Genomic DNA, 144,179 nt, shown 5'->3' on the forward strand with positions numbered 1-144,179 from the left:
GCCCCAGTCAAGATAGAAAACATTTCCATCACCCCCAGCAAGTCCTTTCCAGCTCTTTTGAAGTCAACCCCCACCCTCATCCCAGGCAACCACTGATTGGATTCTATCACTAGAGATTAGTTTTACCAGTTCTTGAACTTCACGTATAAATGGAAGTGTTTTTTGAGAATTATACTTTGAAGACACAAACTTGTAAAAAAGTGATTACAGCTCTGTGTCCTAGAGGAAATAAGCTTGAAGAACACAAAGTCTGTTCCAGTGTTGGGTCAGTGAAGGATTCCTGGAGGTATTAAAAGAATAAACCGCCACCACCATCAGCGACATTAGAAAGAATTAACCTGGAGTGGAAAGCCGTCATGTATGTGGGGATGGGAGCATAGGAGTGGGAGGAGGTGCGAGTGAGGAAGTGCAAATGGGGAGGGGGTCCAGACAGAAGACAGAGCATGAACAAAGCCCCGGAGGCAATGGCAATCCCGTTTGGACTCATATCTGGATTTCCTAACTTTTGTCCATTTTATTACCTCGAAACTCATTTGCTCTCCAAGATTTCCCCAGTCGAAGCCGGACAATTATGAATAGTAAATACGATGATCTACCAGTTACATATCAGTGTTTTCCCCTGTAAACTCTTTGACAGCAAGAACTTCATAATTAAACCTTTGTCACGTAGTAAGCATTAATAAATATTGGTTGAACTGACGAATGAGTAGGTGAATGAATGAATTAGTGAATGAACGAATGAATTTATGAATACACGCAAGTCCCTGGAGGAAACGGTTGCTCTCGGAGGTACAGTCTGGCCCAGAAGCCCTAGAATGCGGACCGTGCTGGGACCGACCCCGAACGCTAAGGAGACGCTCTAGGAAAGCTTCGTGCAATTTGCCGTGGCGCCGCTCTAGCCTCGAGGACGCCGCTCTATGGCAGCGGGGAGGGCGGGGCCGTGGGCGTCTCGGGCTTTATTGTTCGGGCGCGGCGGGAGCGCGCGGAGCGCGCTTAGCGCGTGCCTGCGAGGTGGCGGTTGGCAGCGCGCGGACTGTGTGAAGTGAAGCGAGGCGACTCCGGACTCACGGACCGACAGACCGAGCGGCCCTTACGGCCGTCCGCAGCCAGGCGGCCCGAGATGTTGTCTGGGAAGAAGGCAGCAGCCGCGGCGGCGGCGGCGGCAGCGGCGGCGGCGGCCGGGTCGGAGGCCGGTGCCGGGGCAGCGGGCGGCTCGGAGAACGGCTCTGAGGTGGCCGCGCCGCCCGCGGGCCTGTCCGGCCCTTCCGAAGCCGGGCCGGGGGCGGCCGGGGAGCGCACTCCCCGCAAGAAGGAGCCCCCGCGGGCCTCGCCCCCCGGGGGCCTGGCTGAGCCGCCGGGGTCCGCCGGGCCTCAAGCTGGGCCTACCGTCGTGCCTGGGTCTGCGACCCCCATGGAAACGGGAATCGCAGAGACTCCGGAGGGGCGACGGACCAGTCGGCGCAAGCGGGCGAAGGTGAGGCCCGACCCCCGCCCTCGAACCGCAAATCCCGGCGCCAAGCTTCCCCGAGGTTGTCCAGCCCTCATTACCCCCCACCCCCGCGAGCCGCGGTCTTGGGCCTTGAGCCCCATGCCCACCCGACCTCCCCAGTCACCGACCTCCACCCACCTCCCAACTAGGTTGCTGGGTGAGGTGGGAGAAGGGAAGGTCTTTGCCTGTGGTGAATGCGTCTTCATGCCGGGACCGGGCCGTCCTGGGAAAGGGGGATCTCGGGGAGGGGTATTTTACTCATTTACATCTCGTACACCTTTTCATTTTCTTGACTGGGAAAAATGGCTCCCTGACGTGGAGTTATGGTTGGCCTTGCTGGAGACATACATCATTTGTTTGTCCACAGATGTGTCTGGAAGCTGCTCAGCAATATTTATGTGTTTCGGCCGGGAGCACATTGAGGCTATAGGGTGATGCTAAAGTAATTGCCTTAGCCCTGAAGACCGAAAAAAAGGAACTTTTTTTTTTTTTTTTTTGAGCCCTTTGCTGTGTGCTAGGGAGTTTTGCTCTTTGTCCTTTTATCCTGTCAACGATCTTTTGATGTAGAGTTTTACAAATGAGGAAGCTGATTAAGAGGGTTAATATAAATTAGTCAAGGTGTAAATATACGGCAAGAAAAGGCTTTGTCACAGGAGTATATACAGACTCACATCTCTGGGTGCCAGATGCTGTGTTCAAAGCAACACCAACTTTTTATTTTTGCTAAACACCAACTGGCAGGTTTTGCTAGCCCCAGTTCAGGAATGAGTAAGCTGAGGCATACAGTTTAAGCAACTTGCCCAGAGTCGCAAAGCTAAGTAAGTGGTGGAACTGGAATGTAAGCCCTACACTTTCAATGTGATAAAGTATCATCAGCCTCTGAAACAAAGGATCACATGTGACACCAACAGTGAGCAGGGCACTGGGGCAGTAGTAGGGCACAGACTTTAGACGTGGCCCTTTTCTGGAGATTTCATGGTACAGTTGAAAAAACTGGAAGTATATGTACATATAATTTTAAGTAATTAAATATTTTAAATTATGTAATTTATGCATATTACAAGTTTTCTATCTCTATATAATTTAAGTGGATATACCAAGTCAGTGTGTATGAGGAGCTTCTTGAGTACTGCCCAGATTGAGAGCCCTCAGATTGAATTGCCCAGTTTTGAGAGATCTCTCTCCAAGAATACCTTGCTCCAAGTATAAAGGAAGGAAGTCTTTGGTGGGGGGGGCGCAGTTTAACCAACGCATAGGTTGGCAACTCCCAACTCTCTGAAATGAAATAGAGGGCAGAAGCCCAATTGGGTTTTTGTGGGTTTTTTTTGTGGTACGCGGGCCCCTCACTGTTGTGGCCCCTCCCGTTGCGGAGCACCGGCTCCGGACGCGCAGGCTCAGCGGCCATGGCTCACGGGCCCAGCGCCCCCGCGGCATGCGGGATCTTCCCGGACCGGGACACGAACCCATGTCCCCTGCATCGGCAGGCGGACTCTCAACCACTGCGCCACCAGGGAAGCCCCCAATTGGGTTTTGATTTAACTGTTTCAATAGAAAATTTGTCCAGAAACCAGATGATAAGATTTTTTTTTTTAAGAGAGCAAGGTGTCTCTTATTTATTTATGCATGCATACCTGCATGCTGGGTCTCTTAGTTGCTGCACACAGGCTCCTTAGTTGTGGCTCGCCAGCTGCTTAGTTGCAGCACACAGGCTCCTTAGTTGTGGCATGTGAACTCTTAGTTGCGGCATGCATATGGGATCTAATTCCCTGAGCAGGGATCCAACCCAGGCCCCCTGCATTGGGAGCACGGAGTCTTAACCACTGTGCTACCAGGGAAGTCCCTCAGATATTTTTTTTAAAAACAGGTTTATTGAGATAATTCACATACCATAAAATTTACCATTTTTGAGTATGTAATTCAGTGATTATTAGCATATTCACAAAGTTGTACAACCAGCACAATATCCTACAGTCAATTGTAGGATATTTTCATCACCCCCAAAAGATACCTGTACTATTAGCAGGCACTCTCCATTCGTCCTTGTCTTCAGCCCCTGACATTCACTAATCTTTCTGTCACTGTGGATTTGCCTTTTTTGGACATTTATGTAAATAGAACCATATAATATGTGGCCTTTTGTGTCTGGTTTTAGCATGTTTTCAAGGTTCATCCATGTTGTAGTACTTCCATTCAGTACTTGATAGCTCACTGGCCAAATAATATCCTAGTGTACGAATATACCACATTTTGTTTATCCATTCATCATTTTATAGACATCTCCACTTTTTGGCCATTGTGAATAATGCTGCTGTGAACATTTGTGTACAGTTTTTTTGTGTGAACATGTTTTTCGTTCTCTTAGGTATGATACCTAGGAGTGGAATTGCTGGGTAGTATGGTATCTCTGTTTAACTTATAGAGGAGCTGCCAAACAGTTTTCCATAGCAGCCACATCATTTTACATTCCCACCAGCAATATTTGAGAGTTCCGATTTCTCCAATCTTATTGACACTTGATAATGTCTTTTTATTATAGCCATCCAAGTGGGTGTGAAGTGGTATCTCATTGTGGTTTTAATATGTAGGCTAAAGATGTTGAATTGAGTATCTTCTCTTGTCCTTATTGGCCATTTATATATCTTTTTTGGTGAAATGTCTATTCATAGCCTTGGCTCATCTTTAAATTGTGTTGTCTTTTTATTGTTGAGTAGTTAGAGTTCTATATATACGGTGATTACAAAAGTTTTAAATTTTGATTTCCAGTTTATTTTTTCTTTTGTCCCTTTTGCTTCTAGTGTTCCATCTAAGAAACCATTGCCTAATCCGGTGTCATAAAGATTTACTCCTATGTTTTCTTCTAAGAGTTTTATAGTTTTAGCTCTTGCATTTAGGTCTGTGATCATTTTGGAGTTAATTTTTGTACGTGGCATTCTTTTGCATGTGTGTATCCACTTGTCCCAACACAATTTGTTGAAGACTATTCTCTCCCCTTTGAATGATTGACACCCTTGTTGATTGACCATAAATGTAAGGGTTTATTTTTCCACTCTCAATTCTATCCCATTGATCTATATTTCTCTTCTTATGCCAGTACCACACTGTCCTGATTACTGTAGCTTGGCAATATGTTTTGAAATCGGGAAGTATGAGTTCTCCAGCTTTGTTCTTTTTCAAGATTGTTTTGGCTATTCTGTATCTCTTGCATTTCCATATAAATTTTAGGATCAGCTTATCAATTTTTGCAAAAAGGCAGCTGAATTTCTGATTGGGATTGTGTTGAATCTAGATTAATTTGGGGCTTGCTATAAGATTTCTTTGTAATTCTCCTGTGTTTAATTTTCCTTTGTGATTAGCTCTGAAACTCTCAAAAGAAAAATGGGTTATGTGTTTATTTGGTGAGCAACTAGGAAGTAAAGAACTGGGGAAGCTGACCTACGTATTCATAGCTAGTCTTGGGAACCAGAGGAAACAGACCTCAAGGGATAGAGTATCCATAAAGGAGTAAAATGGAAGCTGAGTCCACTGTAGATAGACCTTGCTTCAAGGCCTTGCCTCAAGAGTTTATGCAGGGGATATATCTATATTTTATAGCCTGGGAGCTTATTCATTTTTGGGGGGGGGACACTCTTTTTTTTTTTTGGCCACACCGTGCAGCATATGGTATCTTAGTTCCCCGACCAGGGATTGAACCCATGCCCCCTGCAGTGGAAGCAATAAGTCTTAACCACTGGACTGCCAGGGAAGTCCCTGAGGGGAACCCTCTTTTAAAAAAAATTTATATATGCATAAACATGTATATAATTATATAAATAAGTAAATATATATATAATTATGTAATCAAAATTAGGTTCAGGGTATTGGAAGGAGTCCATGCAATTGAGGGTCCCTGAGGCTTAAGTTTTATTAGTTTCAGAATAAATTCACCTCTGAGTGTCTATGCTAACATTATGGCAAACTATTTAAGGTTTGAAATTGTTAAATTGGGCTGAGACTTTGGGAACACCACACGGCTTAAGGAATGGCGGTCTTGAGCTGGGCCTTGAAAAAGGACAGAATTTTTAAAAGTGTTCTGGAAAAGGATGGACTTCTGGAGTTAACTCATCCTCCTGTGATTCCTCTTCCTCAGAAAAATAAATCCTACCTTGTAACATTATTAGGTTTAGATGTAATGTAAATAAAATGCTTATTGCAGTGTCTGGCATAAGTAAGTAGGTACCCAGTGATTAAGTACTACTAGGGAAGAAAAGGAAGTGAAAAATGCTTGGAATATAATAGAAAGTGGTTTGAGAAGCAACAGGGAGTCCAGAGTGGACAACTGAATGTTGGGAACAATGGGCAAATGAATTTAATTGGAAATGAGGTTCTTCTAGGAGCAAGATAAGCTGGAGGGATCAGTAGTGTTGTAGAGTTGTATCTAGGTTGTAGAGAGCCAAATACTAAATATGTGCTGTCCAGGATGGTAGCCACTAGCCGCCTTTGGCTATTGAGCACTTACCCATGTGGCTAGTAGATTGAGGGAACTGAATTTTTAATTTTAATTTAATCCTAAATAGCCACATGGTAAGTGCTCAATAGCCACAGGTGGCTAGTGCTACCTTATTGGATGCACAGATACAGAACATTTCCATTATCACAGAAAATTCTGTCAGACAGCATTGCACTAGATTATGAAGTATAAGTGCTATGAGAATTTAGAGAAGGGAAAGATATATTTGTAGGTTTGGAAGACTTAGGGAGTAATTTGCAGAGGAGGTGGGCCTTGAATTTTAGGCATTGGATTTACAGAAAAGGTGGGAGTAGCTTTTAGGGAGTTTAGGGATGATTTTGACTAGTGTGTTAGAAAATGATTTGAGGTAAATTTGACTAGTTAGAGCTAGAGAGTTTATATGCTGTTTTGACAGTTTTGGCATTCATTTGTTAACCTATCTGAAAATACAGTGTATTTGGACAGTTAATCTGGCACTTGTACCCTAGGTGAATTACAAGGAAGAACTGTTAAAAGACTGGAGCTTTAAGGTGGTTGGGAAGTGAGTGAATCACTGTAACAAGGGTGTGGAAGAGATAGGAGAGACTAGAGATATAAATTTGAGAGTCACGGGTGTACAGGTAAGAACAAGTACCCTACTGACTCATCTGCCTGTTGAGACATCTTTTTGTACTTGGTTATAAGTAGTTGTAGAACCTCTGAAGTCTCAGAGGATTTTACTTAGGGATAAAAGATTCCCAATCCTTTATGTTTATGGTATCCATTCTTTTTCTCAGGGGAATAATTTTTATTTTTTAGAGTTTGTATGATTCTTTCAGATGGTTTTTAAACTTTTTCGTAAGTGGAGAAATCCTTTTTTACAAAATATAATTTTATGCACAATCCCAAAATAAAATACTACTTGCCTGTTTTATATGAAGTTTAAATTTATAACATTTATTTTAGTTGTCAGTCTTTGATACAATGAGGCTATTTTGGTAGAGCCAAATTTGGGAGTGGAGGTTAAGCATAATAGTTGCAGCCTCAATAATTTCTGTATTTTGTTTATGAAGTATTGTGCTGATTGACAAGTAGTGGTAGTGCAAAAGGTTGTTTCCTTTGTTTTTAGCTTGTCTTGCCACCTCAGGACACTCTCTCAGTTGAACAGAGATGGCAGAAGAAATTTTATTCTTCAGTCTACCCAAAATTGAGTTACCTAAGTAGTACAACTTCATGTGTTGGTGACCTCTAAAGGGTTATGGTTTGGTTTAACACATATGAGTACTCATGTTAAAAATACATTTTAAAATTAATAAATGAAATCCCCCAAAAATCCAAGGGTTCTGTGGAACACATTTCTTTTTCTGTTGTTGTTAAATACTACTTTAGATATTCTTACTCCTATCTCTAGGTATTTTTCTGATCTCCTTTTTTTCTTGAAAGCTAAGAACTCTAGACCAGCCTCTTCCAAGTGTATTCCTTGTTAGTAGTTATTACATCAAAACATTGGATTAAACAATATTAAAAAAGATTGTTTTTGCTGTGAAACTTCTCAGTACTTTTAACATGTATTATGACTCTCCTAGAAGGGGCCTATAAAGAATGCAGTGTTTCCCTAACTTTAATCTTGGATTCATTTTTCCTTCAAAGGGCATGGTGTCTTAGGCAAAAGCTGAACTACTTCAGTAGAGAGGATCGTATATTATTGTTTGTGTTTGTCCCAGAATTTGCACATTGCCCAGTTCCACAGTAGGCACTTGTTAAGTGATTATTGATTGAATGGGTAGGATTGATGGGCAGGGGATTAAAGGGCTGAATCTTTGGGACAGGGAGAGATCAAGCACTGTTGAGGGGTAAAAGGTGAAAGGAAGCTGCATACTGTAAACATGTATTACATTTTCTAACCCAGCTCCCTCTTTGAAACTTTTTTCCCCTCCTTGCTGCTTTACCCATTATTCTGAGGTCTGTTCCTAACAGTTTAATCTCAGTCAAGTAGGATAAAGTTTGTTATCTGCATTTTTGGGAGGTTTTATTGTAAGGTCTCTGAGATGTTTACCTGATCAGGTTTTTTTGTTTGCAACTAGAGTTTCAGCTTATTAAGGGCAGAGATACTCATTCATAATCATTTTCTCCATTGTACCATGTTCTCAGTTCAGTATTTGATAGATAAATAAAATACAGTTATTCATGTGTTAAATAAAATTCTTAGAGCACAGGTCAAAGCTATTCAATTTATCCATAATTGTTTCCATTTTCTAACCCAATCCCTGTTTTCAGTAAAACTCTTACCTCCCCTAACTACCTACTCCCCCACCACCCAAATCCTGTGGTCATGTCACTTAAAAAAAAAAAAGAAGACAGAGAATAGCAGCCAGCCATCTGGAGCGATTTCAAAGATATTTCGAAAGTTAAAATAGACTACATTCACCGTAATCCACAGGACGATGCATTTCAGAAATCTGATATATTGTATTTGGAAGCCATGTTGTCTTTGCCCTGTCTCCACCTCCAATAAATACTTTTTATTTTATTCATTTTATCTTTTCATTGAATCCAGAATAGAGAGCTCTTGTTTCTGTAGCTTCCTTGTTAGGGTAGGGGTCAAAATGATGATTTGACAGTGTTCCAAGGTTGATGACTATTTGTAATACCACATTACACACTTTAACAAAGAGGTCCATAATAATCTTCCCTATCCTAAGTTGCTTTACCTCCCAATAAAACATTCATTAAGACTGCTTCCTCTTTCTACTTATTACCTGGTTTTCCCCTTTGTAACCCGTGTGAATTAGTAGTAAGGCTTGTAGTCTCCATATCCTCATGACTTACTCCTTAATTTGTTGTAATAAGGATTCTTTGCTCTCATCATTCAACTCTCTTAGGTCACCAGTGTTTTGCTTTTGTTTTTGTTTTAAGCAAATGTACCTTTTTATTGTTTCAGTTTGACTATTGCCATTTGCAACTTTTATTCCCTGCCCACCCTCCCCACTCCTCAATTTGGTTTCTAGAATTCTTTTGCTATTTACCTATGGAATAGTAGTTAGAAGTACAGATTGGCATTAGACAGACTTGTTATTCTAGCTAACTGTATTTTTGTCTGACTGGGGGCTAGTTTAGTCTCTTGTTGAAACTTCAGTATGTGAACATGATATATACATATGTATAGATGCACACACAAACACATAATTAATTTTTATTTGTAGAAAGCCTCAGAGTCATTGATTTGAATTTCAGTACTATGATGTAAAAGTTACAGTTTGGGCTAAATCTGAACTGACACAAGATTATTTCATGAGAGATTTTGTTTTTAATGGTTACCTATTATGAGCTAGCTTGTTCCTTGTTATTTGCTTATTTTCCTTAAAAATTGAAGTTAGAAAACAATTCATATTTACTGATGGTTCCAAACTGAGTTTCTGACTTTAGATGTCCATTGTATTTAGCTTTCCCTGGTATAATCTCCATATAGGTAGAGTACAGAGAGATGGATGAAAGTTTGGCCAACCTCTCAGAAGATGAGTATTATTCAGAAGAAGAGAGAAATGCTAAAGCAGAGAAGGAAAAGAAGCTTCCCCCACCACCCCCTCAAGCCCCACCTGAGGAAGAAAATGAAAGTGAGCCTGAGGAACCATCTGGTGAGTTGTAGTAACTAACCACACTTTTGTTTTATCTTAGAAATAAGAATAAATGAATTTATTCCTATTCTACAGTGTTCTTTATGTCTTTGGTTTATACTCTTATATTGGCCATGTGTATTTTTGTGTGTGTGCACATATACATGTATACACACATAAATATACATGCATATATACATAGTGGTACTGACATTCTTTTTGTGTGTGTCTGTACATATAGGAGGAAAGTAAAGAATGAGGGTAGAAGGAATGGCTGTGTAAGGTAGCTGGAAAGTTGGAGAAAATGCACAGAAAGCCAAACCCGAAGAACCAAACCTTTCAGTGATAACTCTGATTCAGAATTTAGAGATAGAATGATTCAGAAATTATTCTGGCTAAATTATGCCATTTACTTCATGGTTAGATACTTTCAGGTAAAACCTTCCTGGTGTGGATCAGTTTTGAAAAGGGTCTTTTCCTGGTGAACAAAGATAAAAATACATTCTGAAGTCAAAAAGAAAAGACTTAAGTGCCTGTTATTGTTTAGTTATTGAGCCCTCCAGTGAAAAGAATGGTATAAGAAAAGGCTGTGAAGAGATTCTAAGGTCACACAATCTTCCCTATGACATTGAAAGATTATTGGAGCCTATAGTACTGTTTTCAGAGGTTCAAACATCTTAAAAGAATTCTCACTAACATCCCCTCAGTGAGTCCTACTGAGGATACCCAGACCAATTAGGAATACCCTTTTGTTTTGGAGAGACCAAACAAAAGTAGAATCTTAATTAATATTTCATATCTTCTGCCTTTAATGGCTACTCTTTAACTCTTCTTGACTTTGAATTTTTACTAAGTTCTTCTCCTTAAAATACTTTCTGTATTTCCAGTAGCTCCAGGCCCATTCACCTCACCAATTCTTTTAGAGAGCATTACAAATCAGGTGTTAATTTAAACTTAGATTTAGAACTTAACAGATTCTGGCTAAAACTCAAAAATAAAAATTTATAATTTACAGTAATTGTAATAAAATGTGATAAAAGAATACAGTTTGAGAGCATTTAGAAAGATAGATTCTGGGTTTAAATCTTCTCAGGAATCAGATTTCCTAAGAATGATTTTCCTAAAACTTTCTTAAAATAACTTATTGGACAGTTACTTACTGGGAGTGGTATATTACCTTTGGGATTAATGTCCCTGAGGCAAATGTACCTCAACAACACCTCCTCTCTTTTTGTTGATTTTTTTTGTTGTTGATTTTTTTTTTTCCTCCGTTTCCTAGTCTTTTACATTTAGCTCTCTCCCCTTCTTTCTGTCCTTACTCCCAACTCTTCCCTTGACTCTCTACTCCTTTCTTCTATATTCTTCTTTGATTCTTGCCTTTCTTTTTTTCTACCTTTGCTGTAGATTTGCTAATGAGATACATGGGGATAATCCTTTTGATAGCTGTTATATAGCTCCAGAGGCTGCTGATCTCTTAGTTTAAGGACTCTGTTATTCAGTAGATGATCTGATATCTCAGGTACGGCCTCACCCTCTTTTTTGTGTAGTTGTCAGTGTCTCCAGTAAGAAACTGATTAACCATAAGGTATCAAGTTGATATACACTTTGTCCTCTGAAAATTTTAAACCAAGTCTCGGTGTTTTCTTTTTTGTGAAAGAGGTTTTTTATTTTGTTTTCCTTCCATAAATGTCAGATATTGTTCTTACAAAGAGTAAATATCTTTTTAAAAATTAGTTATTTATTTATTTGGTTGTGCTGGGTCTTAGTTGCGGCAGGCGGGCTCCTTAGTTGCAGCTCGAGGGGTCCTTAGTTGTGGCATGCATGTGGGATCTAGTTCCCTGACCAGGGATCAAACCCGGGCCTCCTGCATTGGGAGCATGGAGTCTTATCCACTGTGCCACCAGGGAAGTCCCCAAAAGTGAATATCTTAGCAAAGGGATTTAGGATCTGGGGAACTGTCTTTATGCCATTATGTTCGAGTTAATGTTAATCCAGTGGTTTAGTTTAAGTTTTAAACTATTTAATATTTTGGAGAAAGTTAAAGTTTTGTTTCTTAAGTTTAGGATATCTTCAGTGCTCAGAGGTGTGCTGATAACAGCCAAAACTTACCAATTATTTGTGGTTATGAAAATAAAGTTATTTTTTCCTCTAAAACAACTCAAAAAAATTTTTTTTAACATTTGTAGGTGAATTAGGGAATACTTACCCTGGAAAAGTAGTGATAACTTACTGGCCTGCAGAATTTAGAAATAGTTTGGGTCCTCATGGTGAATAAATATTATCAGGGAAGTTCAAGTATGTAGAAACTGTCCAGGGTTTCCAAAACCTCTTGTCTTATCCGAACTAGTTCTTTCACTTAAGTTTTCATTCAAAAATTGAATGGAAGCCTTGCCATATGCGTATCTTAAAATCTTGAGAGAAGATGTGGGTCTGGTTCTTTACCAAATCTTTTCAGTTATTTTAGGTGATAACTAGACATTAACTTACTCTCTTAAAATATATAAGGTTTGAATACATTTCATTCTTACCAGCTTTTAAGCATGTTTAGAAAATTTTGCTTTGCTTTCCACAGTGTTAATCTTAAGAAGAATAAAATATTTTGTTAATTATGAAAGCACGAGGTAGCACGAGGTATTCTGAAGTCAGTGGGTAAAATGATTTGACTGGAGAAGGTTCCTCTAGGAGAGTTCTAAGAGGAGGCCGGAAAGGAAGGTTGGAGCCTTGGTTACCAGGCTAAGGAATTTGAACTTGATGTCCTTTAAGCACTGGGAGGATCTGGTCATGGGTAACACTGAGGTTTGTTTTTTTTTTTTGCGGTACACGGGCTTCTCACTGTTGTGGCCTCTCCCATTGTGGAGCACAGGCTCTGGACACGCAGGCTCAGCGGCCATGGTTCACGGGCCCAGCCGCTCCGCGGCATGTGGGATCTTCCCGGACTGGGGCACGAACCCGTGTCCCCTGCATCGGCAGGCGGACTCTCAACCACTGCGCCACCAGGGAAGCCCAACACTGAGGTTTTTTGAGTGAAGGTGCTGTACCAAAATACGTGTTTTGGAAAAATCAATCTGTGTGCTCTATAAGGGCAAAGTAAAGGAGTAAAGAGACTGGGATTGGAGAGATGATTTAGGCTATTTTGGTAATTGAGTTTACTGGATTTTGATCAATGGAAAAATGTTCTCAATATCAAAGTTGAATTTTTTGGGAAACGAGGTTTGGGTTTCAGGAATTCCCTGGTGGTCCAGTGGTTAGGACTCAGCACTTTCACTGCCTGGGCCTGGGTTCGATCCCTGGTCTGCGAACTAAGATCCTGCAAGCCTGCAGGGTGTGGCCAAAAAAAAAGGAGGTTTGGGTTTTTTTCTGTTTGTATTTATTTAATTGAGAAGAAGTTCTCTGTTCTGGGTTAAAGACTGTTTGTAGATTTGTCAGTTTTTAATTATAACAATGTGGCATTTAGTTCTGTGGTAGTCACATGGGTAAATGTATATTTCATACTAAATATTGCTGCTTATGTTTAAAATTCACCTAATTTGTTTTCTTAAACATTTCCATGTATTTCTATATTTACTATACACTTCTGAATATATTTGTTTTAACAAACGATGGTTTTATTTGGTTTTCCAGTACCTTTTCTATCAAGATAAAAGTGGCAACTGAGCCTGAACAGGTTGTCTTTGGAATTGAGTGTTTGGTTATTAGTTGTGTCACATAATAGTGGCGCGTCTATAAAATAGAGTAAAATCTCAGTTGGAGTTTACATACTGGTTTAGAATAATTGCCGCTCTGTTAAAGTAGCTTTCTATTGGAGAAAAGCTTTCTTCCCTTCTTGACTCAGTTGTTACCCTGTATACCTTAGATTATTCCTCAGTGAGGTTTTACTAAGTTAACTAATTTGCTAGCACTTAGCTTTTTTATTTTCATACAAAACATAGTGTTTTTTCCCTTCACTGCCTTTCAGCAGTTGAAATTTTCCAGAAGAATCTCGCTAGTAGTTCCTGGATTTAAATTTTGTATTGGATTACTGTTTAGGAATTCTGGTTCGGGATTACTGTTTAGGAACTCTAACATTTGGGGTTAGAAGTAGCTTAGTTGTGTATAGCTTAAGATTTGTATGGAAACTTACTCTAAAATAAATAAAATGAAATTTGAAATGGGTTTTTAAGATGCCTTTCTTAAGACTTCTTCACGTTAATGGATTTCTCAATAGAGACATCAGAAGTATGTTTAAAATATATGTATGTATGTGCATGTGTCTGTATGTGTACCATTTTTCCAGGCTCAGTGCTGTGCTAATACTCTAATGAAACTCAAAGGCTTCCATTAATCATTGATTAACTCTTCAGATCAATTTTGTTAGATATTGTTAGCTGGTCGGTGATGACTTTATTATATTCCATTTTATTGAATGACTGTGGGAAGAATCACTTTATCTCCTTGTTTAAAATAAGGATTCTGGTGAGAATATAACAAAGGAAAGTGTTTGCTCTCTTCTCTGTTGTGCATGGTAATTTTGGATGTGTTTGGTGTATGTGTTTGAAATATATGTAGGCTTTTAAACAAATTACAAAACAATGAGATGTGAGAGATTGCTATGACAAAAAATTCTGTGTGGTTTTAATAATTTGGAGGCCTTGTTCATGTAATAGTCATGCTGTAGATTGAAAGTATTTTTTAAAATCACACAAAAGGAGATGCAACCTGAATTAGTAAAAATACTAAATTTATATAAAATATATAAAATGTACGTGTATGGGTAGAAGAATTTAGCTTAAAATTCAGTGAAATTTGATCACAAATACTGTTGATAAGAGATTGATCGAAAACTTGATGAGTTGCTTTATTTGCTGTAGCAAAAATCTAAAAGGCAGAATCTTTTGGACTATCCTTTAGAACTCAGTGTAATAGAATTTGACCAGAGAAGAGCTGAAGATGGACCTTACTTTAAAAGAAAAAATCAGTGGTTGGTCCCAATATTTGTACAGTGGTCCTTATATTTTCATAGTTCTTTGTTTATAAAGTACCATGATCATCTCTCCTATGAGGCAGTCATACTGATTGCAGTCAGTAAAAGTGCTGGATTTGGCAGCGTGGATAGTTATGGTCAGAGTTCAGGTGAATACTTTCGTTTATCAGGCTGTAAGTACTCTCAAGTGGCACATCCCAGCCTTTTCTCTCTCCATGCCTACAAGTGCACAGCCCCCATACCCAGCAGGAGACCCTCTTTTGTAGGTTTAGTAGAAGTTGCTAGGAAATTGATCCCTGAAGGGTTGTTTATGTTGCCATTTTGGCCTGCTAGTGTCAACTAAGTGCCTGAAATCATTTGATTTTCTCATCATATGAAGTATGATGTATACATTTAGAAAACAGACCTAGGATTAATTTTCTTGCCTTTTTTTAAAAAATAAATTTATTTATTTATTTTTGGCTGTGTTGGGTCTTCGTTGCTGCACGCGGGCTTTCTCTAGTTGCGGCGAACGGGGGCTACTCTTTCGTTGCAGTGCGCTTGCTTCTCATCGCAGTGGCTTCTCATTGTGGGGCACAAGCTCTAGGCGTGCGGGCTTCAGTAGTTGTGGCACGTGGGCTCAGTAGTTGTGGCTCGCAGGCTCTAGAGCACAGGTTCAGTAGTTGTGGCGCACAAGCTTAGTTGCTTCACGGCATGTGGGATCTTCCCGGACCAGGGTTTGAACCCGTGTTTCCTGCATTGGCAAGCAGATTCTTAACCACTGCACCACCAGGGAAGTCCCAACCTTTTTTTTTTTTTTTTTTTTTAATAGCATCATTTCAGGGTTCTGATTTGGAACTATGCTCCAGAATAACTTATTAGAGAGCTGGGGGAAAATGTCACAGGCCGAAAAGGTAACCTAGATCAATTCAACAAAATTTTTGTATTTTGAGAGATTCCTAAAAATGGACCAAGATGTATATTACTATACAACACATGGTCCCCACTCTCAGATAATTTATAGCCTAGTATGAGATACAGATGTATACATAAATGTATAATAGAAGGCAAAATACTCTTAGATGTTACATTTCAGGGTAAAAATTTGGAGAGACTTAGAGGCAGAAAGGGTGGAAAGGAAGGAAGTCTTCAGATCCTTCTTTACTTACAGGAAGAGTTAAAAAAAAAAGAAACCCAACAAGATAGGGAGTTGGTGGTGTGGAGGGGAAAATTTTTATAGAGACATTTTCTACACAAAATAAGATTTTCTCAAATGTGCAGCTCCTCATTCACTTTATTCTACATACATTAATTGTAAAACTATAGTGCTTTGTTCCGGGCATGGTGCTGGATTCTGAGGGCTCAAGGCTGAAGACTAGGTCCTCCTGCAAAGAATTCACAGTCCGGTTTAGGGTTACAGATATTAATTGACAACAATGAAGAAACAATATAATAAAAGTATATACAAAGTATGGTGAGACTGCAGAAATTGTTTGCAGATGTTTTTCCCAAAATTGGATTTTGGAAGTTTTACTTTAAACATGAAGGAATGAAGTTAGGCTTTTATGAAGCAGTTTGGGAGCCCAGATTTTTAACTGTTTACTGCTTTTGGCTGATAAGAACCATTGAATCAGATGCTACCAAGTTATGTTTGGTCTTTAGAGATTGACCTGCTTTTCTTAATGAATGATTTTATTTTATTGATTATTTTGCTTTATTTTTTATTAAGGCAAAATAGTAATTCGTTTAGCTGAGCAACTTTATTTTTGTAATCTCCTCGTATTCTTTTGCTACCGTCCTTTATTTGGTGTGATCATGGATAATAGAAGAACAGGATACTTTGAGGATTTTCTCATCTGAAAAATGGGGCTTGATATGAGGATCATATGAGAAGATATGGGCTCCACTTTGTGTACAGATGTCTTGTATTCATTAAACACAGTTGAACCAGGAATACAGTGGGTTGGTGGTGGTGTTTTTTTCTTTTTTTTTTTTTTTTGTGGTACACGGGCCTCTCACTGTTGTGGCCTCTCCCGTTGCGGAGCACAGGCTCTGGACGCGCAGGCTCAGCGGCCATGGCTCACGGGCCTAGCTGCTCCGCGGCATGTGGGATCTTCCCGGACCGGGGCACGAACCCGTGTCCCCTGCATCAGCAGGCGGACTCTCAACCACTGCGCCACCAGGGAAGCCCAGTGTTGTTTTTTTTTAATTAATTTATTTTATTGAAGTGTAGGTGATTTACAGTGTTGTGTTAATTACTGCTGCACAGCAAAGTGATTCAGTTTTACGTATACACACACACACACATACACACACACACACATTCTTTTTTAAAATATTCTTTTCCATTATGGTTTATCATAGGATTTTGAATATAGTTCTCTGTGCTGTACAGTAGGACCTTGTTTATCCATTCTGTATATAAAAGCTTACATCTGCTAACCCCAATCTCCCACTCCATCCTTCCCCCGACCCCGTTTCCCTTGGCAACCACCAGTCTGTTCTCTATGTCCGTGATTCTGTTTCTTAGATAGGTTCATTTTTGTCATATTTTAGATTCCACGTATAAGTGATATCATATGGTATTTGTCTTTCTCTTTCTGACTTCACTTAGTATGGTAATCTCTAGTTGCATCAGATCGGTGTTCTAGTCAGGAAAAAATCAGGTAATGGACTAGGTTGACATACATACTCTGTCACTTTTGGAAACTGGAAAGTGTATGTGGTAGCCCATTTTCAATAATGTGAATAGATCATTTTTTACAAAAAATTATTTAAGCTTTTATATGTTAAATCATAGGAGGAGTGGCAAATCTTGGCACTTTCTAATAAAGACTTTCTCTCCTCAGAGAATAACAGTGTAAATCCATGTATCAACTATTGAGATATAACATTAAATTTTGCCATATTTGCTGATCACAGAGGTTTTAAACATTTGAAAATAGGATTATTTTTGCTTTTGCTGTTTTTTAGCATCTTCTGATATTTGAAGATAGATAAATACATATGATTAATTAAAGCCTAAGAAGTTGTATGTTTTTCATAGCATTGTAGACTCAAATCATGTTTAAGATGGAAGGAGCCTCTAATCATAGCCCGGGAAGATATAGATAGCCAGAGTTCTGAAAAACTGTTACATGAGCAGGAAAGGGGGACTCTCTTGTTGGGGAATTCATGGTTATCAGTTGTGAAAAGTTATAATGGTTCTTTTAATAGCTCCAAAATAAAGTTCCATATTGGCCTTTTTAAAAACAGGTAAATAACTAGAAAAATAAGCTTTGTTTTTAAAGAACTACCTGTACTCAAACACAGCTTAAGCTTGGTAGTTGAGCAACATAACAGCATCTGAATTGTGGGCTTTCTTTGCAACATTTTGAAAAGTGAACTACAAACCAAGATTTTGCAACAAAATAAGTAAGGAAAATGTATGGAATGTGGAGGGAAATAGCATGTGAAAAAGTCAGTTCTTTCATTTGGCTTACAAAACCTTTTCTTACTTCACTAGTTTGTAGGGCTTTTACTTTCTTTTATATAGGATCCCTGCTACTGAGCTTCTCAGTTCTGCCCCAGTGTTAAGTTCAGGAGCAAAGCAGTGCTACAGCTCCTCCAGCGGTACAATGAGAAAATTCCAGGCAGGCTCCTACCTCAGGAAGCATTGTTTTCCTGCTTTCTAGACGTTAAGGCTATCTATTATAGTTCTTTATTTTATTTTATTTTATTTTATTTTATTTGCTGTGTTAGGTCTTTGTTGCTGCATGTGGGCTTCTCATTGTGGTGGCTTCTTTTGTTATGAAGCACGGGCTCTAGGCGTGTGGGCTTCAGTAGTTGTGGCACGCGGGCTCAGTAGTTGTGGCTCGCAGGCTCTAGAACGCAGGCTCAGTGGTTATGGCGCACGGGCTTAGTTGCTTCGCAGCATGTAGGGTCTTCCCGGACCAGGGCTCGAACCCGTGTCCCCTGCATTGGCAGGCGGATTCTTAAACACCGCGCCACCAGGGAAGTCCCAGTTCATTATTTTAAATGACAGTGTAACCTTAGAATTGCTGCTCTAATTGGAGATTTCATTTTGGTTAATTTTGTTGGAGAGTATTGATCAGTGTTAGGTGTTTTAAAATGCCTCTAATGTGCTTCAGAGGAACCCCCTGAGGCTCTTCCTTCAGGATAGTTTAGTCTACCTCTCTGAGCCCAGTTTACTTTGCTTTGCGTTTCTTTGAGCTGCTGTAGATCATTTATTCTTCTGCCAAAAATCATAGTCAAAAAGTTAGCAGGAAAGATATGTATCAAGGAAGAGTGGTATACTTGAAGGTGTTTTTAAGCCACCTCTAACTACAGCAGGGACAGGAAGGCAGCACGACTTGGTGATGGTCACCAATAATTCATTTTTCTCAATTTTTGCTTTTTTACTCTTTTAATCATTTATGTTGGCCAATTCCTCTTTGAAACTGTGACTTTCCTTATGAGATTAATTATACAGCTGCTTCAAAATTTTTTACCTCTATGTTGATTTAAAATTTCTTATACCCATTCTCACTTGTGAGTTCTAGTCTTTAATTTCCAACCATCTTTAGAGTATTTCCATTTAATTTTACTAACCTGTCTCCTAGATTTCCCATTTTGTCCATTGTATTACTATTCTCCTGAACTTTGGAAGCTTGGAGTCTTGAAAGCCCCTTATCTCTTTCATCAAGTCTCTTGTAAAGTCATGTGTCTTCCTGTGCACAGCCTCTTCACCTTGTCCATTTTTACTGTCACCTTTTTATTCTGATGGATTTCACTTCACGTCTAAATTATTTCAGTAGTCTTTCGACTGGATCTCCTTTATCTAGATCACCTTTCTCCTCTAATCCATCTAGTACAAACTGATTAAAGTATCACTTCTTTTGTTGCTTTCATGGTAAAAATACTATTCTCCTGCATTACTATTAAGATCAAGTTTAAGTTTTGGCCCTGAAAGTGGCCTATTTTTGCTTATCCTTTGTGTCTCCCACTGCTCTTTGAGATCATCTCCTTCCTTAAGCAGGGTGCTGTGTGCGATTCTTCGTACATACCATGTCTGTGGTTTTCTCCTTGCTTTTGTAAATGTTCTGGACCATGCTGTGGTTTCACCGTACCCCCCACCCCCCACCCCAGTCTATCCAAATTTCTGGATTTGTTCGGAAAAACTTCCCTGAGTCCCCCAAGTGTGTGTTTCTTGTTTTCTTTAAAAAAAAAAAAAGTTTCTTTCTGGATATTTTTCATCTTTCCCCAATTAGATTATGAGCCCTTTGAAAATAGCCTTTTCTACTTTTGATTTTGTGCTTGGCAGTTTGGATGGGTATTCAGTAAACATTAAATTTGTGAGATTATTAAGAAACTCAACTAGTGTGTTAATATAGTGCAAACTTGTGTGTTCAAAGATGGTTTTAACTTTTGAGATTTTTTTTTCCTTTGCTAGTTTGTTAGGTTCGGTTGAAGTCAATCCTTGGCGGTTGTTTTTATTCTGTAAATTTGGTAAAATTTTGATTAAATAAATTTTGATGAATTGATTTTCTGTTTAAAGATCATTGCTTCCTAGAAGATTTAGTAATTCCTCAAAATGTTTACAAAGTTATCAGTTAATGTGATTCCAAGAAACTAAATAGTCAAAATGTGATGAATATGTTGTTCAGTATGTTCCTGGGAACAACACACCAATGATTCTCGCCTCCATGCCTGCCAGATAAAAGTATTTGAATGTAATAGACTTCCTCTTAAGATGTTGAAAGAGTGGTCTCTTGAGAGTTTGAATGAAGATGAAAAAACAATTCAGTAGTGTGACTGTAACTAAAATACTTAACTGTTCTTCAAGAATAACTTAACAGATCTGTAGATTTATTAGAGGACAACTGAAAGGCTGCTATGTAAGATAAACTGAAAAGATTTTATTTTCAACTTAGAGAAGATATGCACAAATAAACTGTATTAGGGTCTCTACTTCAAACTTGAGGATTTTGTGTGTGTGTTGTCAGCGGGGGTGTGTGAAAACAAAAGGAAGTCTGCTCGCTCAGTAGTGCCAGAATCAAGGTGATATTAAAAAGTTGCTTGTGTATATTTTCATTTTCTGTTTTGAATTTGAGCTCATGGAAGATAACAACCACATTTGCCTGCTGTTCCATGTCTTTGTACCACTGTCAGAAGCAGAGTTCTAGGCCCGAAAGACCCGAAGAGCAAATGAATATGGCATTTTATATGTTCTAATCAGAGACACTACCTGGATGGAAAGTTAGCTGCAAACTTTTGTATGTGTGCTGTTCTTAATAAAATGAATATTCTGTTAAAGATTAAAGGAAATTAATATGTAATTATAAGACTGTTTCTTATGCCAATTGTATTGCATGATTCTGTGCTTTAAACATTATAGCATGCTGGCAAAATAAAGAATCTGAGAGCTGGTAAAGCAAAAAAAAAAAAAAAGAGGAAGAATTGGTCTAGAATACCACTAATAAAAATGGTGCTGTTTTCCGCTGTCTTTGGAGAAGTAAGAACCCTCAAAATACTCATGAGTATATTGTGATTAGAGAGAAAATAGCAACTTTACTTTCAAGCAGGTTATAAATATTCATCAATTCAAGAGACAAATATATTGTTCATTTACTTAATTGTAAGCACTTTTTGTTTTCCATCATTTCTTTCATGTTTATATCATCTTCTGCTTGGTTTTCTCCTGTTTCTCTGCTTAAGTAGTATTTTATAGAGTTTCATTTCTTTTTTGACTCTCTGTTGCTATGAGAGATACCTTTTAAAAATCTTTCCAGAGTATTGAATATTTTCCATGTTTCTCCTACGTATTTTTATCAAAGGACAGTGTCTTTATAAGAATTTTGTTAGTACCTCTTTTCAAAAGCAGACAGCAAAAAAGACTGCCTTACCTTGTTGTAAAAGAGCAGCCTTGTTGATCTTTTGAGCACATAAGTCAGGGGTAAGAAATCCATATTTCTATTAAGAAAAAACATTGACAGGAAAAAATAAATCAGTACAGGGCTTCCCTGGTGGCGCAGTGGTTGAGAGTCCGCCTGCCGATGCAGGGACACGGGTTCGTGCCCCGGTCCAGGAAGATCCCACATGCCGCGGAGCGGCTAGGCCCGTGAGCCATGGCCGCTGAGCCTGCGCGTCCGGAGCCTGTGCTCCACAACGGGAGAGACCACAACAGTGAGAGGCCCGCATACCGCAAAAAAAAAATAAATAAATAAAAATTAAAAAAAAAATAAATCAGTACAGTAAATAGCATATTGTATGACATGTAGTGGGAGAAGAAGGAAAATGATAGAAATAGAAAGGGTATAATAATTCAGTCTTAATGACAAGCTTGAAAGTGTTTTTTGGTTTTGTTTTTACTTATTAAGAAGTGGTAAGATGCCATCATTAGAAGAGACTGTTGTTTGCATTCTTTCTTAAAGAAGCCAGAAACATAATTTGAGAAAGAAGAGCTATATTATTCCTAATGCCTAAATGTTCTTCTTGGAAACTCATTGTTTTCAGCCCCTTTCCCCCCTTCTAAAATAATAGCTTAATCTTCTGGTCTAGTTTGGTGCTATTTGGAGCCAAAGAAAATAATAACAATTTTTAACTCTGAAACTTTTTAACTCTGAAAGACTTTTAAATGAATAAATCCATAAGTTCATTAAGAATGAACATTTTTTAATTTAAACTTTAAAAGTAAAATTTTAAATGTACAGCCTGTATTTTTAAGATAAGTTTACAGATTGGATTTCATAATTGGAGTTATATCTCTTCATAATTATATGCCCTTTCCAAAGGCTGTAAACAGCAAATCATATACCTTGTACCTTGTCTGAGAAGCATAACCTTCTAGAACCTAAAGTACCATTTATACAAGAGCAATGTGAAATAATTTTAGGATGGGATCCTATTCTACTTTCAAAGCAGACCATATACCATCTAGCAACACATTATAATATTGTCACAAATCATTTATGTATGAATACCTTCATATACTTAAAGATGAAAATGTCATTTTAAGTCTCACAGACCTGGGATCATTCTTGAAGTAAGGGAGCTATGTTAGGTTTACTTTCCTGCTGCCTTTTAACTCAAATGGTAGAATAATCAATCTGCTTTCTAGTTGAGATTCTTTTAGAATAAACTGTTTAATGAAGAGTATCCAGTTTTAGATCTTTGGGGGATGGTGTTTCATATCTTCCAAAGATCACACTGTAGTTTTCCCATAGTATATCAGGTGGTGAGAGGCTTAAGAGGATCATTGCATCTGTCTTGGTGACTGATTTTTGGAAGAGTCTGGAAGATGATCTATCCTAACTTTCTCAGGTTGAACTTTCAAGCTGTGATACTTTTCTTAAAGTTATTTCTGTACATTAATCAATGAGGAAAATTTCTTAGCAGGCTTATTGTGAAGCTTGAGGTAGAAGCTCCCCCACTATCTTGCCTGCTCCAGCCTTCCCCCTTGTGTTATGTCTATCTACAGTACTTGGCATATGACTGTGAGGTGTTTTATGGTGTTTTAATTAAAGTGTTACTGAGGAAGCACTGGTATGTTCAGATCTGGCACTGTCTAGTATGTATAGTGAATGAAACTTCTTTTGGAACTGAATCTCTTAGTTATCATCCTTTCTTTGAAGTCAAGGGGAGAATTTTTCATTAAAATTATGTCTTTTGCTTGTTGTCTTATATATATTCTTTTTAGATAGAAAGGTAAAGTTAAAGAGACATTGAGCGGATGCTGAATTGTTGCAACTCCAGATCCTAGAGCCCATGTCACACCCACTCTCAGTCTAGCAACAAGTAGTAAAAGACATTTGGAATCCCTTTTCCCCCATCCAACCTTGACTATTAAGACTGACAGCAAGGATTTAGCAATTAGAAATACTGCGTACTTTGTTCTCCTACCTTTCATCAAGAATCAGCATGTAAAGTTGAAGTTTCCTGACCAGAATTTGGAAGACTATAATGTGACTCCCTGGGCCTTGATTCCAGAAGAAGGAGCTCTCTGAATATGCGTTTACTAGTTGGTGGTGAATTTGTGAATCGCCAACTATTAGGCCTTTATGTCCAGATATTATCTCAATTTATGGAGTAAGGTCCCTGAGTTCTCCTCTTTCCTTCCACAGGGCAAGCAGGAGGACTTCAAGACGACAGTTCTGGAGGGTATGGAGACGGCCAAGCATCAGGTGAGGGTGGCATTAGATGCTTGCCACTTAGCAAGAGCCGCCAAGTCAGGGTTTGATGCTTGCAAGTGTTTTTGGCTGTAGTACCCACATTTTAGCCAGAAGCGCAGGGGAACTTTAACCCACAGGACAGAGTAGTACAATAGGAGAAAGTGTAGCCAGAACAAAGGCAAGCAAAAACCTTTTGAAGTCCTCAGGCCGATCTCAGCCCTCCACTCTTCTTCATGTTTTTGAGGAGATGGCGGGTACTTTTCTCCCCAGCAGCCTTTATAGTAAAAGTAAACATGATATAAAACATAGACTTAGAAATCATGGGACCTTTACAAAGAAAAATAACTTTATACACAAAGGGGAAGCCATAGGCTGAAAAACAGGATGGAAAGGCATTCTAGGATTAGTCAGAGGAACTATGTGGGCAAGAGAAATGGTTGTTACGTGGTATTGGATACAGTTTTTTCAGTTAACATTACATAGTTAATCATTTTGCAGTTTAAACATTTTCTCACATGAAAATTAATCTTTGTTAAAAAGTCTGCTTGAAGTGCTGTTTCTTTTCAGACCAAACTATGAGATTTTAACTTTTGGAACAAGTAAAGGGTTAAATGATTTATAGGGGCCTATCTGGAACAGTTAAAGTTTGTTCCAAGAATCCAGAGTTAGAATATCTGGATTTCATCATTTACCTCTTAAAGGATGCTATTGTGTGTGCCAGTGCTCAAAACTAGTTTATATATACATTTTGATAGACTTGGAATAGGTATCACTTTTGGAGTTTGTCACTTTTGAACTCTTAAGTCTACTTTAAAATTATTTGTTTATTATAGTTTGTACAGCAGGTCCAGGGAATATTTTGTATTTTACTCTCTTGGATCAAAAATAGTGCAATGTTAATACAGAAATTAGTACTTAGGGGATCCAGAATGTTACAAGTAGACTTCTTTAAATGCTATTTGAAGGATTGGAGGTTGATAATCAGTACATGGTTGTCTTAGAGGAGTTAAAATTCTCATTCAGAGTCTATATCTGGCAGATAAATCTTCAAGAATGTTTTTCATCAAATGATGCACAATTGGATCTTCCATGGAACTGTTGAGGGTCAGGGATAGCCTTTAGAGCTTTAATCTTGAAGAAATAAATTGAGTTTTCTTGTTTCTTTTTGTTTTGTTTTTAAATGAGTAATAAATAAGTTTACTGTTTTGCTTAAGTAAACAACATGTTGTATTGCTGAAAGTAAAAGCAGACTTTCATATAGAACTGTGGTGCTACTGATTAATTAGTAATGTTAGTAGAACATGAGTTTTAGGTGTTTCCAGGAATGGTGGTGACTATTCTGAACCCTTCAAGGTCTCTTCTTTAGATTTTCACCTTGTTCAGAAGCATGCATTTGTGAGATGTTCAGTCAGAGTTAGAAACGTATGCTTATAAGTGATCAATGTTACTCTCTTAACAAAATCAAATGACCGTCATGAGTATCTTGGGACCAGGATCACATCTTGACTTTTAAAAAATCATATCAAGTTGGTGTTTACATCCTAAATCTTGAAAGTTAGAAGGGAACTTGAGGTTATCTTGCCTAGCTTTCTGCCTTCAAACAGGTGGTATTTGTATCACCCCTGTTTTATCAGGTCCTGAAACACAAAGTTAAATGACTCGACCAGGAATATACCCAGCTGTGGAGGAGTGAGAACCCAGAGGTCTCGTTTCTTATGCGTATACTATTCCTTACACCCTCCCTCATAGAATCATTTAAAGTGTGTGTTTACGCTAAAAATAAAAAATCTAAAGCATAAGAAATCATAGGATTCTCCTCTTTTTCCTTTTTCTCTCTTCTCCCCCTATTCTTTATTCTTGTGTTTTTAAACTCTTATAGGACTGGATATGGTGCATCTACACTTAGTAATTTTAGGAAGTTTATATGTACGTCCTATCAGGCTCTTGTTTTCCCTCTTTAGCTAGAAATCTAATTGTAGTTAATTTTATCTACGTTAATAAAGGGGGAAAAAAGGCAAGAAACTCATGGAGGCCTTCTTTTCTGTTGTTATATCTCTCTTACTTCATTCAAGATGCTACCTGTGTCATATCAGAATCAGGGGGGAAGTGATTTCATGGAATAGCAGTCCTATATACTCACTTCCCCCTTCCTTTTTTCTGCCTAATTGATATATCCGGTAAGGTCTAAATTAGTCCCTTAAATATTTAACTACTTTTACTGTGTTTTGAGAGAAAGCATGAGCCAATCAGACCATTAGAAAAGGCAATTATGCTTTAGTATGACTGCATTTTGAAAGGTGATGCTGGAAATTTCCTGTGTTAAGTGGTGAGAAAGAGGAATTGAACAGAGGGCAAGATTGGTATGTAGGTAGCCTTGGGGCTTTTAAAAACTTAAGGTAGCATCTATGGAATATTCTAAATTTCCAGAATACCAGACTCTGTTAAGTACCCACAAACACCAAAGTATAAAACTGTATTCCAGAGCCAAGTGTAAATACTTCTGAATTATATGTACTACTGCTACTTTTAATCAGGATATTATACTGAAGACAATTGTATTCTGTAAGGTTCTTCCCTCTAAAGGAGATACTTGAGTTAGATTATCCAGAGTGGTTTGTTAGTTCATTTTGAAATATTTTATAGAAAGAATGTTTTGATTTAGCTTCTGAGCAGTTTAGGTTCCAAAATAACATTTTTTGTTTCCTTGGGAAAAAGTTAGATTTTTTAATCTTGCACACTTTTCACCTTGATTTTGATAATGGTTTCCTTCTTTGAAATAGTAATTTTCATCCCTAAAAACCAGAAGGAAGGCAATAATTACTGAGTTTTTAGGGACCATTTTTCATTTTTTTAAAATTTATTTTTAAGAATAATTGGGGTTTTTTTTAGATGTTATATAGAAGAGATGGAGAACAGTGTTATTCCACATATACATTAATGTTACAACTTTTGGCTTCTTTAATTCCTTTTGTTAAACTTTTGATGTTTGATTCAAAGATAATTTAAAACTGTCATATGACTGATATAAAATTTCTTAATTGTTACATATTTCCCAAATTAGCCAACTATATTGGAGTGATTTCTGTTGATAAGACCACTTGGAATGAGGAACCAAATATAATGTAAAATTTAGTGCTCTTTCTCCACATGGTTTTTATGGCTGTCATTGACAATAGTATCTTGCAGTAGGATTGATGTTCATTGACCACTTATTAAATATATATATAGAAGATAATATAGCTAAGAAAGAAAACTACCCTATTTTGGGGAGGGAGATGTAGAGTTTACAGAGTTCATTGGTTGTCTTATTAATAGTATACACTCATGAAATATACCAAGAAGTAAGCTATTAAGAGGTATTTGGTCCAAATACTCAGGATTATTGGGTAGATAATGCTTCTTATAAATGTGACATGTTTTGGGACTTGGCTTTGTTTTTTGTTTATTTATTTTGATTTGGGGGTACAGGACTGGGGACATCAAAGCTGTATAGTTGGGGCTTCCCTGGTGGCGCAGTGGTTAAGAATCTGCCTGCCAATGCAGGGGACATGGGTTTGATCCCTGGTCCAGGAAGATCCCACATGTCGCGGAGCAAGCCCGCGTGCAGCAACAAAGATCCAACACAGCCCAAAAATTTTTAAAAAGCTGTATAGTTTTAGAAACTTTCAAATTACTGAAATAACCTATATGTCTGATAGTCAGCATTTCTTCTTTTCATGCCTTAATTTCATGCTTCACCCTCCACAATATGGCTATTACTGATTATTTTTTTCCTTAAGGAGTTAATTAATTCTCCTGACAGTCTTTAATTTTAGGTTGAGATTCATTAAATGTGAGGATTATTGATTTGACCTACTGTTGTGAATACAGTATTTGTGCCCTCATAATCTACTGTGAATGGATGAATTTTTCTTCTTGTCTCCAACAACAGTATTTCTTAATGTACAGCCCACAGTAGCATTAGACATTTTTGCTTAACCTCTTGTTAACCATTATTTTTTCCTAGATAGTGTTTGGATGTCTTTGTGGAAACAACACCTCAATAGCTTAGCTATAATTTTCTAAGTTACATCTTTACCTGCCTTCTTGTTGTTCTTTTTTTTTTTAAACATCATTATTGGAGTGTAATTGCTTTACAATGGTGTGTTAGTTTCTGCTTTATAACAAAGTGAATCAGCTATACATATACATATATCCCCATATCTCCTCCCTCTTGCGTCTCCCTCCCACCCTCCCTATCCCACCGCCCCATCCCACCCCTCTAGGTGGTCACAAAGCACCAGCTGATCTCCCTGTGCTATGCGGCTGCTTCCCACAAGCTATCTGTTTTCCATTTGATAGTATATATAAGTCCGTGCCACTCTCTCACTTCGTCCCAGCTTACCCTTCCCCCTCCCCGTGTCCTCAAGTCCATTCTCTACCTCTGTGTCTTTATTCCTGTACTGCCCTTAGGTTCTTCAGAACCTTTTTTTCTTTCTTTCTTAGATTCCATATTATATGTGTTAGCATACATTATTTATTTTTCTCTTTCTGACTTACTTCACTCTGTACGACAATCTCTAGGTCCATCCACCTCACTACAGATAACTCAATTTCATTTCTTTTATGGCTGAGTAATATTCCATTGTATATATGTGCCACATCTTCTTTATCCATTCACCTGTCGATGGACACTTAGGTTGCTTCCATGTCCTGGCTATTGTAAATAGAGCTGCAATGAACATTGTGGTACATGACTCTTTTTGAGTTATGGTTTTCTCAGGGTATACCCAGTAGTGGGATTGCTGGGTTGTATGGTAGTTCTATTTTTAGTTTTTAAAGGAACCTCCATACTGTTCTCCATAGTGGCTATATCAGTTTACATTCCCACCAACAGTGCAAGAGGGTTCCCTTTTCTCCACACCCTTTCCAGCATTTACTGTTTGTAGATTTTTTTGATGATGGCCATACTGACTGGTGTGAGATGATACCTCATTGTAGTTTTTGTTTGTTTGTTTGTTTTTGCGGTACGCGGGCCTCTCACTGTTGTGGCCTCTCCCGTTGCGGAGCACAGGCTCCGGATGGGCAGGCTCAGCGGCCATGGCTCACGGGCCCAGCTGCTCCGCGGCATGTGGGATCTTCCCGGACCGGGACACGAACCTGTGTCCCCTGCATCGGCAGACGGACTCTCAACCACTGCGCCACCAGGGAAGCCCCTCAGTGTAGTTTTGATTTACATTTCTCTAATGATTAGTGATGTTGAGCATCCTTTCATGTGTTTGTTGGCAATCTGTATACCTTCTTTGGAGAAATGTCTGTTTAGGTATTTTGCCCATTTTTGGATTGGGTTGTTTGTTTTTTTGATATTGAGCTGCATGAGCTGCTTGTAAATTTTGGAGATTAATCCTTTTGTCAGTTGCTTCATTTGCAAATATTTTCTCCCATTCTGAGGGTTGTCTTTTCATCTTGTTTATGTTTTCCTTTGCTGTGCAAAAGCTTTTGAGTTTCATTAGGTCCCATTTGTTTACTTTTATTTTCATTTCTCTAGGAGGTGGGTCAGAAAGGATCTTGCTGTGATTTATGTCATACAGTGTTCTGCCTAGGTTTTCCTCTAAGCGTTTTATAGTGTCTGGCCTTACATTTAGGTCTTTAATCCATTTTGAGTTTATTTTTTTGTATGGTGTTAGGGGGTGTTCTAATTTCATTCTTTTACATGTAGCTGTCCAGTTTTCCCAGCACCACTTATTGAAGAGGCTGTCTTTTCTCCACTGTATATTCCTGCCTCCTTTATCAAAAATAAGGTAACCATATGTGTGTGGGTTTATCTCTGGGCTTTCTATCCTGTTCCATTGATCTATATTTCTGTTTTTGTACCATACTGCCCTGATTACTGTTATCTTTGTAGTATAGTCTAAAGTCAGGGAGCCTGATTCCTCCAGTTCCGTTTTTCTTTCTCAAGATAGCTTTGGCTATCTGGGGTCTTTTGTGTTTCCATACAAATTGTGAAATTTTTTGTTCCAGTTCTGTGAAAAATGCCATTGGTAGTTTGATAGGGATTGCATTGAATCTGTAGATTGCTTTGGGTAGCAGAGTCATTTTCACAATGTTGATTCTTCCAGTCCAAGAACATGGTATATCTCTCCATCTGTTCGTATCATCTTTAATTTCTTTCATCAATGTCTTACAGTTTTCTGCATACAGGTCTTTTGTGTCCTTAGGTAGGTTTATTCCTAGGTATTTTATTCTTTTTGTTGCAGTGGTAAATGGGAGTGTTTCCTTAATTTCTCTTTCAGATTTTTCATCATTAGTGTATAGGAATGCAAGAGATTTCTGTGCATTAATTTTGTATCCTGATACTTTACCCCATTCATTGATTAGCTCTAGTAGTTTTCTGGTAGCATCTTTAGGATTCTCTATGTATGGTATGTCATCTGCAAACAGTGACAGCTTTACTTCTTTTCTGATTTGGATTCCTTTTATTTCTTTTTCTTCTCTGATTGCTGTGGCTAAAACTTCCAAAACTATGTTGAATAAGAGTGGTGAGAGTGGACAACCTTGTCTTATTCCTGATCTTAGAGGAAATGGTTTCAGTTTTTCACCATTGGGAACTATGTTGACTGTGGGTTTGTCATATATGGCCTTTATTATGTTGAGGTAAGTTCCCTCTATGCCTACTTTCTGGAGGGTTTTTATCAGAAATGGGTGTTGAATTTTGTCCAAAGCTTTTTCTGCATCTATTGAGATGATCATATGGTTTTTCTCCTTCAATTTGTTAATATGGTGTATCACATTGATTGATTTGCATATACTGAAGAATCCCTGCATTCCTGGGATAAACCCCACTTGATCATGGTGTATGATTCTTTTAATGTGCTGTTGGATTCTGTTTGCTAGTATTTTGTTGAGGATTTTTGCATCTATGTTCATCAGTGATATTGGCCTGTAGTTTTCTTTGTTTGTGACATCTTTGTCTGGTTTTGGTATCAGGGTGATGGTCACCTCGTAGAATGAGTTTGGGAGTGTTCCTCCCTCTGCTGTAGTTTGGAAGAGTTTGAGAAGGATAGATGTTAGCTCTTCTCTAAATGTTTGATAGAATTCGCCTGTGAAGCCATCTGGTCCTGGGCTTTTGTTTGTTGGAAGATTTTTAATCACAGTTTCAATTTCACTGCTTGTGATTGGTCTGTTTATATTTTCTATTTCTTCCTGGTTCAGTCTTGGAAGGTTGTGCTTTTCTAACAATTTGTCCATTTCTTCCAGGGTGTCCATTTTATTGACATAGAGTTGCTTGTAGTAATCTCTCATGATCCTTTGTATTTCTGCTGTGTCAGTTGTTACTTCTCCTTTTTCATTTCTTATTCTATTGATTTGAGTCTTCTGCCTTTTTTTCTTGATGAGTCTGGCTAATGGTTTATCGATTTTGTTTATCTTCTCAAAGAACCAGCTTTTAGTTTTATTGAACTTTGCTATTGTTTCCTTCATTTCTTTTTCATTTATTTCTGATCTGATCTTTATGACTTCTTTCCTTCTGCTAACTTTGGGGTTTTTATGTTCTTCTTTCTCTAATTGCTTTAGGTGTAAGGTTAGGTTGTTTATTTGAGATGTTTCTTGTTTCTTGAGGTAGGGTTGTATTGCTATAAACTTCCCTCTTAGAACTGCTTTTGCTGCATCCCATAGGTTTTGGGTCATCGTGTTTTCATTGTCATTTGTTTCTAGGTATTTTTTGATATCCCCTTTGATTTCTTCAGTGATCTCTTGGTTATTAAGTAGTGTATTGTTTAACCTCCGTGTGTTTGTATTTTTTACAGATTTTTCCCTGTAATAAATATCTAGTCTCATAGCACTGTGGTCAGAAAAGATACTTCATATGATTTCAATTTTCTTAAATTTACTAAGGCTTGATTTGTGACCCAAGATATGATCTTTCCTGGAGAATATTCCATGAGCACTTGAGCAGAAAGTGTGTTCTGTTGTTTTTGGATGGAATGTCCTATGAATATCAATTAAGTCCATCTTGTTTAATGTATCATTTAAAGCTTGTGTTTCCTTATTTCATTTTGGATGATCTGTTCATTGGTGAAAATGGAGTGATAAAGTCCCCTACTATGATTGTGTTACTGTCGATTTCCCCTTTTATGGCTGTTAGCATTTGCCTTATGTATTGAGGTGATCCTATGTTGGGTGCATAAATATTTACAATTGTTATATCTTCTTCTTGGATTGATCCCTTTATCATTATGTAGTGTCCTTCTTTGTCTCTTGTAATAGTCTTTATTTTAAAGTCTGTTTTGTCTGATGTGAGAATTGCTACTCCAGCTTTCTTTTGATTTCCATTTGCATGGAATATCTTTTTCCATCCCCTCACTTTCAGTGTATGTGTCCCTAAGTGTGAAGTGGGTCTCTTGTAGACAGCATATATACGGGTCTTGTTTTTGTATCCATTCAGCCAGTCTGTGTCTTTTGGTGGGAGCATTTAATCCATTTACATTTAAGGTAATTATTGATATGTATGTTCCTATGACCATTTCCTTAATTGTTCTGGGTTTGTTATCGTAGGTCTTTTCCTTCTCTTGTGTTTCCTGCCTAGAGAAGTTCCTTTAGCATTTGTTGTAAAGCTGGTTTGGTGGTTCTGAATTCTCTTAGCTTTTGCTTGTCTGTAAAGGTTTTAATTTCTCTGTCAAATCTGAATGAGATCCTTACTGGGTAGAGTAATCTTGGTTGTAGGTTTTTCCCTTTCATCACTTTAAATATGTCTTGCCACTCCCTTCTGGCTTGCAGAGTTTCTGCTGAAAGATCAGCTGTTAACCTTATGGGGATTCCCTTGTATGTTATTTGTTGTTTTTCCCTTGCTGCTTTTAATATTTTTTCTTTGTATTTAATTTTTGACAGTTTGATTAATGTGTGTCTTGGCGTGTTTCTCCTTGGATTTATCCTTTATGGGACTCTCTGTGCTTCCTGGACTTGACTGACTATTTCCTTTCCCATATTAGGGAAGTTTTCAACTATAATCTCTTCACATATTTTCTTAGTCCCTTTCTTTTTCTCTTCTTCTTCTGGGACCCCTATAATTTGAATGTTGATGTGTTTAATGTTGTCCCAGAGGTCTCTAAGACTGTCCTCAATTCTTTTCATTCTTTTTTCTTTATTCTGCTCTGCAGTAGTTTTTTCCACTGTTTTATCTTCCAAGTCACTTATCTGTTCTTCTACTTCAGTTATTCTGCTATTGATTCCTTGTAGAGAATTTTTAATTGCATTTATTGTGGTGTTCATCATTGTTCGTTTGCTCTTTAGTTCTTCTGGTCTTTGTGAAACGATCCTTGTATTTTCTCCATTGTATTTCCAAGATTTTGGATCAACTTTACTGTCATTACTCTGAATTCTTTTTCATATAGACTGCGTATTTCCTCTTCATTTGTTTGGTCTGGTATGTTTTTACCTTGCTCCTTCATCTGCTGTGTGTTTCTCTGTCTTCTCATTTTGCTTAACTTACTGTGTTTGGGGTCTCCTTTTTGCAGGCTGCAGGTTCGTAGTTCCTTTTGCTTTTGGTGTCTGTCCCCAGTGGCTAAGGTTGGTTCAGTGGGTTGTGTAGGCTTCCTGGTGGATGGGAGTAGTGCCTGTATTCTGGTGGATGAGGCTGGATCTTGTCTTTTTGGTGGGCAGGACCGCATCCGGTGGTGTGTTTTGGGGTGTTTGTGACGTTATTATGATTTTTGGTAGCCCCTCTGCTAATGGGTGGGGTTGTGTTCCTGTCTTGCTAGTTGTTTGGCATAGGGTGTCCAGCACTGTAGCTTGCTGGTTGTTGAGTGGAGCTGGGTCTTAGCATTGAGATGGAGATCTCTGGGGGAGCTCTCGCCATTGCTATTACGTGGGGCTGGGAGGTCTCTGGTGGACCAATGTCCTGAACTCGGCTCTCCCACCTCAGAGGCACAGGCCTGACATCCGGCTGGAGCACCAGGGCCCTGTCAGCCACATGGCCAGGTACGTGGGGAGTTTCTTGCCTTTTGGGATGTCTGAGGTCTTCTGCCATCATTCAGTAGGTGTTCTGTAGGAGGTGTTCCACGTGTAGATCTATTTCTGATGTATTTGTGGGGAGGAAGGTGATCTCCACGTCTCACTCCTCCGCCATATTGAAGGTCTCTTGCCTTGTTCTTTTTATTCTCCTAATCTTACTAATGCCTTTCCTTTAAAGTTGCTTCCATTATCAGTGCTTCCAACTTCTTGTTTTATGTGCTTTAAAATGATTAAATATGGGTAACTGGTGCCTATCTTGTTACTTATATAATTACTTCAGTGGTATTGAAGTTTGAAACTCTTTAAATTGTTTCTTGATATGTTCAGAAGCTGATGGAAGTATATATTTGTAAGATCATCTTAGATAGAGAGCGCCGAATCAGAACCACTAGACCACCAGGTAGAGATCATCTTAGAAATAAAAGTAAAATATATGTGAATGTTTCTAAGGACATCTTATAAAGATGTACTTTACCATCAGCTTATAAAAATATCAATTTAATACCCAATTTTAAGAATTATACTTGTTATATGTCATATATATACTATGTATATATATTACTATATAGTATATGCAGTAAAATATTTTACTTGCAATATGTGTAGTAAAGCATTTCTAATGTTTCTGCCAAAAAAGGCAAATTCCTTGCTTTCTTTTGTCTCTTCATTGTAGTCTGCTTAGTTTCTCTCGCTGCTTGCCAGCACTGAATTTTGAGAACTGATGGATGGTGCCATTTATGAGATCATGTGTTGGTTATTAAACCTTAGAGTCCTCTTCATGTTCCCTGCTGTAGTCCTAAAAGAAGGCATGTGATTGTGTTTTTCACTCCATAGTCTCTTTTGCTTTCTTGTTAGTGTATTTTCCTTTACTCTGGTTCTTTAGTTTTAAAATTTATTGTATATTATCAATAATGCTAATTTTAATTAGAGTATCCTCCAGTATTTTAAAGTTTTTTTGTGGATGAAGAAAATATTCTAAATGCCTTGTGCTTTATAAGGTATATTGTTTCACTCATTAGTAAACTGATTTTTGGAATGTTAAGCTCAAAAGAATGACTAAATCCTAAGGATGTTTCAGCTTTTGAGCAAATCGAAAGTTTTTTTTAAAAAGGAGGTGAGATCAGTCTGCAAATAAGGCAAAGCTTTACAGAGGTTCTTCAGGCAAGAAAGGAGTTTGAGGCATAATCTTTATCCCTAGTTTTGTATTCACTTGCACTTTTCCCAGAAGTCCTTTGCTTTTCTTTGTTAGGTGTGGAGGGTGCAGCTTTCCAGAGTAGACTTCCTCATGACCGGATGACTTCTCAAGAAGCAGCCTGTTTTCCAGATATCATCAGTGGACCACAGCAGACCCAGAAGGTTTTTCTGTTCATTAGAAACCGCACAGTAAGTTTCCAATCAGCTTTTTTCCACCTGAATTGTAAAAGGTACATATTACTTTTATATAGAATATGGGGGGAAAAATAGAGAGGAAAGAATTTTTAAGTTATCTGTAATACTATTATTCCGAGATAACCACTGTTAAAAATTAGGTTTTTTTTACCTCCAGGTATTTTTTTAAACGTATATTTAATTTTTGTTTTTACAAAATTGAGATCCTACTTCCATGCATTCTTGGGATCCTTTTCTTTCCTCATAACCTCATAAACACACAATAAGAATCTTTATAAACTTTTTTTTTTAGTATATGTTAAAAACAATCACTTTGTCTTTCCTTCCCAGGGTAAGAGAAACCCTTACTCTGTTCTACTCATCTGGTTCATCTTTCTCCTCTGGCTAAATGATTGATTTTAATGTTGGCAAAATATTTTTTTGTCTGACAGTTGGGTCATACTTTAACTGTTGGGCATTTAAATGTCCATTTTTGCTTATTATAATGAAGCTCTGAACAGATTTATACATTCTTGACTCTTATCTCTGGTTATTTCCTTAGGATAGAGTTCTAGAAGGAAAAGTACCTGGTCAAAAAGTATGAACACTTTTAAAGATTTGATACATGTCAGATTGCTTCCCAGAGAGGCCGACCCAGTTGACACCCTCATTACCCTGCCCTGTTTTTGTGATTAAAATGATGATAATCTGTGCTGCTGTAGTAGACCAAAATCATTTCATTTATTTTCCATTTCTTTGATTACTTAGACTGATTGCTTTTTCACATTTATTAGTCATTTGTATTTCTTCTGTGAATTTTTCTTTAATGTCCTTTATTCATCAGAATTCTTTGTATACTATTCAGAACATATTCATTGTACTCTGGAGTGATACAAAGTAGAAGAAATTCATGTTGTAATTTCAGTTATTTTGGATATAGCTCAGAGATGTCTTTTTAGCCACCACTAACATCTTTATTTTGACCATTACATTGCAAAACTACTGCTAAATTTGGATTGTTAAATGCCATTCATCTAGAGTGATTGGTAGGTTTTTGTAGTCCAGAATAAAGGTTCTTTTTTGTGAAGGAAAATAGGGTGATTTTTTTTAAGTGAATGGAAAATTCTTAATGTGCATTTCTGAGGCTGATTTGTCTTATAATTGAATCAGCTTCTGTGTGTAGCATGTCAACATTTGTTCTAAGTGGATTTCAGACAAAATTGTCATTTTTTTGTTTCATCCTGAGGGGAGTTTTTACTTTTTACTCGAATTTGAGTGGTGGATTTATAGTGATCTCTGTTTTCTCTGATTCATTACCTGTGACCAGAAATCCAGATTTGGGGAAGGACTAGCCCAGGTTAGAGTTGTGGTCTCTGGCTGTAAAACGGAACTTAAGTCATTCTTTCCTGTAAGAACTGTGTCAGTTCTCTCATGTTAAACTGCATCTTTTGCTTCCAGATTTTAAAACCATAACTTTAGGATTATTCAACTAGAACCTATGACCTGACCTTTATATTATAAGATGGAAGGAGGAAGAAGGCTTGTGTTGAGGGGTGATGGACTTGGGCCCACTGTGTGCTTGAGGAATTCCATTTTCCTTTGACAGTGGCCATAGAAAAAAGCAGACGGTCCATATGGATTTGGTCATATCTCTTTGTAATTGAATTTATTTACACTTTTTTTTTTTTTTTTTGCGGTACACGGGCCTCTCACTGTTGTGGCCTCTCCGTTGCGGAGCACAGGCTCCGGACGCACAGGCTTAGCGGCCATGGCTCACAGGCCTAGCCGCTCCGCAGCATGTGGGATCTTCCCGGACCAGGGCACGAACCTGTGTCCCCTGCATCGGCAGGCAGACTCTCAACCACTGCGCCACCAGGGAAGCCCTGAATTTATTTACACTTTAATTCCTTCTTTGAAACTTGTTTATGGAGCAGTCTTTATTAACTTTTAGCTAAGACGTAAATATGATGGTATTCATCTGGTCTTGCATTTTGCAGATATATATTCAGTTTGAAAAGAATTCATGTTAGAGCCCATTGATTGTACCATAATATTTTTTATTCCTCATCTTACTGCTTTTTCAGCAGTATTCAAAATAATTGACTCCTCCTTTCTTAAATACACAGCTCCCTTAGCTTAACACAATATTCTAGTTTTTCTCCTGCCTCCCTGGTTGTCTTCTCTGAATGCTTTATAGCCTTATCCTTAACAACAGGCCACTATGTGAACTGGCTAGAGTTCCTTAAGGTCCTCTCCTCTCTCCCCTGTTCTTTCCCACTAGGAGCCCTCTTCTACACACTTGGCTTCAGTTATCACCCATAAGCAAGTGGCTCTAAACCTAAACTCTCCTCTGAACCCCAGCTATGTATCTAGATGCCAGTCTTTCATGTCTTCTTGTTGTCTTGAAACTTAACTCATTATCTCTTATTTCAGTGTCCCTCATTCAGTGAATGGCATACCAACTCATTTATTTGTGCAAGCCCAAAACTGAGGAGTTATCCTTTGCACACACACCTCCCCACATATCTGATTGATCATTTGATTTTGTATCTACTCAGGATCTCTGGAGTTATCTAACCCAGGTTTAAATTCTTGTTGCTCCCCAGCTGTATGATCTTGGCAAGTTACTAGGCAGGCTAAATTATCTCCTAGCTTCTTTAATAATTCACTCATTTGACATAGTTTTGTGTTTCATTAGTTTCTTTGTCAGGAATATAAGCCTTACTGTTTCACTGAAAGGAAAACCTATATTTGAGGCCTTAAAAAGATATTTTAAAGTGGTCAAGTGGTATATGTCTATTTGATTGTAATACAGTTTCTATCATTTAAATACAGTTGCAGTTGTGGTTGGATAATCCAAAGATTCAGCTGACCTTTGAGGCTACTCTCCAACAATTAGAAGCGCCTTACAACAGTAAGTAGTGTGTTCAATAGGACTGGATTTGAAAATGGATACTTCCTTCCAGAAGCTCATGGTTCCTTGATAATGAATTTGATAATGAATTTTCATCTTCTTGTGCTATGCAAAAATGAGCCTTGCAGCAAAACTATTTTGTGTGTTTGTAATTGTTTTTCTGATTTTTTAATTGTGTTAACAGGTGAGTGAGTTCAGAGATTGTTAGTAATTTCTCCAGACCTATGTTCCAGGTTTAATCCACATAGTACTTTGGTGGCATTCAGTTGGCTGTCTATCTGGCTTTCTCATTTCCCACTTGCCACCAGCAGGCTTGTAAAGTTTTTGCCAAAATAAATGAGCATAATACTACTTTTTAAAGGGTTGGTTTTGTCCTTCATTTCATCTGTAATGGGATGTCATTTTTAAAAATTCAAAATTATGTGATATGCATTTTGGACTACCACACAGATGAATAGTTCTAAGAATCACTTTTCTAAAGGAGTCACATGACTTGAAGCTTATAGAAAAGATGAATAGACTGACTTCATGATGGAGAAACAGAAGAAGAGTTAAGAGTTTTCCATTTAAAGTGCTAAAAAGATAAACATGTTTTTAAATTCATTTTTCTGTAGGTGATACTGTGCTTGTCCACCGAGTTCACAGTTATTTAGAGCGTCATGGTCTTATCAACTTCGGCATCTATAAGAGGATAAAGCCCCTCCCAAGTAAGGACCTGGCCAATGAATTTTATGGTTTTAAATTAGGTTCCAGGAGGCTTTTTAGCATTTTATTTTGATTTCTAAATCCATATTTAGAGTCAGAATATTCCCAAGTTTATCTTCTTATAAGTCAAATTTAAAGTAAAATCTCTTTGTAAATGTGAATTTCCTATAATTTCTGGTTTGATAAATGCTTGGTAAAAGATACTGAATTTCCAATTTATGAAAAAACAAAAGTAAAATTTATTAAAAATGAAAAAAATCAGTTATAAAGTAAGAAGTTTGTTTTCACTCATTAACCAGTTCTTTAATGCAATGCTAAAGGTTGCATTTTTATTTTTTAAATGCTTTTTACCCCTTTCATAGTGTCTGGATAACGTCTGCCAGGAATCAGAATATAGGGATATTTTGAGAATTAATACATCTATCTACCTATATATTTATAATACATTTATATTTATGCTTTAATAATTTTTCATAAAAGGAAACTAAAGGCTACAGAAGTAGAGCTTAAAGAAAATAGCTTTAAGAATCGATTGGTTGACTGCTCAAATTGTCCTAAGTATAATTGTGAGGTAAATGTGGGAGATTATTCATAATAAATTAACCAAGGGTCGCAGATGCTGAAGCACATGGCTGAGGTAATGAGAAAGTAAATCTTAAGATAAAGGATTTCATTTATGAATTTTCAACATTGAATTAAAGTTTATAAATTTCAGATATTTGCTAATTTGTATTCATATAGTTTTCATATTTTGAAAATAACTCTGAATTGTTACTTTGTGAGATGTCATAACATGTTAAGAACCTAAAAATTTTCTTGAAAAAAAATGACAAAAACTCTTAAACCTACAACAAAGTATTTTAATATTTGTTCATTTTTTAATTTTAGCTAAAAAGACAGGAAAGGTAATCATTATAGGCTCTGGAGTCTCGGGCTTGGCAGCAGCTCGTCAGTTACAAAGTTTTGGAATGGATGTCACACTTCTGGAAGCCAGGGTAAGAATTTTATTTTGGGTTTAGAAGCCCAGCCTAATGGAAATATGGTAAGGAAATTATCTGTTGCAAATTAAGGAATCCTACAAATTGAACTAAACCAAACTGATTTAAATAATACTCAAAGTATTTTGACAGTGTTAACTACATTGGATAAAGCATTTTTGACAGTAAAGCTTTGAAAAGTGCTCAGGGAGTATTTAGAGTTTATAAATAATCCATATAGCCCTTTGATGTATATTTTCAGGTCATTGTTTCTTGGCAGCTAACTTTCAATTTGGGGGCTTTCTCAGACATGCCCTTTACAGGATGCAGTTATTTTTAGTGGTGGGACAGAGTGAATTGTATTCTGTTTGATTGTAAACAGAAAGGAGTTGGTTCTCAGACAGCAGCCATCTTTTACAGCCTGGTGAAGCCGAGATATTGGCTCCTTATCATTAGTCCTAGAGAGAGAAATGGAAACTGAAAGTGAATGGGAATGATGGCACAGAATGGAAAAAAAGAACATCCCATTAGGATGTTACTATTCAAATCATTTTCATGAGTAATTTTTGAGATTTAATTATTTTTCAGTGGCTTAAAGACCTCCCTTGACTCCTACCATTTAAAAAAAACAAAAACCAAACAGCAAAACACTTCTCACATAACCTAAACAATCTAAAATTTTATAAAAGCTTTCAAAATGTTTTGTGCAGGGCAGTCTAAATTGCTTTTTACAAATTCCTAGTTTTTTAAAATGTTCTTTTCAAATAGAGTATGGGGAGATCAAAATTAAATAATTCCTGATACAGTCTTACTTTAATATTTTATTCATTAATTCAGAAAACATTTGTGTGCCCTCTGTCTCCTATGTACAAGGAATACAGCAAGGAATAATGGGATCATTATGATTCCTACCCATGTGTGCAGGTTTTTGTTTTGTTTTGCTTTTTTTCATTTGTTTGTTTGGAGTTTACAGAGTACTCTCATGTAATCCATGACTGAAGTACCACTGCAGCTCAGTAAGATTTCCCCATACTTGAAAATCTGCAGTCAGCAAAGATAACACTTGGGCTTGTGTAGAAATGAGAGGTATTGTCAACAGGTCATGCTCAGTAGACACTCTGCCCTTGGGCATGGGGCTGCACTGGAGAGGCATTTGTCAGAGAAGTCATATATCAAATCATTCACAGCTGACTTTGACACTGTGGGGCAAGAGCCAGAACATGATGGTAGAAAAATGGCCTTTAGTGTTGAAATTTGTGAACAAATATTTTCTATGTGAGTGGCCCTTGCTCAGCCTGTACAACTGGTGTTAGAGACATTAGGGTAGGTGGCTAATAGAACCAGTAACTAAGTATGTCTTCTGGGTGTCAAATTGTTTCCTACCTCACATCACTTAATTCTGTTCCTTTTATATGTCATTCATTACCTACCACTCTCTCAAATAGTTCAAGTTCATTTGCTCTTTGTGCTCACATCGTACTCCATGTAAACTCTAACTACACCTTTCTTTTTAAGTTATCAAAGAGCCCTGAGATGGTACCTTGCCAGGTTATTATGGTTAAACTAGAATTTATGATTTTAGCCATTTAATTTCTGAAAAACAGGATCGTGTGGGTGGACGAGTTGCTACATTTCGCAAAGGAAACTACGTAGCTGATCTTGGAGCCATGGTAGTAACAGGTCTTGGTAAGTAGTTCTTAGTTTTGTGCTGTAATACAAGGTCTGAGACTCATAAAATTGTTTAATCTTACATATATATATATATATATATATATATATATATATATGTATGTATGTATGGTTTTTTTTTTTTTGGCTGCGTTGGGTCTTTGTTGCTGCACGCGGGCTTTCTCTAGTTGCTGCGAGCGGGGGCTACTCTGCTGTGGTGCGCATGCTTCTCATTGCAGTGGCATCTCTTGCTGTGGAGCATGGGCTCTAGGTGCACCGGCTTCAGTAGTTGTGGCACACGGGCTCTAGAGCACAGGCTCAGTAGTGTGGCGCACGGGCTTAGTTGCTTCGTGGCATGTGGGATCTTCCCGGACCAGGGGTCAAACCCTTGTTGCCTGCATTGGCTGGCGGATTCTTAACCACTGCGCCACCGGGGAAGTCCCTGTTTAATCTTTTAAAGCCATAGATACAATTTTAAAATATATTGGTTAGGATACTGTTCTCAGTATTAGTGAGAGGTAAATTGACAAATAGTCTTCCTGAAAAGATACATCAATATGAGCATAATTTTAAATGTACATAGATTTTAACCTAGCGGATCCAGTTCTAGGAAATTATCCTAAGAAAATAGACAACTGGACAGTGATGTAGCAGAATGTTAGAAACCACAAATTAGAAGATTAAATTATTATAGAATGAGAACTATGCAGCCACTAAAAATTATGTAGCTGCATATTAACATGAAATTATGTCCACATTTGTTGCTAAGTTGAAAAAGATCACAAAACAGTGCATGTGTTATGATCCTTTTGTATGTATATGTCTGTAATTTTATGCACATAAAATCTAGAAGGGTCTGTAATGTTAACTAATTTTTGGTAATAGGTAATGTTTTGCTTTCTTCTTTATGCTTAACTTAAATATTTATTTTACTTTGGGCATTTTGTTGATATATAATTCATGTACCCTAAGCTTTGATATTTTAAATTTTGAGTAAAAATATTTTTGCATTGAGGTTTTTGTTCTCTTTTCATAGGTATGTTGAATTTAATTGTTGGAGTTTTTTCTAGGAGGGAATCCCATGGCTGTGGTTAGCAAGCAAGTAAATATGGAACTGGCCAAGATCAAGCAAAAATGCCCACTTTATGAAGCTAATGGGCAAGCTGTAAGTTGACAACAAACTACTTTTCACAATTTCTTTGGTTCAGTCGAAAACAATTTTGGAGAAATATGTGAATGAATATACACACATATAAATATGAACTGAGAGTAGAAATGATGTGACATTATTGTGATTGTTTCTTAACTCTGAGCTATATAGGAAGGGGTTATACATGCCTGTTTAGGCATTTATCTTTAAATGCTTAATGAAGATTAGGCTAGCTAGGCTGTTAAGTTTTTTAGTTTTTGGTGGGCTAATAGTGAAATGGTGGTACTAACCTGATGCTTAGATAGGTTAAAGTGTTTGTTGATCAGAGGCATAGGAGCTTCCTATGGTTGGTATGGTAGTAGCATGGAAGTGATATTCAGTATGGGAGAGTGAGAGTGTTTTAATAGCTGTATTACAGGTTATGTAAGTCAGTCCTAATTTTTAGGGGTCTGTGAAACTCAAAAGTTTGTATTCAGCAGAATTTTTGCCAACTCCCCTGTTAGGAGTGAGGGAGTCTACAATTCTCAGGCTATAAACACACTATCATCTTTATATTTGAAGGAAGGGAAAGCTTGCTATGTATATGGCAGTTTAGCCAACTGTTATTAAAAGTGGTAAGATTCCAACTCTAGAATTTTGTGTGATAGGTCCCATGGGACATCCTCACCTTTTCCTGTCTACCTTTAGGATTTATGCAGTTCATATCAGAGAAGTACAAACTTTTAGGAAATGTTTTGGTTCCCATTCCCACCATTCTGGATCCATATTTCCTCCCAGGGCTTTTTTGGGGGTGAGGGGAAAGGGCGGGCAGCCTTCTGGCAAAATAAACAAAGTAGAAAGGAAAAGGATGAAGTAGAGGTTAATTCAACAATCCTATAAACTTCTATTTACCCTGCAAAGACCTGTAAAAGATAAAGAGATAAGACAGTCCCTGCCATGTAAGACCCCACAGTCTGATGGTACTTGTACACAAATAATTATCTTTTCCCACCTTTTTATTATAGAAATTTTCAAACATATACAAAAGTAGAAAGAGTACTATAATGGACTCCCATTTTTCCAGTCTTGCTGAGAGCAGGGGAAGTGACATGACCAGATAGGTGTTTTAGGTAGATAGACAGTAATTTAGAGAATTGAATTGAGGAAGCAGGGTCTCTGAAGTAGATATTACATTAGTCCTCAAGAAGTAATGGAATCCAGACCAAAGATTATCACTGATCTTTGAGACGCTATCTTTTTCTTTAGACTTTCCTGAGTGTAGAGCAGGTTCATTTAGTCTTTCTAACAGTAAAAAGTGAGGGTTTTTTCCTAGTAGAGATATCCAAAGAAATTGTCTGCTTTCTTGGTATTAGATAAGCTGTAAAACATTTTTTAAAACACTTGTTTCTAAATAACATACGAATATTCTCTGAAGTGTGGCCTACAGCCAGCTGCCAATCCATGAACTAACTGTTGGTTACTAGTATGGGATGAGATTAATATCTTGTGCCAGAATGTAAATAAACCACATCATTTAACCACGATGTTTGTTCAGATGATGACTTTTTTTTTTTTGGTAGCAAGACTTTGTCAGTGAAAGAAGTGGTGGTGCATTTAGTTTATGTTCTGGCATAAGCTCCTTATCTCACCAGGACCAGCCCTTTGAGTAGCATGTTGGTACACAGTTGTTAATCTGGTGTGTGGTTTTCAGCATTTTGTTGTCATTCAGCTCTGATCTTTAAAGGATTTTTCTAGATTTGTTTGTTTGTATTTGGTGAAGCAGCCAAATGGTAAGGAGGATTCTTTAAGCATTCTCAAATTTGGGAAAAAATTCTTTGCAGCTTTGAGTTCTGCTTGCCTTAAGTTAGTCAATCAAACGTAGGAAGACATATTAATATTTCTTAATCATGCTGTTCCCAGTGGTCTAGCTCAGAGTTGGAATGGACAACCAGTGACCAGTAGCCTGGCTTTTGGCTTATATGACAAGTACTAAGAGCTTATAGCCTGGTTAATTTATGCTTATAATCACAGATATGTATCGTGGCTTTAGAAATCTAAGGAATAACTCAGTCAGTTGCTTCATTCTCCCATTTTGCAGGGGAAGAATCTAAAGCACATGCATATGTTTTCCTGAGGTCATTATAGTCAATAAGTTGTAGAGCCAAGGTCCGTTGTCTGGTGTTCCAGCTTTAATGCCCACACTTGTTCTGTTCTGCCTGGCTGATAGTTCAAGGAAAGTGGGGGCAGGGGTGAGTGTGCAGTTCTGACTGCAAGTGTGACTGCATCAGCTGAGTCTCCTTCTCAGAGAGCTTTCTTTTAATAGTTATTCTAAGGAGGCCCACCTAGAGTGATGATATTCACTCAGCCATTGATTTTTCTTCAGTGAACTGTTGAACGAAATGAGATGTGTTCCTCCATTCTCTGTGGATAGCCTCAGTGGAAAAGAGGGTGATTGATTTGATGGTTCTGTTGTTAGTACATAGAAATTAATTATTTCATCCTATACAAGACCAGCAGTTAACTCAGTTATTAATATCATTTGTAATATTGTCTTAAGGACATATAACCATACTCAGCCATTTTGCTGCTATAGAAAAAAAATCATGTAGTAAGTGGTTTTTGTTTTGTTACCTTGTTATTGTTTTAATAACAGTCACAAGAATCCCTGAAAGAGTTTGCCTCTCTCTTCTCTCTGGTCCTGGACTGGCTAGTATGTTGAGCTTGTATGTTTGTTTTTGACAGAGGAAGCTTATGTTATGGCTTTGGTTGACTAGAACAGGGCTTTCTAATCTGGTTCTACTATAGGATATTCTTATAAATAGAAGTATCTTCCAAGCCTATAAAAACAATCAGAGCTCATAAAGCAGGTGCCCTTGGATTAACTGATGATGGAGTTATCCTCTGAATTACGCAGTTTTAAGTAGATCTGGGTAAGGTTGGGAAATAGGGTAATTATATTTCAGGAGCATTTTGGGAGTCACCAGTGAGAGGACTGAAAACATGGATTGGTGGGGGAGACTGGAGAAATGACTGTTTTCTGCATCTCCTATACAGCTAGTAACTTGGGGGTTTTAGATTCTAGTTTTGTGTTTGACTTTTTTTGAGTAATGAAAAGGTATCTTAAGTGAGTGAGTGTGTGAGAGAGAGAGAGAGACTCTGTGTGTGTGTGTGTGATTATTAAGTGAGATCCAAAGACTCAGTAACTACTTAGAGAAACAGAACCTGATTTTTACTTGGGAATGGCTCAGCTGTTATGAGGAAGAAAGATAACACTTGAAAGGTAATGCATGCCAGGCTTCTTACAAATACCATTGATTGGATACACTCAGTACCTATCATAACTTAGCAAGTTTCCACTTTTATTCATAGAGAGTGGTGCTTAGGTGGTTATACTTTTGACAGAGGCATCTTGGCCGTTTCAGTTTTCATCTTCCTTTTTGGAAACATCTTTGGTATCTTTAAGGCAGTCTTTCTCTACCCTTTAAAATCATGACTGCCAATCCCTGCTTTTGATAAATGTAAAAATCTTATGCCTTCCTTTAATGTTTTTGAAGTTGCAAAATAAGTTTTTCCCCTCAAATATAGTTATAATCCTGACTTTTCCAAACTATATTAATTTATTTAACAAGAATTTATTGACCACCTCCGCTATGTGCTAGAAGTTGCTGGAGTGCACTCCTTAGACATGCCATGTGTGCCTTCTCCACATGGCTTAGTCCCTGCTCTAGGAAAGTCAGTTATTTACATCCCCTAAAAGATTCCTTATGAGGTAAAAGAAGGAGAGGGAGGCAACAGTCTCCATTTATAGAATCACATTGAATTTTATTTGAATTAAGGATATACCTGTTGTCCTTATTCTCCCTTCAGGGTTAATAACAATATCTCATTTCCCTTAGCTATTTGGGAATCTGGGTTAGAAACTCCTCAGATGTAAATTTCTTTTTCCACGATTTACCAAAGGAGCTAATCTTTCGTTTTACCGTAATTATAGAAGTGCATGGGGATGGGAGAGGTGGAGGTTGACTGTGGCCTCTGTTGGCCAGATTTGGCCATTACAACTTTCTTCAATGTGTAATTCTTTCTGAGGATTTCTCTGGCTAAATCTCAGAACTTTGAGTGCCTGGAACCTAGGTACACTTAACTCCATTTTTGCTCTGCTGCTAGAGAACTTATGCAGACTGGAAGTATGACAGATGGGCAATGTTTTTTGAAGACCTACCAAGCTTGTGAGGATAGAATGCAACCAGAGGTAGAACTAAGGAGAGCTGTTGATTTGAGATGATTTCTTACAGAATCAGGAACCCTGTCCAGAAAGTTGCTTGGCTCTCCCAAAATTTATTCTGCATGAGCCAGTCACACAGGCTTCCCCACCCCGACCATGTTCAGGGATGCTCCATATAATCCATCCTCCATATATGGATGCTCCATATAATAGGATCAAAACAGTCAGGATTATACCCCATTTAGAGGAGTGAGACTCACCAAATTTTTAGTCTTGAAGGAGCCATTTATTTGGAGCCTTTCATTGAGAAATAAATGGTTTTGGAAAATCATAAAATCTATTTCAAGCAATAGCCTTTTTGTTTGATTCTTTGCTAGGAAACTGTATCAAAGGTCCTTTGCCGAAAGACTGCTTCTTCGTTTGTTGTTATGTGTTGTCACTGTGTTGTAATATAGAAATCCAGCTGCGTAAAATGTGTTGCTTAAGCCTTGGTAATCATTTACTGAGTTCCTTTCTGAGGATGCAATTTAAGAATATAGAATAGAACAGTCAGGTTAGGGCTTCCCTGGTGGCACAGTGGTTAAGAATCCGCCTGCCAATTCAGGGGACACAGGTTCAATCCCTGGTCCAGGAAGATCCCACATGCCGCGGAGCAACTAAGCCCGTGCGTCACAACTACTGAACCTGTGCTCTAGGGCCTGTGAGCCGCAACTACTGAGCCCGTGTGCCGCAACTACTGAAGCTCACACACCTAGAGCCCCTGCTCCACAAGAGAAGCCACCACAGTGAGGAGCCTGCGCACCACAACAAAGAGTAGCCCCCGCTCACAGCAACTAGAGAAAGCCCACGCAGCAACGAAGACCCAACACAGCCAAAAATAAAAATAAATTAATTAATTTATTTTCTAAAAAAAGAACGAATGGTCAGGTTAAACTAAAATTATTGTGACTTGTGTTAGAGATTGCCAGTATTTCAACATCCTTTCATAATTATTTGTGGAACTAACAGAGTCCAAGGGTTCTCACCAAAGGGAAAGAAATGACCTGAAACAGGTATGTAGGCGGTGCTTAGGGTAGTCAGTTGCTAAAGTTCTTGTCATTGTCTGAGTGTGTCAAGTAGAATATATCTAATAGATTAATTTTAGAAACAGATTCAAGGTTTAAATACATCAAAAAAACATTTTGGTTTTCTTCCAGTCAGTATTGGTGTCCTAATGGACAAGTATTTTATTTACTATTTTCCAAATATTTAATTTTAAAGTGGAATTTTAAAATTAATGGGAAAAAATCCAGGTTTCAAAGCTACCCCTGGTGTCACTGACAACATTCCTATAACTGCTTAGCAGGAAATGGATGGGACCTGACTGCTGACTGGAGCCCTGAGTTAGAGGGGTTGTCCTGGAGATGCAGTCCTGTCATTCTGGTATCAGTCAGATGCGACAGTGATCTTTTGGTTTGGTGTTTGTTTGTTTGGTTTGATTGTTGTATTTTTTCTCTTGTACTGAATTTTGCTTATTCCTCTCTGCTTTCTGCACTGTCTCCCTTTACCACCCCCACCCCCACCCAAAGTGCCTTTCTTTTGCCCATTTCTGTGCCTTGACTCTCTCATTTTAGACTCTGTACAGTCTGTTCCTTATTTCTGAGGTAGTTGCAGCTTCTGAGCTCACAATGCTTCTGTCATGCTGTGTGTTTAAAGCCTTGATTTTACTGCCGTCTTACAAAACTAAACTTGGCTTGGCTGTTGGGCTATTATTTACAGTTTATTTCTCTCTCTGCTGCACTGGTTAAAAGGACACTGTCAAGGTATTTTTCTTTCATAATTTTTCAATTCATTTTCCTCACTGTTTACAGTAACCCATTAAAAGCTTGAAACTTAAATCTTTCCCTTCCAAAGATCCCGTCCATCATACATTCCCACTGGTTTGTTGTTGTAGAGTTGCACCTGTATGTTGGGCTGGTGCCATTTGAGTATTTGTCATTGAAAGCGCATGTAAAAAGTCATTTTTTGTGGGGGTGGGGGTGGACTAAAGGGGAAAGTGTAACGAATCAAGTGGGCTGCTCAGCAAACAGAGGGAAGAAACAAAAGGTCAAATTTGGTCCCTCTAACCTTGACAGTGTCCCTTTAAATATTTCTGTACCACACACCCTGGACCCCAGATACTGAGCCTTTGAGTGCTGCGTACTTTTTCAATATGAATTTCCCTGTGTGACTGTCACTCTAGCTGTAAAGATTAGAGCTTGTCTAAAGCAAGCTATCCAATTGACACTGGAAGAGCTTTAATCTGTACCATTTGCAAACTTGGCGTATTGGCACTTTCTGTCCTATTGTAGAGGCATATGTGATCTGGTCCCTCTTGCTGCTATAGCATCCTCCTGCTAGGCATTTTAGAAGCCACATGTAGAAATACCACCATTTGTACTCCAGGAAAAGCAGTCATTCACATTGCATCTGTGATCAGTGAAGACCTCATAACTATGTAGATTTCATATTGAAAATGTGATTGTTTCCTTTTTAAAGGAGCACCAAATTTAGAACCATCTTTTGTAACATCACTGCGGGAATTAACACCAAGCAAAATTTCAGCATTGCTTTGAGCTCTTCTGTATGTGACCATCATATATAGAGTATATGTAACTGACGGGAAAGTAAATGAAATTCCTGACAAGAGGTCACTTCCATCAGCTCTGATAGCTGTGTAATCAGAACAAGTAGCGATGTCACCAAGAGTTCCTTTCTTTGGCCCTGGACTTGAATGGGTAGGTCAGATGTGTTTGATTCACCAAGTCCTAGGTACCACCCTGATATATAAATGGCACCAAGCATCCAAAGCCGGATTCACTGCCTTATTTCTCAACATAAACCAAAAGATTCTCAGGGGTTTCTATTTCTAAGGCTAAGGGGGATTCTCTAATTCATAAAGATTTCCTGATCTCTCCCATGTGTGATCTTTTAGAACTTGATGCTTTAAAATATTATTTTGATTGAATTAGTTATAGCGTCTTGTCATAATTTACAGTTCCAAAGGAGAGTTGCAGTCCTTTTCCCTTTGTTTTGGTGCAGATTATACTTCTCACCATATTCTTTCTTGCTGTACCATGGCTCATCTGATAAGAGTTGCTGTGTGACTCATCAGTGAAGGGGCAGAGGCTAGTGCTTCGAAAGCCTCCATTGAATTGGGAAGGGCAAGACTGAAGGAGCTGCAGACGAGAAGCAGAGTTTTACTGTGACGATCTTGTCCATAATAGTTACCTCTAGTTGTAGATCATTCTTCCTCAGCCTTAGTGATTATTAGGACTTACTTTCATGTTTTGTTTTCTTGTTACCAATTTTAGGTTGATGGTAAAGTGAAAATCCAAATTTTGAATCCCGTTTCCCAGTTGATGCCTAGCTTTTTCTTTTTCTTTTTTTTTTTTTTAAATGTATTTATTTGGCTGTGCCGGCTCTTAGTTGTGGCACGCGGGCTCTTCATTGCCGCGTGTGGGATCTTTCGTTGCGGCATGCGGGATCTAGTTCCCTGACCAGGGATTGAACCCAGGCCCCCTGCATTGGGAGCACGGAGTCTTAACCACTGGACCACCAGGGAAGTCCCGATGCCTAGCTTTTTAGGGCAAGAGATGCTCGCCTTAGACATGCTTTTTCCTTCTCGCTATTCCCATGAATTCAGCAATAGGATTGTAGATACAGTTTACTTTGGGGCTGAATTAAGCAGTAGCAGAGGAATTTGTGTCAGCTAACTGATGGTATCACTAGGTAGGGGCACAGCAGGGATTAGGAGCATGGTCTTGCAGCTTGACGATCTGCTTTGCAATCTGTTCTCTTACTCCAGAGTAGTGAGCCGGACCTGGTACCTCAGTCACTCATAGTCTAAGAGCATTGGATATTCAACTCTGAACTTAATTGGTGCCGTAAAACACTATTACTCTGAGAAAGAATTAAGATGCTGTTGTGTTCTTATTAATAGCCATGAATTTCACTTCTCTCTTCCCTACTCCTAACCTGAAATTGTCGTCTTTGAGGGGAAGCAGATACCTTGGGCTTCTTATTTTTTCATCCTGTCCTTATTCTGGAAGGTGCTCAGATGTGTTGACATAGTCTTTGTTCTCTGGGACTTCTCCAGTGTGTTGTCTGCATGTCAGCCCAGCTTATCTCAGTGCATGTCAACTCCAGGGCACCTTGTGCTCCACATGACTTCACTCAGCACCAGTGTGAATCCTGTGGCTGTTAATAGAGGTAGAGTCCCAGCTCTGAGGGCAAAATCATGAGAATAGGAAAATATCTGGGCTGAAACACTTCATGTCTCATTTAATGGAATTGACCACTTCATAGAAAAGACAGTTTGAATCATTGTCCTCAAAGGTTTCCCCTTTGAGATACATATTTTGACCTTTTAAACTGTAGAGCATTTGTGTTTTCATGGATGGTTATGTTTAGTTGTGTAAGGACCAACTCTGCCATACTTCAAATTTTCAGGTTCCTAAAGAGAAAGATGAAATGGTAGAGCAAGAGTTTAACCGGTTGCTAGAAGCTACATCTTACCTTAGTCATCAACTAGACTTCAATGTCCTCAATAATAAGCCTGTGTCCCTTGGCCAGGCATTGGAAGTTGTCATTCAGTAAGTACTTTGATACCGCTTGTTGTATTATAGATTCCATTTATAGATTTGCTATTTAATGTTTAAAGTTTTCATCAGATCTTATTTGAGCTGGTTTTCACTTATTTTCTTGTGAAATAGTTAAATCCAAAAGTAAACCTATTTAAAATAATTACATGATCCTTAAGGCTCTCTCGATTGTAAAATTCATGTCTTTTATGGTATTGAATTAACTGTATTTAACATAGCCTAGAAAATAATTTGCCACCAGCCAACTTTCTTATTCCAAAGTATTAGAAATTTTAGAGGGCCTTGATGCCATCAAATGTTTCTGATGGGCACCTGTCTTACTCAACAAGGCTGGCTGTGTGGCCCGAGCATATATATTGTCTCTTCAGGTTACAAGAAAAGCATGTCAAAGATGAGCAGATTGAACATTGGAAGAAGATAGTGAAAACTCAGGAGGAACTGAAAGAACTTCTTAATAAGGTGAAATTTTATATTTTTTTCATAGCTGAAGATGCATCAGTAGGGGGAAAAGGCCTTTAATTTAGAAATTTAAAAGCATTTCTGATTTTTTTTCTCCATGGGAGAGAAAGTCTGCACAGCTCATTATTGTTAAGAAAATAATGACTAGCAAAAGGCACTGTTTTATCTGTCAGTCTTTCAGTATGGCATTATTGGTAAATTGTTGCTGGGGGAAATAGATCTTTCCTGTGTCAGGTTGCTGTTGACTGTTGCAAAGCTGGCCTAGTGCCCTCTGCTGAAGTCTAGGATGAGAGGGAGATCAGCTGTGCTGGGGTTAAGTTCCCACTGATGAAGACAACATGTCAGAAGCCAGTACCATAATTCATTGGCATAATTATTTCACTTGAGGTGCCAATATGGGGATATTCCCCAATGGTACCTATAAGGGGGCCTTTGTTTATGCCACCTTCCAGAGCCCCAGCTCCAGACTGGGAAACCATTTGTTTCTCCTCATCCTGCCAGCTGCAAACTTGGGGGCTTTATGATGCAAAATCTGGGTGCATCTTGTGACTGGACTCTTGCCTCATTCTCTCACTGTACCTCATTTCTTCATCTTGTCAAATGAAGAGGTCTCTGGCACACCTTCTTCATGGATTGTGGTATGGATGAAGTGAGAAGAGTGGCTAGAACATGGCCAGCTGGTGTGAAGCTCCCAGTCTCAAGCTTTAACCTTCACCCTAGTCTTGTGTAGCACCACCAGAAATCCGAAAAAACTAACATTGGGAATGGTTCTTTAAGGTTCTTTGTGTGATGATTTGACCTTTTACATATTTAAAAAACAAATCATGACAATTTGTTTCCCAAAGCAATAAGTTTAATTGGAGACAGTTTGTTTTTCCTGGTAGTTAATTTTTAATTAATTATATATTTTTATTAATGGGACATTCCTAGTTCTCCCATTTGTTTTGGAAGACAGAGCCAATCCTACTTATCTGATAGTGATATGATACCTCTATGTTGAGCCATATAGGATTTTTTCCTGTTTTAAAATGTCATTAAAAAAATTTTTTTTTAATGTCATGATTTGGAAGAGGTATTTAAGAATTCCATAGACCTTGCAGTATAACACTGTTTTGGTATAATAGCAGTTTAGGGGAGGAACCAAAGTACATGCTTTGACGATGAATTACTGTCTGGAATGGTAAATTTGTATTTTTCCCTCTTAGATGGTAAATTTAAAAGAGAAAATTAAAGAACTCCATCAGCAATACAAAGAAGCATCTGAAGTCAAGCCACCCAGAGATATCACTGCTGAGTTCTTAGTGAAAAGCAAACACAGGGATCTAACTGCCTTATGCAAGGTATGGTATACATACATGCCTCATTGATTTTTACTTGGAATCCTAAGAAATAGTATAGATCCGGGAAACTTTGGAAAAGAGAGAGCCACTAGCCAATCACAGGTGCCTGTAGTAGGAAGAAGAAGGTTTGGTACACAGGAGCTGTGGGAACTTAATGGGTTAATTTTGTCTGCTTTTTCTGCAGAATTCCTGCCTGTTTTCACAGTGTCATCCTTTAGCTTACCTACATCTCAGTTTAGCCCTCTGTCATAGTTTATCTCTGACAATTTAAAATAATGATAATGAACATGGACTTCAGAGTTATTGAATGGAGTCAAACTGTCTGGTTGAAATCCCTAACTTAGTATCTCCTAGCCATGTGACCTTAGACTCCTTAGTCACCTCATCTGTGACATAGTGTTAGTACTCCCTCACTTGTAGGGGGTCTGAAGTGCTTATTCCATGCTAGGGACACAGTAAACGCACCAGAAGTGGTAGTCACTATTCTTTTTCATCCTTACTGTGTAGCATACTAGTATGTTTCTTTATTTCCTCCTTCTGCATCCTCCCCACCTCCCCGCCTCCACCCCCCTCAGTCTTAATTCTAGGCTAACATTGTAACTTGTCTCCAAGAGCAACCATCCCTGAGCCCTGACCCAACCTCCAGCCTTCAGCTAAGGCACACTTGTAGATTGACCTAAACAGGGATATGGTCCAGGCCTTACACCTTGTGGTATAAATAACTAGGTGGGTCTCTGACCCATCAAGATCAACCCAGTTCTCTTAATTTTATCAGGAATATGATGAATTAGCTGAAACACAAGGAAAGCTAGAAGAAAAACTTCAAGAATTGGAAGCCAATCCTCCAAGGTAAGGAAAGCACAAACGCTCAGAAAGATAGCTTTTACTGTTCCTTCTGTTAGATTTTAAAAAAAAATTACAAAGCACCCTGGGCTTTTATTTATGTTCAGTGAATGTATTGTAAATTGCTTAATGAATGGAAGGTATCTGTGCACATCGGACTATTTGTCAGGTTCCTTAATCCTCTGCTCTTATATTTTAATGTGTAACGGTGTCCTAGATACTTGAATCTAGGTATCTTTTTTTAAAAGATAGCCTTTTCCCATAAGATTTGATACATGAATGAAAATTGTCTTTGAGTGGCATAGAAGGTGGTATTGCTTTAAACTCTTATAATTCTGGGGACTAGGAAAGTATTACACTTTATTTCCATTCGGTTTTTGATAGTGAACTCTTACATGGTGACAGTGTGCTGCATGTTGCATCCGGCCTCTACATTCATCTACTCTTTTCTGTAGTCAGGGATGCTACCCATTCTTGCTTAAAAAAAAAAAAAAAAGTCCATGCTTTATTCAAAATATAAAACAAAAAAATTTTTTTAAGTAAGCTTTTATATTGCAAGGTAACAGTATAAAGACTTTTTTTCCCCCGGAATTACAGTCAGGCCTTTGCTTTATGCAGTAAGCTTGGCCTGCTCTAGGCAGCAGGAATAAAGGGCTTAATAAAACAGATACGGTCCTGTGAATTTCTTCACATAAGGCATAATCCCACTGAGATCATCCACATCAGCCCATTGAAAATCGTAGTAATGTCCTTTAATAACCTTGTGCTCCTTTGTTCTCATTTTGCAGTGATGTGTATCTCTCGTCAAGAGACAGACAAATACTTGACTGGCATTTTGCAAATCTTGAATTTGCTAATGCCACACCTCTCTCTACACTTTCCCTTAAACATTGGGATCAGGTAAAATTCCCTTACCATGTATTTTGTTGCACATGTCTTTGAGAGGGCTCCTAAGAGAAACTGTTCATTTGTTTGTAAACATTGGGATCAGGTAAAATTCCCTTACCATGTATTTTGTTGCACATGTCTTTGAGAGGGCTCCTAAGAGAAACTGTTCATTTGTTTGTATGTGTGTTTTTAAACAGCTTTATTAAGACAGAATTTATATTCAATAACACTCACCTATTTTAAGTGAGCAATTTGATGTTTTGCCAGACTTACATAGTCATGAACCACCACACCCTCAATTAAGATACAGAACGTTTCTGTCACCCTGAAAAGTTCTCTTGTCCCTTTGCAGTCAGTCCCCAGCCCACCTGCTCCTGGCCTTACGCAACCACTGATTTGCTTTCTGTCACTATAGTTTTGCTTTTTCTAGAATTGCATGTAAATTGGACCATACAGTATATAATTGTAGAGTATATAGCCTTTTGTGTGTGCCTTTTTTGATTTTGAGATTCATTGTTGTTGTGTATATCAATAGTTTGTTTCTTTTTGTTGTTTAGTAATATTCATATCCATTGTATGGATACGGCCGCAGAATGTACCCATTCACTGATACATGGACAGACATTTAGGTTGTTTGTTTTTGGCTGTAAATGATTGAAGCTACTGTGAACGTTCATGTCTTTCTCTTGGGTAAATATCTAGAAGTAAAATTCTTGGGTCTGCGGGAAGTAGATTTTTAACTTTATAAGAAACTTCCAAACGGTTTTCCACATCTCATTCTCATCAGCAGTAGTGTATGCCAGCCCCAGTTGCTCCATAACCTCACCAGCACCCGGTATCGCCAGTTTTTAAAATTTTAACCATTTTAATGGTTGTATAGTAGTTTTTCATTGTGGTTTTAATTTGCATTCCTGTGATAGTAACGTGAAGCATCTTTTCATGTGCTGATTGGCCATTCACATGTCAATTATTTGGCGAAAAGTCTGTTCAGAGCTTTTGCCTATTTAAAAAAATCTGTCACAACATTGTTAATCAACTATACTCCAGTATAAGATAAAAAGTTAAAAAAATTAAATTTAAAAAACAGTTGTTTGTCCTCTTGTAAGAGTTCATTATGGTCTGTAAATTCTGGATACAGTTCCTTTGTCAGATTTATGTTTTGAAAATACTTTCTTCCAGTCTACAACTGGCGTTTTCATTTTCTAAATGGTATCTTTCAAAGAGCAAAAGTTTTTAATTTTATGAAGTCCTGTTTATCAACTCTTTCTTTAGGCTTTGTGCGTTTTGTGTCCTGAAAAATCTTTGTCTAAACTGGGATTGCAAAAATTTTCTCCTGTTTTCTTCCTGAAGTTTTGTGAGCTTAGCTCTTACATTAGGTCTGTGACCCATTTTGAGTTAAATTTTTGTGTATAGTGAGAGGTGAGGTAGGGTTCATATTTTTCCATATGGTTATCTAATTAACTATTCTAGCACCATCTTTTTTCTTTATTTGTTTTAGCACCTTTGTTGAAAATCAGTTCTTCCATTCAATATCTGTCTATCCATATGCCACTGTCACACTGTCTTGATTACTTTTGCTTTATAGTACATCTTGAAATCAGGTGGTGTAAGTTCTTCATCTTTGTTCTTTTTTGAAAGTGTTTTGACTATTTTAGATCTTCTATAAAGTTTTAGAATCAGCTTATCAGTCTCTACAAAAAAAATATCTTCTGGGATTGTCATCTTAACAATAGTGAGTCTTCTAATCCTTGAACATGGTGTATCTCTCCATTTATTTAGGTTTCCTTTAATTTATCTCAGCAGTACTTTATAGTTCTCAGTGTACCAGTCTTACACATCTTTTGTTAAGTTATTCTTAAGTGTTTTCAGTGTGATTTACTCTTGAGCTGGTGAGAAATCACCAGGTTTCTCAGATGCTGAATGGACCAATCTCTAAATCTGAGACTTTGGCCAGACTTAAGATTGTATAGAAGTAAATATTATATTTTGCTTACATATTTTCATTTCATTATACATTTTCCTAGTAAAATTATTTTTACTTCTTCATCTTCAGATTATGTCCTGGTATTCTTTAGAATTTGAATTATGGCAAGGATTGCACTTGCTAATGGTACAAATCTTGTAGAATTTCCAGTTTCTTTATGGTTTTTCATGTAAATACTAAATTACCTCTAGTCACTGATTTATCATTTGATGTTGCAATATGTATTCATTTGTAATCGTATTAAATTTTGAATGTAGGTGATGTGAACTGATCCATATGGGGAACAAATGAGTCAGTCACTTAGTAGTGAGAGTTGTGCTGCCAGCCCAGTATATTTTTATCTAATTCCTAAGAATCGTGGTATGTTTTCCCCAGGAGTTTCATGAAATTAGAAGTATCAACTAGCCTTCCAAACTTTCTTTATTTGGAAAATGTTTCAGTAAATTCAAAGATATGAAATCATTTTGGGAATTCTTCCAGGCCAAATCTTGACTTCTTTATGGATTATCTTGGACGAGTCTTTATAATCCTAGATTACCTTCGTCTGGTTTGACCAACTTTAGTTTTTGAAGTCTTCCTCAACTTTAAAACCTGTAAGTTTAAGCCATAAAAACTGATTTTGCTGTTATGTAGAAGAAAATGTAATTAGGATGGTGAATCTGATATCCTACCACATCTATAGTGCATACAAAAGCCAAACAAACTTTTATGGTATCGTCTGAATTTACTGAATAAGCTTCCTTCCCTCTCCTGCCTGCCATGGGTAGTCTGGACTTGGTGGTGTAGGACTGTGATGATAAAAAGTCTATCACAGAAAAAAAGAAACTGCCCTAATCTCACTGCCCAGAGATAGCCATTAGCGACATTGTGGCATTTTTTCCGTTTTCCCTTTAGTTTCCTGGGGCAGCTGTAGTGGAAGACTGAGTGATTATTCTTTAATTTCTGTCGTAGAATATTGACTTTCCACAAGCTGGTGTTTTTTCAGTGTTATTTTATAGGACTCAATATAAATGGCATAAGTTAGACTAAGAAAGTGTGAAAATATGTCCTTTTCTGTCTTCTTTAGGATGATGACTTTGAGTTTACTGGCAGCCACCTGACAGTGAGGAATGGCTACTCATGTGTGCCTGTGGCTTTAGCAGAAGGCCTGGACATTAAACTGAATACAGCAGTTCGGCAGGTTCGCTACACAGCTTCAGGTACGTCTTTACTGGTAAGATAAATCTCTTACTTTGAAACATGGTACTGATCTTTTGTTGAGTTTGACTTACAGAAAAAATTTTAGGTACATTTTCTGATAGAATGTCTCATAAACTATGATTCCTGAATTTAAAATTTTGCATTTACAAAAGTACTGAGGCTGTAGAGCCTTTAGAGGCTCTGACCCCATCATAGTATAAACCAGAAAATTGGGGCAATTTTTAGAGTCTCCAGTTTGTGCATATTAGTTTGGTATTATAGTAAACAGCCAGGGAGTTTGGATCTAATTTTGCTAAGTATGCTCTTAAATAGCAGGATTTGGGCCCCTAGGGCTCCAGTGGGACCCACCCCTTGTATTTCACCATCTGCATCTTGGTTTTTGGCTTTTCCTATTCAGGTGGGCTAACTGCTTAGGCTGGTTTCTCGTTCTGGGAGCAGTTTTGCTGATAGGTTGATTTCAGAGATGGAATTGCCCTGTGATTCCTATGGCAGTAGGCTCTGTGCTCATTATTGCTGCTTTCAGAGTACATTTCACATGGAGTGCAGAGAGCCCATCATCCACCCACCTTAGGAATTAATAGTCTTGAACTCCTTAAGAAAGCTCGTCATCCCCCCCTCTCTAAGGGCTCTCATGACTAGTGGAGATGTGGCCACCAGTCTTGCCCTCCATGGCCTCTTTTCTAGAGTTGCTGAGATCACCACAGATAATTTTTTTAACAACCAGTGAGACAGTTTGGGTTTTTTGGTTTTGGTTTTTGTTTTTCAGTACGCAGGCCTCTCACTGTTTTGGCCTCTCCCGTTGCGGAGCACAGGCTCCAGACGCGCAGGCTCAGCGGCCATGGCTCACGGGCCTAGCCGCTCCGCGGCATGTGGGATCATCCCGGACCGGGGCACAAACCCATGTCCCCTGCATCGGCATGAGGACTCTCAGCCACTGCGCCACCAGGGAAGCCCCTAGTGAAACAGTTTTTTATTTTAGTTTTCCCTTCAGAGGCAGCTTCTAGCTGCTGGTGTTGAGAAGATCTACAGCCTTAAATAGCCATTTGCAGGCAGGTGGAGAACAGTGAGACTAGCTTTTGTGTCATTTTCCCTAGTTCTGTGGCCACAGAAAATGGGCATGTATGGAGCTCTCATACTTATTTTGAGCTATCTATGTATTTTTCAGAAATTATGTAAAGAGGCATTTACTGAAGAAAAAATTGAACACAAATGAGGGAAAATGACATTAACTTACTTTCAGTACCTTTTCTGTGGTCAGCTTTGAGCTCATTCACATCCTGGCAAGCTAAGCATCACTGTGTATTCTCAAGGATAGCATGCTCTGTGGTTTTAGGCTGCATCCCTTAGATCGGCACCACAGGCTTCTGATATCATTCTTCTTTTGGTCCTTAGTGAGCACCTAACCACAGTGGAGAGATATTGGTTCTATCAGGATAGGCATTTTACTCTTAATTATGGTCTAAATTTACTTAACTTTGGTATATGATAAGGTCCTATTATTAGTCCAAAAGATCCCCCGTGTATCAGTCGGGAAGGTGGGGTAGTATGGTGGTAGAGATCGAGAACTCTCAAGTTGACTGTTGGGTTTAAATCCTGGCACTTGTTACATGTATGGCCTTAGACAAGTTACTTCACCTCTGCCTCAGTTTTCTTTTGTAGAAAATGAGCAGAGCTGACTTCACAGACTTGTAGTAAGAATTAACTGAGATAGCATGTAGATTCTACTGTGCGCTAAATGTTCAATACCCTTGTCAGTATCATCCTTATCACCAATAAAGCCTTTTTCCTCTAACCTGTCTAGGATGTGAAGTGATAGCTGTGAATACCCGCTCCACGAGCCAGACGTTTATTTATAAGTGTGATGCAGTTCTCTGTACCCTCCCCTTGGGTGTATTGAAGCAGCAGCCACCAGCTGTTCAGTTTGTGCCACCTCTTCCTGAGTGGAAAACATCTGCAGTCCAAAGGATGGGATTTGGCAACCTTAACAAGGTAACTTGCCCTAGGTACCTCTCTACATACGCAGTGTACAAATACCAGTCTGATTGCCCTCCACTTAGAGAGGAGAGAGGTTTGCGTTTTTTAACATTTTGCTGTGCTCTCAACTCTGATACCAGGGTGAGGCCTGTCAGTTCATTCACTTTAGTACCTAATTATATATAAAGTATCCATTAGGACTGTCTTCTGGGGTCACTTCTCAAACCCAAGCCTATAAAAAGAAAGTGCTAAATGTCTTCCTAAGTAGTACATTTATAATAGGGATTTCTAGGCTTATACTGAGAGTAGATTAGAAGGAACTTATTTAGTAAGGTCTGAGGAAGAAGTACTTCCTGTTGAGGCACAGCTGTGCTTAAAGCCGTCTTCTCTGAGTGCTGTCACCAGCTTATATGCTCCTTTTTTACAATAGGTCGTGTTGTGTTTTGACCGCGTATTCTGGGATCCAAGTGTCAATTTGTTCGGACATGTTGGCAGTACGACTGCCAGCAGGGGTGAGCTCTTCCTCTTCTGGAACCTCTATAAAGGTAATGGCTTTCTAGTTTTAATCTTTTTACATCCTTATAGGAATAGAGAATTAGGAATATTATACCTGCCTTCAAGGAGCTCACAACCTAGTGGGGGATACAGTAAGGAGGCTGGCAGCCTCAGAATGGGGCAGGAAGTAGAGGAGTGAGAGTGAAAGCCCAGACTGCAAGAGAAGACATAGAAGGAGAAATCAACTCAGCCAGGGGGTCAGGCCCAGGGAAGCTTCCTGGAAAGGGAAACTTGTATTCCTCATTCTCAGACTTTTGTATCTGACTTGCCCCTGAATCTTTGATCACTTTCCCTAGAATGTATTTATCAAACTCCTACCTCCTGTTTTACATTCTTCTGTAATTGGGTTGCTCTTAGTTCTATATGGAGCTTTTTTTTCAAAAGAAGTATATTTAGATCTTACCTCATTCCAAGAAAAGGATGTAAGACATTCTCCTTTGCAGCAGTCAGGAGGCCTGGCCTTGACAGTGCAGACACATCAGTTAACCGGTTTGACTGACACGTGGTTCTTCCCATCACTCCTCATTGTCTGGCACTGAACATCCTTCACATGGCCAGGGCCACTGACTCCTTAGAGGAGCCATGGGCTCCCTGAGCACGTTGTTTCCAACAACAGCTGAGCGCTCTTTCTCTCTCCTGATCTAGGCCATCAAGTCCTGTCAGGGCCTCACTCTCTCTCTCAGACCTGTTTACTTCTTTCCCACTGCCTACCTCCCAGTCCAGGCCACTCTTACCTCATACCTGTTCAATTGCCAGTAGCCACTGACTGCTATCCCCACTTCTTTCTTTTGATGGCTTTCATTATCGTGGCCATCATGAAGGCTGAATAATCTAACCCTTCTTTTCTACTCAGCTTCTTCATTGTCCATGCCCTCCCCAGCCTCCAGGCACATTTGTCTGCCCTCCTGGAATCCTAAAATGTACCATGCTGTCTTCTCCTTTGGGGCCTCTGCATTGTGCTGTGCCCTGGGCCTGGGGCGCCTTTATTTTCCTCCTTCTCTTCCTTCCCAACGTGGCATACTCTACACAGCTTCAGGGCTTGGCCCAAGTGTCACTATTTCAAAGAGACTTTCCAGGACACATGTATTCCCACTGCCTCAAATGAAATTATGTCCTTGTATTCTTTTCTCTGTATTCTGTGTTTTCATAGCTTTTATCACAGTTCGTAATTATCTCTATGATTATTTTTGTTGTTGTTGATCTTTGGAGTATATAGTCTAGTTTATAGTTTTTATATCCCTAGCATCTAGTACTGTGGCTATCACATAAGCCTGTTGCACACAGAGTCACGAAATGGGTGAGTAAGGGTGATGATGAGTATGGAAGGGCCTGGGATGACAGCTAAGAGGATGCAGCCCTGGTCATGGAGATGTCTCAGAATTCTGTGCCTAAATATAGGGACACTGGATAGCAAGATTTGAAGTTACATCTTCAGGACTTCTGTATTCTGCCAGGTTATAAGCAGTGAAGTACATGAGTCACACTTCACTGTGGTTTGCCAGCACCCTTCTGGGGATAGATTCAAGTTGCTGGCTCAGAAACATGTGTCTAGCATGAGTGGTGCATGTCTGTCTATTGGTCATCAGATTTCAAACAGCCAAGACTAATGTGAGACCTGATAAGGAGGTACTTGAGAAAAGTCTGTAGGAAAACCCTGGAATTGTCCTTTCTGTTTCTCTAGCTCCAATACTATTGGCACTAGTGGCAGGAGAAGCTGCTGGCATCATGGAAAACATAAGTGATGATGTGATTGTTGGCCGATGCCTGGCCATTCTCAAAGGGATTTTTGGTAGCAGTGCAGTGCCCCAGGTAAGTAAGTAAGGGGCGGGGGCAGGTGAGGATCTGGGGTTTAGACTAAAGCAGGGTTTGATGTATCTCGAGTTGCAGCATAGATTCTTGGTCAGGACAGTTTCAGCCAGAATTGTGTGCTGGGTTTACATTAATGCTAATGTTTAGAGTTCATGCCCTACGTATGGGATTGAGAAAAGCCCCCAGTACATGGGCCAGGGGATTGAGAAGGCTATTTGCCGCATTTCTTTGCTTGTGTTGTCTGTTGTCTCTACTTGTGGAATCATCCCCACCCCCAATTCCCCAACCACCTTTCAGACCAAGTGGCCAACTCCCCAAGGGAAGTCTCAAGAGAATCTCTTGGTACTTTTTTCTGTTATTCTTTCTTTAGGTCCACTGAACACTTTTAAGCCCCTTATGATTCCTTTGAGAGAAGGCATATTAATGCTTCATGTGAATTTTAAAAGGGAATAGAGATCAATCCCTGGGTAGATCTCTGGATTCATAGCTAAGAAGGCAATCTGGAGGCTTCCTTGCAGCCTGAAGGCATTTTTTTTATTTTATAGCAGCAGCATTCATCACTTGGCTAACTCTCGCGTCTGTTGCCTTTCTCTCTCTTGTATCCCCACCCATCACAGCTTTTCCACCTTTCAGAAATGACTGATTTGTCCTTGGTGTCCAGTAATAACTTCCACTCATGGTTTCTCCTTTAGCCCAAGGAAACAGTGGTGTCTCGCTGGCGTGCTGATCCCTGGGCCCGGGGCTCCTATTCCTATGTAGCTGCAGGATCATCTGGAAATGACTATGACTTAATGGCTCAGCCAATCACTCCTGGCCCCTCAATTCCAGGTGCCCCACAGGTGAGAAACTGGCAAACTATACCTGGGCTTATTTGGAAACAGGCCAGTATCCCAGGATTTCAGGGTAAAAATAGTGCCACTGGTTTTCTTTTTAGATTTTAGTCAGTCTTAGACCCTTGGACCCTTTCAGATAACCAAGAGCAGAGGGAAAGGGAAGAGCAATATTGTTTGTGTCTAATTCGTTACATGTTGGCCTCGTCAGTCTAGACAGTCTGTGTTCAGAATGCAAGAGTCCAGAGTAAAAACCAATTACTTTTTCCTTATTCAGATTTTTGTTCCTAAAAAACAAAAATAAAACCATCTTTAATTGTGCCCCATTTTGTACTGGCTCGTAGGATTGTTGCAGGATCCCAATTACTTCGGGGCCTCCAGGACATGCCCCTGAGAAATAACCTAACGTCTTTATGAGTAGTCAGGGTTTCTCAGGACCCTGTGGTAAGTAAGGCCTGCTCTAAGCTGAGAGGCCAAACTGTTCCAGAATGAGAACAAGTGCTGTGTTCTCTCTGGTTCAGAGTAGTCGGGAACACCACACCTCTAGTAGGAGATACATTAGGCAAAGGAAGCTCTACAACTGGGTATCCCCCAGAATTAAACCGATAGATAAGCACAGATGCAGTTAAGCATCACCCTAGAACTAAGGCTGGGCTGAGTTTTATTGCCCCATTTCTACTTCTGTTTGTTCTAGGAAAATGCCTGCTGATAAGGGAGACCCTTTTTAGGAGAATGATGGACCAGTAATGGGGTGGGGAGGGCAGGTAGTGAGCCCTCAAAAGCCAACAGGAATTTGGCAGTTCAAACACAACAATAAGGCATATTTGCAGCCTGCTGATTTTCTCTAATTTTTTTTCCTGCAATAGCCTATTCCACGACTCTTCTTTGCTGGAGAACATACAATCCGTAACTACCCAGCCACGGTCCATGGTGCTCTGCTGAGTGGGCTCAGAGAAGCAGGAAGGATTGCAGACCAGTTCTTGGGGGCCATGTATACCCTGCCTCGCCAGGCCACACCAGGCGTCCCTGCACAGCAGTCCCCGAGCATGTGAGATGGATGTGTTCTAAGGGAAGAGGCCGATGTGTTTGTGTCTTTTGCTGCATAGGCAAAGCTCTTCTAGCAATATTAGATTCCACTGAGAAACTCACCCTGGCATCTGGGCTCCAGATAACTGCTAGAGCTCCTGGTGGTCAGGTGGCCAAGGAGGTTGCCTCCTTTAAGTGACTTAGAGCTAGGGAGGCACTTGTCCATTAGTGTGGGAGTCTGTGTTCTTCATTAGGACTGAGGCAAGCAAGTGCTGTGAGAGAACATCTTAGTCTCTTTGTGTGTGGTGTTTTTTTATATTTTGAGAATAAAACTTCATAGAAATTAGTCTTACCTTTTTGTTTCCCCTTAGGTTTTGAGTTATATGTAAGGCAGGGGTGTTACTCCTTTGAAAATGCCAGTTTTTATCCATGTTTAAATAAAGAGGATGTTTATATAAAGGAGAAAATGGTTTGGTCTGGTCAGAAGACAGGATTGAGGGGGGTTCCCATAGAAGCAAAGGGCTTCCTGGTCTGTGGGGCTAGACTTCCCCATTGGGATTGTGGGGTGACCATGTGCCAGGGGTAGGAAGCTGCAGGTCAAGCATATGGATATTAGGAAACTGAATGAATTTTCAAGATAAGACACAAGCCTTGACACAAAGTTTGGGTGGGCCTCTGGCAGACCATTCTGGCTTTATTCCCCTAGATTCCCTCCATGGGTATGTGCTAACTTTCCACTTCTGTCCAAGGTATTGATATAAAAGTTTAAGGAGATCAAGGGTTTAGGTAACATAGTGGAAATTTCCTGTTGCTGCTGTAACAAATTATCGTAGCAGACTCTGAAGGAAGATTCCATTTCCTTGCCTCTTTCAGCTTCTAGTGACTGTATTCCTTGGCTTGTGGCCCCTTCCTCCATCTTAAAAGCACATTACTCCAATCCCTGCTTCCATCATCACCTTCTCTTGTTCCGTAGTCAGATCTTATTCTCCCTCTTATAAGGAAACTAGTGATTTCATTTAAGGCCCGCCCAGATCTCTCTCCCACCTCAAAATCCTTAATCACATTTGCAAAGTCCTTTCTGCCATGTAAGGCTAAAACATTTTTACAAAAAGGGAATGGTGCCTTTTTCTTCCAAAGGGTTCCTAACAGACTATGTTACTGTAAGTTATGTACATAATCTGCTTCTGGAAGTTGGATTTTACTCCCGTTAGTCAATTCTTCCCTATAATTAGTTTAAATGAGATTTTATTCTTAGTAAGATTTAAGGGACATTACATTGGTGGTCTGACTGGAAGATGAAGATGGAGAGGGCTTTTTCCCTTGTCCTGGCATGAGTGACAACCATGGGAAAAATTTGCACACCAGGATCAGGGCAAGTGGTGTAACTATGATGTAAAGGTGAGAAGAGCATGTAGTAGAAAGTATATTGACTTTGGACCACAACCTATATTTGAATCCTAGCTTTCCCATGAATATTGTTACCTCAGGAGGTTAGGGTGTCTGATCCAGTGGTATGTGGTCTTTGAAGAGTTTTTGTTTTTTAAATAAACGTCATAGGCAGCTTGGGAGACAACACAGATGATTGTTTGTTTGTTTTTTGCGGTACGCGGGCCTCTCCCATTGCGGAGCACAGGCTCCGGATGCGCAGGCTCAGCGGCCATGGCTTACGGGCCCAGCCGCTCCATGGCACGTGGGATCTTCCCGGACCGGGGCACAAACCCGTGTCCCCTGCATCGGCAGGTGGACTCTCAAACCACTGCGCCACCAGGAAAGCCCCAGATGATGGTTTTGTGTGTGTGTGTGTGATGAGAGAATAGCCTAAAAGTAAAATGTAGCAATGAAATAACTGCTATATGATTCTAAGTCCAGTTACATGAGTCCGAGGAAATGTCCTTTCCCAAGCCTCAGCTGTGTTTCCAGTCCTTACGGCATCAGTAGTTGGCTGAGTATTTTCAGTAAATGTAAATGAAATATACTAGCTGCACCAGTGCGTAGCAACAGCTGTACACAGAGATGACATCAAGAAAAATGGCATCACTGACTCATACTCACACAAAGCACATGGAAACTAGGGAGCTTTATTGGTTACATATTGTGCTGCAGAGCCAACAGACAGCATTAGAGCCAGAGGATACATGCAGACAGGCAGCTTCAACTATACACATGCACCCAAGGAGCCCTGAGTCACTGCTCATGGCTTTGCCCTGGTTTCCAGCGACAGGGTCTGGCCTCCTTGGTCCCATGCTTGGAGCAGGAATGTAGGAGAAGCTGCTGCACCTAGACTCCAAGGGGCAGGGGAGAGACCAGAGCACCTGCCCGAGCAAGTAGGTGTGGACCGACAGATACTGATGTGTCCCCTAGCAAGGGGGCCTATAATGTAATAACAGTTTATTTGAGGGCTACTTCCCTAGCCCTCCCCATCTTTAAAATACAAAAAAAAAATAGACTTTATTCTCTTAAAAATACATTCCATTCAGTACATGTTCTGAGCTGTGAAGCAGCAGGAAAGTAGGGCCCCTTTCCTATGATCTTGGTTGTGAGGCTTTGAGGAGAACCCTGTTGTTCCCCACCCTGGGGTATTTAAAAGGTAATCCCTAAAAGCAGCTCTTCCAAAGCAGTCTTGTCAGAGTAACGATAAACCCACACCAACAAAGGCAGCTGGGGACCCAGGGGCTGGGTCCCTATTCCTTTACTGGGAAGTGATAGCACATGGCACTAACCCACTAAATATAAAGAACTAAAACTGCCCCAGGATGGCAAGTCCAAGGCCAGCACAGACGTGGGGGCATCACGTGCAGGCCCGCCTGTGGCCGAGGCTGGAATTCTTGGCCCCACTGCAAATCCCTGTGGCCCACCCGGCAACTGTTTCCTTGCTACGCAAAAGCAGAAACAGCCACGACTTCTCTGCCCACCGTCCCTGCAGCTTTCTCTGGTTGTTTCTAGTACCAGAATGGTGAGAGACAGGCAGCGGCAGGTGGAGGAGACCAGCTCCTGGCACTGAGCCAGCTGTACTTTCTCCAAGCAAGCAGCTCTGGAGTGCCAGCTTCCAGACCTTACTAGGAACCCTCCCACACACCACACACCTGCCAGTAAAATTCCGAGTTGGAGCCAAGCTGCAGAAGAGGCTGGTCATAAAAGTGGGTTTGTTGGCTGGGACAGAGGGAATATTTGGCTTGATTAGACAACTATTCAACTACCAGGTCTCCCATTTGGAAGTTTCCTCCAGGACCCCTGATGGTGAGGCCTGGGTCCAGACGGCCACACCTAGGTTGCTTTTCAGAAACAGGCCTTCCAACTTTGGAATTTGACAGCCAGCCTTGCCAGCCATTTGAAGCCCAGAGGAACTGAGCCTCTAGCATTCACTTGCTATTACAAATATATTTTCTGCAATGCTGAGGACATTTAAAAATAAAATCTATTTTACAGCGGCTCTAGAAAGTGTGCAGATTAAGGAAACAATATTTATCCTGAAATAACTGTTACAATCAAACCCTATTGCACTCAGATTTTAGGACAGCAGCCCCAGCAAAAGGGCACCATAGCTGTCCCTCTTCCACAGAGCATTCTGGGTGATGGCAGATGTTGGTGCTGCTAAAATGTGGAAAGATCCAGACTTTGGCACCAGGAGCTACAGCACCAGAATCCAGGGCTCCAACGCCCAAAAAGACAAGAATTACTGGCGAGATCTTTGTAGGCATCGTTTGGCGCCCTTCTGTTTCCACCAGCAACGAACCACAGACCTAATTTCCTATAGCCTCAGTTGACCGCCACAGGGGTCTGTTTCCTTTGGACTCTCAGGGTTGACAACCAGTTAAGAAGAATGGCAGGGAGGCTACAAGTGAGAGGTTGCAGCCTTGAGCCAATGACCCAGGAAAAGCAGCAGGAAGAGATTTTGAAAACAGCATCTTGAGTATCTGAGGCAGCAATGTGAAGAAAAGGCAAGCCACATGACAAATACCCTTAGATTGGCAAAACTCCAGAAAATGGAAGTATGAGCAAAACACTCCTGCCCGTGAAAGTCAAGTAGGTGCTCCCCAAGCCTCCTCCAGGATCACCAAATCTGATGCAGACAAGGGAGGGGCAAACGCTGGTTCCCACCCTGAGCGGAGGCAGAGAAGATTCAGGAAGCACTGGAACAGGAGATACACACCTTGTGCTGTGGAAAGCACTGGGCTGTGTGGCACTGGCCAAGGTTGGTGTTGAAAAGGGCCGCAGAAACCATCTAACCTCACCCTTTCACTTTATAAACTGGAAAAGTGAGGCCAAGGGAACTTCTCTGAGTTCATCCTCATGACATTAAAACATGGGGAACTGGAAAAAATAAGGTCCAGAAAAACAAAGGCAATGGGAAGGACACATGTAAACCCATTTGGACAATACCTTCCTTCCACGAGTGAGAATCACCCCCCACAGGGAGGACACAGAAAAATCTTAGAATGCCAGATTTAGGATCCTTAGAGACCATCCATTTCAAAGAACTCATTTTACAGATAGGAAAACTGAGCCCCCAAGAGGACAATGACTTGCCCAAGGTCACATGGCAAGGAAGTACAAAGCCATGAAGAAAATTCAGCTTTCCTGACTTCCACTCTAATGCTCTTTCACTATGAAGGAACAGTGTCTGCTTCATAAAGGTAGCCTTTGAAAGGGGATCCCTTCTTTGAACTGAGAGAAGGCTATAGAAAAAGCAGTGCCAAGAATGTACGGTTCTTTCCCCACGTGATTGGTATAAGGAATCTAATCAATTTTTCTTTATGTGGCTTCCTGAAAGGTTTGCTGCATTTTGAATTGTATGAATCTAGGGCCCTTGATGGGCCCTTGATTACCTTTCCTCCAATGAAGTCATCATAATGATAGTTGGTTTGCAGAAATCAAGGGCCCACTTCTGTAGGAATGCATCAGCTTGGTAAAGTGCGATACCTCCTCCACGGGGGATGAGGAGGAGGAACAAAGTCCATGCCTTTCATGGAGCCATTGCTTTGTGGAGTGACTAAGGGGAAATCGCTTCTTCCTGTCTACTTTCCCCCGTGCTGGCGCTTCCTAGAAGGCAGAGTATGCTGGGTCAGGCCCAGGTAAGTCTGGGAGTATTCCAAAGGAGAAAACAACGAAGTCAGCCTGAAGTCTCCAGCCACAGGAGAGGAGCAGGCAAGGCCAGCAGCATGTTGGTGCCCAGGGAAGGAGATGCATGAGGCTCGTGCACTTCCAGGTGCCTTTGGAAGGTGAACAGAGAGCCGGGGTTGGTGTGGGGGTGGTGGGGGGTGGTGGTGATGTCATTCCAGTAGGTGGGTACCCGTGTGCTCTGCCCCCAGGAAACAACGGTCAGCCCAGGGGCCAAGTCAGAGAAACTTCAACCTAAAAGGTAGTTCCATAAACCCCTGTAAAAGTCTGAGGAACTCCACAGGGGAAGAAATGGAACCCCCTAGATGGAGCTGATGGCTGGTGGGTGCATAGGTCCCTGGGGCAAATGAGGAGTGAACTGGATGTGGTGAGGAGACTAAGAAATCAGAACATTAACCACAGAAGGGGTTGCCCTATGACACAGAACCCACCAAGGAGCAGAGAAGAGATTTGGCTGCTGTTGTGTGGCGGGGATACAAGGGGTTTCTATGTCTTTCCTCATTTGAGGGCCAGAGTGGCCCATCCTACCTGGGGGATGGGGACAGGGACAAGGAGAGAAGACTCATGCATCAGGAAAGGCTGGCCCTGGGTGACCATGTCCAGCTTGTAGTTTCTGATTCCCTCTGGCCAACTGGCAAAAAAGGAGCCACAGCCTGGCTCTCTGCCAGTCTCCCAGCCAAGGCCTGGTTTCTAGTCTGGCTCCTTCACAGGGCAGGAAGGCGCAAGAGCTGAGAAGCAGGAGCGGAGGAGACAGCAGACCTCACCAGCTGGCTCAGTTTTCCTCAGCACCGGGCCTGTTTGGCCGTAACCGTTCCTCAGCCCGGGATCGCCCAGGTTCGGGCAGCCCCGGCTTTGCAGACAGTTCAGACCTTTCGAGGGAGTTGTGCAGTCGCCTGTAGACACTGAGTGTGCAGTCGTCACCTTCCTCCTGTGCCAACAGATGACAAAAGTCAGCTGCAGAGAACAATACAGTGAATAATAAGACACCCTCACTCCCCACCCCAATGGCCCTCTCTAACAGAGGGAGATGGGGTGCAGACCGACCACTGCAGAACTGCAAAAGACTAGCCAATATCAAAGTTCCACCTACCAACTCCAAGCTGCTGAGAGCGCCTAGGGTAGACTGGGAGGCTCACAGCTGAACAGGAGCCCTAAAAAGGGACAGGACCGGGAACAGGGCCACTGGAGTGGGACCTCCAAGTAGGGGCCAGCATTACTGGAGTGTTGCACATGCAGGCTGCAGGCCTCTCAGGGTCAGAGCCATTTGCTCACTGGAGAGGCAGGGAAGTATGAAAAGGAAGCTGGACAGCTCTTACCGTACTTCCCACCTACAGACTACCAAAAAGCTCGTGTATACCTTTCCTACCATATCTCATATGTGCCCCACACCCTATATTTCTCAGACATCCACAGCTTCATCCAACTTTCTCTGCACTCCTCTTCTACCAGAATTCTGCCTTTTTAATGTTCTTGTTGCTCCTCCCCAGCTAATGCAGATCAAAGAATATAAGTATTACCTCAAGGTAAAAAAGAGCATTGGATTTAGAGACAAGAATCTTGGATTCAAATCTTAGCTCTTCCAGTAATTCACCTGGATGGCCTTGGTGAACAGACCCTTTGTGTCGCTGACCCTCAGTTTCTACATCTAAAAAATAGGGATAATATCCCCCCACGCACACCAGGGCTGTTGGAGAGACTGAATAAGATAGCGGGTGGGGAAGTGCTTTAAAGTACCCTGTAAAGACTCAGGGCTTTTCAACTTAACACACAGTCACCACCTGCCTTTTAAAAGAAAGGAACAGGGACTTCCCTGGTAGTCCAGTGGTTAAGAATCCGCCTTCCAATGCAGGGGGCGCAGGTTCGATCCCTGGTTGGGGAACTAAGATCCCACATGCCATGGGGCAACTAAGCCTGCATGCTCTAGAGCCTGTGCACCTCAACTAGAGAGAAGCCCACATGCCGCAACGAAAGGTCCCGCATGCCGCAACTAAGACCTGACGCAGCCAAAAATAAATAAATATTTAAACAAATAATAAAAGAAGGGAACAATCTCTAGGTCAAAAACATCTTTCTTCATCACAGGACTCGCATCTAAAAGACACTCCTGGGGGCTTCCCCTTCAAATGTTGTTCTGGCACTCTGACCCTCATATAAGGAGAGATTCTAGATTTGTCTATCCAGTAACAAGCCACACTGAACCAGCCCTGCCCTCAGACTGATGACATAATGGGCTAGATAGGTGTCTGGGACAAAAAGGGATGCTCGGGCATAAAGCTTATCCAAGTAGGCCCAGTGTAAGCCCCAGCTCTCCTCAGCCCCTACATGCCAGCAGCTGGCAAAGATCTGTCTAAACTGAGGCAGCCAAAGAACTCATTTCCTTGGCTCCATCTCTGCTCTACAGAAAGCCACTGTGCTTCCTCTTTTTACCCAGAACCTCCCAACAGCTGCAGCTGATTCTTGTGCTTCTAGGTACTGCTCTGTGGGGCTATAAGGGGAGCTCCTTTGGCGACCCTGGCAAACCAAGGGAACAGAGGCCACATCTCTCTCCTTTTTTGTAGCCTTCATATGTGAAGGCAAAATGAAGGAGACAAATTGGGGAAAAGATTTTGGAAATTCATGCTGCTCTCTGCCAAATACCTTCTTCAAGGTACTTCATTCTTCTTTAAGGCCAAATCCACCTTATTTTCAACAGTTCTCTGAACTACCCAGTTCTACTCAATGTTTCCCAGCCTCACAGTCTCCATAATCCTGAGTCACACAGGCCAGGACAGAGGGGAACAAAAAAGAAAGTAAAAGAGAAAAGGGGAAACTGGAAGGAGAACAAGAGAGAGGGAAAGAAGTGGGACTTACCATGCCTGCTAAGTGGTTCCAGGCTTCAGCCGTGACAGCATCTCCTACCCGATTCCGACGAGTGAGCACCTCTGACACGGTGAGGCTGCTTTGGGTCCTTCTGGAGGAGAGCTCGGGGGCATCCCCTGAGTTGCCTACCCTTCGAGTGCCCTGCTCAAAAAGGTATGAGCTGGGCTGTTCAAGGTCTGAATAGTCTGTGGAAGATCTCTGGATATAGGTGTTGGTAGATTCCACATTTTTACCTATTCGAGTTGGGGGGTCTTCTAAAGAGTTCAAGTCTCGCCTACTCTTCCAGGCATTTCTCACAGTAACGTGTCTGGCATCTGAAGAGCCCACTTCTAAAGGGCCACTATGGCTTTTCCACCTGATTGTCTCCGCTGTGGGTGCATGGCTATTCCTCTCCACAGGATCTGATGGCTTGATTATAATGCTGCTCCGAGAGACCACCGTTTCTGGCCTGTTCTTCGGGGCCCCATCTCCCATTCTTTCAGCTTCTGTGAACTGCAGGGTGATGTCATGTTTGTGAATGGAGAGCTCAAAGGGGGAGCTGACATGGTTACTAACCGACGTGAGCTCTGGTGGCCCAACCTGGATGTTGCTGGTGGATGTGTGCCTCTCCCGCGGGGCCTCGCCTAGAGTGGCTCTCGGGCTGCTGCTGTCAGAGGGGTAGATAGTTATACTGCTTGTCACTTTGCTTGGCCCTGGTTTGGAAGTAGACTTCTGTTTTTCCAATGTGGCCTCGGTTCCAGATCCTCCCATGACTTTTTTCACATCCTTATCAATGATGACAGGTTTGATGATGGCTCTAGATCGCAAGGCCTCTCTGGGGCTAAAGGGCCGCTGGCTTTTTACCCCGGCACCATTGGCCTCTGGGAGCTCCACGGCATTGGTGGAGCCTCTGACAGGTTTCCCAGATTCATTTTCTGTTCCCACATCTTTATCATTCTCAAAGAGGGAGGTTCTAAGTCCCCCTCGGGATTTGGCTTTTTCTCTAGAGTTGGGCTGTTGCTTGGGCTCTGGAGTAATGGTTGTGTTTACCAATTTGGCAGTAACAAGAGACACCATGTCCATATCGTCATCTGAGTCTGGCTTCTCTCTGCCACTGGATTTGATGACTCGACACCTCAGGGCCTCATGCTGACTACTGTCTTCCATCACAACTGCTATGCTTTGATCAACTCCTTCTTTATTTGGGGTTGAAAAGCCCTGAAGGATGTTCTCTTGGCTTCTGGAGCTATAAGGATACTTTGATAAAGGTGGAGCCTTGGAATTTGGGAAACTGGTATCAGCCTCTGGGCCGTTGGCAGCCTTTTTCCCCTTAGAGAGCCCTTCTGAGGAAGATCTTCTAGATGTTGCCAGAGCTCCCATGGCCTTAGAACTGCCAGAGTCTGCAGCCTGAGTTATTTGACTTCCATTGCCAGGCACCTGCCCCCTCTTGCCAAAGAGGGCCTCAGTGGAAGTGTCAGAAGCCTTGTCACCTCTCCCTGATATGTCATTGGGAACAGATCCATGGGTGGTATCACTAAATGTTCGTGTCGTCTTCTCTACTTTCCCCTTCAGCCCACTCTCAGTACCTGGCTTGGGAGTGCCCTTCCAAGCTTTATTGTGCTCCTGAGCAGCTGGCGGGTAGCGGCTAAGCACTGACGGCTGTTCCCTGGACTTCTTCCCTTCACTCTGAGAGGAGCCAGATGCGAATCGATCTTCAGTTCTCTTTGTCTCCTGAGTCCCACTGTCTGCACCTGCCCCTGTGTTGGAAGCTTTGGCTGCCCTCCTGTTGGTAAAGCTGGGAGAGGAAACCTGCCTGTTGCTCAGAGGATAGTTTTCATTGTTGAGAACAAATTCCCTGTTTCGGTGCCTTTCCCGCTTATGCTGAGGGGACAGTTCCCGGGGTGTGTGCTTGGACACAGGTGCCTCATTCCCGTGCCCTCTAAACTTAGTCCTCTCATGCCTGCCTTTGCTGGACAGGAAAGCATCTTCCCCTTCTACCTCCCCGTTCTCTAATTCTTTCTGTTTCTTGATTTGTAGCTTTATCTCCTCCAGCTGGCTGGCTAAGAGTTTGTTTTTATTTTGTTCACTTAGGTAATTATCCTGAAGGTCATTATTTTTGGCCCTCATTTTCTTAAGCTCTTCCTCCAAAGATTCAAAATGTTTGATCTGTGTCTTAAGTTTCTCAATCTCTTGGGTAAGGTCTTTTACTTTGTTGTCTTCCTGATTTCGGTTCTTTTCATTTTCTGATTTGTTTCTTGTTTCATTCTCTACCTGCTTTAGATAGTCCAGAGTTCCCTTCCTTCTTGATTCTTTGGATGGCAGTGTGGAAGAGATACCATCCTCAATTCGTAGGTCATTCCTTTCCAGAAGATTAGAAGCATTCCTTGCATAATCTCGGTTCACTTTTTTGTTCTGTTCCAATTTTTGAGTGAGCTCTTTTATCAGTTTCTCGTTTTCTTTCTCCTTTTCATTCAAGTATTTTCTCTCACTTACAAAGGTCAGAGTTAATGATTTCAGCTTTTCTAACTCTGACACTAAACTCTGCTCAGTTTTATCCAGCCGGTCCTCAGAAGATTCTAGTTCTTTCACTTTAACCCTGAGCATTTCCAGCTCAGAGGAGATTTTCTTTGTCAGGTTTCTCTCCTCATTCAGGCTCAAACACAGTTGGGTACAGTCATTCTTACTCCTGCTAAAGGCCTCCTCCAGCTTCTCCAGTTCAGCCATTCGTTTCTGAAGCCGCTCAATCTCGGATTTTAGCTCCCGGGTGAGGTTTTCCTCGTCTTCGAGTTTCTCCTTCATCTGCTGACAGAGATCCTCTGCTCTCTTAATTTCCTCATCTTTGCCTTCGATTCTCAGCACTCGCTGACGCAGCACTTCAATCTCAGCCAACATGCTCGAGTTGCTGCCTTCCGCCTGAATCACCTTGTCCTGGAGATCCAGGAGCTCATCCTCTGCTTTCTGGAGGTTTTTTGTGGCTTCCTCCAACTCATCAAGACGGCGGCTTAGACTCTGTAACTTAAACCGCAGGTGGCGGCTGGAAGCAGTATCCTTGTAGCTTGTAAATTCAGCCATGTCTACTGCCAGCCAATGTGGGCTCCTAGAGGCACCCAGTTCCACTCGAGGGGATGAGAAACGGTTACCTTTCTCTTGGCATCCACAACCTTCTTTGGCAGCTGGAGACCATTATCAGTCTACAGAAGAAAAGCAGAAAGCATGTCAGGCAGCAAATCTAAAATCTCCACTTCAGCTCCCAGTTGTAAAGAGTTCCCCTATGTAATTCTTGTGCCTAGAACATGGCAGGTGTTGAAATTTGTTGAATGACTGAATTTGACTAAACCTGCAGGAAAACACTGGTTCTTTATGGCTGATGCCTAGTTTCACCCTAATGAAGAATGCCACCGATGGCAGCATGGCAAAAAGACACAGAAAAATGCCTCATTTACATGACCAACTGTTCGATATTCAGGAAGCAAAGTCCAACCCAAGAGGGATAAAAATAAAACCTGCACCTAGAAGCATCATAAGGATACAGCAGAATACCACAGATATTTTAAAAGCAGTAAGGGGGGCGGGGAGCAAATATTCTATGAAGAAATAACAACTGAACTGGATTATCAGCAGAAACTTTTAAGTGGACGTCAAGAAGATAAAAGACATGATAACATCTTTAAAAGTTCTAAGAGAAAATAAGTGTAACCTAGAAGTAAATCTCCTAGAAGTAAATACCAAGAGAAACTATGAAAGAAAGATATAATTAGTCAGAAACACTTTAAGAACAAATAAAAGGAAAATAAAAATTTAAGTGTTTACCACTGAAAAAACTATTGATAGACATACTTCAGAATACAGAAACTGATCATTTAAAGAAGGCATTAGATGCAAGAAGGAAAAGAAATTAACCCAAACAAGCACTGATTCAGTTAAACAATAAAAATCAATTAGGGAGGGGCTTCCCTGGTGGCGCAGTGGTTGAGAGTCCGCCTGCCGATGCAGGGGACACGGGTTCGTGCCCCGGTCCGGGAGGATCCCACATGCCGCAGAGTGGCTGGGCCCGTGAGCCATGGCAGCTGAGCCTGCACATCCGGAGCCTGTGCTCCACAACGGGAGAGGCCACAACAGTGAGAAGCCCACGTACCGCAAAAAAAAAAAAAAAAAAAAAAATCAATTAGGGATTGGTTTTATCCTGCTCCTTCTCCCCAAAGTGGAACTGAAACACTAAACAATAATAACAGGTAAATCATAAAGAGAGAAATCAGAATTCAAGTGTTCTTAGAATATTATATTCTTTGTGAAGAGGATAGTGTTATTATAACTAACTTTAGACCTTGTTAAGAATAGATATTAATCATATATCTGATAAGGCATTAATAAGCAGAATATATAAAGAACTTCTACAACTTAACAATGAAAAAGAACCTGATTTAAAAATGGGAAAAGGACTTGAATAGACATTTCTCCAAAGATGATATCCAAGGACGACTACTATCAAAAAACAAAAAGTGTACAGATGTGGAGAACTGGAACCCTTGTACACTGTTGGTGGGAAAATGCTATAGCTACTATGGAAAAACATGATGGTGGTTCCTCAAAAAATTAAAAACTAATTACCATATGATCCAGCGATTCCACTTCTGGATATATATCCAAAAAATGAAAGAATGATCTCAGAGGGATGTTTGCACACCTGTTTTTTTAATTTTTCTTTTGGCCACACTGTGCAGCTTGCGGGATCTTACTTCCCCAACCAGGGATCGAACCCAGGCCCCTTGCAGTGGAAGCACAGAGTCCTAACCACTGGACTGCCAGGGAAGTCCCCATACCTATGTTCATAGCAGCATTTTCACAAGAGCCAAAAGGTGGAAGCAACCTAAATGTCCATCAGTGGATGAATGGATACACAAAATGTGGTTTATACATACAATGAAATGTTATTCAATCTTAAAAAGGAAGGAAATTCTGACACTTCAACATGGATGCACCTTGAGGACATTGTACTAAGTGAAATAATCCAGTCACAAAAGACAAATACTATATGATTTCACTTATATGAGGTATCTGGAATAGTCAAATTCATAGAAACAAAGTAGAATGGTGATGGCCAGAGGCTGAGGGAAAGAGGAAATAGGGACTTGTTGTTCAATGGGTATACAGTTCCAGTTCTGCAGGATAAAAAATGTTCCAGAGATTGGTTGGACAACAGTGTGTATATATACTTAACACTACTAAAAAAGTGTACATTTAAAAATGGTTAAGATGATACATTTTATGTTATGCATTTTTTGCCAAAATAAAAAATAATTTTTAAAAATGTTAAGGCGGGCTTCCCTGGTGGCGCAGTGGTTGAGAGTCCACCTGCCGATGCAGGGGACATGGGTTCGCGCCCCCGTCTGGGAGGATCCCACATGCCGCAGAGCGGCTGGGCCCGTGGGCCATGGCCGCTGAGCCTGCACCTCCGGAGCCTGTGCTCCGCAATGGGAGAGGCCACAACAGTGAGAGGCCCGCGTACCGCAAAAAAAAAAAAAAAAAAATGTTAAGGCACAGAAGAAGTAAAATACATAGAGATGGTAGCGTATACTTTCAGTTTCTGGTCCAGCATGTAAGGAGCTTTCTAAAGTCATCACTTCTTCCTAACAAGTAAAAAGCTGAACAAACAAAATCAACAACTCTTCTTAGCTCCATCAGAGAACTGAGGTTACAGAGAAAACTGCTTCCCCCAAAGTTAAACAGACAAGTGGATACAGAGAACACAATTTACCAGAGCAGAAATGCAGCAGTAGAAACCTCCACGGGAACTAATACCAGGGTAGGAAAACCTAAACTTCAACTGACAAACTTCTCGAGGCTCAGGGTGGACAACTTTGGGAGTCAAAAACAACAGGGGGTGTCTCAGTCTTAGGTGGGGGATGCACCACACTTTGTGAGCTTTACCTCCAGGAGCTGTACCAGGTTCCCACAGTGAAGATGGGAAAAAAATCCCCTCATGCTTCCAGCTGGAGGAGGGTAAATTAACCATTTTGAAACCAGGGTCTAACCTATTAGAGTCTTATCCGAACCTAACTAACCTGGGGGAAGGAAAATACCCAACTCCAGCTACCTCTAACTTTCTACATGGCGGAAGGAATATGCCCAACTCCAGCCATCCTGTACCACCTAGGGGATGGGGTAGGGAGAAGGGTGGCACGTAGGACCTGACACTGAGAAGAACTTGTGAAATTCATAGCCCAGGGGCCCAGGCTTACTAAAAAACTGAGACCTAATCATGGGACAACAGGATACTTCCCCTTCCCCAACACTGTACCACAACATCACTAAAGGCCTACTTGCCTAAGTTATTTTTACCCAGGACATCATGTCCAGCTTTCAACAAAAAATTACAAGGCATACTAAAAGACAAAAACATAGTTTAAAGAAACAGAGCAAGCATCAGAACCAGACTCAGATATGGAAGAGCTGTTAGAATTATCAGACAGAAATTCAAAACGACTATGATTAATATGCTAAAGACTCTAATGGAAAAATTAGACAACATGCAAGAACATATGGGTAATGTAAGAAAAGAAATAGAAATTATAGAATCAAAAAGAAACGTTAGAGATCAAAAACACCAACAGAAATGAAAAATGCCTTTGTCTCATTAGTAAACTAGACACAGCTGGTAAAGAATCTCTACGCTTGAGGATATGTCAGTAGAAACTTCTAAACCTGAAAAGCAAAGAGAAAGAATGACTGCAAAAAAAATGGAATAGAATATCCAAGAAGTGTGGGATAACTACAAGAAGTGTAACACAAGCGTAATGGGAATACCAGAAGAAGAAAGGAAGAGAAGAAAAATTTGAAGCAATAATGACAGAATTTCCCCAAATTAATGTCAGCACCAAACCACAGATTCAGGAAGCTCTGAACACCAAGCAGGATAAATGCTAAAAAGAAAAACAAAAACAAAAACACTGAGGCATATCATATTCACACTACAGAAAATCAAAGATAAAGAAAAATCCTGAAAGAACCCAGAGGAAAAAAACACCTTACCTACAGAGGAACAAAGATAAGAATTAACATCTGACTTCTCAGAAATCATGCAAGTTACAAGACAGTAGAGTGAAACGTTGACAGAAAAACACCACCAATCTAGACTGCTGTACCCTACAAAATTATCCTTCAAAAGTGAAGGAGACGGGGCTTCCCTGGTGGCGCAGTGGTTGAGAGTCCGCCTGCCGATGCAGGGGACACGGGTTCGTGTCCCGGTCCGGGAAGATCCCACGTGCTGCGGAGCAGCTGGGCCCGTGAGCCATGGCCGCTGAGCTTGTGCGTCCAGAGCCTGTGCTCCGCAACGGGAGAGGCCACAGCAGTGAGGGGCCTGTGTACCACAAAAAAAAAAAAAAAAAAAATGAAGGAGAGGGACTTCCCTGGTGGTCCAGTGGTAAAGAATCCACCTTCCAACACAGGAGATGCGGGTTTGATCCCTGGTTGGGAACTAAGATCCCACGTGCCACAGGGCAACTAAGCCCACGTGCCACAACTACTGAGCCCGTGTGCTGCAAACTACAGAGCCCACACACTCTGGAGCTCACATGCCACAACTGCAGAGCCCTTGCACTCTGGAGCCTGTGTGCCACAACTAGAAAGAGAAAACCCATGCACCACAACTAGAGAGAACCCATGCGCCACAACAAAAGATCCCACATGCCGCAACAAAGATCCCGCATGCTACAACTAAGACCCAACACAGCCGAAAATAAAAAATAAATTTTAAAAACGTCAATTCCAAAAGTGAAGGAGAAATAAAGACTTTCTAGGACAAATAAAAATTGAGGGGATCTGTTGCCAGTTGACCCACCTTACAAAAAATGTTAAAAGAAGTTCTTCAGTAAGAAGGAAAATAATATAGGTCAAAAACTCAGAACACATAAAAAAAAAGGACTATCATTAGAGAAGGAATAAGTCCAAGTAAAATAAAATTTTTAATTGTTCCTATTCTTAATTTATGTAACAGATAATAATTTTTCAAAATAATAATAGCAATAATGCCACAACTACTGAAGCCCACACGCCTACAGCCCATGCTCCACAATAAGAGAAGCCACCGCAGTGAGAAGCCTGCGCACCACGGTGAAGACTAGCCCCCACTCACGTGACTAGAGAAAGCCCAGGTGCAGCAACGAAGACCCAATGCAGCCAAAAATTAATTTTTTTAAAAAAACCCACTTTAAATTTTAATAAAGACACATATAGATTAAAAGTAAAGGGATCGAGAAAGATATACCATATAACACTAATCAAAAGAAAGCTGGAGAAGCTACGTTAATTTCAGATAGCAGATTTCAGAACAAGGAATGTTATCAAGGGGAAAGGGGGAATCACATAATGATGAAGGGGTCCATTCTCCAAGAAGACAATAGTCCTTAATGTGTATGTGCATCAAACTGTGTGAGGCAAAAACTGATAGAACTGCGAGGAGGAATAGATAAATCAAGTACTATAGCTGGAGAGTTCAACACCTCTCTATGATAAATGGACAGATCCAGCAGGCAGAAAATCAGTAAGGACATAGCTGAACTCAGCAACACCATCAATCAACTGGATATAATGGACATCTATAGACTATTTCGTCCAACAACAAAAGAAACATTCTTCTCAAGTTCACATGGAACATTCACCAAGACAGACTACATTCTGGGTCGTAAAAATACACCCAAACAAGTTTAAAAGAAACTATACAGTGTCTACTCCCAGACCACAATGGAATGGAACTAGAAATCAGTACCAGAAAGATAGCTGGAATTCCAAAATATGTGGAGATTATACAACACACTTCTAAATAACACATGGGTCAACGAAGAAATCTCAAGAGAAATGTTTTAAGTATTTTGAACCAAATGAAAATGAAATACAACTTTATCAAAAGTTGTGGGGTGTAGCAAACACAATGCTTAGAGGCAAATTTATAGCACTGAATGAATATATTAGTAAAGAATGAAGATCTACAATCAATAATTCCTATCTTAGGGAACTAGAAAAAAGAACAAAACCAAAGTAAGCTGAAGAAAAGAAATAATAAAAATTAGAGTAGAAATCAATAAAACTGAAAACAAAATCAATAGAGAAAAAAAATCAATGAAACCAAAAGCTGGTTCTTTGAAAATATCAATAAAATCAATCAGCCTCTTGCCAGGCTAACTAAGAAAAAAAAGAAAACACAAATTACTAATAACCCAATGCAGGGGGCTCAGGTTTGATCCCTGGTCAGGGAACTAGATCCCACATGCATGCTGCAACTAAGAGTTCGCATGCCACAACTAAGGAGCCCACCTGCCACAACTAAGACCTGGCACAACCAAATAAATAAATATTTTTTTAAAAAAAGAAATGAAAGAGGGACATCACTACAGATCCCATGGACCCTAAAAGGATAATAAAGGAATATTATGAATAACTCTATGCACACAAACTTGATAGCTTAGACGAAATCAATTTCTTGAAAGACACAATCTACCAAAACTCACACAAGAAGAAAAAGACAATCTTAATAGACCTGTATCTATTAAATAAATTGAATCAATATTTAATAACCTTGCAAAACAGAAAGCACCAGGCCCATCATTTCACTGATGAAATTATACCAAGAAATTATACCAAGTGTCTACAACCTCTTCCAAAAATAGAAGCAAAGGGAATACTTCCTAACTTGTCCTTTGATGCCAGCATTACATTAACAACAAAAGCAAAGACATTACAAGAAAAGAAAACTACAACCCAGTATCTCTCGTGAACACAGATGCAAAAATCCTTAATGAAATATTAGTAAATGAAATCCAACACTGTATAAAAATAATTATACACCATAACTAAGTGTGACTTGTCCCAGGTATGCAGGGCTGGTTCAGTATTCAAAAGTCAATAAATGAAATCCACCACACTGACAGGTTAAAGAAGAAAAATCACATGATCATATTAATAGATGCAAAAAAGCACTTGACAAAATTCAATACCCATTCATAATAAAAACTCAGCAAACTAGGAACAGAGGGGAACCTCTTCAACTTGATAAAGAACATCTACAAAAAACCCTACAGATAACATCATACCTAATTGTGGGAAGTCCAAAGCTTTGTCACTAAGATCAAGAACAAGGCAAGGATGTCCCCTCCTATCACAGCTTCTCAAAATTTACTGAAGTCCTAGCTAACACAGTAAGACAAGAAAAGAGAAGAAAAGGTATACTGATAGGGAAAGAAGAAATAAAACTGTCTTTGTTCACAGATGACATGACTGTCTTATGTAGAAAATCCAAATGACTCAACAAAAAAACTCCTGGAACTAATAAGCAATTATAACTATAGCAAGGTTGCAGGATATAAGGTTAACATACAAAAGTTAATCAATTTCCTGTATATACCAGCAATGAACATGTGGAATTCAAAATTGAAAACACAATACCCTTTGTATTAGCACCTCCTAAAATGAAATACACAGGTATAAATCTCACAATATGTACAAGATCTATATGAAGAAAACCACAAAACTCTGATGAAGAACTAAATAAATAAAAAGATATTCCATGTTCGTGGATTCTAACACTCAATATTACCCAAATTCAGTTCTTCCCAATTTGACCTCTAGATTCAATGCAATCTCAATCAAAATCCCAGCAAGTTATTTTGTGGATATAGACAAATGGATTCTAAAATTTGCATGGAGAGGCAAAAGACCCAGTACAGCCAATGCTATATTGAAGAACAACAGAGTTGGAGAACTGATGCTACCCAACTTCAAGACTCACTATAAAAGCTACAATATTCAAGACTGTGTGATACTGGTGAGAGAAAAGACAAATAGATTAATGGAACAGAACAGAGAGCCCAGATATAGACCCACAGAAATATAGTCACCTGATCTTTGACAAAGAAGCAAGGGCAATACAACAGAAAGACAGTCTTTTCAACAAATGGTGCTAGAACAAATTGGACATTCACATGCAAAACTATCAATATAGACACAGACCTTACACCCTTCCCAAACACTAACTTGAAATGCGTCACAGCCCTAAATGTAATACATAAAACACCTAGAAGATATCATAAGGAGAATACCTAGTGACCCTGGGTTTGGCTGTGACTTCTTAGATACAACATCAAAGGTACAATTCATGAAAGGAGTAATTGACAAAATGAATTTCATTAATTAAGACTGCTCTGCAAAAGACAATGTCAAGAGAATGAGAAGACAAGCCACAGACTGAAGGAAAAAAAACTTGCAAAGGACACGTCTGATAACAATACGAAAATCTGATTTTAAAATGGGCCAAATACCTTAACAGCCACTTCACTAAAGATCTACAGGTGGCAAATAAGCTTATGAAAAGATGCTCCAACATCACCTATCATCAGGGAAATGCAAATTTAAAGTTACCACTACACCAAATGCTAGTAAGGATGTGAATAACAGGAATTCTTGCTAGTGAAGATGCAAAATGGTACAGCCACTTTTAGAAGACAGTTCGGTGGTTTCTTAAAAAACTAAACATACTCAGCCATGTGATGCAGCAATAGCACAGATAAGATGCAAAATATTATATACAGAATGGATAAACAACAAGGTCCGACTGTATAGCACAGGGAACTATATTCAATATCCTGTAATAAACCATATATATATGTAACTGAATCACTTTGCTGTACATCAGAAACTAACACAACATTGTAAATCAACTATACTTCAATAAGACAAAGTTTTAAAAATAATATTACAAAAACAACAAAAAAAGCACAGATAGTTCATCTATGGTAAGAGGCAGGAAGGCAGAGTATATGGGTACCAGTGTTAGTGGGTAGGTAGGAAGGAAGGTGTGGTGGTAATAGTCTAATAAAGTTCTCTCCTGACTGTTTTTGCGTTTTCACTGAAGTAGAAAGCAAGATCATCATCTTAAAATGATGACAAGGGCAGGGGGTAGAGCAGTACAGGTTTCAGAAATGGTCATCTAGGTGAATGGAAAATAGAATGACTGCCAGGCAACATTAAGGGCCCACTTGAAATTCATGGTTATGATTTAAAGTGAAAACCAATCAGCAAGGTTGTATTTTTATATTCAGTCTTGTTCTGCTGGCCAGATGAAGGCACAGAGGAGAGAGAGAATTGGACTGAAAACAGGGTTGGAAGTTTGCAAATGTAACAAAGCAAGAAAAGAGTGAGGAAATTATAGGTGTGCACAAGGGAGCTTCAGTAAAGAGAAACACGAACATCAAGAACATGTGAAGAACAGTGCAAATGTAATAGGGCCAATGAATTGAAGGCACCAATGAGGACTGAAGGATCGTTGGAGTCAGGATACTAGGAGGAATGAGCTTGAAAGACAGGAGACAGTAATCAGAGAGGGACCTCAGGGAATTGAAATTATCAAGGAGTTGCAGTAATTGATAATGTCAAGAACTAAGGTATGAATAGGCGAGCACAGAGGATGATTTTCAGGGCAGTAAAACTACTCTGTATGATACTATAATGGTGGATACATGTCATTATACATTTGTCCAAACTCACAGGATGTACAACACCAAGAGTGAACCCGAATGCAAACTATGGACTTTGGGTGAACATGATGTGTGTGCAGGTTCATCAACTGTAACAAATGTACATGGGAGATGTTGATAATGGGTGGGGGGGGAACCTGAGGAGGGAAATGGACAGGGGGTATATGAGAAATTGCTGTACCTTCCCCTCAATTTTGCTGTGAATCGAAAACTGCTCCAAAAAAGCAGTCTTAACTTTTTGAAAGTTAAAAAACTAAAGTATGATTCTGGGAATGCCAGGTACAGAGAGAGGTGAGATCACTGGAAGAAATACTGAGAGGCAAAGGTGTTGCAAGGATTCCTGAAGTGTACATTGAAAGCCCACAAATTAACAGGACTAGTGCTGCAAATAGTGACATTAAACAAGAAACAATAGTCATCGAGAAATGAGAGGCGGTGACCCTGGGGTTCAATATGACAGCAACAATAAGGGCACTGGGTGATGCAGTCTGATATTACATTTAAACCTAGGAGAAAGGATGGAGGGAACAAGGTCTGAGCCGTAAGAAAAAAACAGCCTCCATCTGAGAGAAAAATGGACTCAACAATGATCCCATGAGAAAGCTCAGGGCAAAAGAGAAACAACCTGGGGCTTCCCAGGTGGCGCAGTGGTTGAGAGTCCACCTGCCGATGCAGGGGACACAGGTTCGTGCCCCGGTCCGGGACGATCCCACATGCCGCAGAGCGGCTAGGCCCGTGAGCCATGGCCGCTGAGCCTGCGCGTCCGGAGCCTGTGCTCCGCAACGGGAGAGGCCACAACAGTGAGAGGCCCGCGTACCGCAAAAAAAAAAAAAAAAGAGAGAAACAACCTCAAGCAGGATTTGAGGAGATGCTAAATGCCACTTCTCTCCAACCCCAAGATCTACTCCATCAATTGCACTTAAAGCCTAGAGCCACCAGGTGGAGCCCATGCTCAGCTTTTAAGAAACACCAGGGCCTCCACAGTGTTGGAAGTAACAGGGCCTGCCTCCCTCCTTCAGCCTCTCCATCGCCCAGCTCCCTGACTATTCTTCCCTCTCCACCACTCGGCTTCTCTGGGTACTGTCTTTCTCTGTCTTCTCACCTGTGCCTCCTTTGGTCTCCCCTTCTCCTCCTTTTTCCAGCTCACAGGCTTCCTCATTCCCAAAAATGGAGAGGAAAAAAAACCCCTACATTTATATATTATTTATAAGAAAGAAACCTTTTCCCTTATTCCCATCTACTTTTCCTAGATACAAAAAGAAACTTGTTTTTGGCCTTTTGCCTAGTGGTACAGTAAAACAAAAAAAAATTCTTAACTACCAATTTTTTTTTTTTTTTTTTTTTGCGGTACGCAGGCCTCTCACTGTTGTGGCCTCTCCCATTGCGGAGCATAGGCTCCGGATGCGCAGGCTCAGTGGCCAGTAGCAGGCTCAGTAGCCGCTCCATGGCATGTGGGATCTTCCCGGACCAGGGCACGAATCCGTGTCCCCTGCATCGGCAGGTGAACTCTCAACCACTGCGCCACCAGGGAAGACTCTTAACTACCAATTTTATACACAGGGTGGAGGGGATGGGGGACTGAACTAAGTAGGAGCCATAAACCACTTTTAAATGAGTAGATACAAAAGATCTGTACTGGCATAGCAGTTATTGGAGGACAAATGATATATGATGCTTCTATAATACAAAGAGCTTTAAACAGCTTATCCTCATAAGTATGCTAGACAGTCATTAAATTGTACATTTTAAAGAGAGGAACTTTATGATACATAAATTATATCTTAAGCTGTTTTAAAAAAAAAAAAAAAAAACAGCTTACCCCAAACTGAAACATTCTCCTCAACAAGTCTTATTTATACTACATAAACAAATCTCTTTTTTAGAGAGGAAAATGTTAAACTTAAGTACAGCCCCATCTATAAATTATATTTCTGAATTAGTAGAGTCCAGGAATTACACTGCTTTTTTATTCATTTGGCTTTTAGTGCCAATTTTATATGTTCTGTTCAAGACTCTGATATGAATCAACCAGGGTAGCACAAGGAATGAAAAAGCGAAACTCACTGAATATACAGCAAATACTTACTGAAATATATAGAGAAGAGAGTTACCACACGCCACTACTCAAAATCCTTTAAAGGGCCTTATTGCTTAGGACAAAGCCCACGCTCCCCACACGGCACGTGAAGTCCTCACGATCTGCCCTGCCTACTCCTTCAGCCTCATCTTCAAACACCGCATAGCTCTTCACTCTCGACGATCCACAAACCTTGCACTCTCTCTCACCTCCAGGCCTTCACTAGCTTGATAATACTTCCTTCTCATTTTTTCAAATCCCACCTTAGGCAAGAACCTTCTCCTGGAAGCTCCTGGAGCACCTCCTTCCTGAAACCCTAGGCTAGATCAGGGCGCCTCTTTCTTGAACTTTAGTCTGCTGTATTGGTCCCATCACAGCACTTATCACAATGTATTCAAGTTTTATTTACTCATTTTATCTCTCCAACTTGTTTCTTTTTCACCACTGTATTCTCAGCACCCAGCAGGAAGCCTAGCACATAAATTAATGCTTAAAATTTGATGAATGAATAGAGCTGAATGAGCCCCCTAATTATTAAATGGCTGGTCAGCCCTTTGGCACTAACCATTAACAGAAAATAATAAAAATGATGTCGAGGAGCTACTTACTCATGGATTACAATGGAGAAGACAACTGACAATAACAGATACAGCCAGCACAGATATCAGGTCCTGTGGTAATGCTCTGAAAGGTCTCGTCCCAAGCCCCAAGCCACTTGCACAGTGCTTCTCCCAGTTGGACAATGACCCATCTGGCTTTCAGGTCTACTCCATGGAAATATGACATAAATACCAGAAAACCACACCACTCATAGAGGTTCTAATTATTGGAGCAAGTGTTGAAGCAGAAAATATTTCTGGATCTTCTTCCACTCCTTAGAATGGGATTTCATAGCCAAAACACAGCTTAAAGATCATTTAGTTCACTGACTTTCAAACCAGACTGAGCAAACCCCTTCCAGAGTCACCTGGGAAAAGAGAGCAGGGGCGAAGGTCTGAGCAGGCTGAGTCAGGCTCCCTCTCTCACTCAGTCAACCAAAGCAACTGATTTCAGCTTCTTAACATATTGGTCTTCCCCCAAAAGACTGTCACGAAAGAGTTCTACCGCTTTTATTTAAAATAAAACTGCCTGTTTGGCCCAGTCCCCTTATTTTAAAAATGAAGGAACTGAGACTCAATATTTCTCCAGCAACTTAGCAAAGCCAAGGACTTTAGTCTCCTGACTCTACCCAGGACTCTTCCCATTGTGTAAAAGCACTTCCCTACAAATTCTTGAGCATTATTACAAAGTGAGGCATTCTGATTATACATAGACCAATAAAAACAGAAAGGTATAAAGGGAACAAATAAAGGACAACCCCAAATTGAGCATGACTATACTACAGACAATATAGTAAGGACTTTAAGTACATGCTTTCTCTAGGAATCCCAGATCTATCTACTTGAACAAATTACTTCTCTGAGGTTTTCTCATCCATACAAAGACAACACGTAATCCCCTGGCATGTAAAGCACTTAGCAGAATGCCTTGCACGTAAGTCACAACAAACAGTAGCTATTACTATTATTCTACTCAGCCTTCACAATAACCTTATGGGATCGGTACCCTCAAACTTGCCCAAGGTCACACAGCTAGTAAGGACAGCCAGATGGTGAACCCAAGTCTAGTTCCAAAGACCATATTCCTTTAAGAATGCTACCCTGTTTGGCCAAGTCATTGATCTTCTCCATGTCTCAGACCCTTCCTCTGAAAAAATAAAAGAATAGCAACCCCACCTACCTCCCAGCAAAAGTTAAAGTCAGCAAAAGCTCTCTGAAAAGTCCTGTGCATACCTAAGGTAAGTTTCACTAGGCAGAATCCTCCTAAAAAGAGAGACTCACTAAAATCAGCCCTTCTACCCAGGGTAAATAAGGAAATGGATCGAAAATGAGGTTAGAGTTTCACTTATCTCTGACCTTTTGGCCCTAAGCACAGCCAGAGAAAGAAATGCTTTGCCACCTCCAGGACCATCCAGAAAGGGAAGAGACAGATACCTCTCTTTCCAGTCTTCTGCATTCCCCATCAAGTATGTTTATCCAGGTAAAATGCATTTATTTAGTAGACATCTATGGAACATCTATAATGCACCCAGCATTTTGCCAAGTGCTAGAGAGAGATCATTAAGACCCAACCCTTGCCTTCAAGGAATCAGAAAGCTAGAACCAATTATAAAATAAGAATAAAGAGGGGCTTCCCTGGTGGCGCAGTGGTTGATAGTCCGCCTGCCAATGCAGGGGACACGGGTTCATGCCTGGTCCAGGAAGATCCCACATGCCGCGAAGCGGCTGGGCCCGTGAGCCATGGCCGCTGAGCCTGCGCGTCTGGAGCCTGTGCTCCGCAATGGGAGAGGCTGCAGCAGTGAGAACCCCACATACCGCCAAAAAAAAAAAAAAAAAAAAAAGAGAATAAAGAGGCCTCTCTGACTTCCCTGGTGGCGCAGTGGTTAAGAATCTGCCTGCCAATGCAGGGGACATGAGTTTGAGCCCTGGTCCGGGAGGATCCCACGTGCCGCGGAGGAAATAGGCCCGTGCGCCACAACTACTGAGCCTGCGCTCTACAGCCCACAAGCCACAACTACTGAGCCCCCATGCCACAACTACTGAAGCCCATGCACCTAGAGCCCGTGCTCCACAACAAGAGAAGCCACCACAATGAGAAGCCCATGCACCACAACGAAGAGTAGCCCCCGCTCACTGCAACTAGAGAAAGCCCATGCGCAGCAACGAAGACCCAATGCAGCCAAAAATAAATAAATAAAAACAAATAAATAAACACATTTATTTTAAAAATAAATAAATATGTGCACCTAAAAAAAAAACATTAACTATATTAGGTGACATTGCTAAAATCACTTATCATTTCTAGTAACTGTTGCAGATTCCTTTAGATTTTCTACATATATGGTATGTCTTCTGCAAATAATGACTATTTAGCCTTTTCCTTTCCAAATTGTGAGGCACTTATTTTCCCCAAATACAATGTTGAAGTAAAATGATGAGAGTGGACATACTGCTTTGCTATTGACCTTGGGTGGGGGAAGGATTCAGTATTTCAATGTTACTTATAATGTTTACTAGAGGTTTTCTGGTAAATGTCATTCATCAGATTGAGGACGTACCTTTTCATTTCTAATTAGCTGATTTTTCTTTTCTTTTTAATCATGTAGGGTGTGGAATTTTATCCAATGGTTTTCTTTTGCATCAACTTAAATGATCATGTTGATTTTCTCCTTTATTCAATTAATATTGTGAATTAAAGTGATTTTTTGAAATGTTAAACCAACCTTGCATTCACAGGATAAACCAAACTTGATTATGTGTTATTATGTTTTTATATGTTGCTGGATTTATTTCCTAATATTTTTATTATATATGTTTTGAGGTATAAGTGAGAAATAAAAATTATATATATATATATATAAAAAGAGGCCTCCCTGACCATCTCACAAAACATAGCACCCACTCTTCTGCTCCGTCCTCTTACCCTGCTTCTTTTCACTTAGTACATTTCACCACCTGATGTATGTACACTAGAAGCTCAGAAGAAGTGATTAATTGGACCCAAGAGTGGGGTCTGGGAAGGAAATTGTTTATATTAAGCCTCAGAAATCATGGGAAGGTGAAGAAAGGGACGAGTAGTCCATTCTTTAATGCCAACTTCCTCCCCCCACCCAACACACACACCAGTGTCTCAGTTCCAACTCATACTAGAAAGATACATCACTGACTGTCTCTCATTCAGACCTCCTTTCTGCCAAAGGTCTTGAACCCAGTTCCAAGTGGCCCTATCCAGCATTTTGGAGGCTGGCTCTTTTTCCTGTCCTAGTGGGCCAGGAAGGTCTGAAATAGTACAGAATCAAACTTGCCCTGCCCTTTCCCCCAACACAGCTGCCATGATTCACTTCCTGTTCCCAACAGTCATTTAAAGTAGGGGATCAGCAAACTTTTTCTGTCAAGTTTGATAGTATCCATATAAGTATACAATTTAGTTTGATAGCAAATATTTTAGGCTTTGTAAGGCCTAAGGTCTCTGTCCCAACTACTCAACTCTGCCATTGTAGTGTGAAGCAGCCACACACAATACATAAGCAAATGACATGCCTGTGTTTCAACTAAACTTTATTTACAAAAATAGGCAGTGGGCCTGTGGACCACAGTTTGCCAGTCCCTGATCTAAAGGAAAATGGGAAAACTATTTTAAAGCAGCTTCCTCCTGACAATCTCTAGTTACCTGTCTTAAAACCTTCAGCTGTCCACATCTCACCAGCACTTCTTGTTTCTATTTTATTTCTGGACTTAAATGATTTTTCCCAGAATCACAAATTCATGTATTTTAGATATGCAAACCTCAGGGTTGGGAGCCCAACTAGTATGTAGAGATTCTCCAGGTTGGAAAGGATTTAGAGATCATCTGATCCAACTTCCCACTCAATGAAGAAATTATCTAGCAAGTAGTCATTCAGCTCCTATTCAATGACAGGAAGGGTACTCATTTCCTCCCAAGGGAGCTCATTTCATCTTCGGACAGCTCTAAGCTAAGATATTCTACTTGTTTCTTCTTAGCACATTTTACCACTTAATTGCTTGAGAATTTATTTACCGTGTGACTCTTTTTACTAGATTGTAAGATCTATGAGATCAGAAACATGTTTTTTTGTATTTGCAGCTGTTTTTTACTGCTGTCTCTCCAGCACTTTGCACAGTGGTACATAAAGGGTATAAAGTAATTGTTTACAGGGAGGAAGGAAGGGAGGGCAGGCAAACAAAACAATGCTGCATTTGGGGAACTTTAAGTAACTCAGCAGTGCTGACATGACAGGCACAAGGGGAGAAGCAGAGCAGGTAACTGATACGGTTGCGTGCAACAGAGAAGCCCTTGAGATCTCACAGCAAGTGCAGAGGCTGAGGTGGTCGTGTCTGAGGACCAAGTTTAGAATTCCCCCTTCCTCCCTTTTCCTCTTCCTTCCAAGCCTCCCCTGCACCATTCTGATGGTGATCATCTGTCGCTGCAGTTTTCTGAAGCCTCTTCAGACAGGCTCTCCCCCAACAAAACGTGCACAGCCCTAAACCCTCTAGAGAGAGTATCCCCCCTTACCCACGGGGGATATGTTTCAAGGCCCCTGGTGGATGCCTGAAACCACACACAGTACAGAACCCTATATGTATTATGTTTTCTCCTAGACAGTTAACCCTTGAACAATGTGAGGGTTAGGGGCAACGACCTTCCGAGCACTCAAAATCCATGTATAACTTACACTTGGCCCTTCATATAGGCAGTTCCTCCATACATGCAGTTCCTCTGTATCCTGAGTTCTGCGTCCGTAGATTCAACCAACTGCAGATCGTGTTGTACTGTAGTACTTACTATTGAAAAACATCTGCATATAAATGGACCCGCACAGTTCAAACCCACGTTGTTCAAGGGTCAACTGGACAAAAGGACGGAGCAAGATTTCATCACGCCACTCAGAAGAGCATGCAATTCAAAACTTATAAATTGTTTATTTCTGAAATTTTTCGTTTAATATTTTTGGTTGATTGGTCCATCTTAAGCTTACATTATTTACCTTTTTTTTTTCATTTCAACTTGAAAGTTAGTTTCAATCAATAGTTTCAATTGTCTAAATATTTTCTACACCTTCCAGTTTATAAGCATTCACTCACTATTTATTAATCTACAGGCATGTCTCTTCTCTATCTTCATCCAAATTGATTTTCAAATTGCTAAACAAAATATAACCAAGAACAGCCCTCCAGAATGCCACTAAAAACAACCCCTCTAGATAAACATCAATCCATTAATCAGTACTTGTATATCACTTGCATGCAAGCCAGCCCCAAATTTTCTTTGTCTTGGGATCACATGAGAAAATGTTAAATACCTAATTTTAGCACTTAAGACATATTACCTTTGTAGCATATTCCTGATCCCCCAGCCTAGGAACCTTTTCAAAAATGAATTGCCCTAATATACATCAAAGTGCTATATATATAGTAATTACCCCTGGATGGTATGATTTTTTTCCTTTATTTTCTAATATTTCAATAACAAACTTGTACTGATTTTACAGTTTAAGTAAAATCATGGCAAAACTTAAAGAAAAAAAAATTATCAGTTAGCTTGAGTTACTCTTAGTGACTTCTACGGTCATCCCTGTGTTCTTATCCTTTGCTCAATCAGGTTTAGAATTTTACCAGAGATCACTGTCAAGTTTCCAATGATACCCTCAAGCCCATGTGACCTAGAGGTTAACTCCAGATAAATCAAACATCAGAGAGAATTAGAATTTGACTCTGCCTTCAAAAAAATATGTCCAGAAACCATTCCTTTCTGGCTACACAGCACTGCCACCCTAGTCTGAGCCACCATCATCCCTGCCCCAACTGCTGACAGAAGGCAAAAGCTTCCTACCTGGTCTCCCTGCTTCCGCCGATGCCCACTTTTCCCCACCTTCCACAGTCTATTCCCCAAGAGCAAACAGAGTAAAGCCTTTTAAAACGTAAGTCAAATCCTGTCTCTCCTCTGCTGTCCCCTCCCCAGTGGCTCCCATCTCGCTCAGAATAAAACGCACTCCAGGGACTTCCCTGGTGGTCCAGTGGTTAAGAATCCGTCTTGCAATGCAGGGGATGCTGGTTCGATCCCTGGTCAGGGAATTAAGATCCCACATGTCGCAGGGCAACTAAGCCCACACAGCACAACTACAGAGCCCATGAGCTCTGGAGCCAGCGTGCCACAACGAGAGAGAAGCCCATGCGCCACAACTGGAGAGAAGCCCGCGCACTGCAACGAAGAGCCTGCGCACCGCAACGAAAGATCCTGTGTGCTGGAACTGAGACACAATGCAGCAAACAAACAAATAAATTAAAAAATATTTTTTAAAATAAATAAAATCCACTCCAAAGGTCTTACCCCCGCTCTCAGGCCCTAGGTGATCTGAGTCCCATCACTTCTCTGCTCTCACCCCTACTGCTCTGTCCCGACTACCCCACTCCAGCACCCTGGCGGCCCTGGCGGTCCTTGGACAGAACAAGTCACACTCATACCTCAGGGCTTTTATATTTGCTGTTCCCTCTGCCTGGGATGCTTCTCTCCCAGGTATCTCCCTGGGTGTGTTCCTCACTTCTTTCAGATCTTGGCTTAAAATATCGCCTCATCAGAGGCCTTCCCTGATGACCTTACATGAAGTAACAATCTCTCAGCTCCCCACCACTTCCTATTACCACCTTACCCTGCTGTTGTTCTTCTGAGCAACTATCACCTATGGGTGTTGTTTATTTATCTACTTATTTATTTATATCTAGCTATGCATTTTTAAAAATATTTCTACCCATTAGAATATTATCCTTGAGAACAAGGATTTTTTCCTGTTTTGTTTAAGGCTGGACACTTAGCTCCAAGAACCGTGCTACTAGGCACGTGGTAAGTGGTACCATCAGAACATAAGTCCCAGTATATAGCAAAACACTCTATGTATAAGAGGTATGTGTAATAAATTTTGTTGATGAAAATGATTACTGCCCCCTCCCAAACTGACCAAGTATATTGAAAAAACATTGGTGCTCCAATAAAGAGAGACTAAAGTACCCTCAGAAAGATCAATGAACAAATGAATACTGGCTGCCACTCCACCCAACCAAAAATGAATTTCACTACCTACCCAGTTCCCTGGGGTAGGAAAAATGCTCCAGGGAAAGGAACAGAACAAGAATCCTGAACCAATGAACAGGGCAAGAATTTGCCTCGAAGTTTCCCACTCCCTCAAGAAGAGCCTGTCCCAAACTATGCCTGTTTCCAGGAGGGGTTCCCATGAGAGTGAGAGGTCTTGCTAAGATTCCTTTCCTATGTTCAATCACTCCTACGCCTAGAACCCATTTCCCAGACTCATTCTCTGGTTGCCCCATTGCTCTTCCTTCCCAGAGAACCTTGTTCTAACTATTACACAGCTACCGCTGGTGACCAAGACCACTAGGTCCTCTGGCCACTCACTGCTCCAGTTTCTTCTATTTCATTAGTTCTCTCCACTGCCTCAGTCAACAACACCAATAAGATACTGGCATACACAATCTGGAAAGGGCTAGGAAAGGGAACTAGTTGTCAGTCACTGCCTCAACCAAAAAGTAACTTTCACAAAAGAGAAACATTACAGTGCAATGAAAATAACCCAGGTTTAAAATCTAGTCCTACCATCTACTACTTGTATGAACTTGGAGAAGTCGTTTAACCTCTCTAAGCTCACTTCCTTGTGGTGAAAATAACAGCACTTACCTCACAGTGCTGGTGTAAATATTAAGGGAGATAATGCCTGTCGAACAGGACTATGCCTAGCATATAGTAAGTGTTCAGTAAATGGTAGCTAGGCCTATTTCTGAAGGTTGGCTGGGTGGATTAAATGAGAAAACATGTGAGGTACTTAACACAGTATTTGGTTCAGAATAGGTCATCAACGAATACTGACTTTCCTCCCTCTCTTGTAATGGTGGTAAAATTGTAGAGACTTCAGAAACCACCCAATCCTGTCAGTGTGGCTCTACAACACTGTACAACATACTCACCATTTAGGTAATTTAAGCTTTCTGTCAATGCTTCTGGCTGCTCCCCTGATGCTTGTTGTCTTGGCAACAGTCACTCACTATCTTTTAATGCAGTTGCCTCTTGACCTGGAGAGAATATAAACAGAAGGGAAAAGATAGGTAAAACATGAATTGCACCAAGACTGGGCTGACCCAAAGGCCTATCCCAAAGACCTTCACATACACTGCAGTGTCAGAAAGAGATAAGGGAGAATCTGGGTGCAGATCCTGACTCTGAAGGAAGCTGTCTATCTCTCTCCTCAGGGGAGAGAGGGAGTTTGGCTCTAGGAGACTTACCCTTTCCTACTGGATGATATGGTCCCAGGATAGACTACATTGTCATTCCTGAAATTAACAGACCTTATATATATACATTCCCCAACAGTCTAAAAATTTGTATGACAGCTTACATTCAGGAAGGATCTCAGAAATCAACTAGTTAAATGTCCTCATTTTAAGGAAGGAAACTAAAGCTTGGAAAGGGTGAGTCACACAATTGCTTAGGGCTAAAGCTGGAAATTCTACTAAAAATAAGATGTTCTGGAATATGCACAAGGAAAAAAATAATAAAACCAAACATCTGTGAAGTATCCACCACACCCTGGGCAATATGTTTTATGTTTTACACCAGACAATAACACAATAATGTTACCCCCTTATAGATGAAGAATCTAAATTTCAACAAGTCAAGTGACTTGTCCAAGGTCTCACAGCTTGTGAGTCAGGGTTTAAACCCAAGTCTGTCCAACTACAAAAAGCCAAGTCATCATGCTGACTCTCACTGGGGTGCCTTCTAGACTTGGTCCTCAAAACAGCCCTGAACTACTCCATATCAATTAGAACAAAAACAGAGCCTATCTGCAAACTTTACCCCTGGTTTTGTAATCAGCCTTCTCCAGGAGGGCTGAAAAGCCTCCTAACCCATTGAACCTTACCCCTAACACTGGAGAAGAGTAAATGAAAGTGGAAGATCTGGGTCAAACTTCTGTCCATCCCAGTCCTGAGGAAGAACAGAAAAACGGCTTCTAAGCTAGTGGCAAAACGAAAGCTTTTGTACATCGTCTTATACTCACACTATCCCCCTCCTTTCATCACAACTGCCCATCCCTCTCTTACATATCCCACAGACCACCCTGTGACCTCCTTCCCAGGCTGTTGGTCCCTTTAATCCAATTTCCGCACCTCCACCACCAACCACGTAACATACACACAGATACAGAATCTACCCCTACCTCCATCCTCCTAGGGAGCTAGAAGGCTAGAATTAAGATGAAGAAGTAATAAAATGATAGCTTTTTAAAACTGGCTTTAAAAAAGACGAGGGCTTGAAGTCTCAAGCCAGTTAAGACCTAAGAGAGAAGAATTATTGACAAGCAATGAAAACAGCTAGAAAAGGAGTAGAAAAAAGGATCTGTACCAGGGGCAGCACCCGAGGGATGGCTTGGGTGGGCGTGGCAGAAGCTTTAGCTCTCTCTCCCCCCATCACACACTTCAGAAAAAGAATCAGTCTACGCAGATTAAGTATGTTTGCTATTCAAACAGCATCAAGACTGGCCCACAGACCTTCTGTCCTGCCCCTCCACCCACCTTACACACACACACACACACACACACACACACACACACACACACACACACCTTCCTTTGCATAGCCTAGAACCTTTCCTACATAAAAATTCTAAACTCCTAACAGTGACAGCAGCACCTCTACTGAAAGCTGCTGCTCCCTCCACCTACTGCCAAATTTGCTGGCATAGTAATAAAGCCCAGGAGCCTATTCTCTTCAAAACAGGATAGAATACATTGCCAAAAATCAAACAAACAGGAACTCCAGATGATCCTGATTTGTTTTCAACTATCACACAGCCTTTCCTTATTTCTAAGGGCAAGTGATTTCTTTCCTTTGCTTCTGAATGTCATTTACTTCTTGCATCCTCAGTGCACTGGTCCTCTGTCCCCAGAAACAAAGGAGAACTGTAAACATCCTCAAACGCTGTAGTGCTGCCCCTTCAGAGCCTTTCACCCCAGCGGATCCAGCCACATCACTTCCCCAGGCATCTCCTCTGGAGCTTCTGGCTATTACTGTTGGCAGTGATAGTGAGGGTTCTGTGTGCATGTGCTCTCTGTCTAGAAGAAGAGATAACAGGACCCTTACAGATCATGGAAGAGCCCAACTGCCTCATCTTCCAGAGGAGCAAATGAGTCCCAGCAAGGAGAAGAGACTGGCCCAAGGCTGCAAAGCTGGTTGAAGTGAACCCGGTTGAGTCCACCTGAGATAGTTCACAAGCCACATTAAGGAAATGCATCAGTCCATCCTCATTTGATTGAAGATTAAAGCTCTCTTACTCTCTGGGCTCTGACCTAGGTTGCGGCGACATGGCTAAACGCACCAAGAAGGTCAGAATCGTGGGTAAATATGGGACCCATTAATGGTGCCTCCCTCAGGAAAATGGTGAAGAAAATTGAAATCAGCCAGCACGCCAAGTACACTTGCTCCTTCTGTGGCAAAGCCAAGATGAAGAGACGAGCTGTGGGCATTTGATACTGTGGCTCCTGCACGAAAACAGTAGCTGGTGGTGCCTGGACCTACAACACCATTTCTGCCGCCACAGTAAAGTCTGCCATCAGAAGAGTGAAGGAATTGAAGGACCAGCAGAAGCCACCATTTGAAACACTGCTAGCCTAAATGGGTTAATTTATGTAACCAAAAGAAACAAAACAAAACACTCTCTTAAATGTGTATCACTTTTGTTCCCAAAACACTTTGATAATAGATAAAAATGCTAGTGGGTAGTTCTGCTTCCAGTACACTCCTCCCACAGATAAACAACTAAACACTCTAAATAAAATAGAAAAAACACCTATCTGAAGTGAACAATGGCTGGCAGATTTTAGAAAAATTAAAAACTGGAAGAAGGGACTGGCAGGGGAAGAATTCCCCATTTTTGGAGCTTTGACCTGAGGGTTGTCCAGCTGAAGTTCCAATTAAAAATGAAACCCTAGGCTTTCTGTCCAGAAGACAGAGAGACCAGAGAAGCCACAGACAATAAGAAGGAAGAAGAGAGTCTGAGATGGAGAGCCTAGGTTCTGTGTGACACTCTGCCCAATCTCCTGCTGACCCCTGAACCATGTCCACACGGGGCACAGTCCAAGGACCTCAGCTAAGGACAAAAGAACTGGACCGAGATTTGAACTGCCACCCACCACAGGTGAGACAGAACGTGCAATTTTGAGTCTAACCAACTTAACTATCTGCTAAAACAAAAACATCAACAGAAACCAGAGTCTCCACAACGTAACATCCACATGCAACCATGTCCAGGACACAATCCCAAATTACATAAAGAACTAAAAGAACTAAACGCCTTTGCAAGAGAAAAGACAATCAAGAGAGGGCAACTCTAAGATGACCCAGATGTTGGAATTATCAGACAAGGATATTAAAGCAGCTATTATAACATCTATTAAAAGCAGAGAAATTGGGCTTCCCTGGTGGCGCAGTGGTTGAGAGTCCGCCTGCCGATGCAGGGGACACGGGTTCATGCCCCGGTCTGGGAAGATCCCACATGCCGCGGAGCAGCTGGGCCCGTGAGCCATGGCCGCTGAGCCTGCGCGTCCGGAGCCTGTGCTCCGCAACGGGAGAGGCCACAACAGTGAGAGGCCCGCGTACCGCAAAAAAAAAAAAAAAGCAGAGAAATTGAAAAAAATTTAAGTGGAAATTTTAGAACAGAAATGCAGGATCTGAAATTTTAAAATTCTCTGAATGGGCAGGCTTAAGAACGGAATGGAGATGACAGAGAAAAGAGTCAATGAAATTTCTAGATCAAACTGAAATAACTGGGTCATCCGCAGTCTCTAGAAAAACCACCCTCAGGCCCTTCACCTAAGTGTACGCAATGATTACTTTCTGTTATCAGAAAAATAGGTATCAGAGAGAACCAGAATGACTAGGGATCACAGAGAAACCATTACCTGCAATTCTTTTGGACCAGGCCACCCCTCATCTACTAATTAACTCTTTCAAACATAAGCAAAGAAGAAAGTATAAAGGTAGAAAATGAGAGGGCAGGATAAATATGTACACCTGAGATAACCACAATATCCAAAGTCCTAAGAGTCAAATCTAGTGCCCCACTGTGTGTACTGAGAAGGAACGAGATCGTCATGTTTCCCCTATAATTACTGAGGTAGCGTTCTCAGGATTGTTGGAGAAAAAAGCCAGGAGGGATTTTAACATTTTTTTCTGCCCTATGTGGTCTCTTCAACAAAAATCCAACCTGGTAAACAGGCTGCTAGCAGGACGGGGTGGGACCAGTCGGTGGTCTGCAGCTGAAGAGTACCAGCAGCTTGGTGAGAGTCAACCTAGTGCCACCTGGATTGGCGAAAGCAGCTAACCTGGCACCACCACTGACCAGCGTCCCACACTCAGGTTACCATGTTGGAGTTCAGCGGCAAAAGACACGTCCATTTCTGTAAACCCTGCCTTTTTCTCATGCCCTTCCTCCCCACCCACACACCTGCCCACAGGGAAGAGAATCCAGTGCAAGTGCTCTTTTCTAAAGTCCTGTCATTAATTCTTAAATTGTGTTAATAATAGAGGTTTCAACACTTGTCTATGCTGGAGGGCTACTAAAATAATGTCTTTCTTTTTCTAACTCTCCCAGGATAATTTTTTTTTTTTTTTTTTTTTTTGCGGTACGCGGGCCTCTCACTGTTGCGGCCTCTCCCGTTGCGGAGCACAGGCTCCGGACGCGCAGGCTCAGCAGCCATGGCTCACAGGCCCAGCCGCTCCACGGCATGTGGGATCCTCCTGGACCGGGGCACGAATCCGCGTCCCCTGCATCGGCAGGCGGACTCTCAACCACTGAGCCACCAGGGAAGACCCAGGATAACTTTTTACCCATGTACCTCTTAAGATGAGAAGAAGATACTCTTATCCCCCATATGACAGATGAGCAAACAGACTGAGAGACTTGTGACCCTTTTAGGAAAGCTAGAAACAGAGGCAGAACTGGCATCCAATAATCCCATCTCTGAGCTTCAGGGTTTCTTCACCTCACTAAAGAAGCCTTACCCAACACAGACCCAAAAATATAAACAAGATTGCAATTGGAAAGAAAGGACTAAAGAACTTAGTATTAATAAACAATTGATAAGGGCTTCCCTGGTGGCGCAGTGGTTGAGAGTCTGCCTGCCAATGCAGGGGACACGGGTTCGTGCCCCGGTCCGGGACGACCCCACATGCCGCGGAGCGGCTGGGCCTATGAGCCATGGCCGCTGAGCCTGCGCGTCCGGAGCCTGTGCTCCGCAATGGGAGAGGCCACGGCAGTGAGAGGCCTGCGTACCGCAAAAAAAAAAAAAAAAAAACAATTGATAAGACTCATTTGTGATCAGCATATCTGTGTAAATATTTGCAGGTCCTCAAGGAGGCCACCTGGCTCTGCTGTTTCCTTTCCTAACTAGTAGGTTATAATTGAGACCAGGCTTCCTTGCAATTAGCCCATGTTTGTGGGGTTTAGCAACAGAACCTCATGCCTGAAATTGGTGGTTATTCACCTGCTTTAACAAAGTTGGCTGAATCAGAAGAACATGCTGGCTGCCTTTAACCTCTAGAAGTCTATAATTAGGGTATCAAGGGGCCACAAGGATTACAGCAAGTAATGGCAAATGTAGTTAAACAGCAAGTCACAGAAATCACCCTAAGGAGAAAGGAACCAGAGGGCTTTTATTACCTAATTTAATCTTCATGGTAACCTATCAGGAAAATACCATCATGTTTAGTTTATAAATGAGGAAAAATTAAAGGTTCGAGGTCACATAGCTGATAAGTGATAACGGATAAGTGGATTCTCACCTACGTATTTCTGCCCCAAATTTTGCTTTCTCCTCTCCATTATACCTCCTCTCTAAGGAATCATCTCTCGGATCTCACCCTCAAAAAAGTCAGTCCTGATCCACAGTCCAAACATCACAAACCTACATGAGGTCGATGGGTAGTTTGTTCATTTTTTCATTCATTCATTCATTCATTCATTCATTCATTCTAATATTGACTGACAGTGCATCAAGCTCTGGGACAAGCACTGGGGATAAAACAGTGAGTAGAAACAGACTGTCTTCGAGGCATTTTGTATAGTACAACAGAAAAGCACTGACTGAAGAATCATATTAAATATAAAATCTATGAAGTACAATTAATAGAAAGTGACCCACTGGGGGAGGTCTAGGAAGGCTCCAATTCTCAGTAAGAACGTTCCAAGTAGAAGAGGGAGTACAGTGAGCTTGAAGAACTAAAGTAAATCTGTATAACCAAAGAAGGGAGAACCAACAGACACAAGAGATGAGACTGGAGAGGGCCATACCATGCAGGCCTTTGGAGCCCAAATTATTATTAAACTACCCAAATAAGTTAAGTCATTTAAGTGTTAAAAAGATGTAACGTGTACATTTCAAAAAGATCACTTTGGCTTTAGTATGGACAACAGATGGAAGGAGGTAAGGATGATGCCAAGAGATCTGGAAGGAGGCTAGTTCTGTGGTCCAGGAGAGATAATAGCTAACAATACTGCGTGCACACAGGGCACTTACTATGTACCAGGCACTGTTCTAGGTAATTTATGAATGAATTTAATCCTTGTAACAACTCTGTGAAACAGATACTATTATCAGTACTGAACAGATACTACTATAAGGTTAAGTAATTTAACGAATTCCCTGCCCCTGCTTGGTGTCCTCACTTCCCTCATAATCAGTCCCTTGCAAACAACTTTAATTCACTTCTTCATATTCAACTAGTAAAACGTCAATCCTTGTTAAACCAAACTAACAACCTCTCCAGGCCTACACCAAAGCAGCAAAGTTATAAACTAAGTTGTATCTCTAGAGAAAATATAACTACGTTGACTGGTATCATTTTAAATTTACCACCACAAATTTCAAACGGGCCCCCTCAAAGCTGCCAGCAATCCCACTACATTCCCCTTAGTAGGTTCACTTTTCTATTCCCCCAAAATGACTCTTTCACATCTTTTTCCCTTTCAGTAAGCCTCCAGCTCCCATCAGCTAATGACTTTGCCACCAAGAAGCAACATCAAACCGTCATCTTCCACTCTGAATCTAACAACACACGAGCATTCTGCTTTCCCTACTGCTACAGCGAAGACTCTTTGTTAGTATATAAAGTACAACCTTTCATATCTACTATGGATCCAATTCCCTCTTATCTTTTTTTTTCTTTTTTGCAGGCCTCTCACTGTTGTGGACTCTCCCGTTGTGGAGCACAGGCTCCGGACGCGCAGGCCCAGCGGCCATGGCTCACAGGCCCAGCCGCTCCGCGGCATGTGGGATCTTCCCGGACCGGGGCACGAACCCGTGTCCCCTGCATCGGCAGGCGGACTCTCAAACACTGCGCCACCAGGGAAGCCCTCCCCTCTTATCTTCATATGCAGTTATCTCCACTCTCTCTTACATCATCATTTTTCTCTTTACAGACTCATACCCATCAGCATACAAACATGCTTGAGAATGGCACTGCTCTTAAGTGTGGTCCACAAACCAGCACTGGCTCACAAACTGTTACCATTATAGGTACAGAAATTGAGAGTAAGCATATAGACATTTGTGTAGCAAGGTGACATTGCTGCAACATCCAAGCATATGATCAGTGGACTTCTCAAATGGTAGACCAGTAAGTTGGTGAACCCAAATAGTGAGTCATGTGTGAAGTAAGCTATGTACAAATCGTACACGGTACTACCACATGTAGATCCCGGACAGATTAGATCCAGAGGCCACATTTGAGAAGCAAGATTCTAGAATTACCCATCTTAAAAAACAAGACCAAAAAAAACTGAAATAAACTCTCTTTTGAGCTCACTTCCTCCAGCTGCTCCAGCCCCAATGTCTCTGCTTCTCTTCAAAGCAATACCTCTGGAAGAGTTGTCTACACTCTTCATTTCCTCCCCTCTCATTCTCTCAGTTCACTCCAACCAGGCTTCTATCCTCAACATTCCACTAGAACTGTTCATCAGGGTCAAAGGCCTCAATATCGCCAAATTCTAAGGTCACCTCTTTGACCTCTAAATAGCATTAACACAAATAAACACTCTTTCTCTGTCAAAACACTTTCTTCCTTGGTTCCAGGATAACACGCTTTCCTGATCTTCTTCCCACTCCTCCCCTGGCTCTCCCTTATTCATTTTTTTTTTTTTTTTTTTTTTTTTTTTTTTTTTTGTGGTATGCGGGCCTCTCACTGTTGTGGCCTCTCCCGTTGCGGAGCACAGGCTCCGGATGCGCAGGCTCAGCAGCCATGGCTCACGGGCCCAGCCGCTCCGCGGCATATGGGATCCTCCCAGACCGGGGCACGAACCCGTATCCCCTGCATCGGCAGGCGGACTCTCAACCACTGCGCCACCAGGGAGGCCCTCTCCCTTATTCATTTTTGCTGGCTCCTTCTCCTCTGCTTGACAAGGGACAGTCCTGGACCTCTTTTCTTTATCTGTACCCTTCCTTTTTTTGGGTAATCTCATCCAGTCCCATGACTTAATATCAATGACTTCCAAAGCTTTTACCTCCAGAACTGACCCCCCTGAACTCCAAAAAGATATCCAACAAGCTACCTAACATCTCTACTTAGATGTCTAATCGACATCACAAATCCATATATTCTCATAAGCTTGATGGCCTTCACCTTTTACTCTTCTCTCCCCAAACCCATTCCTCTTCAAATCTTCCCCCATTTCAGTCCACAGCCACACCATTCACCCAACTGTCCAGGCCAAACACCTGGAATCATCCTGGATTCTTCTTTCCCTCACACCCCACATGCAAATCCATCAGCAAGTCCTATCAACTCTAATTCCAAATTTTCTTGAATCTGTCCCTCTGCCCTCTACACTGCTATTAAGCGCCCTAGTCCAAGCTCCTGGACTCTCACCCTGCCAGTTACAATAGCCTCTCCTTAAGCCTCCCTACTACCAACTGTCCCCATTCTCCAAATAATGGCGAATTAATTTTTAAAAATTTAATCAGAACAAGACTCTATCCTGCTTAAAAACAACAAAATCTCTGGGCTTCCCTCGTGGCACAGTGGTTGAGAGTCCGCCTGCCGATGCCGGGGACACAGGTTCGTGCCCCGGTCCGGGAAGATCCCACATGCCGTGGAGCGGCTGGGCCCGTGAGCCATGGCCGCTGAGCTTGCGCATCCGGAGCCTGTGCTCCGCAACGGGAGAGGCCACAACAGTGAGAGGCCCGCATACTGCAAAAAAAAAAAAAAAAAAAAAAAAAAAAAAAAATCTCTAATGGCCTTCCCATTCACTTAGAATAATCCAAAGTCCTCACCATAGCCTACAAGGCCCTACATGATCTAACCCCTATCTACTTCTCTGGCCTCATTTCCCCCCAGGTCCCCTCCTCACTTCCTGTTCCTTGCACACACACTGTTCATTCTTGCCTTAGGGCCTTTGCACTGTTCCCTTTTCCCTTTGTACAGCTGGCTCCTTTTGTTCATTGAAGAGTCAGCTTACATTTTACCACCTCTATAAAGACTTGACCAGCCGATATAAAGTAGCTCTCACCCTCTAACATATCACCCTGGCTTATGCTCACCTTTGCACTCAACCTTATCTGACAGTTTGTCTATTTGTTTATTGCTTGTCTCTTCCTCCCCACTCCCTGCCTAGCTCATCACTATATCCCCAGGGCCTAGAGCAGTGCCTGACTGACCATAAATAGATGAGTCTACAGCACAGGGGAGTGACTTAGGCTGGAGACATGCATTTATGAGTCATGTGCACAGAGGTGTGGCTACTAAAGCCAATGGGGTGGATGAGATCACCCAGGGAGAGTGTCCACTAGAGGAGAGGGGAGAGCCAGGGAGAGAAGGACATTTAATAGCTGAAGAGTAGAGGATGAGCCTGCACAAACAACAGAGAACGATGAGGAGGAACGAGAGAGTGTTATGTCACTGGAGCCAAGAGAAGAGTGTTTCGAGAAAGAAAGGGCGGCCAACAGTGTTAACTTCACTGAGAAAATTAAAGATGAAAAATATCTGTTGAATTCAGCTTCATGGAGGACATTAGTTTGACCTTAGCAAGAGGTGTTGCAGTGAAATGATCAGGGCAGAAGCCAGACTAGAGCAGGCTGAGTGAGCAGAGTGAGGCAGTGAGTATATACAGCTTTTAAGAAAAGTTTGGCTGTTTGAAAGTGAAGGTGATGGATTAAAGAGAATGCAGGGCTGAGGAAGCAGAGCTGTCCTGTTTCTGTTTAATGGGGGCACTCATCGAGTACTGCTGCACTCACAAGCTGCAAGTCACCCGAAGGTTTCACACCCTCACACCCAACTTAGGATGCCATTTCCCTTGGACTGATTCCTAAATGCCCAGAGTATCTAGAAGTTTTTGTTTACATGTACATCTCATCTCCCTTACTACATACAATGGAAGATAAAAACACCCTTCTATATTCTTTCACTTGGTGCTGTCAAGACAGAACACTGGGCTTTCTTACTAAAGGGCCTGAGTTTAAAAGGTTTTCTGCTGCCATTTTAACTTCAAGGCATATTTGGGGATCACTGTTATTTCTACCCCAACAAGAAGCTTTTTTTCCATTTTATAGCCCCTAGAGCACTTCCCTTTGTCTCCATTCCACACTCCCTGTCCACCCTGCCTGCTTCCCAGGCAACACACTATAATGGCAACGGTCTTGGGAGTAAGAGAATCTGCGTTCCCACTATAATTCAGTCACATATCAGGTTAGGTGACTAAACTTCACAATCTCAGTGTTTTCAAGTGGATATAGAGATTATAATATCTAAACTTCATGGGGGTATTGTAAGGGCTATATGAAAATATACATTCAGTGCCTGAGCACATAAGGCCTAGCATAAAACACATCCTATAAATGTTAATTCAATTCTCTTCTCATTACCATTCTGATTAAGCCTTACATCCTCTGCACAAGTTTCTTTAGTTTCTTTTTTCCCTCTGTCTATGTTGTACCAGAAAGAGGAGAGGAACCTTGAGAAATTAACTTGCCCAGTTCCAACCGAAAGAGTTTTAAAGAAGTACTAAGAGAGGTGGATGGGTGGGGCCAGAGGTGTAACCAAGCAATATCTGAAAGGGCAGGGAGGATTCCAGAAACAGGCAGGCTCCCTGCCAGGTTCTCCTGGGTCCCCTCCAGGTTCCCTCTTTGCAGCTAAGGCTGTGTCTCTGTATCATATGCTCTTTTAGTAAGGCATGCTTGCCAACAAGTCTCAAGTCAATGTCTTCAGTATTAAAAAAAGCAAAACAGCACTTATACTCACACACATACTGGGCTGTACAAAGGGCAATGGAATCCTGAGTTCTAGTCTTGACTCTCCAATTTATTAGTTCTGGACCCTTGTAGGATTATTCTAATTCTCTGACTCAGAGAAACTCTTACTCAAAGTTTCCTCATTTGTAAGACAAAAATAACAATCTGTCTTCACTACAAGACTGAAAGGATCAAATGAAATAATGTATGTGAAAGTACTCTGCACACTATAAAACATGGTTATTGTTATATTATAGGTATACAAAGAAATTACAGAGTCTGCCTTTGGCCAGTTTAGGTGTAAGTTTGACTGAAAAAGTCCCCAGCTCTGGAGTACTCTATTCTATGTCCCAAGGCTACCTATTTCCAACCCAAGTCCCTCTGTCCCTGGCAGCTGATAAACTTATATTCTAATTCCACTTGATTCCCTTATCTTAGCAAGGTTTCTTGAACTCTGGCTAAATGGCTCCATGTCCCCAAAATGGTAAAGACCATGACACCTGATGATCTCTAAGGGCCCTTTTGGCTTGGACATTCTAAGCCTCTCTATCCTATACTCTCAAAGCACTTTGTCTCCCTACTTGAGCAATTTCCACTCTACTTTGCATTATAGCTTTATCTTATATCATCTCCTAAGGAGAGAGCAGAAAGTTGTCTTAAATGAGTTTTATATTCCCCACAGCACTTAACATGGAGCTTTGTACATAGAAAGTACTCAAAAAGTATTGGCTGAATTGATCTATTGCTGATTTCTCATTTTTTGCACTTACTGTCCATACCACACAATAGACTATCTTCTTATCCTTTTATATTCCTTTTGTAGCTCCATAGGCCTGGCAAAATGTGAAACACATAGTCTATATTTTTTTAAGGACTGGTGACTGGTTCATTCCTTGATCAAGGTAAAAAAAAACTCAGAGCCAATCAACCTCTCCTACCTACGATTTTTAACAACTGCCTCTGGTTACTGACATATATAAACATGACATTTATCAGACTGTCATAGGAAACTGTATAACAGTTATTACACAGATAGAGGCAAATGGAATGCAGGAGTTAATGGCTCTTTTTTCCCCAGTGACATCAATAATGTGGTAAAAAGGCAAATATGTTGACAGCTAGCAGACCTGGACCCTAAGCTCATCTCAGGGAGTGTGGCGGGGTGGGGTGGGGGGGATCTTCTAAAACGGTTCCCAGTGATGTCCACCTCCTAGTATCCATGTTCTATGGGGGCTCCTCCCTTGAGTGTGGGCTGGACCTAATGACTTACTTCTAATGAAGAGAATATGGCGAGAGTTATGAGATGTCACTTCTGAGATTAGGTATAAAAGACTGAATTTTTTCTTGTTGCCTCTCTCTTGCTCTCGCCACCTCTTGCTTGCTTTGATGAAGCTAGCTGCTATGCTGGAGAGGTCCGTGTGGCAAGGAACTGAAGGTGGCCTCCACCCACCAACCGGCAAGGAACTGAGGGCCTCACTCCCCTGTCCTGAAGGAACTGAATCTTACCAATGACCACTGAGAGAACTCTGAAGCTGGTCCTTCCCCAGGCACACTGGAGGTGACTGCAGCCCTGGCTGACACCCTGATTGCAGCCTTGTGCAAGACTCTGAAAAAGGGGACCCAGCTAAGCCCTGCCCAGGCTCCTAACCCACAGAAACTGTGATATAATAAATGTATATTGTTTTATGCTGCTACATTTTGTTATGCGGCAACATATAAATAAGACACCCTGTATATTAAAAAAAGCAGGGTGGGTGGATGGAGAGACCCTATGTATTAAAAGATTCTTAAAAGACATATCAATCAATCACAATGTATGGACCAGATTCAAACAAACTGTAAAAAACAAAACAGAATCATTACATTGATAAAACAACTGGAATTTGAATGACTAGATATCTGATGACATTAAAGAATTCTTGCTAAATTTTTTTTAATATTTATTTATTCATTTATTTATTTGGCTGCATTGGGTCTTAGTTGTGGCACACGAGACCTTCGCTGCGGCATACAGGATCTTTTGTTGCTGCACACGGGCTCTTTGTTACAGTAGGCGGGCTTCTCTCTAGTTGTGGCATGCAGATTCCAGAGCGCACAGGTTTAGCTGCCCCACAGCATGTGGGATCTTAGTTCCCCGAACAGGGATCAAATGCATGTCCCTTGCATTGGAAGACGGATTCTTAACCACTGGACCACCAGGCAAGTCCCTCTTGTGAAATTTTTGATGTGATGTTGTGGGTTTTTTTAAATTTAAAAAACTGTTAACTCTTAAAGATACATACCGAAATGCTTACAGATGATACGTCTGGAGTTTGCTTCAAAATAACACAGGAGGGCTTCCCTGGTGGCACAGTGGTTGAGAATCTGCCTGCCAATGCAGGGGACACAGGTTCGAGCCCTGGATGGGAAGATCCCACATGCCGCGGAGCGGCTGGGCCCGTGAGCCACAACTACTGAGCCTGCACATCTGGAGCCTGTGCTCCGCAACAAGAGAGGCCGCGATAGTGAGAGGCCCATGCATCGCGATGAAGAGTGCCTCCTGCTCGCCGCAACTAGAGAAAGCCCTTGCACAGAAACGAAGACCCAACACAGCCCAAAATTAATTAATTAATTAATTAAAAAAATAATAATAATACAGGATGGGGTTAAGTGAATGAGGGTATAGATGAAACATCAGCCATAGCTTATAACTGCTGCAATTGTGCATGGGTACATGGGAGTTCGTTATGAAGTTTCCTTTCGTTTAAATTTGAAATTCTCTATAACAAAAAGCCTTCTTGCGGGGAGGGATGGGTAAAATCCAAGAACCCAAGGGCCCTTCTAAGTTCCAACGATCTACGATCCCACAACACCTCAAATCCTATGCTCTGACCTTCCCTAGGTTTCCTGAACTGAATATACCATTTCAATCCATGCCAGTAACCTACATCATCACTTTCCCACAAAAACTCTGTTGAGCACCCACATCTGATAAGTTAGTTAAAATAAGATTACTTGGACAATTTGGCCCTAGTAGGTGAAGAGAATCGAGTGATACGATGGCTAATTGCTAGAAGGTACTTGGCACAAAGTAGGAGGAACCACCCTAGGGCTTCCTCGTGTCAGAAACCATCACCTGTTGTACTTTATCGTGCCACCCTTAGGACACCCCAGCCTTTGGCCAGTATAGGGATTTTAACATTTCCTCCCTATGCTGTGTACAAACTTAATTTTTTAATCCCTTACAGTTTTCTTTCATTATGCCTCAAGTATCTCAATTGGTATGAATGACCTATTTTCTTATTTCCAGTTTTGTTCAGCTAATTAAAAAAGAAAATCTCATGGTCTACAGTTCCACAAGAAAAGAACTGCAACAGGGAAGAAATCATATCTGATTTTTCTTGTCAGAGTCTCTGATTCTTAGGTTAGAGAATCAATCTTTGAAGTTCCTACTAAACAAGAAGATTCACACAATAAAGTGAAATGAGGATAGACAAATGCGAACTCAGTAACTAGTTCCCACACTCTTCCTTGAGGTACATGACCATTGCTACTGCCACATCCCACTTCTATTGTATAAGATGTCCATGCTCTAATCTGTCATGATAACTTCAATCACCCACACAATATCTATATTCTACCCCCTACCCTTCACCCTCTCTTTATGAATAGTCCTGAGATAACACTCTATCTGAGGGGTTTTCAACTCTGGCTAAATATTAGAAAAACCTGGGGACCTTTCAAAACTATCACTACTGTCTGATAACTGACTCAATTTCTATAAGAGGTCAATGATTCGAAAAAGGCAGGGGATGGGGGAGCAGGGGAAGAGGGACCACTCTAGATGTAAAGAAACTTAAGAAACATAATTTAATGTGTGGACTCTGGGTGGATCTTTATTCTAAGAAACTAACTGCAAAGACATTTTTGAGACAATCAAGGGAATTTGATTATGATCTAGGACTTAGATATTAAGGATTTGTTAACATCATTAAATTTCATAATGGCACGGTTATGTGAGAAAATGTCCATATTTAAAGATGCATATTAAAGTATGTGGGGTAAAATTACATGATATTTGGGATTTGCTTTAAAGTTCTTCAACAAATGAAAAAAAAAAAGGAATGAAGCAAATGTAGCAAAATCTTGAAAATTATTGAATCTAGATAGATACATACAGGTTCACTGTATTAGCCTCTCCAGCTTTGCGAATGTTTGAAATTTTCGTAATAAAAAAATACTTTTTTAAATGCTGACACCTAGGTACAACTATAAAACTCTTTATCAGCATCTACCAAAGCTGAGCATATGATCCAGCAATCCTATTCCTAGATATATATCCAACAGAAATGAGTGCCTGTCTACCAAAAAGACATGTACAAGACTAAGAATGTTCATGGCAACTTTGTCATATAGCCAAAACTGTCCCAAAAGTCCAGTAACAGTAGAATAAATAAATAATTGTGGTACATCCAAACAATGAGCTATTACATACTAGATGAATGAATGCAACATGGATGAATACCCAGATATGATACTGAGCCAAAAAATCCAGACCCAAAAAGAGTGCATGCTATCTGATTCTACTTATATGAAACTCAAGAATAGACAAAGCTAATCAATGGAAATAGAAGTCAGAATAAGTGATTATTTGGGCAGCCAGTAACTGATGAGGAAGAAGCATGAGGGAGCCTTCTGGAGTTTTGGAAATGTTCTATATTTTGATCCAGAGCATATCCTGATGTGAGTAGTCTTTTGGGGGTTTTTTGGTTTTTTTTTTTTTTGGCTGCGTTGGGTCTTCATTGCTGAGCACAGGCTTTCTCTAGTTGTGGTGAGCGGGGCTACTCTTTGTTGCAGTGCACAGACTTCTCATTGTGGAGGCTTCTCTTGTTGCAGAGCACGGGCTCTAGGCGCAAGGGCTTCGGTAGCTGTGGCACGTGGGCTCAGTAGTTGCGGCACGCAGGCCCTAGAGCACGCGGGCTTCAGTAGTTGAGGGACGTGGGCTCAGTAGATGCGGCACGTGGGCTCTAGGGCATGCGGGCTTCAGCAGTTGTGGCATGCGGGTGTGGCTTGCAGGCACTAAAGTGCAGGCTCAGTAGTTGCGGCACACAGGCTTAGTTGCTCCATGGCATGTGGGATCTTCCCAGACCAGGGATTGAACCCGTGTCCCCTGCACTGGCAGGTGTATTCTTTTTTTTTTTTTTTTTTTTTTTTTTTTTTTTTTTTGTGGTACGCGGGCCTCTCACCGCTGTGGCCTCTCCCGTTGCGGAGCACAGGCTCCGGATGCGCAGGCCCAGCAGCCATGGCTCACGGGCCCAGCCGCTCCGCGGCACATGGGATCCTCCCAGACCGGGGCACGAACCCGTATCCCCTGCATCGGCAGGCGGACTCTCAACCACTGCGCCACCAGGGAGGCCCCTGGCAGGTGTATTCTTAACCACTGTGCCACCAGGTAAATCCCTGTGAGTAGTCTTCACATGACTATTTACACATATAAAAATTCACTGAGTATTTTACTGGAAATTTTGTGTACTTTAGATATATTCAATAACAAACAAACATTAGAGTAAAAATCAGAATCTTAGGTACCAGTGTTTTATAAAAGCTCTGTAAGCAATCCTAACGTGCAGCCAATGCTAAGAACCGTTCTTCTACCTCAACAAGCTTCTACCTACCAAGACTCCCACGTCTTGGACTTCCCTGGTGGTCCAGTGGCTAAGACTCCACACTCCCAATGCAGGGGGCCTACATTCCCAATGCAGGGGGCCCACGTTCCATCCCTGGTCAGGAAACTAGATCCCACATGCCGCAACTAAGGGTTCGCATGCCGCAACTAAAGACCCCACATGCCGCAACTAAAGACCCTACCTGCCGCAACCAAAAGATACCTCATGCCGCAACTAAAGATCCCGCATGCCACAACTAAAGACCCTGCATATGGCAACGAAGATCCTGCACGGGGTAACGAAGATCCCGCATGGGGCAACTAAGACCCAGTACAGGCAAATAAATAAATAAATATTAAAAAAAAAAAAGACTCCCAGGTCTTCCTACTTCCACTGCAATAGTAACTGTGAAACAAAGTAATAAAAACAGAAGCTTGGAAAGATGGTGGTGCGGGGAGTAAGGTGAGAGGCACCTCTTAGAAGAGTTAGAATTCAGGACAAGGGAGGAAAACTGAAGTCAGTGCTGATGGAGCTAAGAACATAGCTGAAAGAGACAGCGAGTATGACAACTCAGATTCTAGTTCTAGCTTATTACTGGCTAGCTATGGGCTTGGCCTTAGGCAAACTGCTTCTTTTCTCCAGGCCCCACTAAGATCTATCACAGTTTTTAAACAGTCTGGAGAGGTGAGCGAGAGGAATCAAGTAAAAACAAGCCCTTTTGAAGGACCCTAGGTTTATCTCTAGCATAGCACTCACCATTCTGTACTATAATTATCTACTGGTTTATCTCTTCCCACCAAACCTAGAGCTCTTAAAAGGCCAGGATTATGTATATCATCTCTGAATCCAAGCACATGCATAGAACTTGGCACATAATAATAACTCAGTAAATGTTCAATAGCTAAATAGCTGAAAACTATGAGTGCCTATACTTATGTTCTTGTAAGTACAGATATACTTATATAGACTTATAAGAAAGAATGATTCATTTCCCACATATATACCCCTTCCAAATAACACTGAATAATATTATTTTCCTTATTGATACCAACTAAAGGTAGTCCAGATTCTAAAATACCCAGAATCGGGCTTCCCTGGTGGCGCAGTGGTTGGGAGTCCGCCTGCTGATGCAGGAGACGTGGGTTCGTGCCCCGGTCCGGGAGGATCCCACGTGCCGCGGAGCGGCTGGGCCCGTGAGCCATGGCCACTGAGCCTGCGCGTCCGGAGCCTGTGCTCCACGACGGGAGAGGCCACAACAGTGAGAGGCCCACGTACCGCAAAAAAAAATAAATAAATAAAATACCCAGAATCATCAGAAAGGCTCCCTAGTGATGTCCTACCAGAAGGCCTCAAAAGTCTATGCCTCTTCCTCCCCAAATAATATACCTCCTAATAATATCTAATGCTTATACATTATTTCATAGTTCAAAGTACTTTCAGTCCCATAATCTCAATTAATCCACATAACAAGTCTATAAGGAGGTATTATCAAATCCATTTTATATAATGAGCAAACTGAGGCTCATATTTTAAATAATTTGCTGACCTAAGGTAAACTGAAATTAACTAAAGGAGGGCTTTCAATATGTACCCTCTTTCTTCGGAGCCCAGAAGGAGGAGAAACAGGAACATCACTACCTCTGCTCCCCTGGCCTCCCCAAGTGAGATGGATCAGTCCACTAGCTGCTTTTGCTTTATTGAGCTGACTACCTCTTAAATTTTCCTTGTCTCTATGAGAATCAGTTATATGATTTTTATGTTAAGCAAAAAATAAGTCCAGCCCAAGGAGAAAAATTCCAAGTCTACAAACAGCCACACTCAAAAGCTTCTAGCTGACATCCTTGTGTATAAAGCTAAAGAAATAAAAGAAAAACTTGCTCCAGCAGGGAGGTATAAATCCTACTAACCAAACGGCCCTGCAATACTCAGGCAGTTATGCACAACTGATTTAGTTTGTACTAGTTTTTATATTTTCTTCAGTAATTTGTACTGTCTATTGTTTTCTCCTCACCACTGCAAATTCTTCAAGGGCAACGGTCACATCTTCCAGTTAAGACGGTCCATCTCCTATATAAACGAGCATACTGTACCCAAACTAAAACTGGATCATGTTTTTCTGACCCTGTAATTTATATAAACTGTCTTTCCCAAAATTAAAAATTTTAACACTTTTTAAATTTAAGTACTTAAAGTATTAAATACTTTAAGTAATTAACAAGCTGACATTCTTCAAAAGAATAACATATATAAAATCTAGAGTCTCTAAGAAACAAACACCAAAGAACACAGCATCTACAATAATGGCAGGCACACATTTGAGTGGGAACTCAATAAAGGTGAACTGAGTGAATGATAACTGAGAGCTCAAAATCCATTAAAAAATCACTTAAAGCAGAATGAAATAACCAGGAACCAAGGGAAATTGATAGAGAATGCCAAATTAATTGGAAAAACAGCAAGTCAGACTCTAAGGCAGTACCACTCAAAGTCACGTTTGGGGTCCCACAAGGCAACACTGGATTTAAGCACTGCATTACACCCACAGCAGAGATCTATAGCCCAAGTGCAAGCATTAGGGTAATTACTCCCCACTACCACTGTCCTGAGGTCCAGGCACAGGACTGCAGGAGTTAAACCAGGCAATACTAAAAGTGAGGAGGAAATTAGCATGCCACCTGACACTTTTCCGGCACAGCCTAAGCCGATTAGTTTAGGTTACAAACACAACTGCAAGATTCCACTACACTGATGAAACTACTCTTTTTCTGCAAACTAAGAATAACCTATTTATCAAATCCAGAGCATTCCTCAAGTATTTTTGCCCTGTCAGCTACCCGAAGTTCCATTTCCTCAAATCCTTCATTTAATCTACAGTGTTTTATTGGATCCAAGTCTCCCCGTGTCCCTCAGCTTCCCCCTTCATCCTAATCCTGTGACTACTGCAAGAGACAAAAACCCTTTCCTAACTCAAGCTTTTTAAGTTTCTTTTCTAATACGCATGTACAAAGCTTGTGGCTCCTGCCTTGTGTGGAGCCGCAAATGGATGATGGGCAGAGCTGCAGCAAAGAATAATGAAAAGCAAAGAAAAAATGAAGGACAAGACAGGGCATGATCAGGAAGTTGGCCAAATGCTTTTCATTCAGGCAGGAATAGAAGGAACCCCACCCACTTAGAAGAATAAAGCATAAGGGTGAATGGTTTCCAATACAGAGCAGACTGTATATTACCACCTTACAACATAACAATCAAGCCTGCTCTGGGGACAGATGAATACCCAAATAGCTCTGAGTATCCCACAAGAATCACTAGTCTGTCCTAGGGTTCAAGTGACATTTTCAGGGGAAACAAGCTCCCATAATTTAAGCCAAACAAGTCAGGCTTAAACTGCAGATTTTCTAGTCATAAAGTGCTGAGACAGGTGCTCAAATCATCAGCAGTTCTCCTCACAGGCCCTAGAGTAAACCAACACTCCTTTTCCAAAGGTGGAAACTAACATGGACTTTGAACTTCCTTATGGCCCCTTGTTCCCTGCAATAGCCTCAGGAGAACGCCACAGTACTCTGCCACCCTATATAGACGTAACAAAGCATTTGCTATTGTAAAACAGTTACTTGGGATATACATAATGTACTTCCCACAGATCCAACTTTCAAGTCTTCTCTCACTCCTATTTTTATCCTTTTATCTCTTTAAAACAAAACAAAACAAAAACTGGCTTATCTATAAAATCCACACTCTCAGAAACATTCCTCCTGAAAAAAGAAAACTTTAGCCTGCGACCACCCAAGGTGCACTGTGGTAAAGTTCCAGTGCAGAATCTATGCTGTGTGTCAAAGCAAACTGCAAGTTGTGGTCCTTCCAGGATTCATGAAATCAAAGAATATCAAAGCTGGAAAAATCCTTGGGGGTCAATTATCCAGTCCTAATTTTCATTTTATTTTTTATTTTTATTTTTTTGGCCGCACCCGGCGGCTTATGGGATCTTAGTTCCCCAACCAGGAATCGAACCCATGGCCCCTGCAGTGGAAGTGCGGAGTCCTAACCACTGGACCGCCAGGGAATTCCCTCATTTTCATCTTAATGGTGGGGAAGATATGACCAGAAGAGAGGAAATGGAAGCTTGGAGCAAAACTGAACCTAAGACCTAGGTATCCAGACTCCCAACTCAGGCCTCTTATGCCACACCATACCTCTGCAGAAGACTGAGTTTATGGGAGTCAAGTAGCTAAGGAAAAGGGAGAAAAAAGAAAGGAAAAAAAGGTACCAAGCAAAGAGACCAATTCTTTGTGAATTCTCCTCCTCTGTTACTGGAGGAGGAGGATTCAGGGGACCAGTTACTGCTCCTCCAAATGCCTTAACTTTGAGAGTTTGTCTCTTAGGGACTTCCCTGGTGGCGCAGTGGTTGGGAACCAGCCTGCTAATGTCAGGGACACAGGTTCAAGCCCTGGTCCAGGAAGATCCCACATGCCGCAGAGCAACTGAGCCCGTGCACCACAACTACCAAGCCTGCACTCTAGAGCCCGCGAGCCACAACTACTGAAGCCCACGTGCCTAGAGCCCATGCTCCATAACAAGAGAAGCCACTGCAGTGAAAAGCTTGCACACTGCAACGAAGAGTAGCCCCTGCTCACCGCAACTAGAGAAAGCTCGTGCGCAGCAACGAAGACGCAAAGCAGCCAAAAATAAATTAATTAAATAAAATAAAGAGCTTGTCTCTTAAATTTTTACTAAAAGCAAGATACAAATTGCCACTCACACCCTAATGGGGCCTCCCAATCACTGGACAGGCAAAATCAAAATCAACCAAATACTAGGATGGAATGACTACAAGAACCCTTAAATAGAAAGATGGCATCCTTTGGGGGAAGAGGGCACATTTTTCAAAGACGACTCAATTGTATGACACCACTGAAAGAAACCACATTATCAGATCATATTCTGTAACTAGGCCTTAGAGAAAATTTCAGTTCTCTGAATCTTTTTCTTTAACAGTAAAATGAAAAGTATAGACTTTCATTCATTCAAAGACCCTTTCAAGTTCTAAAAGGCTCAACCTTTTTCCAAGAGGTCCCTACTAAAGGAAGACACTAGCCATTAACAGTACCCAAAAGGCAACATACAAAAGTCTTAAGCCTGACCACCAGCCTGGAGATGGGTCCTGGCAGATGGGCTTCCCAGCTACCAGTCTTCCCACAACCTGACAATGAACATCAGTGGTATCACTAAAATTAAACATGGGGGAAAGAGTGCACACTTTCTTCTACACTGTGCCCACTAGAATGTTGGCTGTGATGCCTCTTTAGGAACTAGTTTGACCATCTACAGATGATTAAATTTGCCATTGTTGATTGTTTCCATCCCCTCCCTTGAAATCAAACTGAATATTTACTGAGTGTCTACTATTAAACATATTAAATACTTTCTCAATATCCTCATTCTGTTTGTTTTTTCTTTCATTTAGCATCTTGCACGTTAGAGATTTAAAGACCTATGAAAGAAATAAAAAATTTTAATCACAAAAAACTAGAATTTTCAATTAACAGAAAATGAAAACACTACTGAGCGTTAAGCAAGCTTTGTCCTAAATCATGTCAGTCTATATAACCAGCGCAGTGTTCTTGTTCAGTGGTTGCTCCTTCCCAGGGATGTGGCTGATGGTCAAAATGCAAAATAATGAAGCAAAGAGGACAAGAGTTTCATTTTCTGCTGTCACATCAACACCTCTTAATAAGGAAGCTGTAGTATATCAGAGATTAAAGACAAGAACTAAATCAAGGCAAAAGGAAACACAAGCTCCAGCATAGATTATGAAAAGTAATGAATCTTAAAAAAGCAGGGACTTGCCTGCCCACCCACTAAGCCTGAAATGAAGATGATTTCTATCAGCAAGATAACAAACAGTAATTTTCAAACCTCAGTATGGATATGGAATTACTTGTTAAAATCACAAATTCCCAGTTACCATCCACAAATATTCTGGTTAATTGGACCTGTTGTGCACATCAGTTTGCATTTGTATTCTGATACAGATGGCCCAAACACTATACTTTTAAAAATACTTTAAGGGGAAAAAAAATTGTTAGGTCTCCTAGACACCTAAATGTACGTTTTCTGGAGCAGTGTAATCTACAGTGTGTATTCCAAAGATGGCATGCAGGCTGATTTTCAACAGAACTAGACCTACTCCTTTCCCCTTCAGTAGACACTTGAGAATTAATATGGGCTGATTTCAATCACTTAACAAGGTAATCCTCCCTTCCACCTTCTAAAGCAACTTCTAAAGTGGACATAGAGCTATGTCCACTCCTTATACCAAAGAGCCTTGCTCCTTATCTTAGAGGGTCACTCGCTGGCTTCATTCTGAAACCTCTCAGATAAGTCTTCTGGATCATCCTGCCTAAAGAGAGAGCCTATCTAAAAATAGGCACCCCTTCTCTAACTTGCTACTTGTTTCTCCTGCTTTATTTCTCTTCATGGTACTTAGCATTACCTGAGATTCATTATATTTTATATTTAATATTTATTTACCCTCTCCCTCACTGGAATGTAAGTTCCATTAGAAAATGGGGGGGGTGGGGATGCGTGGGGAAGACTTCCCTGGTGATCCAGCAGTTAAGAGTTCACCTTCCAATGCAGGGGGTGTGGGTTCAATCCCTGGTCGGGGAGCTAAGATCCCACATGCCTGGCGTCCAAAAAACCGAAATGTAACACAGAAGCAATATTGTAACAAGTTCAATAAAGACTTTTAAAAAAATGGTCCACATCAAAAAAAAATTTTTTTAAACAAAAGGGGGTCCTGAACCCCACTACCATTGTATTCCTAGCACCGTAACAGTGCCTAGCATACAGTAGGTACTCGATAAATGTTTATAAATGAATAAAGCACCATTTCAGAAAACAAAGCAAGGGCTTCCCTGGTGGCGCAGGGGCTTCCCTGGTGGCACAGGGGCTTCCCTGGTGGCACAGTGGTTAAGGATCCGCCTGCCAATGCAAGGGACATGGTTTCGAACCCTGGTCCGGGAAGATCCCACATGCCGCGGAGTGACTAAGCCCGTGCACCACAACTACTGAGCCTGAACTCTAGAGCCCGCGAGCCACAACTACTGAAGCCTGTGCTCCACAACAAGAGAAGCCACTGCAATGAGAAGCCCACGCACCGCAACGAAGAGTAGCCCCCGCTCTCTGCAAGTAGGGAAAGCCCGGGCGCAGCAACGAAGACCCAACGTAGCCAAATATATAAATAAATAAAATTAAAAAAAAGAAAACGAAGCAGGCTGTTGGTCTTTCATCCTATTCAATTTACCAGCTATACTTACTGTCATAGGACTTTACACCCTGGTTGGTAATTCTTCTTCCTTTTGATGGTTACATCATTCAGAAAATTAAATCTAGGCGTCAGCCCAGGGAGGCTCCCCGCCACGTGACTTTCACTACCTTATGGTAATGTGAGATTTTTTTCCAACTAAACTACAACAGAATTTTAAAGGTCTAGCCTACAGATGTTTCCAAATGACTTACACTCCTTGAGAATGACTTGGCTTCTATTATATGAGAAGTCAAAAGCAATGGTGGCAAACACCAATGTGCGAGTTGCAAGTTTCAACAAAAGCAGAACATAGTATGTTGGCAGCCAAAATCACCTCACTCTATTCTACATTAGGTCAGCCAAACACTTTCTGTCAAAACTCAGCTCTCACCACACACACTTGTCTATTCATTCGTTATGAGAAATAATATCCTATAAAGCATGTACTTTACATGCTTTATAAACATCACCCTAATCCTCAAAACAATCCTACAAAATAGGTATTATTATCCTCATTTTATAGATTAGGAAATTGAAATTCTGAAAAGCTAAGCAATTGCAACTAATAAATAAGTAGCAGGATGGGATTTGAATGCAGGTCTACTTGACTTTAAATTCTTGCTTTTTTCATGGTAACACTTTCATTCTTAAGGCTCTCCCCTCCGCCCAGCCCCAACCCAAACATCTCCCTCCCCCTGCACTAAGCCTGGCACATAAAAGACATTTGATAAATGTTTGCTGAATCCATGAGAGTTAAATGGGATATTTTAATTCAAACTCAAGAAACCACCTAAGATCAAATTCTTCAGTCCTTCAGTTTTTAAAAACAAAAAATCAAGTTCATTCAACTCCTTATGAATAATAAAAAGTAATGGAAAATATAGCTTTTTCAGTTTAAAAAATATTGGGTTTATTCCAAAATGGAACTTATCAAAACATAATTCATTACTATGGAGACCTGAATATAAAGCAAGTGAAATCACAGAAGCAGTGTTGTTTAGTACGCTAAGAGGTGGATATGAAGGAAAATCTGAGTTCAAGTTTCAACTACAAAGTAGTGACAAATGCTCTCGTCCCTGCACCTAACAATGGTGCCCTAAAATTCAAACGTGTTAATGCCTATAGAAACACTTCAAAAACTATAAAGTGCTATACAAAGATAATTATTAGTATAATTTGAACCTTGATGACAGAATAAACACCTGATATAAGTAAGACTCTTAACCTCTAAGGCCAGCATTATTAAAAGTCCCACCATATCTCGAGCTTGGAAAGAGGTAAATGTCCTAAACTCTAACTAATTTATCCTTAATAAAGAAAGGTTGTGGCTTACCCATTATCAATCTTTTTATGTCTAAGTCTTATCTCTCCAACTGCAATATTAAGTCTCTTGATGACAGAGAACTAGGATATAAACATCAATATCTTGCTAAAGAGGACCAACAATGACCTCACCACAATGCACTGGGATATGGGGAGAGACAGGTTCCTTTATATCCAAATAATAATTCCCTCCTTCAGGCTAAGAAACAGCAGTTGTCAGATCTATAAAATGGGGTGAAAAAAAAGAGTCCAGATGATTTCTTCCAGTTATAAAAGCTGTAATTCTTAGGGACAGCTGATAAACACTATCAGCGTAAGCCTATATATTGGCTTAGTCCTCCATAAGCTAAAGAGAAAATAAGCGAGTAAAGACTTTCAATAATCTTAAATAAAAGACTACAGCAGTGGTCCTAATTAATGCCATAAAGTACATTTATCTGTGACATTGCTGAGATTGGTATGCTGAGATTGGTCAGGAATGGTAAAAACCTTTTTAAAGCCAGTGGGGCTTGGGTAGGTGATAGGAGGAGAGGGAGAAAAAGAGGGAGAGGGAGGGAGGGAGAAAGAGAGAGGGAATGAATTAGTTAAGGAGCTACTGGGATTGTGTGTATGTGTATGTGGTTGTATTTTTTTTAAAACAATCTTTATTTCCAACAATCCATTTCTTTTTTTTAAATATTTATTTATTTGGTTGCCCTGGGTCTTAGTTATGGCATGCAGGATTTTCGTTGTGGCATGTGGGATCTTCGTTGCGGCATGTTGACTCTTAGTTGTGGCATGCAGGATCTACTTCCCTGACCAGGGATCCAACCCGGGCCACCTGCACTGGGAGCGCAGAGTCTTAACTACTGGACCACCAGGGAAGTCCCCTGTGGTTGTATTTTAAATAACGAACAAGATAGGAAAATCTCATCATTAGGCTCACCATTCTCTTATTTGCAGCCCTCTGACATAAATGACCATTGCTCTATCAAGATCCAGAATATCAAGATGACAATGAGACTTGGAATCTTGCAACACACTTTAACATCAGCATAGCCTTCCTACAGTTTCAACATTTCCCCCAACCTGCCTCTCAACAAAATCCTCCAACTATTCACCACCTACTAGTGATACAAATCCCACCCCGTCAAACTTGCCTAAGGAAATAAGATCACTTATAAGAATCTTTTTTTCCCGGTTCATTCATTTTCTGCATGTTTTTATATCTATGTACAAACCATGTACCAGAATCACAACTCAATTTTACATCTGCAAGTGATCAAGGCTGTTAGAATTTCAAAGAATACAAGTGTACACAGTAGACAATAAATATTAGTTGAATAAACAGTTAGCAAACAAGTGACTAATGCATAAATCAGATCTGTGAGGAGCGCCCACTACAACTACAGACTACAGTCTAAATTCCTTAGTCTGTTACTCAAGGCATGCCATTACCTTTTTTCCTTACCTAGACAGACCTACTTATTATTTCCTGAGGACAAAGTCCTTCACGTTTTACCTTTACTCAGATATCTCTCCTGCCTGGAATGATCTCCATCTCATCAAATCTATTCAAGAAACAGTTCAATGACATCTCCTCTTCAGTGCAGGTCTTCCACACCCATTGCACGTTAACTCCTCCCTTCTGGGGCACCTTCTGCTGTTTAACATATACTCATATACTATATGACAGGTGTATTGTCCTCATTTCATTTATTTGTTTGTTTGTTTGTTTGTTTGTTTGTTTATTTTTGGCTGCGTTGGGTCTTCGTTGCTGCACCTGGGCTTTTCTCTAGTTGCGGCGAGCGGGGGCTACTCTTCGTTGTGGTGCGCAGGCTTCTCATTGCAGTGGCTTCTCTTGTTGCGGAGCACAGGCTCTAGGGCACGTGGGCTTCAGTAGTTGTGGCTCACGGGCTCTAGAGTGCAGGCTCAGTAGTTGTGGCGCACGGGCTTAGTTGCTCCACAGAGTGTGGGATCTTCCCGGACCAGGGATTGAACCCGTGTTCCATGCATTGGCAGGTAGATTCTTAACCACTGCGTCATCAGGGAAGTCCCGTATTGTCCTCTTATATAATGCACTCATAGACATATTTTTTGCATTTACACCATATCACTCCAACTACAATGCAAAATTCTTCAAAGATGTAGTGTGGACTTATTGTTTCTTTGTATTTCCACTAATACAATATTATGAATATAACAGTTTTTCAATAAAAATCTGTTTAAGGAAAACAGCAAAAAAAGGAAAGGAGAGGGCAGTGTCCTCAGGATATATCAAGTTAATACTAAAATCAAGTCATTATCGATGACCTGAATCCTTCAGTTGTTTTATATAGTACAATTTGTATTTCTCAATGGTTTCCTATCACTTAAAATAAAAAGCCTGGGACTTCCCTGGTGGTACAGTGGTTAAGAATCCGCCTGCTAATTCAGGGGACATGGGTTCGAGCCCTCGTCCAGGAAGATCCCACATGCCACGGAGCAACGAAGCCCATGCACCACAACTACTGAGCCTGCGCTCTAGAGCCCATGAGCCACAACTACTGAGCCCACACACCGCAACTACTGAAGCCCGCGCACCTAGAGCCCATGCTCCGCAACAAGAGAAGCCACCGTAATGAGAAACCTGCGCACTGCAACGAAGAGTAGCCCCCGCTCACTGCAACTAGAGAAAGGCCACACGCAGCAACAAAGACCCAACGCAGCCAAAAAATTAAAATTAAAATTAAAAAGATAAAAACCTTACACAATCTGGTCACTGCCTTCCTCTCCTACTTCATCTCCTATCATATTCTTTTACCACTCTCTCTGATCCCTCTCTTTGCTCCATACACATTGGCCTCCTTGAGTTCTCACAAAGGCCAGCTCAATCACAACCTTAGGATCTTTGTACTTGCAGCTTCCTCTGCCTTCTCCCAGATCTTCCCATGGCTGCTGCCTCCTCGTAATTCTAGTCACAGTTCAAATGTCACTTCCTCAGGATGCCTTCCTGACAATTGGAGCTAAAGGTATACTCCTCTCCTCCCATTACTCCCTACTGTATCAAACCATTTTATTTTCCTTTATATCTATCTGAAATTATTTTGTTGATATAGGTCTACTGCTTATTTCTTCCAACTAGTCTGTAAGCTCCATGAAGGCAAGAATTTTGTTCACCACTGTATCCCAGTGCCTAAAACACTACCTGGCATGTAGCGAACAGTCAATAAATATTTATCAGGACAACAATGGGGACTTCCCTGGTGGTCTAGTGGGTAAGGCTCCACACTCCCAATACAAGGGGCCAGGGTTCAATCCCTGGTTGGGGAACTAGATCCTGCATGCATGCTGCAACCAAGAATCCACATGCTGCAACTAAGAAGTCTGCATGCCACAACTAAAGATCCCACATGCTGCAACTAAGACCTGGTGCAGCCAAATAATAAATAAATATTTTTTTTAATGAGTTTGTTTCCTCTCAGCTAATGCCGTAGGTTCTCATCAAGAGCATGAATACTGTTTTTTACCTCTTTACCTCCTGCAGCACCTAGCAGACTAAATGCACTAAATCACTCAATAAATCATCAAGTATAGTCTTTTCTGGCACACCCTTCCAGTTACATCTTTAATTAAGTCAACAAATATTAAGTACCTATTTTGAGCCAGGCACTAGGCTAGGCATCATTCTAATTTCTTACTTTTTTTATTTATCATGTTCATCATTGATATTCTGAAAGGTTCAACACTTGATCATAAGCTAAGGAAGACCTGAACCCCCTCTGCAGTCAGGTGACCTCATTTTATTGACCAATGAAATGCAACTAATTGCAGCTACCTGCAGGGCACCAAACTTAGTACAGTCATTCCAAGACCATCACCCACCCTCTGGATACCAAAATCTGCCAGTGCTCAAGTCCCTTATATAAAAGGCATAGTATTTGCATATAATCTACACACATCCTCCCATATACTTTTTTTTTTTTTTTTTTGGCTGCGCCAGGTCTTAGTTGCGGCATGCAGGATCTTTCATTGCAGGGCGCGGGCTTCTCTCTAGCTGTGGTGCTCAGGCTCCAAGAGCGCGCGGGCTCAGTAGTTGTGGCCTGTGGGCTTAGTTGCCCCAAGGCATGTGGGATCTTAGTTCCCCGACCTGGGATCAAACACATGTCCCCTGCACTGAAAGATGGATTCTTAACCACTGGACCACCAGGGAAGTCTCCCATATACTTTAAATCATCTCTAGATCACTTATAATCCCTAATACAGTGTAAATGCTATGTAAACACAATGTCTAGATCACTTATAATCCCTAATACAGTGTAAATGCTATGTAAACACAATGTAAATGCTATGTAGATAGTTGCCTCATGCATGGCAAATTCAAGTTTTGCTTTTTGGAACTTTCTGGAATTTTTTTCCCCAAATATTTTCCACTTGTGGTTGATTGAATTTGCAGATGCAGAAGGCCAACTGTAGTTATTTTTTATGTCAGAGACCACATATTATTCAATTATATATCAATCTCTCATCTATTACTGTTCTTCAAGAGAATATCTCTCAAAAAACAACTGTACTGGGACTTCCCTGGTGGTCCAGGGGTTAAGACTCCATGCTTCCAAGGCAGGGAGCATGGGTTAGATCTCTGGCTGGAGAACTAAGATCCCACATGCCGCATGGCACAGCCAAAAAAACAAACAAACAAACAAAACAAACAAAAAAAACTATACTGTTGGAGAGGATGTAGAGAAAAGTGAACCCTTGTACACTGTTGATGGGAATGTAAATTGGTGCAACCACTATGGAAAACAGTATGGAGGTTCCTTTAAAAATAAAAATAGAACTACCACATGATCCAGCAATTCCACTTCTGGGTATGTATCTGGAAAAAACAAAAATACTGAAAGGATACATGCACCTCAATGTTTTTGTTTGTTTGTTTGTTTTGTAATTAGCGGTTTAGTTTTTTTTTTGCCGTACGCAGGCCTCTCACTGTTGTGGCCTCTCCCGTTGCGGAGCACAGGCTCTGGACGCGCAGGCTCAGCGGCCATGGCTCACGGGCCCAGCCGCTCCGCAGCATGTGGGATCTTCCCGGACCGGGGCACGAACCCATGTCCCCTGCATCGGCAGGCGGACCCTCAACCACTGTGCCACCATGGAAGCCCAGTTTAGTATTTTTTTTAAACATAAATTTATTTATTTTTGGCTGTGTTGGGTCTTCGTTGCTGCGCGCGGGCTTTCTCTAGTTACGGCGAGTGGGGGCTACTCTTCATTGCGGTGCGCAGGCTTCTCATTGCGGTGGCTTCTCTTATTGCGAAGCACGGGCTCTAGGCGTGCAGGCTTCAGTAGTTGTGGCACACGGGCTCAGTAGTTGTGGCTTGTGGGCTCTAGAGCGCAGGCTCAGCAGTTGTGGCACACAGGCTCAGTTGCTCCGCGGCATGTGGGATCTTCCTGGACCAGAGCTCAAACCTGTGTCTCCTGCATTGGCAGGCAGATTCTTAACCTCTGTGCCACCAGGGAAGCCCCCTATCTTGCACTTTGAATGGATCTTTTACCCAAGCATGATCTTATAAAATCATGCATTGGTCATGTGGAAAATACTGGTTCACTAAGTTGACAGATATGCAGATCTTCTAAATGTTGACACATTTCATTTTACAATATCAAAAAATCACTTTTGTCAATATCATCATCGATCTCATCAAAAAAGACTAAGTACTGGGAAGCTGCCAAGCTCACAGTGGCAAATAAAATTATGCAAATTCTAATTTTTGCTTGAAAGTTCTAGTCCTATCATTGGCAACAGATACTGTCAGTTGTTTTCCCTGAAGTAACAAGCTTCATTTCATTCATTTCCAAGAAAATGTCTGCCAAATACCCAAATCCGCATAACCAGTTTATCTGTCGATCATTATTTCAAGTAAAAAATGATGATTCATGAAAAAAGAGGTTAGCTTAGCTTGCAACTCAAACACTCATACTAGTGTTTTTCCTCAAATAACCACTCTACCTTGATATGCAAAGAAGTACTTCATAGAACTTCCCATTTCATCACACAGAATATTGAAAGATGTTTACTCAAGATTCAAGATTTAATAAAATTAATAATTTTTACTGCTTTATCAAGGACATTCTTAAGTAAAACTGGCATTTCTGTTTTACTGCAAGTGTGTTGCAAACACAATTATTACTAATGCAATTTGATACCGTTATGTTGATTTGTGCTAATACACCAGCAGCTTTATCCACCATTGATTGCTTTTATATCATCAGCACAAATGTCACCACAGTGAAAAAGGCAAATGATGTCTTAGTATTATTATGAAAACAGTTTCACTTTGCAAATCCCCTTAAAGGGTCTTGGGTACCCCCGGCAACCTATGAATAACCCTTTGAGAACCACTGATGTAGGTGAAAGATATATGAGTACTCATAATACTATTTACTCAACTCTTCAGTAGGTTTAGAATTTCAAAAAAATAATAACTGAAGAAGAAAAAAAGAAACCATAAAAATTCTCAACTGTTTTGAAGAGCAAAAGAAAATACCTACCCCAATATTAATGAATACATGGCACTGCAGTGTTCCTTTGAAAAACAAAGAACGGTAGTGGAATTAGCTGTCAGGCTTTATTAACCAATGAAGGCCCAATATAAAATTTCAACTCCCTAGGTTTATTTCAAAAGAATCCATGTAACAAGGAACTATCACCGACAAATACAGATCCATGTTTTGGGCTAAATATATTTTGGAATTCAGAATTTTTTAGATTTTGGAAAGATAATACAATAGGGACCAGGGCAGCACCCAGTAGGTAGACACACTAATATTTTTACAGTTAAATAGTCATACTAAGTAGGATAAATAAAATTATAAATAGCTTCACTTTAGTTCAGGTCAGGTTTTGCCATGAAGTGGATTATGTTTTTCATTTTTAGTTACTTTTTGGTTTTTGAAATTGCATATTTTAAAAGAACTGTGGGCTCCTTGGGAATATGTTACACTTCTATTCAAATAATTTCATCAGCCTATCCTCATACCCATTTATTGGAGAGGGGGGTTAGGTAGAGACTTTTGAGATTTTCAAGAAAGTTTTATTTGTGATTCTAATGTAGTTGCATATTCCATTGAAGATTTGGAAAAATCACATTAACAGGAACAGGTGGTTAGGAAGAGGCACAGTGCCAATATAAAATCATTTTCATCAGGAGTCAAAGTAACCAGAAAGAACATAGCTTGGGAAATTGTAACCAGTGGTCTTGGATTGGAATTGTTATAATAAATCACAGGTAGCCACTTCAAGACCTTAGAGCCATAAGTAACTCTCTAAGGCTGAAAACAGGCCCTTGAAGGAAGGAAAGATGATTAAAAATTAAAACTATGCATCCATTTACACCTAAAGTATGTAACAAATATGCTAGTTCTACTTGATGCTACAAATTAATTAGGAATCAGAATTTGGAGACAAATTATTGTTGCCCTTAGTTGAAACACTAGCAAATTCCTGATACTACACCTCAATTCTCATCTCAATTCTGCCACTAACTAGTTACACAGCCTGAGCCAGGATCATAGTAAATACCCAGCAAATGGGATGTTAAATCCATGAACCTAACTTTTTTGAACCTCTAATTCATCTGTTATAGAGAACACTGGATTAAAAGATATCTGAAGGTCTCTTTTAAGCTATAAATTCTTTAACAAAACCCAGGTTTATTAACATGGCTGGAGGTGGTCAGAATTAATTATGACTAGTTTTAAAAAGAGAGGGTCCTTGATCAAAGAGAAAAAAAAAAAAACACAAAGTTTTCCCCCAAAGGTAAGAGCATGCAGAAGGGTTCTGTGTTAACAAATAAGATAGAGAGGAGATCAATTTGGTGGAGTAGGAGGCTCACCTCCCCCAATGAAAACATCAAAAATACACCCACATGTGGAGCAAGTCTCACTGAAAACAAACCGGAAACTGGCAGGAAGCAACTATTACCACAATAAACAGTGAAGGGATAAACATGAAGATATAAAATATGATGGCAAAAACACAAAACATGGGGACTTCCCTGGCGGTCCAGTGGTTAAGACCCACACTTCCAACACAGAGGGCGCGGGTTCAATCCTTGGTTGGGGAACTAAGATCCCACATGCCGTGCGGTGCAGCCAAAAAACAAATTAAAAAAAAAAAACAAAAACACAAACCATGGGGGAAGGGAGTAAAAAAATGTAGATCTTTTTAGGAACAAGTGAGATGGAGTATAATCTGACTTATAATGCATGTGCCCCCAACAAGGTCCTAATGTAGAGCACAGGGAACTACACTCAATATCTTGTGATAAACCATAATGGAAATGAATGTAAAAAAAGAATGTCTATCTGTGTATAACTGAGTCACTTCGCTGTACAGCAGAGATTGGCACAGCACTGTAAATCAACTATACTTCAATAAAAATAAAAATAGATAACGAACAAGGACCTACTGTATAGCACAGGGAACTCTACTCAGTATTATGTAACAACCTAAATAGGGAAAGAATTTGAAAAACAATAGATACATGTATATGTATAACTGAATCACTTTGCTGTACACCTGAAACTACATAACACTGCTAATCAACTTTTCTCCAATATAAAATAAAAATTAAAAAAAAAAAAGAATACATGTGCCCCCAAGGAACTTACCAACTCAAACAACTTTAGTGGTGACCTTAAAGACTATCTAGTCCAAATCACTTTACAGAAGAGAAAACTGAGACCCTGAAAAATTACATGATATGCTCAAGCTCATACTACCTGGGTGTGGCAATGCTAGGACTAAAACCCAAAATTCCCCAGTTCCCAGTCGAATGTTCGCTACCTTTCCTGTAACACAAGGCTTCTAGAACTGCCTAACTGCAGTGCTACCTGTAGTATAGCAATCACTTCAATCAATATATGCTCTTTCAGGACCTCTAGTTCTACTATATCATATATATATATGTATTGAGGTGAGCAACGAATTCTAGGCAAATAGGTCCAAAAACTCACAGAAAATATTTGCAAATCATATGTCTGATAAGAGACTAGTATCCAAAATATAGAGAGAACTCTTATAATTCAACAATTGAAAGACAACCTATTGGAATTCCCTGGCAGTCCAGTGGTTAGGACTCGGCGCTCTCACTGCCAAGGGCCTGGGGTCAGTCCCTGGTTGGGGAACTAAAATCCCACAAGCCGTGCGGGGTGGCAAAAAAAAAAAAAAAAGAAAAAAAAGACAACCTATTAAAAAATTGGCAAAGGGGCTTCCCTGGTGGCGCAGTGGTTGAGAGTCCGCCTGCTGATGCAGGGAACACGGGTTCATGCCCCGGTCCAGGAGGATCCCACATGCCGCGGAGCGGCTGGGCCCGTGAGCCATGGCCGCTGAGCCTGCGCGTCCGGAGCCTGTGCTCCGCAACGGGAGAGGCCACATCGGTGAGAGGCCTGCGTAACGCAAAAAAAAAAAAAAAAAATTGGCAAAGGATTTGCACAGGCATTGCTCCAAAGAAGATATACAAAATGGCCAATAAGCACATGAAACGATGCTCCAACATCATTAGCCATTAGGGAAATGCAAATCAAAACCATGAGATACCACTTCACACCCACCATTATAGCTATCATCAAAAAGAAGCACAATAACAAGTCTTGCGAGAATGTGAAGAAACTGGAGCCCTTGTACATTTTGCATTCCCCTTGTTTGTGGGAATGCAAAATGGTGCAGGTGCTGTGAACAAAAATTTGGTAGCTCTGCAAAAAGTTAACCACATTTATCATATGATCCAGCAATTCTACTCTAGGTATATACTGAAGAGAAAACTTATATCCATACAAAAACTTGTACAGCAATCTTTATTCATAATAGCCAAAAATTAAAACAACCCAAATGTCTATTAACTGATGAACAGATAAACAAAATATGGTATATTCATACAATGGGATACTATTCAGCTCTAAAAATGAATGAAGCACTGATACATGCCATAATACGGATGAACCTTGAAAACACTGTGAAAAGTGACAGAAGCCAGACAAAAAAGTCTACATATTGTGTGATTTCATTTGTATGAAATGTCCAGAAGAGATAAATCCATAGACATATAAAGCAGATTATGGTTGCCAGAGACTGGAGGTAGGGGAGAATGGACAGTGACTGCTAACGGGCATGGGGTTTCTTTTTGCGGTGATGAAAATGTTCTGAAATTAGACAGTGATGATGATTGCACAAACCCTGTAAATATACTTTTTAAAAAAGTGAATTGCACACCTTCAAATTGTGAATCTTATAGTATGTGAATTACATAATACATATTTTTGTTTGTGTTGTTTTAAAACACACAGAGAGACACCAAAGTGAACTTCCCACTCATTCCCTCTTGGGTTGGAAAAAGAAAAATACCAAATACCAACACAAGGTTAATGCATCAGTCTCAATATTTATTGAGCAAGGCATATGCTACAAAGTGGGAATTCAGAGATACTCTGTTCTTATGATATTCATAAGATTATAAGTATACAAAGGTAAACAAACAATTATAACACAATGTGATACATCCATAACAAAAGGTGTACAAAGTACAGAAGATGATTTATTATGGAGTCAGGAAAGGTTTCATAGAAGATGTCTAAACTAGATTATCTCCAGGCAGATAATGGGAGCAAAAATGCTATACATATCGGTCCAAGCTGTGTCATAATGGCATTTAGAAGTGGGACAAATCATTTCTCTGGAGTGATCTAAAAGAGCTTCATGGTGAAACTCAAGCTTACCTTTGAGAATGAGTAGAATATGATTATGTATAAAAAAGAAGGGACTGGACTCTGAGATAAACTGAGAAAACAATGAATCAAGGGCAAAATACCATTAGAAATGCACATATTTAGCTCAGCACAGCAAGAGTAACCTAGATAGACCGCTAAAGTAGCACTGTCTAGGTGCTGGTGCTGGTATGACCTGGGCAGCATTTTAATTTGTTTCTTCCAAAGAAATACTGCCTGTAGTATTTCAGTTGCCTCAGATGTTTCCTGCACGTGTAAAATTTATGTGCCAGATATCTACCTTTCTATCCTCATTTAATCTTTACAACATACCTGAGCTAAGTACTAACACCAATTTTAACAAGGAACTCAGCTTCAGAAAGGTTAGTAACAGCTCACAGGACTATACCTATGCATTCTGTTCAGTGTCACAAATTCATTCTCTCAATTAATCCTTAAAACAACCCTAAGAACCAGGTATTATTAGTACGTCTATTCTGTAGATGGGAAAACTGAGATTCGGGGAATTTAAGCAATTTGCCCAGGATCACACTGGCAATAAAAGGCAGAACTGGGAATTAAGCCCAGGCCTGCCTGATCCTAAAGTTTTCTACTACTAGACATATTGCTTCATCTCTCCCTAATCATTATTCAGTCTAATTCAATATCCTTCAATGTTTATACTCTGCACTTCCTGTGACTAGGAATAGTGGTCTCTTACACGAACAGGCACAATATACATCTGCTGAAGACACTGTTTCTATGTATTAGACCTAAGGGAAGGCTAACAGGAGAAATCCTAGCCAAGAGACACCCCCAAACAAGGTGACTTCTCAAAAATTCTTTCGTCTTCAGATTTTTCCAAGGGGTAGGGAAGAGCCTCCAAAGCTACAGCACACTACAGCAGACCCCTGAGGGAGAGATGCAAAGAAATCTTTTCATCAAAAAGATGGAAAGGGCAAGTCTGACCACGATCTGGTTACAGCAATGCAGAGATCATGCAGTACATACTGCAGCAAAATCAGGTGCTGACAGCTAAGAGATAACAAGCTGTGCAAGGGAAGAAAACACACACCCACATACACACACACACAGAGAAGCACTTAGATCTAAACAAGTGCAGGAAACTGACACAGGACAAAAGAGTGGGATGTGGTATTAAGTTGAAGCAGTTCAAGAGTTAAATCCATGAAAACTACTCACATGACAGCAACAGCTCACACTGGTAACTCACGTCTCCCACTCATTTTACCCTGTTTTCCAACATAGAAAAGGTAAGCTCTTTTCTCAGTTTGCAGCAAATCCGATACCCTTCAAATGCTGTTTCTCAGCTTGCTAGATGGCTAGACTAGGACACAGGAATGACGCAGCAACATCCTCCCCAGCTCCCTTCTAACAGCAGAAAGAGAATCAAGGACCAGAAGAAAAGAGTAGGGGGGTATGATTTTCCTTCTCATTCCAAACACCTCAGGTTTGTCCTCCTTCTGTAAGAGAGGGGACTATTATGACACTCATCCAAAACCATTTTTTTTTCTCTTTCAGATTGGGGTTAGATAATCTTTTAAATTTTATTCCATTTAATTTTGTTCTGGTATCCTTACACAAGTTTCTTCATGGATTTCTTCTTTGTAAAATGGGACTAAATATGCTAACTCCAGACCTTACTTTCCTCATAGGAATGTTACTTGAAGGAAATGTTATTTAAAGTACTTGGAAAAGTTAAAAGCATAATATAATAACAATAGCTAGCACTGATTATATGTTTACTTCGTGTCAGTCTAAATCCTTCGCGTGAACTCCTTTATTTCTCACAACGCCATGAGGCAGATACAATTAACCTCATTTTTCAGATGAGTAAACTGAGGTACAAAGAGGTAGAGTTTCTTTCCAAGTTTACACAAATATCATATGGTAGAGCTGAAATTCAAACCCAGGCATATTGGTTAATAATTGTGAGTATATACTTCTATACTAATGTAATGTGTAATGAAAATTATGTTAGGATATTAATAGCACATGGCTTAAGGAAACAACACAATAAATAACCTAGTCAAACATTCAACAAATATTTGAATTCTCCTTTGTTCCCACCACCATATGCCATCATTTGTACGCATTCTGAGATTAACATGTAACAGATACACTTATGTGGGACAGAAGAGCTGGAGTCACAGACAATATGTCACTTTTAATAGGAGCACAGACAAGTTACTTAACTGTGCCTCAGTGTCCTCATGTGTAAAACAGCGACAATACCTACCACAAAGGATACAAGCTACATTGTATTTCTTACATGTCAAATGACACATTGCAAAACCCCTCAAATTAAAATGGTAGTGTCTTCTTAGAAATTAATTACTCCACCTTCTCATTTGACCAATCAGAAGTCCAAACTGTAAAGTAACTTGCTCAAGTTTGTATAGCTAGGTAATGACAAAGACTCAACCAGAACCTCCAGACCCAGTCCAAAGCTCTTTATCATCTCTCTAGGCTGAATAATTCCATTTCCTGACAGGGCAATGTGACAAATATCAGAGGACAGAGAATGACTCAAAACTTCTAAGGATTAAAAAAAAATTCAGGATGCAAGGCTTCAACATTCATTTAACACAGCACAAGACAAAACAACAAAAAAAGTGGCATTACTCAGTACTGTTTCCTTCTCAAAAAAATCATGTCATTTCAAAAATCTGCTCTACTGCATTTGTATTAGGCTAACCCACATTTGCTCATGCTATGCCTTCCCAGCTATCTCTGCAACCTTCTGAAACTGTCTTGGCAAACTCAGGTCAAAATCCTAAAAAACTCCAGGCAACTGTCACAGCACAGTGTTATTATAGCAAATACTCCTGAAAATAAGTAGGGCTTAGAAATTCTATTATATTGAGATTCTCAGTCTAGTTATTTTTGCTGTGATAGAAGCCGATCTGTTTTTTCAGAAATAATTTTCCATGCAAATCATAGGAAATAAGAGAGAAGACATAAAATTTTTCTCATTAAGGTCACTAATTGATATTCATTAAACTTTCCCAACTTTTTTGGAGCATTTCAAATCTCACATGAGTTTACCAAAGAACTCAATTCATATCACTCTTTCCACAAGTCTGCTCTAAAGAGGACATGTTTGGTTTTAGGTATTGTAAGTATTTAACCAGAGTCAAGACTAGGATCCATTTTACACACAAGCCACAGAAGGATCAGGGAGAGAGAAAGAGAAAGAAAAGGAAGACTGGCAAGTCAAATCAATTGTTTTCTTAGAAGTCCACAGGGGCACAGAGCCTATAAAATGCACAATGCCAATGTGCTCCACCCCTTCTCTGCTAGTCAGTACAGGCTACAAGATGAACACCAGAGTCCAACAACAAGCCAAGTTCCAGGCAAAATGGCCTTACTAGGCTAGATGGAGCCAAACACACACATTTTTAACTCCTAATCAAAGAACAGAGCTTCAAGGAGGAAGATGATCAATAGCTTAAATATTGCAGAGAGATTAGGGATTAAGAGATTAAGGCATGAAAATGCCTGAATATAAGGACAATGGATCTTCTGAAAGGGCCTTTACAGTAAAGTGTCAGGGACAGAAACAAGACAGGAAAGGTATTAAAGCGTGAGCAAGTGAGCATAAAAGAAAAAGCTGCATACAAAATGCCCCCTTTTTAGAGATGTTTCAGAGTGAAAGAAAAAAAATAGAAATAACTCTAAGACATAGAAAGGCAGAGGGATTTTATTTCTTTGTTTTAGGATGGAAAAGACTTCAGTGTATTTATAATCTGAAAGGAAAGACTCAATAAAGAATGAAGCTAGGGCTTCCCTGGTGACGCAGTGGTTGTGGGTCCACCTGCTGATGCAGGGGACACGGGTTCGTGCCCCGGTCCGGGAAGATCCCACATGCCGCGGAGTGGCTGGGCCCGTGAGCCATGGCCGCTGAGCCTGCGCGTCCGGAGCCTGTGCTCCGCAATGGGAGAGGCCACAACAGTGAGAGCCCCGCATACCGCAAAAAAAAAAGATACACTGATTGATTCCCGCTGTCCAAGGAGTCGAAGAGTAAAAACATGAATAACAGTACTCATTAGAGAGAAGAGTTGTTTTCAGTTATAGGTTAAGAGATGGAGGAAATATTGGGAGAAAAGATTAAAAACCTAGGACTCGACTCACATTTGTGCACAGGTTCTATCAGACCCAGTAGAAGCAGCTGGTAAAGGAACATCATGAATGAGGCGGAAAGGGATGGGGCTTAGATTTATAATGTTGAGGAGATAGTAAAAATAGAACTTTGAAGTAATTATCAGTGGCAAACATGAAGAGTAAGCTAAAGAATTTTATGGCTGCAGATGATAGAGGAATGAAGAGAGAGGAACAGACCAAAAAATTGCTAAGTATCACTGACAGTGAGTCTCCAGTACTAACTACAGTTTCAAGTAGAATGATCTTCAGTCCCACTTTCCCAGAAGCTGGACCCTGAAACTTCCTTTAATTTCACTTGCCAAGATTAGCAATTTGCTGAACTGTGTCAAAATTGGGGATTTTTTTGTTTTCTGAATCAAACATTTGTTTTTAATAAGGATTTGTTGAGAGCTCTACAAAAGGATAAGAGAGACATTATCCAAAACATAAGTGAATGTAATTGACTAGAACTAGGGCTACAGATCCTATTTGGTCTTTTAAGCTGACTCTACCCCACCCCCACCCACACAGACAGGATGGAAAAGGATAGATAACACCAGTTAAATTTGGGTAGCACTTCACTGATTTGAATTACTGCCTAATCAATTATTTCAACTGACCCACACTTCATTCCTATTCTTACGAGGTCTAACCCAAAAACAGAGTAGTATAAAGAACACAAGTTTTGTGTCACGGTACTCTAGAGTCCTAACTCTACCAGTCCCCCAGGGATATTTCTTAAGTCCCTATGAGCTTCAGTTTCCTCATCTATAAAGTAGGAATAATAGTACCTATTTCGTGAGGTAGTTGTAAAGATTAAAGAGTTAACAGACATCAGGTATCTGATACAGAGCAGATGCTAAAGAAATGGCAGGTAATATATTCTACTAAAACATGCTGCAATAACAGAAATTGGAAGACTATTTTAACTAATATCATTATAAACTAAGCCATCCAAGGTGAACCAGTTTATTGCTACACTGCTGTTAATTTACATAGGACAAATTCTGTTTTAAAAAACCTAAAGTAAAAAAAGCGTTCCAAAAATTCTGTTGCACTTGATAATCTAACTAATGATGATGTTTTTTATTGGGGTATAATTTCCATAACTAAGAACTTAGTGGTTTGAAACATACTTTTTTTTTTTTCCAAAATAAGCACTACTTCCAAAATAGAGGAAATCTTTTAACTTCCAATTCAATCCCAGGGCAATATTAGAGACTCTCAACATATCTCAAATAAATGGAATTGTAAAAACACATGGATGTAAAGTAGTTAGCAGAGAATTCAAGGCAAAAGCCTATGTCCTTCTCCTTTTCCCAGCTTCAGTTAACTAATACCACAAATGCTCCTCAGTTTTACCAATCCTATAATCTTAGAGTTATCATTTCATTCCTTCTCTACATAATCATTAAGTCCTATCTCTTCCTTCTTCAAATCTTCTCTCCAACATATCCCTCTCTTTTTTTTTTTTACTCCCTAAATTCAGGTCTCAATAGTGTTCCCACCTGAATTTCTACAATTCTTTTTTTTTTTTTTTTTTTGGCTGCATTGGGTCTTTCATTGCTACATGTGGGCTTTCTGTAGTTGCAGTGAGCAGGAGCTATGCTTCATTGTGGTGTGCAGGCTTCTCATTGCGGTGGCTTCTCTTGTTGCAGAGCACAGGCTCTAGGCACGCAGGCTTCAGTAGTTGCAGCACGCAGGCTCTAGAGCACAGGCTCTGTAGTTGTGGCGCACGGGCTTAGCTGCTCCGCAGCATGTAGGATCTTCCCGGACCAGGGCTCGAACTCATGTCCACTGCATTGGCAGGAGGATTCTTAACCACTGCGCCACCAAGGAAGCCCCCTCTACAACAATTCTTAACTGGCCTCCTTTCTAATAATCTACATAATATCTCCTGATTAATCACTCTACAAGTTCCAAGTTTATCAAGTCATGTCCCTATTTATAATCCTTCAATGATTCCCAAATGTTGGCAAGATCAAGTCCAAATTCCTCTGTATAACTTTCAAGACTGTTCAAAATCTGACTGAGCATTACCTCACTGATCTTATCTCCTCCTAGTCCATAATCTAAACTCTATTATAGGATCAGACAAGTATTCTCAGGTCCAATCAATAATACAAGTTTGTTCCAATCTCAGTATATTTTCTCTTGCTCTGCCCGGGCCTGGAAAACTATCCCCTTCCTTTCCACCTATTCAAATCCTATCCAACCATCACTGTAAACTCTAGTCTAACTGCCTCCATGAAGCCCTCACAGGTCACTTCAGCCCAGACTAATCTCAGTAAACTATGACCTGTCATTTTGACATAAATTAGCAGCATAACAACAGACCTCCTAGAGCAGTCACCATTGTACCATAGATTCAATGGCATTTTCACACACACACAAAAAAAACTTAAGTAAACTTTTCATAAGGCTGAATTATTCAGTATAAAAAACTCCTTTCATTTGAGATGATGCCCTTTCGTTTCTCTGTTTTAAAATGTTCCATCTTTAACCCTCTTGCACTGTTGGTGGGAATGTAAATTGATAGAGCCACTATGGAGAACAGTATGGAGGTTCCTTAAAAAACTAAAAATAGAATTACCATATGACCCAGCAATCCCACTGCTGGGCATATACCCTGAGAAAACCATAATTCAAAAAGACACATGCACCCCAATGTTAATTGCAGCACTATTTACAAGAGCCAGGTCACGGAAGCAACCTAAATGTCCATCAAAAGACGAATGGATAAAGAAGATGTGGTACACATAAACAATGGAATATTACTCAGCCATAAAAAGGAATGAAACTGGGTCATTTGTAGAGACATGGATGGACCTAGAGACTGTCATACAGAGCGAAGTAAGTCAGAAAGAGAAAAACAAGCATCGTATATTAACACATACATGTGGAATCTAGAAAAATGGTACACATGAACCTGCTGCAAGGCAGAAACAGAGACAAAGACGTAGAGAACAAACGTATGGACACCAAGGGGGGAAAGGGGGGTGGGTGGGATGAACTGGGAGATTAGGACTGACATATACACACTAATTAATATGTATAAAATAGATAACTCTTGAGAACCTGCTGTATAGCACAGGGAACTCCACTTTGCTGTACAGTAGAAACTAACACAACATTGTGAAACAAATATACCCCAATTTAAAAAAATTAAAAATAAAAATAAATAAAATGTTCCATCTTTTACAAAATGGTGGTAATAGATAAAAAGATTGTTTTTCGTTTTCATGTCCTTACTTGGAAAACAAAAACCTCTTTTGAAATATGACTGGTTTTATGAAACCCAAGCTCTGGAACCACAAGTCTACATCCCCCATTTTGGCATTTATATATGGCCCAAGACTGTTATGGAACTATTTTAAAAACTAGGTACTGGGGCTTCCCTGGTGGCGCAGTGGTTGAGAGTCCGCCTGCCGATGCAGGGGACGCGGGTTCGTGCCCCAGTCCGGGAAGATCCCACATGCCGCGGAGCGGCTGGGCCCGTGAGCCATGGCCGCTGAGCCTGCGCGTCCGGAGCCTGTGCTCCGCAACGGGAGAGGCCACAACAGTGAGAGGCCCGCGTACCGCAAAAAAAAAAAAAAAAACTAGGTACTGTCTCCCCATTCAGAATTTTACATTCTTTAAGAACAAGGACTATATACTGTACTTCTTTTGCCTTTTTCTTTTCTCCACATTAATTAGGCCTGGATCAAATATATAACAAGTACTGTAAACTGAATAAAATAAACAAAATTCCTGCTTTTTTTTTTTTTTTTAAGAAGATGCTGGGGGTAGGTATTTATTAATTTATTTATTTATTTTTGCTGTGTTGGGTCTTCGTTTCTGTGCGAGGGCTTTCTCCAGTTGCGGCAAGCAGGGGCCACTCTTCACTGCGGTGCGCGGGCCTCTCACCATCGCGGCCTCTCCCGTTGCGGAGCACAGGCTCCAGACGCGCAGGCTCAGTAGTTGTGGCTCTAGGGCCCAGTTGCTCCGTGGCATGTGGGATCCTCCCAGACCAGGGCTCGAACCCGTGTCCCCTGCATTAGCAGGCAGATTCTCAACCACTGCACCACCAGGGAAGCCCTCCTGCTTTTTTTTTTAGAGGGTTTTTTTCCTTAATAATTTTGTTTTATTTATTTATTTTTGGCTGCGTTGGGTCTTCATTGCTACGCTCGGGCTTTCTCTAGCTGCGGCGAGTGGGTGCTACTCTTCATTGCAGTGCAGGCTTCTTATTGTGGTGGCTTCTCTTGTGGAGCACGGGCTCTAGGTGCGCAGGCTTCAGTAGTTGTGGCTGACGGGCTCTACAGAGCAAGCTCAGCAGTTGTGGCACACAGGCTTAGTTGCTCTGTGGCATGTGAGATCTCCCCGGACCAGGAATTGAACCCATGTCCCCTGCATTGGCAGGAGGATTCTTAACCACTGCGCCACCGGGGAAGCCCTACAGGGTTTTTTGGGTTTTTTTAAATTTTATTTATTTTTGGCTGCATTGGGTCTTCGTTGCTGCATGCAGGCTTTCTCTAGTTGCAGCAAGTAGGGGCTTACTCTTCATTGAGGTTTGCAGGGTTCTCTCATTGCAGTGGCTTCTCTTGTTGCAGAGCACGAGCTCTAGGCGCCCAGGCTCAGTAATTGTAGCACACAGGCTCTAGGGCAAGCGGGCTTCAGTAGTTGCAGCACGTGGGCTCAGTAGTTGTGGTTTGCAGGCTCTAGAGTGCAGGCTCAGTAGTTGTGGTGCATGGGCTTAGTCGCCCCGTGGCATGTGGGATCTTCCCCGACCAGGGATCAAACCTGTGTCCCCTACATTAGCAGGCGGATTCTTAACCACTGGGGCCACCAGGGAAGTCCCCAAATTCCTGGCTTTTAAATTTGATGTGAAACTGACCAAAAATGTAACTAAAACCTGTGTTTGTCTCCTCTCCACTCCTCTTCCCTAAAGATTCTCTGCATCCCTGTGGATTGTACCTATTTAGTGAACAACCACTACCTTCTAATATTTCTGCTCAAATCCCACTCCTCTTGCCTCTCTTTATGATCTGAAATTTTATCCCTCAGTTACCTTATTATTTCTTCCTGTTCCATTAACTGCCTCACTACCCACCCACCTAGTTTTCCATCATGCTACTTTAAGATCCTGCTAGTCTCTTTCAAACTGTCTTGGGATCTAGTCTTAAAACAAAAGTCTAACATAATCACTAGTCCTCAAGGTTCCTACCAAAAAAAAATTTAGCTTATGTTAGGAAGTTTATAATTTTTTTGCGGTATGCGGGCCTCTCTCACCGTTGTGGCCTCTCCCGCTGCGGAGAACAGGCTCCGGACGCGCAGGCCCAGCAGCCATGGCTCAACAGCCCAGCCGCTCCTCGGCATGTGGGACCCTCCCGGACTGGGGCACGAACCCGCGTCCCTTGCATCGGCAGGCGGACTCCCAACCACTGCGCCACCAGGGAAGCCCGGGAAGTTTATAATTTTATCAAATTATATTAAGACTATCTCATATTACACTCTGGTATAGCTGTTGCAAAAAGCATTAAAACTGGTATTCCTGATATAAACCTACCAGGGACCATTACTTTGTTACACAAACAGCGTAACTACATTTGTAATATCTTCTATGCTCAACCAGCTTCTGTGTATTCTGTAACAGTATTCCATTTTAAAGACATTTACTATATCTTTAAGTTTATCACGACCTAAAAATGGTATTCTTTCTATCCTAAGAAACATAAGCCAATGTTGACCTCATTTACTCAAGGAATAATGACCTTAAATGCACACAGTTCATAAAATCATTTTGTGTTCTGGTTTGAGCAATGTAATTTTCAAGAACAAGCTCAGAGTCAAGTCCTATCTTGGCATTCACCAATTGTGTTGACTGTGGGCAAATCTTAAGGATTTTTCATCTGTTAAATGGGGATAATTAACAGTATCTACCCCAAAAGGTTGTTAAGAGAAAGATTAAATAAAGACATGAAAAGCACTTAAGTACAGTGGCTGGCACATAGTCAATAAATGTTAGGTTTTATTATTAGTCCTCAATAAGAAAGAATCCTTAGAAAAATTTTCAAGAACTGATATAAGACTTAAATGAGCTGTTTATTCACTGATATTAGCTATAAATCACTCAGATGGCCTAAACCAGATAAATGACCCCAGGTAATTAGAAAGACAGCACATTTATGATAAAGCTGTTTCAGGATTTAAAGAGCCAAAAAATTACTTCTACTACCTTGTTCGGCATTTAACTTTTCCAGTTAAATGCTTGAAACTGGATAAAAGCAGAGATTTTACACTTAGAAACAGGAAAATACTGTTATTTTTCTATCTAAACTCTTTAGCCTCTGCAGAAAACCTATACAAATAATGCCTTGGTAAGTGGGAAAGGAAAATACCTTTTAACTGTAATTAACTTCAAATCTGTTCCCATACAGATGTGCCTCTCAGCAAACTAAAAATGTTCCTTTCTCCCCCTTTTTAAAAACTTTCTTTTTTAGACAAAAAAAAAGGACTAATTTTTAAAAGGCTCCAAATAAAACCATGTTGATATTAATACAAGATAATGCTTTATTAGAGAGAATTTCAATTCAATCATAATACAAGTTAAACAAGTTATAGTCAAGCAATTATTTTTATTTATAGAGGTTCAAAATGAGTGCTGTTATTCAAGTCATCTTGGGAAGCAAGACTCACTTTCAACAATGCCATCAAGGCTCAAAACCTTTTTTTTTTAATTTTTTATTTTTTGCGGTATGTGGGCCTCTCACTGTGTGGTCTCTCCCGTTGCGGAGCACAGGCTCCAGACGCGCAGGCTCAGTGGCCATGGCTCACGGGCCCAGCCACTCCGCGCCATGTGGGATCTTCCCGGACCGGGGCACGAACCCGTGTCCCCTGCATCAGCAGGCGGACTCTCAACCACTGCGCCACCAGGGAAGCTCCTCCAAACCTTTTTGAAACTCCATTTGTAAGAGTCTCAAAGACAAGCCTCATACACAAAAAAAATCCTAGTCTCCACCTTTTAGAATTACATCTCATTTATGACCAAAAACAATGTTGATCACTCACTTCATTCACCAGACTTACCTCCCAAAGTTAAATATAACTCCCCCCAAATGAACACTTATCAGGATTAAGAACATGAAATACACTCTACAGACAAGTTCAAAAGAAGTATACCAAATATTTCAGTTTGGAAATCTCACTAAAATAAATATATAACTACTCATTTTGTAAACTTCTAATATTTGTTTTTAAAAAGCAGTCATGGAACTTCCCTGGTGGTCCAGTGGTAAAGAATCCGCCTTCCAATGCAGGGGACACGGGTGTGATCCCTGGTCAGGGAACTAAGATCCCACAATCCACATGGCCAAAAAAAAGAAACTTAAAGTACACAGGCATCTCTTAAAAAATGGGTTTACATTTATCACTCAATTGTGTTACATGTATATTAAGTTTAAACCATCCCAGTTACTACTAATTCAAATTTGCACTTAAATTGCCTCAAAGTACATACAAAATTAGTACATACATTCTTCTACCATTAATAAAAGAGAAAAAATAACTACTGAGAGAGCTTATTGACAAGTCAGAGAAGGTAGCTTGAAGCAGATTTAACTGGCTTAAATTTTTCATTGTTGATATCAAAATAAAATGTTACTCAACAGAGTAATTCAAATGAGGTAGTACCTAGTATCTCATTTCAGTTAATAGCTCCAATCTGAGAGCATTAGACAAACATTTGATTAAGCGTCATTCCAAGAAGAAACTGTGCATAGTTCTTTTCCAGTGACAGATTCCAGAGAAGTATCTGCAGCAGGACTAGACTCCTGCACTTTCACACCCTAAGCACCTGAAGCACTTGGGGCACTCTCAGCCTTTTGATTAGAGAAAACACTAAGCAGAATTCTAATTAAAATGTTAATAAGCCTGAGAAATTAAATTATTGCTTATACATAAGCATCATTATGATCAATCATCTAAAACTGTACCGAGGGCCTACTATGTGCAAAGCTCAGTGAAAGGAACTGAGGGGGGTACCAGCTAAGACAAACTTAGCTTCTAATCAAAAAGCTTCTGATAGAATTAGGTAATTAAGATACAAGCTAATAAAGTTAATCAAGAACATGAGGGGTACTAGCGTAACAAGCCGCAAGACTTTTGAGAAAGTGAGAAGCTTCTGACCCAACTAAGGACATAAGATACATGCTAGTGTGACTTAACCAAGAACATGAGGAGTATCGGCAATAAATGTCACAAAATTTTAGAGAAGAGAGTCACAAAATTTTAGAGAAGAGAGACTTACTATTGCAAAGTCAGGACAGACTTCAAAGATGGGGAATTGAGCTGAGTCTTGAAGGATGGAAAAAATGAAATAATTAAACAGCATAAGAGAAGAAAAGGACAGAAGAAAATGGAAATAAAGGTGC

At 40.6% G+C, this 144,179-nt stretch overlaps 2 protein-coding genes and 1 pseudogene across 6 annotated transcripts; 2 read left to right on the top strand and 1 right to left on the bottom strand.

Moving 5' to 3' along the window:
- Positions 1-1,120: 1,120 nt before the first annotated feature.
- Positions 1,121-64,623, top strand: KDM1A (lysine demethylase 1A; the record flags this gene model as incomplete). Of its 4 annotated transcripts, none has more annotated exons than XM_079698165.1 (20): positions 1,121-1,474; positions 9,424-9,589; positions 23,609-23,668; positions 34,893-35,026; positions 37,847-37,925; positions 38,540-38,632; positions 39,519-39,625; positions 41,212-41,293; positions 42,346-42,440; positions 51,097-51,239; positions 51,617-51,707; positions 52,913-53,047; positions 53,823-53,896; positions 54,658-54,790; positions 57,829-57,961; positions 59,764-59,951; positions 60,367-60,481; positions 62,173-62,300; positions 62,993-63,139; positions 63,997-64,623. In XM_079698165.1, 20 exons carry the CDS (start codon positions 1,121-1,123, stop codon positions 64,180-64,182), a joined length of 2,643 nt encoding a protein of 880 aa, XP_079554291.1. In that variant the 3' UTR covers positions 64,183-64,623. The 4 variants fall into 4 exon arrangements, with proteins under 4 accessions (XP_079554291.1, XP_079554292.1, XP_079554293.1 ...); XM_079698166.1 differs by having other exon boundaries at positions 54,679-54,790; XM_079698167.1 differs by lacking the exon at positions 23,609-23,668.
- Positions 64,624-70,046: 5,423 nt separating this feature from the next.
- On the bottom strand, positions 70,047-95,346 carry LUZP1 (leucine zipper protein 1; the record flags this gene model as incomplete). Its single annotated transcript, XM_079697482.1, is given in 6 exon segments — positions 70,047-70,202; positions 71,702-71,767; positions 71,769-71,827; positions 71,830-71,833; positions 72,125-75,303; positions 95,305-95,346. Coding segments are annotated over 5 exon segments (3,345 nt in total). The 5' UTR covers positions 75,185-75,303; positions 95,305-95,346.
- A 2,352-nt stretch (positions 95,347-97,698) lies between these two features.
- Positions 97,699-98,008, top strand: LOC307063836 (large ribosomal subunit protein eL43-like; annotated as a pseudogene). The gene has a single exon. The product of its transcript is annotated as a large ribosomal subunit protein eL43-like (transcript).
- Positions 98,009-144,179: the final 46,171 nt, after the last annotated feature.

The sequence above is a fragment of the Hyperoodon ampullatus genome, assembly GCF_949752795.1.
Source record: "Hyperoodon ampullatus genome assembly, chromosome: 2".
Taxonomy (NCBI): Eukaryota; Metazoa; Chordata; class Mammalia; order Artiodactyla; family Ziphiidae; genus Hyperoodon; species Hyperoodon ampullatus.